The sequence below is a fragment of the Leptosomus discolor genome, unplaced genomic scaffold (assembly GCF_034619465.1).
Source record: "Leptosomus discolor isolate bLepDis1 unplaced genomic scaffold, bLepDis1.hap2 HAP2_SCAFFOLD_80, whole genome shotgun sequence".
NCBI classification, from domain to species: Eukaryota; Metazoa; Chordata; class Aves; order Leptosomiformes; family Leptosomidae; genus Leptosomus; species Leptosomus discolor.
In genome coordinates, this window is record NW_028237973.1 from 112,425 (window position 1) to 255,129 (window position 142,705).

At 47.4% G+C, this 142,705-nt stretch overlaps 1 protein-coding gene and 1 pseudogene across 1 annotated transcript; both read left to right on the forward strand.

Annotated features, from left to right (window-relative positions):
* Positions 1 to 26,535: 26,535 nt before the first annotated feature.
* On the forward strand, positions 26,536 to 50,172 carry LOC147412268 (axonemal central pair apparatus protein HYDIN-like). Its single transcript, XM_086481536.1, has 14 exons — positions 26,536 to 26,608; positions 26,938 to 27,173; positions 28,045 to 28,145; positions 29,419 to 29,554; positions 30,040 to 30,204; positions 30,898 to 31,050; positions 37,014 to 37,252; positions 39,596 to 39,851; positions 41,725 to 41,868; positions 43,591 to 43,734; positions 44,590 to 44,903; positions 46,639 to 46,672; positions 48,535 to 48,660; positions 50,104 to 50,172. The coding sequence occupies exons 1-14, from the start codon at positions 26,536 to 26,538 to the stop codon at positions 50,170 to 50,172; spliced, it is 2,190 nt and encodes a 729-aa protein (XP_086337662.1).
* A 43,845-nt stretch (positions 50,173 to 94,017) lies between these two features.
* LOC147412269 (syncytin-A-like) lies at positions 94,018 to 98,012 on the forward strand (annotated as a pseudogene).
* The last annotated feature ends 44,693 nt before the right edge of the window (positions 98,013 to 142,705 follow it).

Here is a 142,705-nt window from a genome sequence, read left to right on the forward strand (position 1 = left end):
CTTACAGCCTTGTCAAGCTCATAAGCCTTCACGGGCTGTTTCACCGCCGTCCTCGGCTCCAAGATCCCTCCCAGCACTCCCGCCAGCACACCCTTTCTTCTTGAAGGCTGCCACAAAGGGAACCAAGGAAAAAATCACGTTCAAAAGCCCAACCTAAAGAGTGAGGAGTAAAAGCAAACCCCAGAACTGTTAAGATAATCGCTGTTCAGAGGACAAATTAGTTTGCAAGGTGCCTCAGGCACCAACGGTTTGGCTCTTCCCACAACTACCAGGAGCAACCCCGAATGCAGGCAAAGCTCTCAAGGGCAGGGTAAACAGCTTGTTGTTCTTTGTTCTCCTCAGCCCCACTCACCCCCTGGTTAGATACCCTTGTTAACTGAAACGGGACTTCAAGAGTTAACTGTTCATTCTCCTAATGGTAAATGCTAAAGGAACATTGTCATTTAAAAATCTTGCAAATATTCTTTACTTGAAGTTTGTGGTTTACATTAAATAGGTGTATGCTGGTGACTGGCTAATTATTTGAAAGAGTTCCAGGCCATATTTATTACTTCCTTACCAAGCAGCCAGCAGACACCTCATATAAAACGAGAACAACAGAAAGCAGGTCAGGGAGTTTCATCTCCTGAACTACGACTCTTTGTCTAGGAAAACATTCTGCTCTACAGGCAGAAGAAGAATGAAGTGTTACACACAGATAATTACTGTTTGATCCCCAAACTGCACAAGTAAAACACAGTTGAATTATTGATGAAATGAGCCTTCAGGGTACATGAAAGCATAAAGCGTAAATATTTCCTGAACTGCCAGAAGTTCAGCCGTCTGACAAATACCAAAAAACATGGGGAAATGGGAGACTGAACCTCCCCCCCTTCTGTCTGCTCGTAATGCAGCAAAATAGAAACCACAAGATCAAGTTGATGTTCAGCTGCTTGGCCAACAGGAAGGGAAAGTGCCTGTCACAGAGCCCTGATAGCGTCACCTTGACAAAAGCTCCTCCACTGGGTGACACTGCGGTATCATCTCTAATCTGGTACAGTCAGTCAGGAAGGGCTCTGAGAGATGCACGGCCAGATTGGAATGCATCCTGTCTGATAAAGAGGAAAATGAAATATGAAGACAATTCTTTCATTTACAGCCCGAGCAAGGAAACCCACCAACTCACATTAAATGCTGGTAACACTACCAAGGATACAGTCACAATTATAATCTCAGCTATAAACAAACATACTGTCATTCAAAATTTCTTAGCGACGTACAATTACAAATAACACGTTATAATGACCCATGAGATTTCCAATCAACAGAATCGCTGTTAAGCTCCATAAGAGAGGCCACACAGAGTAACTCATTGTATCTTTCCATTTTGCATAGTTAAGACCAGAATGAACTACAACTGTTAAAAGAGAACAACAATCATTTATTAACATACAGTCGAATAATACCAGTCCAGTTTGGAAAACAGGAAGTAGATTGATGTGACATTCTAACTTAGTCTGAAGCAACGGGAAAAACCGGCCTCACCACAAGAATGGGACAGCCCTACACACACGGACATACAGAGTTGATTTTTTTTTTTTTTAACAGAACAGAGTCTAATTCTCTGTTTTTAATTAAAAATACCTATTGATGTGCATAGGTATATGTGTGTGCATGCACACACCCACAGGGTAGATTTTTATCATCTCTATTGTGTAGCAGAAAATGGTGCTATTCACACCTGCCCCTGGTTTCCAATGACACCCAAGGGTTCTCAGTACCTCTGAAAAGATGCTAAAGTCTGCAGGGAATTCAAGTTTGTGAGAAAAGATGAACCACTTACTTCCCTAAGCTTTCAACCTGTCCCAGGCAGGCTGAAAACCAGTAGCTGTGCGCTATCCCAGCGGAAGGCTCTAACGGCTGGAAGGCTCACACGAGAACAGCACTGCCGCAGGAGCGGGATTCTGGCTCCGGTACTGAGGGAGCACGTTGCAGGGCTTTCCCTTGAGCTCGCTGCTGGATGCTGGGTGTCCCAGGAACACAATTCGTTGGCTTTGCAATACGCAGCACCAGGGACTCCACACGATACTGCACAACAGGTTGGATACAGTCACTGTAATTTCAGAAATGCAGAGTAAACACGGCTGTATCCAACTGTGCGAGTACACACTCACATTTCCTGAATTTAAAGTACGGACAACCAGTTTTCCAAAATAAACAGCCACACTCTCGCTTTTAAGGTACATTTTCTATCACATACAGTGGAACTTTTCCATGTGTTTCCTCATCATTTAGCCCTAATAACTGAAAATCAAGTACTTCTAATTTTTACCTATGGAAAAATAAACACCCAACAGGCTGCAACAACATGTGCGGATGGCCATGCTGCAGTCAGGGAACAAGCGTTTACTGAACTGTATTTTTGTTGGACTTGCAGAACACTGAAGAAAACACAGTATAACATGCAGCTGGTGAGCATTTTCCCGGTCATCATTCCAGGAATGAGGCACTGCATTATGATTTCAACATCTGGGAAAACAGAGAAATGACACGGGAGCTGTGTCAGCTGGTAATTGTGCCTCCAAGCTTTTAACCGTGAGGAGTAACTAGAACGTGCTTTGCAGCAAGAGAACTAAGGGAAGAATCCAAGTTAGCCCAGTTCAAAAGTCTGCTGCTTTGCTCTGGGTATCGTGCTTTCTGCCTGAGGATGCCACAAGTAGTACAGGAAGCATAAACCCCCAAAAGTTTAAGAACTGTCACCTTGTTCGAGACATCACAAAATGTTGCATGTGGAGGTAGCAACATGAGAAAAACCAGCCCTATTTATTTATTATTCAATGCTTTAGTAAGGCTTTAAAAGCACTGATAGCCAGGTATTCACTGTGTCCATTCACAAGAAAAACCAAAGTAGCTGAAAATCACACACATGGGTGGCAAAGGACTGAAAATCCCAAAATATCAAAGAACAGCCCCATGTAATCCTGGTTCTGTTCTTTGTAAGCAACTCAATCACTGCCCAAAAGCCCTCTGCCTGACGCACTACACATTCAAGTATTGTACTGAATGGCTTCGGTCTAATTTCTTTAACTCTGACGTTATCAATGAACTCAGAGAACCAACAGCTTTAACCAGACCCTGCTACCTCACAAACAGGTTGGGGTTTGAAAGTGTAGCTCTGCAGCAGCATGAGCTGCTGCTGCTGCCTTGCACTAAGTTGTGTCCAGTGCTGAGCTCAGGTGTGTGATGAGGTGCTCAGGGACTGGATCTGGCAAGAGCGAGGGGTTTGGGTTGGTTTTGTTTTCTTTTTTCTAGTGTTCAGCAAGTTCTTCAGTCATCTGACTAATAATCCCTAGGTCTATGACCATCTCCCTCTTAGATTTGTTTAGTCTACTATGGAATATTCAAGATAGCTTAATAAAATAAAAGAAAAAAACACCTTTGAAAAAGGTCTTGTAAAACTTTCAACACTGAGGAAGAGCTGAAAACTTGTTTTTAGTTTTGATTCCATTAATTTCTACTACGTGGAAATGACTCAGGTATTCCTTCTTGTCATTGAAGACAACAGAATGAGTTAAAAAATTTCAACAAAACAAGGAACAAAATCTGAAATACAAACTAGTTGGATAAACCTCTTTTAATGCAGGTTTATTAAATGCAATTCTTCTGTCACAGAACAGATTGACAGAACAGCTGAGATTGGAAGGAGCTTCTGGAGACCATCTAGTCCAACCTCCCTGCTCAAAGCCTATGACCTCGTCTAGTCTTTCAGTTGGCTTTGGATTTTTTTAATTTGACTCCAGTTTCTACACAAAGGTATGTTTCACAAATTCATTTTCACAAACGTATGATTTTTGTGTATAGGAACTGATGTGTTTTGCTAACCCGTTGGAGCACGGGTGGAAGGAGCCATCCCCCGTGCTGCCCAGCACCGTAATACAGAATCCCTGCTTAATAACACTGAGTTGTCAGTGAGTTTTCTTTGAGTCAGTTACAGCACTGCTTCAGCAAATGCTTCCCAGGCTCTGGAGGTGAAGTGGCCTCACGAAAAACTCAGTTTGGGTAAACATCAAGATTTTAACTATGCAGAGGCAAATTAAGCTTCAAAACACACATTTAAAGAGATACACAGACGCACAAGTCAGCAGAGCGTGTGATTCTGTGATTTTTCTGAACACAAATGGCACTAAACACATGACTAAAACTTTCTTAAAACATACACTTAAACCAAAAAATGGCCCAAGTTTCAGATGCTCAAATGCCTACAACTTCTACAGCCTAAACTTAAGAACATAATAGGTGTAGAACAAGGCTTGAATTTTCCAAATTTGCCAGAAGTAGGGAGGTACTGAGAAGCTACTATAAGCTGTCTTAAAACAAGAATTTTCACCATAGTGAAAAAAACCCCACTGAAACGCAAAATCCAAACCAGTTTGGGTTTTTTTATGGGGTTTTTTTGGTTGGTTGGTTGGTTTTGGTTGTGGTTTTTGGGTTTGGTTCATTTGTTGGCTGCATTTTTAAATGACAATCAAGTTGAGGACATCAATACCAAGTACAAAAAAAACCCCGCAAACCACTCCCCCTCCCCACTCCCTCTCCCGTAAGTAGAAGTAGGATGAGTTGCCTCCCCTTGTTGTCCCACAAATCCAACTCTTCTGCAATCCTTTCCTCCCTATATCTAAAGTATAAAACGAGCTCGATCTTGTTTAAAAAGCAGTGACCATCAAGACAGAACACAAAGGCTTACAGCACCGTCAAGACTCAATGGTTGAAACCGTTTCCTCAGTTGCAAGTCGTGCCATCCCCTTACCACTATGTACCTCACAGAAACAGTACTTTCCCCTTCTCTCGCAGAGGAAAATAAATTCTAGATTGGAAGGTAAAAAAGAACGGGGGGGCGGGGGGGAGGTGTTTGAAGCGGGTAAGCAGAAGCCTCAGCTCTGACCACGGAGGCGAACATGAGGTTTATCACTCACGACGCTGCTCCTGGATCCCACGCTGCCACCGGGAAGGCGAACTCACCCGGGAAAGTCGAGTTTCAGATTGATTTCTGCCCGAGGGAAGGAACCGCAGGGAGATCCTGCCTACGTCAGCTCCCCAGCCACATCCCCCACGGCGCCACACGAGCCTCCCCAGCTCGCGCGCTCCGTTTTGAGATGAAAAACAGCTAAAAAGGAGCTACAAGGCGCTGGCCCAAGGGCACCTCCTACCTGCCAGCTCTGCAGCCTCGTCAGAGGGGGGGGTCAGGCCCCAAGCCCCGGCGGTGGCCGATGACCCTGTGCCCGATCGCGGCTTTGTCTCGGAGCCGCGCGTGCCTCCCGCCCGCCGCCCCGCGAGCGCGTTCATCGCCGCAGCGGGGACCGAAGGCGGAAGCAACCGGCGGGACGCTCGCAGCCCCGGGCCCGTTGTCCCGCAGGCGCCGGCACGGCGGGAGACGCGGCCCGGACGCGCCCGCCCTCCCCCGGGCAGCGGAGGGGCCGCCCCGGCCCCGCCCCCCGACCCCCCCCGCCCCGGGCCGCCCTCCCCGCGCCGCGCCGGCGCCTGCGCTCTTGCGCCGCTCGCACTTGCGGTGAGAGCCCGGGGGAAGAGGCGCTGCCGGGGCCGCCTCGCCGTCCGGCGGCGGGGCCGGCGCTGCGGCTGCCGCGACACCAGCCCCGGCCCGGGCCGAGGGAGCTGCAGCCCCGCGGCCGGGAGGCCTCTCCCGGCGGGAGCGCCGCTGCGGGGCCCCGGAGGGGAGCGAGGCAACGCGGCGTCCGCCCGCGGGGCCTCCGGTCCCGCTCTCTGCGTCCCTGCCGCCGGGCCCGCTCCCCTTCCCTGGCCGCCCCGTGCCTTCGGAGAGCCGCCTGCCGGGGACGGCCGCGGCGGGGTGGAGGTGAGAGGGTTTCATCTCGGCGCTGTCGGGGGGGGAGGCAGGGAGGGAGGGAGGGAGGGAGGGAGGGAGGGAGGGAGGGAGGGAAGTGCTTGACGGCCCTTGCCGTAACTGCAGACCGTGGGGGCTGGGAGCTGAACTGGGAAGCCGCAGCTTTCGGGACTTGTCACCTTGGCCGTGACGCCGTACTCGAGGTCACCTCGCCGGGAAGCGAGGGAGGGCAGAGCTGAATCGTTGAACTCGGAGATGCGGTTGTGTTTAACTGAAGCAAAATGACAATCAATGCCCCTGGTTGTGCTTTCTTACAGCACACAGTGGGTTTTCCTTAGGAGAACCCTCGCTGTTGAAAGCTGCGGGAACGGAGCCGATGGTTTTGCATTCAGGTGGCCTCTTAAGTGGCAAATAAATATGTTCCATGGGAAGATAATGTTCTAGCTTTTGGCTTTGTAGGTGAGTTAAAAATTTCAGCTGTTGAGCTGCAGCAGGCACAGTTCTCTGTAGCTTCAGTAATGCCAGTGTCAGTAACCCTTGCTGCTTGTCGGTGTGGGTTTTGAGGGGAGATGGTATTTTACTTGGTATGAAGGACTCAACACTGTTTTACTGTCTGCAGTCCCAATTTGATGCTGTGTTGACCATTCGCAGTGTGTTCAGAAGCGTTCTTAGCCTCACCTTCCTTCAGAGAAGTCCTCTCTGATGTCTCTGGTGTACCTACTGTTCTACAGTTTCCCAAACCTCAACCCAAATCAAAAGGCAGTACCTAGGAATCGTTCCCTTTTGGGTGGAGTTTCTAAACAGTTTTGTGTAGATGCCTCCAGCAAAGAAGATAAAAATAGCCATTTCAGTTTCTAGGTGCTTTGCCTGAAGTTTCTGCAAAGCTTTAAGCTCGCTCACGTAAATCAGTGAGGCTTTAGAATTATCTCTTGTTTTATTTTGTTTTGTGGTTTTGTTTGGATTTTTTTAAACACAACTTTTCCTGTGTCCCTTGAAACAACTCTCCTGGTAGAGGTGGAGGGGGAAGGACTGGGAAAAGTCATGGCTCAGGGATGACGTAGCCAGGCACGCTGCTGGATGCAAACTCTAACGGACTGAGGCCCGTGGACTGCAATTAGACAGCCCAAACTGCTACAGCCCCCAAAGGTGTTCCTGGTGCTTCTGAGTGTGGCTGTGCTCGAGGCAGGAGTGTTCAGCCTTCGTGTGAACCGCCAGTTGAGCCCTGTGTTTGAGGGTGCTGTAACAGTGGGTAGTATGATGACTTGGGGAACTTTTCTGCCCAGTTAGAATCCCACAACTTTGCAAAGGCAGTAACTTTTGTATTTACGTCTTTTTTTATGAGGTGCTTGGTGGACGAGGAGAAGCTGAGCCTGGAGAGCTATGGCTGAGCAACCCCGAGGCGATACTTACGGACTGGTCCCACGTGTGGGATTGGAGAGACGGGAGCAGGTCAGTTAACAAACACCTCCATCTCGGGGGGACATGAAACAAGCTTTTTTGGCAATGAAGGGGGAGGGGAATGGCTAGCTTCATCTAGCTAGAGACAGGCTGATTCCAAGTGTGAAAGTCTCCTCGAAAACAAAGAACCCTGAAGTAGTGGAGAACTTGCTGTGCTTCAGAAGGTTTGGTTAAAATTTAGGCACTCACGAATAAGAACCTCTAAATACCTGTAGCCTGTGCACGTAAATACAACGTAGGCAGAGAAGTTTCTTGGAAAAGCTTTAGACCTCTACCGTGCTTTACCAGTTCAGCAGTGTCAGCAACTGGGGATTTTAAAAACTCTGATTCTCAGATCAGAGTTCACGGTACAGGTTTCTGGGTGTGCGCTGTGTGTTTTATTCTGGCAGAAGAACAGGCCTGTATGCTGTGACCCCTGCGGTACCTTGTGGGTGTAGCTATCAGTACACCTTCAAGGTGAAGAGTGTGTGCATGTCCAGAGAACCCAGTTATTTCCAGGCCCACCCAGTTTCCTGGAGGATGGTGAGGACTGTGCAAGGACTGAGCTGTGAACGGAAGGAGTTTGCCATCAGCTGAAGTAAAGGTCTGCGGGGTTGTTTTGTGATTAGGAAAGATAATTGGCTGCTGGTCTTCCAGTTCCTCGAGCCCCTTGCTTCTGTCAGGAAAAAGGGCAGCTGTCTGGTACAAGACCAGTTGTGCTGGTGGGTTGCTGGGGAGGTGTTCAAACCAGGGCTCGCTTGCCAAGGGCAACGTCAGGTGGTGAAGAGGGAGACCCCCGGGTCCGAGTTGCCAGGGCCAGGAGCAGCAGTCGGTCTCTGCCCAGACTTCTGGAATGCCGTGGGGACAGGTTTGCTCGTGCCAGGCTGGGGTCTGTTAGATACAGCCTACGCTCAGCCACGGGGAGTGGAATTTTGGGGTGGGATTACTGTGCAGCACAGGGGGGCACAAATTCCTGTGTTTTCATCTCCCCCTTTAGCGTAAGACTTAAGTTTTTATACGGTGCTGACTCAGCAGCCTATTTCAGCAGCTTAGAATTAGGAAAGGTTGTTTCACAATTAAAGCCACTGAATTTCGTGCTGCTAGTCAGAAGCTGGAGATGTGAAGTAATTCGAATTCAGATGTTTCATGTGGCTGTAAATGATTCCTGGGTTGTCACCTGGGGGGTCAGTCTGTGGGCGCGGGGGTGAAGGCGGCACAGCAGGAGGTGTGTTCCTGCGGGGCGGGTGGCGAAGGGGTGAGCGTGCGAGGGGAGACCTCTGGGCGTAGTCACAAGGGAGACTTGTGCAGGACTTGCAAAGTGGGGGTTTTATGGTGGTCCTACGCTAGCGTGGTACAAACTGCCTACAACCGCGGGCACTGGTGCTGCGCTGCAGAAGGGAACGTCCTAACCCCTGGCCCGTGTTGCCCCCGAGACTTCCTCATGTCACATCCCACTTCTTCGTTGCCCCTTCTCCATGGGCTCAGGGTTACAGTCTTCCCGTGTCTCAAGTGTGTTTCTGACCGTCAGAACAAATTTCTAACGGGTTTAATATTTAGGAAAATGAATGTAATACTTATTGTAGTTTACTCATGCATTAATTACCGAGTTGGAAAAAAAGCCGTGTTCTTTGAGATGTGAGCCGTGTTCAGCGTCCTTGTTGTGATCCATTTTATACTCACGTTGTGTAATGCTGACCTTGGGGATGAAGGTATTTCTGCGTGTTTTATTGACTTACATCTTGAAAGTGAGGTGTTGATATGTACGTTAGATGTTAGGCAGGACAAAAACATAATAAAAAAGCACAGTAATGGTATCTTTCCCTCTCACCCAGTTATTATGGTAGAGCAGGTTTTTTTGTTGGGGTTTTTGTTGTTGGTGGGTTGGGTTTTTTTGTATTTGGAATGGTCTGTCTGTTCCCTGTTTAGACACAGAGGCATGTGAGATGTTAAAGCTGTTGTGACCTGATGCATCTACAGCTCCAAATTAAGTGGATGAGTGGGTTAATTGATACAATATTGAAACAGAGGAACCTATTTTATTGTAGTTCTGATTTTGCATACATACGAGATATGATGTAATAATATTTATGCAATGCATGAGTAACTATTCATTATTAAAAACTGTAGAGCCTGCGGTTGTCTGGCAGTTTCTTACATTGAGGCAAAATAAAGCTGGTTTTATAAATACTTGGTATCAGCTATTTTGACTTTTAGGCTGTTTGAATTAGCTTTGTAGTACTGAGGCTTAATCATCTTTACTGTTAGGTGTAAACAGCAGCAGGGAAACCAACCCAGTTCTGCTGCGAGTATTATCTGTTCCTCTGTTTCCTACCACAGAAGTGGGTTTTTTACCCTCAGATTAATGTTCAGGTTGGAAGGGACCTCTAGACATCGTTTAGTTGGTCCAGGCGCCCTGCTCAAATCAGGGTCACCTAGACCAGCTCCAGGGATGGAAACGCCACAACCTGTCTGGGTAAGTTCCAGTGTTTGACCACCCTCACAGAAAAACAAAACAAACAGCAAGAGGGGGGAAAAAAAAAAAAACCACACGAAAGAAAGAAACCAAACCCACCCCAAACTTCCTTTTTAAGTTTCTTGTGTTTCCAGTTGTGCCTGTTGCCTCTTGTCCGTTCACTGGGCACCACTTGGGTGAGTCAGACCCACTCTTTTTTACTGCTTCCCATCAGGTTTTTATACGCATCGATAAGATTCTTTCCCGCCGCCCCCAGTCCTTCTTGAGGCTACAAAATCCTGGCTCGCACAGCCTTCCCTTGTATGTCCGATGCTCCAAGCCCTTCCTCGGGCTCCAGTATGTCCGTGTTTGCCTTGTACTGGGGAGCCTAGACCTGGGCCCAGCACTCCAGATGTGTCTCACCAGTGCTGAGCAGAGGGAAAGGGTCACGTCCCTCGACCTGCTGGTGCTCTTCCTAATGCAGCCCGGGACACTGTTGGCCGCCTTTGTGGCCGAGGCGCGTTGCTGGCTGCTTCACCCAGGACCCCGGGTCCTGTTCTGCAGAGCTGCTTTCCAGACAGTCTGCCTCCAGCCCGCAGTGAGGGACGGGGTTATTCCTCCCCGTGTGAGGACTTTGCATTTCCCCTTGTAGGGCTTCAGGAGATTCCTCTCTGCCCATTTCTCCGGCCTGCCGAGGTCCTGCTGAATGTCAGCACCACCCTCTGGTGTGTAAGGCACTCCTCCAAATGTATCATCTGCAGACCTGCTGAGGGTACACCTGTTCGCTGTCCAGGCCGTTAATGAAGGTGTTCAGCAATATTGGCCTCAGTGTTGACCTCTGGAGCACCACTAGTGACTGGCCTCTGTGTTGCATTACAAGGCTGCTTCTCCTCGCTTCAGTTTCATTTCTCTCTCTGCTGCATAACAGCCAAATCTGGTTTAGAGCTCTCCAGGGTGTGTTTTGTTGTTACCTCTTCCCTTTTTTAACATGCCGTCCTCTGGGGTGAACGTGTACGCGCTGCATTTCATTTCTGATTACAGCAAGGCTTGTTCTGTAGCTTTTAGAAAACTTTTATGTAGATATCTTGGGTATGGTATGACTAAAGTAATAGTGACAAATCCTGAGTCTGTATTTTCTGATTTTTGATGGTATGTATTACCTGAACAGAAAACACAGGAATGATCTAAAATAACTGAATATAAGTCGTTATTTGACTAAGAAGGTGTTCTGTACCAGAAATACAGTTTTAAATTGTCCCATGTTTTCTTTACTTCAGAAGAGTGGCATATGTTGTGCATAAAGTAATTTAACTTGCCATGGTAATTCAGGTCATTCTTTATTATGTTCTTTTTTAATGGATGGTTCTTAAGGAATTTGTGCATTCACATGTATGTTTGTGAACCTGCAATGCCCATGCAGAGATGGATTTAGTACCTTTACAGTCTAGATTTCTGGTTTGAGTCTGGTGCTTGAAACACCCCCAAAACCCACCAACAAAACCACCCACCATAGGATAGGTGGGAAGAACAGACTAAAGCTCTGCTAAGCATTTAGAGGTTGTGCCAGCATGTCAGATTTTGGTGAGCTTGTGTTCTTATGCCAGTAGTTGGAAACCTAATCAAGGAAATAAATAGTCGTTTTTAACCATGGCTATATTAAAGATGAAAGACTTAAGAACAGAAACCAGTTGTTTTAGACAGTGTAATGGTGGATAGTCCTCACTCCAAAAGAATTCTGCTCTCTATAAAAGGAGGAGTTAAAAGGTGTAGGAAGAGTGATATGTTACGAAAACAGATGGCATGGCAATATTGTTAGTCGTCGTTTTGAAGTGGGATTTTGTAGGAGGGATTGCCCGAGTGGACAAACAGGAGGAGGGGAGGATGTGTTGAAAGGAAGGCTGGGAGCAGAAAGGGAGATGCAGAGCATGTGAGGTGAGGTGGGGGGGAGGGTGGGGGTGGCTGGAGGAAGAGAGTGCTGAGAGCCAGGGCTGCAGAAAATGCTGAGTGGGAGTTGCAACAACAGGGACCAGTGATCCAAGGTGCTCCCTTTTGGTTTCGCTTGCTTTGGTTCACGGGGCTGACTCATCCCCTGGAATTTCTTATCTCCAGACTTGTGGCTGGAAGTAGGTGAAGTGTTAGGTGAGGTTGATTGCTCTGTGCAGTGGGAGAGGAGAGAAGGAGAACAAAGTCCCCCTGTCTGAGAAGTGTCCAAGAGGTGTTGAACATAGTGGAGAACTACAGTGTTCTCGTGAGCACTGTGCAGTTTGTGAGCACGTTTTGTGTTGCCTGCTTTCGTGAAAATTTGGGTGGTTATATTTAGGTTAAGGGATGTAAAAATGTAAATAAAATGGATTCCAGATATCTAGTGTTCATCTTCCCCGTGTATCAGCAGAAATAAACTAAAACCAGCCAGACTTCAAGCCTGACTGCAGGGTGATGCGTGCACAAGAAAATACTTTTGCTGGCGGAGAAAGCTTGGTGGAGCTGCCTAATCTAGGTGCCTATGTGGCAGATTTAAAAAACAGAACAAAACACAAACACAGTGAGAAACAGGTCACTTCTTCAACTGATCATCTCTTCTTTAGGCTCAGGGGGCTTTCTGTAGCCTGTTTGTTTGTCATGTTCTTCAGTTGCTTCCATAAATACCGTACTTGTTTTGTGGGAGCTTGAGTTGTTGAAAGAAAGCCTTAGCAACATCTGATTCTTTCCAAGATAGTCTTTGGCTTTTTCAGAATGTCATTCTCTTGTGGAAACCACTAGCAATGCAATATTTTAATTTTATTAATAATCTGGTTTCTGTCAATAGTCATCTGTCTCGTAGTAAACCATTTAATTTCACTGAATGTTTGAATTCTGTAGTTTCTAAAGGTTGAGCGGTTCCATTTTTTTACTTGTAGTACCCTCATGACCAGGGACTTGGTATTTTGATAGCAGAACATTGACGGCGAGAGGCCGAAGCTTATACATTTGACAATAAAATTGTGGAGATAAAATGGTGATGGAAAAGTAACAGTAGATCAGAGTGGCGTTGGCCAAAGACCCTTTAGTAAGAAGTTGGTTTAGGAGAAACCTTGGCGACTAAGATTGCAGCGTAATGCTTTTATTATCTGAAGATAGATAATTTGGTGTAGAAGGGTCAGGAGAAGCACAAGTAATGCTTAAAACTGAGTAGTACAAAACTTTGGCCGTTTTTACAGCTGCTTTGCAGCAGCCATCAGTTGAAACTGGAAGCTTGATCATGCAGTTGAATCTGCACCTGCCTCGAAGGTGGATGGCTGAGTTTTCAAATCCAGTAGCTTGCATTATTTTTCTTTTATGTTTCGTTAATAATCCTAGATGTTTTGTGCTGTGCAATAGTGAACAGGAGTTTCCTAGTGCGAGGGTTTGATGCAGCAGCCGTCACACGGCGTAAATGTTGCTTTCTGAAGCCGTCTGATTTCATTGGGCTTGTTTGGACAAACGCACGGTGTGGCTATTTGTGAGTGCCTTTAGACTAGAAAGTCACTTAGAATTGTGGGGCAGGGGGAAGCAGAGGGGAAAGCCTGATGCGATTTATTTGCTGAGCTGAGGAGGGCTGGGGGGTGTTTTGGTTCAGGTTTTTTCTTCTGGAGGTCGACTCAGTGTGTTGTCCTCAAATGACTGAGTTCTTTGTTAGCACTAATGGAGGTTTGAGCTGTTCTGGAGCTGAAAGTAGTTTACTGTTTCAGAGTATTTTGTGATCTGCCTGTGGATGCTGCGATGAGTAACTAAAGAAGGGCAGGGGATTTTCTACCAGTTGTGTGTCCTGAAATACTGCACACACTGAAGCTCTGCAGAAGAATTCTGCTGTTTCAGCTCCTCAAACCAGGGTACTGCTAGCACTAGAGGTAGTGTATTCATGTGAGGATTATGTTCTGGAGTTGTCTGTGTTAACAGAGACCTTGATCCCTGGCTATTGACCAGTAGCAGCCACAATAACAGGATGAATGTGTCAAAAATGTCACCTTTAAATATTTTTGTTAGCTTGCCGTTGTTGTATGAAATCATGTATTAGATCTATCTTTTTGTTTTAAGACAGTTTCTTAATAGTTGAGACATGATTAAAATTTCAAGGGGCAATCCTTCCGTTGGGTGCAAGGAAGTTTGTCAGGAGATGATCTGCCTGGTCTGGCTCCATAACATCAAGAACGTGGTTTTTCAAAAGTATAGAATGATCACAATTCCTATAAAATCAGTGTATGTCTGGCTACCTCCAGGAGTTCCACCCTTAATCCTTTTTTCCTAGAAATACGCTACAAATGTTTTTAGTTAGAAACAATAATTGGAGCCCTGCATTTTTCTAATGCATAATTGTCAAGGAGAGTTACTTATTTGTAGGAGAGAAGCAGCAGAACCCACGGTCTCATTTGTGAGTCGTGTATGGGCTTAAGTTTTTAGTTCTTCAGGATGGTAACTTTGAAGTGATTGCTGTTGTTCATGCAGTCATAACTTCAGGGTTTTGTCTCCCCCACAACTCCCCAGTTCATGTCCTGAACAGAGTTTTGTACCTCAAGACCTGAAAACCTCCTAATAGCAAGAGTAATCAAAAGGCTTGCCGTGTCAAACCACTGCCCTTTTAAGCAATATCTCTGTTGTTGGGTGCTTTTACTGGAGTTATTTGAAATTGGATTAAACTCTCGCCAGAGGATGATTCCTTCACGTTGGCCTTTCCAGACTGTGTTCAGATTGAAAGCTGAGAATTGTGTGCAGAACCTTTGCAAAGGCTCTTGATTTTTTTCTTGCTTTTAATTCTACTCCTGCAAAGAAATTGTTTTCAGTGTTTATCGCACATACAGACTGCCTGACTGCCTTTGTGTCTGAGTGCCACGTATGCAGTTAGCAAATGATTTTAAAAAATTTAAAATATTTGAGCAATTCTTAATTTGGTATTTTAGATGTGGAATATAGAGCGAGGGATTGGATGACCTGTACAGGGTCGCAAGGGGTTTGAAGGGGGGTTCGTCCTCCTTTTCTTGCCTTTAGGTGCCTTAATCACAAGACCATCATTTAAGATAACAGTGTGCAGCAGTGCTTCTAAGAAACCCTCACCAGATCTGTGCCTTTGTGCTGTAACGCCGTGTGCAGATTTGTACAGCTAAACTGATGGGCAATAGACTGGAAACAGGCGCTGTAGAATTGCATTGAAAAGTCGTCAAACCAAAGGTGTTATTAAAAGGTTGTATTTTGAGGGGATCCAAAGATGTCTGTGTTCATCAATTTCAGCTTGATTTCGTTAAAGTTTATGCTTTTTTCATCATGTGTTAAGAACAACTTTGAGTATTCTGTACTGGTAAATGATTTCCAAGACTCACAGCATAGCATTTTGGTTTTTGAAGACTAAAGTTTTGACTGTGCTGTGTCTTGTAATGGTTTTGAACCGTATTCAGATACAAGTCTGCATACGTGCTGGTGCACTTCCACTTTCTGCAAGAACTGTTGGAAGGAGAGTCCCTGACACAGCTTAGCTCACACAGTTCCTTTCTTTTTTTTTTTTTTTTTTTAAAAAAGAAGCCAAACAAAGCCAAGCCAAACCCTGGACAGGGAAACTTGGCAGACAGTCATATTGGAAAATAATAAACAGGCCTCTGCCAGGAGTGTTTGAATTTGTTACGTTTGTCTGGTCGGGACTCGTAGCTGCTTAGAAATCTCTGAATAGCAACAGAGGAGGCAGAGGAACAATTTTTCTACAGGCACAGGGTTGAAATGATTCTTATTTGGAAGTCTGCCTTTGTCATCAAAGAGCTAGAAATATAGTGGGGTTTTCTCTTAAAGGTTGGTTTTTGTTTTGGTTTGTTTTTTTTTTCTGAAGAAATGAATATGAAGTTTGCTGGAGCATTAATTTTAGAACAGGACAGTGCAGAAACACCCCGGTGACACTGCTGAATGAGTTTCTGACCAAAGCCACGACAAAATAAATAGCCTGACCTGTGGTTTTAGATCTCAAGGTCTTCTGGTGGTTTCGATGGCAATTCTTTTCTGCTTTTCCTAGAAATAAAGGAATTCTTTGTCTCTTAAAGGGCTAGAGCCCCAGGGATTTGAATGGCCAGCTTCTCTGCAGAGTTGCACAAGCCTTAGTCTTACTTTCCGTCAATAGGAGGTTTTCAGGTGGTTGTCCCAGCCACAGCCATCGCTATTAATACTATGCTGTGGCGGTCACCTGTGTGAGAAGTTCCCGTTGGTTTGTGCTTTGCTCTCAATGCACTTTGTGTTTATTTTACTTTTGATATACTCAAGTTAATTGGCCAGGACTTGCAATAATCAGTCAAGTGTTGGCCTTAACTATGCAAAATACTTTTAAAGCACAGATTTTTATTCCTGGTTACAGTCTGTTTGTTTCAGTTGTCCCAAGTGTTGGAATGACCACTGGAAGAGTAAGTGTTGACTGAAGAGCAGTCTGATGGTTAGGGTGTGAGAGTTCAGAGTTTGGTTTTTCCATCAATTTCTACTGAGGCTTTGAAAAATGCTTCTAATATCGATAAAAATGTCAAATGAAGTAAAGTCCTAATTTATAATTTGGCACAGTGCTGCACTGGTAATCTGATCTGAATGATTTGAATCTACTTTATAGCATTTTCCCTTCTTGGTCTAATTACAAATGAAAAATAGATCCTTTTCTTCATCGTCCTGAACTTTGCTCTCAACACTTCCAGGTTCTTTTGTTCTGGATGCCTGAACAAGTTTGTGTGTGTCAGTTCTTTCTTAAACTCATTGTTAGTAACCTCATCGTTATTGTTCAAAGGACTGAATGAAACCTTTCTCTCAAAAGGACCGGGAGCCAGGACAGCAAAATAATAAAATTGTCTAGAACAAAAGTGATGCCATTAGTACTGGAAATAAAATGCAAATACTTCCAAATCTGAAACACGAGAACGGGAATAGTTGTGTTCTGTGATACTGGTGTTCACAGAGAGTTTTCCAGTCTCAAGCTAGAATCTCTAGTTAAGTAGTACTCTGACTGCTTTACAAAACTGAGTGCGTCCTGACAACCTTTTTATTTTGAGTGAGAGACAGTTGCAACTTTATAGTTCAACAACCCCAAAACATTTTACTAGTTAGTGATCTTTGTGGATTGTGAGTTCACTGCAGCGATAACTCTCCAACCGACCTCGGGGACAAAAAACTTGGAGGTATGATTTGTCATTGTACTTCTGAACTTGTACAACTTCTTGATCTGTCTCCTGACACTGGATGATTAGCATGAAGTTGTTGCATGGCTTCAGAAAGACAGCCTGTCTTTTCAGTTCTTGGAAATGTCAGTGATAGTTTCTGAGGAAGACTTAAGTGCTCTTTTGAGGTGTGTCTTCACTAAGCAATGAGCAGTAGGGCTGTTGCAAAGTGTATCACACCGTTGTTGTTAACACCCTGCGTGCTTTCGGATCTGGTCACGTCCAGTGACTTTAGGAAAAGTCATAGCTTGGCGTTCAAGTGCATTCCTTACTCAAGCTTGTCATGACGGGGCACGTAAGCTGACATAATGTGCCGGTAAAAGCTCTTAGAGCATCTCACTACAAAAAGTAGAATATACCACTAGAGGCACATGGCTGAACAAAACCAGTATGGAAGGTGCAGAATCACTGAATGGTGTTTTACAAGGTTCACCTGGGTCTTCAGATTTGGTTGTTAATCTTTGGAGTTCTCCATAGGGTAACCAGCTGCAAGGGTATCTAAACACACGGGTATAAAGCAAAGTCTGTTTTGAAAGAGATCGAGACAATCACTTCTCTGACAATGAACAGGAAAATATATTCAGTAGCTTCTAGTCCTCTCTTTTTTTCTTTTAGGGCTAGCTTCTACTATGCCAGTAGCTGTAGCATGGGAAAACAATGGTTTGGGCAGATTACCATGTGTGTATTCTGCCATCAGCGGAAAAAAAAAGACCTAATTAATGCTGATTTCTGTAAGCCCTTGGGTAAAAAGCAATAAAACCACTACAGAAAACCAACTAGTAGGGAATAAACTGGCTTCAAATGTTTACTTTGTAATAGCTTCATCAAAAGTTATATTCATATGCATAAAATGCATAAAACTCCCTCTCATGGCTAATCTATAGTGTTATCCCCAAGTTTTACCTGTTACTGTGATAAGGAGACTTTGTCCTGTTCACTTACAAAGTGTAGAGTGTCCTGGGAGTTAAACGGATTGTATTTTGTTTAGTTTTATCCCCTCTCCATTGCACCTTCCTTTGGCGACTATTTAGTCCAAAAAGTCTCCAGTGTGCTTTATGGTTTTTGGTTTTTTCTAGATCTGTACTACCCCGGCTTTTGTACAGAAACCCTTAGTCCCCATGGACCTTTGAGTAACGCAGTGAGATGTCTGTGTTTTGTTTGGATGTTGTTATTTCAGGTGTCAGGTTGTACTGAGGAGCTTAAGGAAGTCCTCTGGGTATCTTAAATGTGGGAAGTCCTCTGTTCTTTATTAAAGCTCTGTTATTAAATATGGAGCCTTTAAACAGATAACAGATAAAAAGCGAGGACTTACTTTGATCCGACTAAATGATGATGATGGTGGCTATTGTTTTTTTTCTCAGTGCATTGGAAATGCAAGTTCTCTTCCATTCTTTAAGCAGTCCTGTTGCTTTTGATGATCCATTCCACTCAAAGGCTTAATACAGTAAGATTTGAAATATTTGTAGTGAACTTGTGTAGCTATTTGATTCCTTTTTCTGAACATGGTGATCAGTAGCCATAAATTTTCACAACCTGAATCAATGAAGTTCTGTTGGTGGAACTTTGTGTGCAGATTTGTGTAATACATGCTGTTCCTTGCCATCTTCAATTTAAGCAGGATTTTGTGTAAAGCCAAACTTCTTAGAATAATAGCAGCAATCCCAGGGGACATAAAAGAAAGTGTCTTGGGAACAGAGGTAGACCTGTGTTTTTGATTTTGTTTTCAAATGAGAACCAGTTCTGTAGTTGTAGTTGCCAGGAAACATTCAACACCAAAACCAAGTCAGTCCACTAACACACTGTCTGCTTGAGCTGTGAGAGAGCTTAAAACAATAGCTCTGAGGTATGAACTGACCCATTCTTAAAACTGTGCCAGTAGTGATCATAGAATCATGGAATCATTAGGCTGGAGTAGACCTCTAAGATCATCAAGTCCAACCGTTGACCTAACACCACCATGCGCACTAAACCATGTCTAGAAGCACTACATCAACACGTTTTTTGAACACCTCCAAGGCTGGTGACTCCACCACTTCCCTGGGCAGCCTGTCCCAATGCTGGATAACCCTTTCGGTAAAGAAATTTATCCTGATGTCCAATCTAAACCTCCCTGGCGCAACATAGAAGAATCATTTTGGTTGGAAAAGACCTTTAAGATCATCAGGTCCAACCGTTATCCTAACACTACCAAGCCCGCCACTAAACCAGGACCCTGAGCACCACATGGGTGCGTCTTTGAACACTTCCAGGGATAGTGACTCCACCACCTCCCTGGGCAGCCTGTTCCAATGTCTGACCACTCTTTCAGTAAAGAAAATTTTCCTCATGTCCAACCTAAACCTCCCCTGGCACAACTTGAGGACATTTCCTCTTGTCCTATGGCTTGTCACTTGGGACAAGAGACCGACCCCACCTCACTCCAGCCTCCTTTCAGGCAGTTGCAGAGAGCAGTAAGGTCTCCCCTCAGCCTCCTCTTCTCCAGACTAAACCACCTCAGTTCCCTCAGCTGCTCCCCATCAGACCTGCTCTCCAGAGCCCTCACCAGCTTCGCTGCCCTTCTCTGGACACGCTCCAGCACCTCAGTGTCTGTCTTGTCCTGAGGGGCCCAAAACTGCACCCAGCATTCGAGGGGCGGCCTCACCAGTGCCCAGTACAGGGGCACGATCACCTCCCTGCTCCTGCTGGCCACACCATGGCTGACACAGGCCAGGATGCTGTTGGCCGCCTTGCCCACCTGGGCACACTGCCGGCTCACGTTCAGCCGCCTGTCGACCAGCACCCCCAGGTCCCTCTCTGCCGGGCAGCTTCCCAGCCACTCCTCCCCAGCCTGTAGCGCTGCTGGGGGTGGTTGTGGCCGAAGTGCAGGACCCGGCACTTGACCTTGTTGCAACTCGTGGAACTGGCCTTGGCCCAGCGATCCAGCCTGTCCAGATCCCTCTGTAGAGCTTCCCTGCCCTCGAGCAGATCGACACTCCCACCCAACGTGGTGTCATCTGCAAGCTCCCTGCAGGAGCACTCGATCCCCTCATCCAGCTCATCCATCAAGATGTGACACCAGAGTGGTCCCAATGCTGAGCCCTGGGGGACACCCCTTGTGACCGGCCGCCAGCTGGATTGAACTCCCTTCACCACCACTCTCTGTGCTTGGCCATGCAGCCAGTTTTTAGCCCAGCTTGGAGTGATGATCGGAAATGTCCGAGTACTTTACTGTGTCACTGTTCATTGAGATAGAAAGTAGGACCATATCTATATACATCTTGCATTCTGAAAAATGTAGAGCCCAGACAGGCTGATAGAGTCAATAAAATGAGTAAAAGAACAGGTGTAGGTGGATATTAAACTAAACAGCTGCAAAGTCTTAGATTTGGAATTGTTTTTTCTGAAGTAAGTATTGTAAAACTTTAGACTTACTGCTATAATTATTGTCAATTCAGGATGCTTCAGTTGCAGGGCGTACACATGTTAATTGGTGATGTTTAATAGTATTTATTGCCTTGAAGAAAAACTACCTTCACTTACCTTTTCTTTTGCTTCTTTGTTGTTGGGCTTAAGGTTAACTGTGATTGGATGGCTTGAACACTTGTCAGAATACCTTTGTGTAGAAACTGGAGTCAAATAAAAAAATCCGAAGCCAACTGAAAGACTAGACGAGGTCATAGGCTTTGAGCAGGGAGGTTGGACTAGATGGTCTCCAGAAGTTCCTTCCAACCTCGACTGTTCTGTCAATCTGTTCTGTGACAGAAGAACTGCATTTAATAAACCTGCCTTAACATAGGTTTATCCCAGTAATTTGTATTTCAGACTTTGTTCCTTGTTTTGTTGAAATTTTTTAACTCATTCTGTTTGTGATAAGTAGAGACACGGACAATTTAAAGTGTCAAAATCCAGTGCGAATTTTATTATATTAGCAAGCAAACAAGAGCAAAGGCAGCGCTGGGCGGCCGGGGAGTCTGCGCTCCGCCAACGGCTCGCGCCTTCCCGCCTCGTGTAAGCACATTATATACAGTCTCATTTCCTGCATTCGCGATGTCGCAATCAGGTCGATACTCTGCGCATGTTCCTTCTGTTGCTGGGGGGTCTTTCTCTGCCTCCTGGTGGTCGTAAGGATGAAGGCTGAAGGTCTTCCTCGTTGCCCTGTGGGTGAACTTATGCAAGAATATGATTACTCAACCCCCTCAGCTACGGGTCTTGTTTACTTTGCCGAATGTCCTTCGGTTGAGCTATCAAGCCTTGCGGGCACATAAATCTTCCATCCATACCTTCCCATACAGGTTTAATGAACAAAACACAATATGCTACCTATTACAATCCCCCCTTTGTCTTTTGTCCATTATTTTGTTCATTGAACCGTTGTAGCTCTTGAGCACTCAAAATAAGGGTTTCTGCCAAATCGGGCTCATCGGATACCGATTCGTACTTCGCTCGAACAAGCATCAGGTGAGCGGCTTCTAAACGGTTCTTAACTATCGCGATAACTTTGTTAAAAATACAAGGTCCAAATGCAAGCGTTAAAGTGAGCAGTATTAATGGTCCCGCCAATGTTGACAATAAAGTAGTAAGCCAAGGAGAATGGTTACACCATGATTCGTACCAACTTTGTTGGGATTCTCGCTCTCTCCTTCGTTGTTCCAACCCCTTTCTTAGCTCTGCCATTGTGTCCCGTACTATTCCGGTATGATCTGCATACACACAGCACTCTTCCTTTAAAGCTGCACACAATCCCCCTTGCTGCAAGAATAATAAATCCAAGCCGCGTCTATTCTGAAGCACCACTTCTGATAGTGATCTTAGTGATTTTTCCAATGCGTCTATCGATTTTTCTATTCTGCTCAAATCCTCATCCACTGCTACTCTAAGTGACTTAAATTCAGCTTGTTGATTAATAGAGAGGTCATCCCTGTGGTCGCTCCGGTTCCTCCAATTGTAAGGAGGGCGGCTATGGTCAGAGCTGTAAACGGTTCCCTCCTAGCAAGATGGTGCTCGGGGGTGGTTTGATAATTGTAGACAAACTCATTTGAGTGATATACAATTTTTGGAATTATTGCTACTTGTATGCAATAATCTTTGCTTTTATTAACATTTCGGAGGCTCAAGCAAGGTGTTACTCCGATGCTTGAGCACACCCATTTTGTGTTTGCCGCTGGTATTAACCAATCCGCAGGAGCTTCCTTTGTGAGTGAAATACTTACATTACACAAATGTTGTTTTGTGGGTGGAATTGTCCCAACGCACCGTCCTTTTCCCGTTACTTGTTCCAAGGTGAGACCTTGGACCTGATCCTTTCCTTTTTCTCCATAAACATTGTGCAGGGTTTGTCCCATTTACCTGCCTAGCCTTGGATGTAATTCCTACAGCCTCGTAAAAGGGCGGTTTAATGCTATAACATAGCCAGCAGGAGCTGGTTATTTGCGGGTTAGTCTTATTTAGTATTCGGTAGCTAGCTTGCATCACTTTCTATAGGGTATTTCCTTCTAAGTTTTCTTCTTCTGAGATAGTTATACCAGAGTGAGTATTATTACCAGTAAACTGGGTATCATTGCTAGTTTCAGTATCATTCGCGGGTCCCAGAGTTTGTTCATGTGTTAGCACGGGATTTGGTCCAATTGGTTCCGGATCATTTGGAATGGTCTCTTTTTTTATTAGTATCAGTCCTCCTCTATCAGTTCCTGGTTCCCAATAACGCATTCCCCAAGTTTTTCCCACAAACCATGTAGGGTTCTGGTCTTGAGAAATATTCATGTATACAAACTGGCAATTTCCAGACAATAGTATACCACCAGAACTATCACGCTGAGGGGGTGCACATCCCACTGGTCCCCATGTTACTGTAATAAACTTGTCATTCCCTCCCCCGGGAGCCCAGTCCGATGCTATGGTTTCACAACCCCAGTATGTGCAATAATAATGTCCTGGTGAATTACAATAGGTCCTTCCTGGATTTGAACTAGGGCAAAAATAAAACCCTTTCAGGTTTAAGCATGGTTGTATTGGCACGAGTTGGCACAATGTGGGAGTAAAACTGGGAGGTCCAGAGACTATTTTTGTCTGTACTACAGCTTGGTCTTCCCATCTAAACAGGGTCCATTTAAAAGGTTCGTGCGCGTACGGCTCACAAACAGGGATGCATAATACTACCCAGATTGCCCCTATAAATACGTATCGGGAAAAGTGGTGGTTTTTGTAATATACCAATTGCTTATTCCTACCCCGATTTGATACCCGTCCCTGATTTTTGTCGTTTGCACTCCAGGGCTTCGCCTTTTCGCTACCATCCTTGAGGCAGGATCTCAAGCACTGCTTTACGGTCCCAATCGTTGGGTTCATTCCTCCATAGTCTTTTACTCCTCTGCCTCGCTCGTCGACTCGGTTGCTTCGAGCCACGAGGGGTACCGTCTTCTCGGCAGCAGAGGAATTCTTCAGGAGGACTCGTGCTTACTTTAGCCACTTGCCTCAGGATGTATGAACTCCAGTTGGTATCTTTAACTTGGGGTGCGTTGCACTTCACCCCTTTCAGGAACTTCCGGCACTGCCCTCTTACTATTTCAGCGACAAAAGGAATTGGTTCATTCGAATGGTAACAATAATTTTCGGGCCGAATTCCTTTAGCAAATATCTCCCACCATTCCTCTGATTCAAGAATAATCTCTCCCTGTGATTCTTTTAATTTTAATGCCAATTCTGTGAGTTCCCTTTCCCACTCCCAGCAGATCCGGCAGACACTCTTTGGGGTCTTCCGTTTCGGCAATGGGCCCACCACCGTTCCCGACACACCTTACACACAAAGCACACGAATGGGTAACAGTTAATATACCACACTTGATTTCAGCATCTACATGCCCATCTTCAGTCAGAATTGGATTCTCACTATATTCAATTTTAAAGGTGTTCATTCAGGTCCTTTGAAATTTTATTTTTAGGTCCCCGGGTACACTGGTCACTTGCCACTGTTGATTCTTTACGGGTCCTTTGATTCGGCTGGCGTGAGTCCACCCTCTTTCAGCTGTTCGTATGGAGGTTTCTGTAGTAAGTAAAACAGGATATCCCACTATGGGGTTAGTAAGGTTTCTTTACTTTCAGGTCCCAGCTGGCTGAGTAAAATATACGGATTTGCCACAACTGGGAACCTTGCAAGTGTTCTTTTGTTAATTTCCCGTAGGTCATGGACTAATCTATAGGACCGATCAGTTTTCTTTACGGGTAAGATGGGTGTATTGAAGGGAGACATGCATGGTTCCAGTAGCCTTGGTTTAATTAATCTTTCAATCTCTGGTTTCAACCCCATCCTGCCTTCTTGTGAGATTGGGTATTGTTTTATTTTTATTGGAATTTCCGGATCCTTGATAGTTACAGTGAAGGGTGGGATATCTAATTTGCCCACTGTCTCCGGAGTGTACCAAACCTCGGGGTTAATTTTTACTTCATCCTCACTCCTAAGGGGACATAATTTTACTTGCAACTCATTATTTTTAACTTCCAAATTAATGCCCAGTGTGATGATCATATCTCGTCCCAATAGGTTATAATCTGCTTCTGGGACCAACAATAGGGATCCCACCCCAAATTTAGATTCCATTTCAAAAAGAACGTCTTTTATTACTGGAACCCCGAAAGGCTCTCCTTTTGCTCCAATTACTTGCATTGTCTCCGGGGACAAGTGACATCCCCGGGGTAATTCTTGTACTGTGGACCTTTCGGCCCCGGAGTCCACAAGGAACTCGATTTCCTGTTGCTGGGGACTTACTTTAATTTTTATCAAGGGCTCGGTCTTACGTCTAGCCCCCAGCAAATAGAGCCCCTGACACCCCTAATCCTCCTTGAATATTTTCTCATCCTGCAGCCGCTTTCTGCATTCCCTTCTCATATGACCCTTCCTCCCACAATAATAACACCCTACGTCCTTTCTCCTTGTTCCTTCCACCCCGGGTCTTGGGTCCGTTTTGTGAGTCGATCTAATCCCACCTCCACGTTGTCCTTCCCGAGCCACTGCTACCATCACCTTTGCCTGCTTCTTAAACCTCTCGTCTTTCCTTCTGACAAACACCTTCTGTGCCTCCCTCAACAGCCTGTCCAAACCTCTGTTCTGCCAATCATCTATCTTCTCAATTTTTCTTTTACTATCTTCCCATGCGTTTGCTACAAATTGCATTTTCAGCAGGGCCTGCCCCTCCTGAGTGTCTACATTCAGACTGGAATGCATTTGGAGACTCTTTCGTAGTCTCTCTAACCATTTAGTGGGCGACTCATCTGCTTCTTGATATTCCTTGAAAGCTTTATTAATTCTTCCTCTCTATTCTTCCTCCCTCGGTAGCCACCCCCCTTTTCTTTTAAAGGGTATAAATTTACCCTAGTGTCGGCCACCATCCACAGACTGGCATATTCACTTTCTTCCAAATTAAATGGTTCCTTTGAGTTAACATAAATGTTTAGCGCCTGACATATCCAATCCTCAAATGATCCAAAACCAGGCCAATACAGATGGTCTCCTTGAATCTGTTTTCCGCCCCAGACCTCTATGCAATAATGGATCATTTTTACCTTATCCTTTCCCTGCCTAGAGGGAAAGTTATCCCAGTGTTTCAACATCAGCCCTAGGGGACTATCGGGCGGTATTTGGGGCAATTTCACATGGGGCCCCTCTCCCATGGGCTCAAAGGGCTTGCTTTTCCTTTGTCCCATCTTCTGAGGCACTCACACACACACACCAACCGCTCCCCTCGTTTGGGGCTCGCTCCCTCGCGGGCTACGAGAAACGCACTACTAGAGGGTCCGCACTCACTTCGCCCTGGCAGGACGTCTCATACACCGTGCCCCAGGATACGCAACCCAAACCGAACGGATTCCCGGCCTATACTCACGCGTCCTGCGTCTTCGTTCGGAGCTTCGTGCACAAAGATTACAGGGTTACCGGTTCTCCTTTGCTCAGTGTTCAATTTAGGTTCGTCGGTCGAGACAGAAGCGACCTGAGGGCTGCAGGGGCCGCCGGATGGCGGGGCGCCTCCCCAATGCAGCTGCAGGCCACAATCTAGTCGTGATCCGAGTCACGGCACCAAATTGTGATAGGTAGAGACACGGACAATTTAAAGTGTCAAAATCCAATGCGAATTTTATTATATTAGCAAGCGAACAAGAGCAAAGGCAGCGCTGGGCGGCCGGGGAGTCTGCGCTCCGCCAACGGCTCGCGCCTTCCCGCCTCGTGTAAGCACATTATATACAGTCTCATTTCCTGCATTCGCGATGTCGCAATCAGGGCGATACTCTGCGCATGTTCCTTCTGTTGCTGGGGGGTCTTTCTCTGCCTCCTGGTGATCGTAAGGATGAAGGCTGAAGGTCTTCCTCGTTGCCCTGTGGGTGGACTTATGCAAGAATGGGACTACTCAACCCCCTCAGCTACGGGTCCTGTTGACTTATCCAAGAATGTCCTTCGGTTGGGCTATCAAGCCTTGCAGGCACATAAATCTTCCATCCATACCTTCCCATACAGGTTTAATGAACAAAGCACAATATGTTACTTATTACACCAGGAGGTGCCTTAAGGATCCTGCCTAGAGAAGCTGCCTCAGATTGCTTTGCATCATGCTGTAGTTCCCAATTTCATCTTTCCTTTCTCTTACTGTAGCTTCTTCTCGATGACAATACACTCCTTTTATACGTTGAAAACTGTGGGAGGAGTGTTTGTGGAGTTAATAGGGAATGTTATGGGTTGAATTTTCAGAAGAAATAGTCTGTCTGGGTGCAGACTCCTACATGAGAAATAACTAGTGCTAGTTTTGGTGAGAGTGCTCCTCACAGTCAGAGAGAGAAAAACTGGTGTTCAACGTCGCTAAGAGAGGGCATTTCCAATGAAGCAATCCGTGATCAGCGTAAAAGGGAACTTAAGTGACGACCAGTTCCTCGCTTAGCTTCTCCATCAGCTGTAATTCAGATCCAAAAGAGCTGAACTCCAAGTGCAGTTTGATCATAACAGAATATTGACACCAGGAATCATGGGATAACTGGCGGATAAATTCATATTTGTGTTATTTTCCCAGGTTTTCCTTGTACCTTGTCATGTCGCCTCACTAACATGTCCTCGGTACCCGTGACCTTCAACCTTCGCATTCCTGGGGATGGCTCAGGAGAGCCCAGTGTCAGCAGTTTTGTTCAAGTGGTGGACAACACTCGGTCATCCTGGAGAAGAGGAGCCCAAAGTCACGTCAAGCCGACGGAATTTACCATAACGCCCTGCAGAGGGACCCTCCGCTCCCAGGGACACCTGGATATCCGGGTAGGGGAAGAGTCCGGCCGTACGTGCTTCAGCAGGTGGAGCTGAAGCTTCATGGATGTATGGGAGGGCTTTGGTGATGCTGGCTTGGAGCATAACACGCGTGAGATCCCTGCAGTAGCGTTGGGCTTTTGTTAGCTGGGTTACTGTGGGGCTTTTCTGAAGGAGAAACGTTTTGTTTCCAAAATCATAAGCTGAAGACCGTGCACCCTGTGATCAAGTACAGAAGCCATTCATGTGTTTGAGAGCTGCTTGGAGCAATTTCTTTGATTTAGAGTGGGCAGAGGAAGGATGAGGACAGAAGGTGGCTGTTAAAAAAAAGAGATGTCATTGTATAAAGCAGTTTGCTTTTCTTCCCGGTCTTATTTCTCCTCTCCTGTTGTGCAGAATGAGTTGTGTTCACTGCGGCGATCTCCAACGGGGACTACAAAAGCTCTGGCAGCCATGAGTGGCACATCTTCTGTGTTTTCCTGCTGTTTGTGGACTTTTGCTGGGCCCCATTTTGCCCTCTGCTTCCTGCTGTAAAGCTGAACTCATTCTGTTGAAGTCAACAGATTTCCTCTGGTTTTTTGCTGTTGGAGTTGAGATTAAAAACTCATCCCTTGATTTTAATACGGTGGTGGGTAGAGCATTAGTCTAACTGTGCTTTAATTTGGCTTGCATGTGTCCTGCTAACTGCAAGGTGTATTTAACACAGAAGATGTTGTCAGAAGCCTTTTGTTCCTCCCAGAGGCAGTGTTCTACCCGTGGGCCAGCAGCAGAATTAAGGCAAAATTGTCCCTTTCCTTACCATGGAATGAGAACCGGAGGGCACCACCCTTGGATAATGGCTTTTGGGAGTCATGAAGTGTTTGATGCTCTTCTCTTCCACCAGGTCACCCTGTGTTCCAACACCGTGAGGAGCTACGAGCTGGCACTGGTGGTGGATGTGGATGGTGTGGGCAAGGAGGTGTCGGCGCTGCTCCTCACAGCCAGGTATCAGCGCTTTCCTTGCAGCTCCTCGTCTCTCCTTGTGCATCCATCACCAGCACGTTGCCTCGCACCTGGTTTGTTGGCTCCAGCTCCAAATGAGAAGTGTTGCTCAATGAGCGAGTTCTGCCCAGCTGGGTACGAGAACAGCAGGGCTTTGAAAGCAGCCCGTGTGGAGAAGCACCCGTGCTCAGCGGACAGGCACGGCCCTGAGCCTTTTTTGAGAGGGAACAGTAATTATACTCATTATTGGTCTTGGTTTTGGTGCTTGAGGTGTAACAAATTTCCAAAGGGCCACCTCTCCTCCCTGCAAGTGGTGGGCTTGTGCTGGGCTGCGACCGAAATACAACATTTGTTTGGGACGCAGCGAGCAGCCTGCTGAAAGTTGGTGTCTGGTTCGGTTGGTGAAGACACATGCAAATGGGAAAGGGGCTTATGGCAGGACTGGTGAGGGAAAAATAAAGGCAAGATCTTATGAAGGGGAAAGCAGTCCTTGATGTGGAAGGTGAGTGAGCTCAGGTTTCTTTTGAGCATCAATGTTCTCAGACTTCAGCCAGAAGTTGTTCTTGCTGCAGCCAGACTCAGTCCTGTTGGGCTGCAGTGGGTGTCAGTTTAATGACAAGAGGGGTGCAGTTCCCTGGTGCTGTTCCCTCGCCCAGGCGGAGTCATCCAGTCAGCGCCTGGGCTGCAGTTTTGTAGAACAAGAGCAAGTGGGCACGGACAGCGCACGGACCCGTGGGGGTGAAGGGCCAAGGTAGCTGTAGGAGCTGGGAGAGGATGATCACCCGCTGCATGAGGCAGGTGGTGGCCTGTGCCCTCCATCGCTGGGGCAAATGGCTGAGTTTTCAGGCAGGGCAACAGTGGTGTGGGAGAGGAGGGAGTCTTTTTACTGGAGTCTTGTGTCCTTGAGTCTTGGCGAGTCCTGGCCCTCGGTGGGAAGGCTTCTCCAGAGGTCGTGCCTTGCTGGGACCCTTGGGAGGGTCCTTGCAAGCCTCCTAGGGCAGAGGAGGGGCAGAGCTGGTGGGACAGCTGTGGGACAGGGCACCGTGCTCTGCCTGGGCCCTTGGCAGCCTCTGTGATGCTGAGTCTCAGGGTTTGCCCCTCCTTTACAAGAGGTTGTTGAGTAAAACGAAGTCAAAGGTGATTTATCACTGTAGGGGTATTAAAGGTCTATTTGACAGTGACAAATGTGTTAGGCTCCGTTTCACGCTATCTGGGGAGTGAACATTCTACATTCTCTCAGTGTGCCCAATTCCCTTTCGGCCATCTCTTTGCCTAGATGCGTGGTGCCTCTGCTGCGAGCGCTCATCCCCGTCGTGACGTTTGAACAGTGCCTACTGAAAGTCCCTTGCCAGCAGACGCTGACCCTTGTGAACGACAGCAATCTTCCAGGCTGCTACAGGGTTCTTCCTCAGGTTTGGCATCGCGTCCGCCTCCTGCCCTCAAAGGTTATCGAGGGGTTTATTAAGGAAAAAAAGTGGTTTGGATAAGACCTTGCTAGTTTATATTCAAACCTAAAGGTTTGCTGAGAACAGGAACCTACCTGAGTATAATCTTTAGGAAGCAGTTAAATAGGAGCCTACCTGAATATAAACTTCAGGAAGCAGTTGATATTCTGGTCTTTGGGATGCTTTCATGCAGGAGAACTTAGAGGGTTGTGAAAAGCTGCTGCAAGGAGGCTGCCAGCACAGGAGTGGGTGGTTGTGGATGCAGCAGCTTTTGAACGCCCTGAGGGTGCTAAGCCCATGCAAGTCTTGCATGTTGTGTTGGGCTGTGCCTTTCTGCGTTTCTCCTAGGGATTTTTAAAAATGTGTGTGAGTTGCCAATGTGGTAGATGTTAAGGAGTCTAAAGTTTCCTCAGAAGTCCCTCTGAAGTTGCATTTGCTTCTGTCCCTTGCAGAAACGCAAGGAGGACGCTGCTGTGCGGTACTGCAGCCCTGTGCCGTGTGGGATCATCCAGCCTCACAGCTCGGTGGAGGTCCCGTTCACACTGGAAGCCCAGGTGACAGGGAAGCAGGACACCATCGCTCGTATCGCGGTGTTTGGGAGTGAAGGATCCCCACTGGTGAGTGCGAGGGGAAAAGTGTGCCTTTGTGTGACTCATCTTGGTGGGGCATGAAGTGTAGAGGGCTTCTTCCAGGGAAAACAAGAACTTGATACGGCTGGTGTGGGTGAGAGGAGGAGGGATTCATGGCGTAAGCAACAGCTAATGCCTAGAGAAGAGGAAGGATGGTGTCCTCTTCGGTGGTGATCTAAGTGTCCGACACAGCATGTAATGGTGGATATGTGAGATGCCATAAGAAGCCCAGTGTGAAACCCAGCACAGTCCCTGGGTCTCGTACTCTGCTGTGTCATTAGATGAACAGCGACTGCTGCTTCGTTGGGGCTTTTGTTCAGGAGCACCCAGGGACCTCCCCGAACGCCGCTAAAGCAAGCGCTGTGTAAGAAACCATGCTGAGGGGATGTTTTGTGCAAGGCTGGATTTGAGCTTTCCTGAAGGTAACAGTGTGGGAGAGGTGTGAAGAAGGCAGCGTGGGGAACAGGGTTTCTTTATCCTCTGGGAACGGGAGCTTGTGACTTTCGGATGGGATCACTCCAGTTTCCACACTTGCTCCAGGCCTTCTGTTTCAGTCTTACAACACTGAAAACTCCAAACAGATGTAGTTATCCCCAGCCTAGGAGTACCCTTAGAGCTGTCTAGTCTTTTTAAACGTTTGCTGTTGTTTTTTTTATCTTTCCTACCTGCTTCTTGGAGCAGAAAATCCATCTAGTGAGCATTGGAGAAGGACCGGTTGTCTACATGCATCTGAGTAAGATAAATTTCGGCAGTATCCAAGTTCTACAAGATGCTTCTCGAACTCTCCGCCTCTCCAATCAGACTGTCATCCCTGCGTCCTTCCGGGCAGAGATGGTAAGTAGCTGTGGGGCTGTTTTCCAATGAAAATGACTGGTCTGTAGCAGCCTGTGACTTGATTTTTACATGCAACATTTCCATATTGCTGTCTGAGAGAGAAGGCAAGCTATTCCGTCGCAATGCGGCACGAGGAGCCTGGCTCTGGGGCAGTTTTAGCTGGGGCACCCCTCAGTTAAGTAGAGTTTGTGTAGATTTTCGAGCAGAAAAGAGTCTGGATCATTTTTACAAGTTCTCCCTTTATTTTGTGGAAGGTATTTAGCTTTGAGAGTTGTGGGGTTTGGAGCTCTGAGCTCAAGAGAACCCTGTGCCCCTTTGCTCCTGAAAGAGCACGGATTTCCCTACGGTTTGCCTCTTGCATCTGCATTCACTTTGTGTCAAACTGCTGTTAATGGTAGAAACGAGGGTGTGAGGTCTGTCCTCAAACTGCTCCTGGCGAGGCGAGTTTCACACCTACTGGGGGTCAAACCAGCTGGGTTGTTGCAGAAAAATACACTTTCAAGGTTGTGTACTTTCAGCCTGCGGACTCCGTCGTGTGGCAGAGCCTCTCTGGAGACCGGCTGCAGAAAAAGGCTGTTTAATTCCTGGAGGCTGCCTCGTGTGCCAAGCTGCCTAGCAGAAAGAGCTTGGGTTGCTCCCCTGGCAGGGAGAGCAAGGCTGCTGCAGCCAGGAACGGCTCGTGTGCTGAGGCTGGGTGGGATGTGCTCCCTGCTGTGAGGGGCTTGCAAACAGGGCTCGGGAGAGATTTGTTCTCCGTGCTAGGTGGGTTGGACTTGTGGAGCTGGTAAACCCAGCCCTGGCACGGCAGGCTTGGCTGTGTCTGTGGATAAAGCATCAGGCAGTGTGTGAGAGTCCGGGCTCAGCCTCCTGGGCTAAGGAGGAAGGGGCTGAATTTCCCTCTTGCTGCTTTTCCAGCTGTTTGGGGGATAAATGTAACCTCCAAGTGGGGGATTCCCAGGGCAGCTTTCTTTGACTCCACAATGAAAATGCACTTTCCATCTCTGCAGAGAGCAGGCCACCTCGGATGGGTGGTGCTGGTGTATAAATGCTGAGTTTTGCATGCTTGTACCAGGCACTGACAGGCAGAGCTGTTGAGGTACTGCTGTCCTGGGGTGATGCCTTCCCTCCCTCCCCTGGGCAGCTTGCAGTGTACCCGGGGGGGCTGGCAGGAGTAGATGTGCCTCTCCATTGCCTCAGGGCCCTATTGTATGGGATTGAGCAATAAATCCTGTCCTACTTCACTGCAAGCTCCGCCAATATTGTGCCTAATCGACAAGCAGAACAATAATATGAGTGGTTCGGGGATGGTTTCTCTCCCTGCAGTAAGATGGGCTCTGCTGCTCCATAGTCCCTGCTGCTGACTCCCCAGGGTTGAGTTACCTCCTGGTGAGCATCTCCGCTTCTCAGGACAGCTGCTGCTGTCATGGAGATGTTCAAGCAGGCAGGTCCCGAGAAGCTGCTCGATCAGTTGTTTCAACGAGGGCTCTTCAGACGCCTCAACACGGTGACGCTGAGCCTGCCGGGCGGGAGCAGCACTGTGGAGGTGAAGTGTGCTCCAGCTGCTCCCCTGCCCTCAGCAGCTGCCTGCTTTGGTGCTGTTTTGGTGCCTCAGTTGAAGTTTTGCCCTTTTGCTGCTGCCTTAGGCTGCCTGGCAGATTATTGATGGAAAGAAGAGAGGACTGGATAATTTTAGAACTCAAATTTGAGATGCAGTGGGGTGTCAGGGTGACTTGCACACGTACATCCGAGAGCAGAACTGGCTCCGGCTGCCCCTTAGCCTAGCTGGTGGGTGGCTTGGGCATCCTTCATTCACTTGTGCCCCTGAACCCAAGTCTTGTGCTCTCTAAGATGCCAAAGCCTCTGCTTTGATTTCCTGCTTGGAGATCCCTGCAGGATGGTGAGGTGGGATTTCCCCAGCTCCCGTTTGATGGCTCATCTGGAAACTGTGGCTGTTTGCAGTCAGGCTTAGAGATCACGGTCCCCACTTGAAAGATAGAGCTGTTGACTGAAATTTTCACAGTGGTGTTGGATCAGCAATGTTACAGCACACTGACTGGCAGCTTGACAAACTGAGTGAGATTAAATGAAGGGGCAGCAACAGGGCAAGTAAAGGGCTGGTGTCTTGTCCAAAGGCAAATGCTGGAATGCAGATGGCCACGCTGCCACCTCGGTGATATCCTTAACTGTCATGTGCAAATTGCTGTTCCTGTCAAGTCAAGCTTTCTTCTTGCTTTCTGGGAGAAAAGAGCATTATCTGAGCAAGCAGAGATGGTTTTGGTGGATAACTTCAGTTTGGGATAGCGACATGGGATTACCTGGAGTACCCCTCGTGCACAGGCTTTCCCATCCCCCTGTCCTCTCTGTTGGACGAGTTGCAGGGAGCAGCACTGAGCATCTCTGCCACCAGAAGGAAATAAGTAAGGAACCTCCAAAGCTGTGTGCTGAGATGGGGCTTTTTGGGTTTGAAGAGGAGTTTGAAGGACTTGATACCTGAGGCCTGTGTTGGCTTATCCCTGCTTGCCAGGGTGTCTGCGGGTCTGCGACCCTTGGGACCAGTGTGTCATCCCATGTCATCCTCTGAATCCTGTGTCTGATGTGCTTGTCCTTGTCAGGTTGCTTTCCCAGCTGCCAGGCAGCCCCATTAGAGAATCGTCTGGATCCAGCAAGGGGAGGATTTGGTTTTTTCTTGGGTAGAAAAGTCTGGAGGAGTAGGTCAACATGAAGGAGCTGTTCATGCCCTTTCAAAATTGCTGTATTTCAGTAATCAAAGAAATTGTTATTCTGCTTGTCTAGGGCAACTGAACTTGTCGTACTGTGCTGCACCCACTGGCCAGCTGAACTGAAGAAGGGTGGAAGTCTTGAAGGCAATTAGGCTCCTGCAAGCAAGAGTGACTCCGCTAAGTGCTTTTCCCAGGGGAAAAGCAGGAGGAGTTTGGTTATTAACCGTTGTGCTTGGCCGCAGCCGGCCAAGCTGTGTCCTGGCTGGAGAACCCCGACGTGCAGAGTGGTGGCACTGGTCTCCCCAGCCCAATGGGGAGAGCAGGTGGGATCTGGAGCTATGGACAGGGGACGCAAATGGAGACAAGCCTCGTCACCTCACTCGGCGGTCTCTTAGCTGAACCAAGCGTGACAAATTAGGCTCTGCTGTCAGTGGCAGCAGTGTCAATTTTTGTCTTTTCTGCTGGCTTTAGAGGCCATGTCTCTTGATTTCAGTAGAACATCCCCTTGCTGGTGCTCTGGGGCAGAGGCTAAACCAAAGTGGTGCCTGTGCTTTTGCCAGGGAGATGCTGGTGCTGAGGTGCCAGGAGGAGGCTGGTTGTTGTTGGGAGCATCTAGCCAGCCTCAGGCTCTGATCTCCACCTCCTCCTGGGGCTTAGGGTACTTTTGGGCTGTCTTCTGTCACTGGCAGCCTGTGTGGTAAAGAGTAGCTTTGAAAGGAAGAACACGAGGTCCCCCACCTTGGGCCTGCTGGGACAGCTGGGACAAGGCTCTGTGCACAGCTGAGGTAGGAGAGGGCTTTATTTCCCCTTCGTGTGCAACCTCTGCGAGGAGCGATGGGTCAGCCTGACGAGGTGTGAATGCTGTCTTGCTAGAGCTGGGCCTTGGTACAGCACAGCTGCATTTTTGATATTGAGTTCTGCTTCCTCGTTCACTTGCGCAAGGCCAGAATGACCGGATCCCTTTAATGAACTGGGCTGCAGTATCGTCAGGAGAACGGAGTGCGGTGGCTCCTCAGTCATCCCTCAGGGCAGCCATCCAGCCATCTCTCAGATGCACGCTGGTTATAACCAAATGTTGGCAGCTCTTCTTCACACTGGAAATCTGGCCTGGGAGAAGCTAATGACCTCAGCATTGAACTTCTTGATTGAGTGATTGATCCCAACGCTTGCCTAGAACTCAGGGACTCTGATGTCCAGTAGTGCAAGCCCCTACAGGGGCAAAAATAGCCATCGTCTTTGTCTATCCAGTGCCTACAGCTATTGCATCATTTTCCAGATCATTCAAGGCTAAGCAAGTAGCAGGGATGTTATCAGAAGTTAGAGCGTGGTCTTCAAAGTGGAGGAATTTTTTTAGTGTGACCCTGAGAGATTTCTTGTCTCTGGGACACAGCCTGGATGGGTGTAGGCAGAAGCTGACCTAGAAACCCGAGTGAATCTAGCCCAGCAGAGCCTTTTGGTCCTGGCAGGTCTCCTGTTCAGCGATGCCCTGTGCTGCCCCTTGGACCCACACCAAATGCTACCTGAAAGAATGAGGACACGATGCAAATGGTGCTCCTCCGGAGCGGGCTGTTGGCCTGGCAGGGCCTGCTGGGTCTGCGCTGGGCCACTCTGGGAGGTTCAGAGTCTGGCTCCATCGAGACAGCCTGTCATTATTCCTCAGTAATAGCTTCTTGGGTACAACTTACTGCCCAGCTTGTGGCCAAGCTTTGATAAATGAGCTTTGTCAGAGAGCAGACTTGCCGCTTCACCTCTGGAGCAGAGCTGCCAGGTCTCCTTTTCAAGCGAGCTACCCTGTGCCCGCCTGAATCAGAGGAAGAGTTGTGCATTGATGTCAGTGAGAACCTCCCGCCCAGCGGCTCGGTAGGAACGTGTTGGCTGGGTGGCCCTGGGCCGATGGCAGCGCAGTGGCTGCCTCCGAGGCCTGGCGATCAGCTACGGGCGGGATGCAGCGACAGCAGAAGAGGGTTGGTGGGATCCTGTGTGGTCAGTGAGTGTTCACCCTGTGCCAACTGCCTTCCTCCATCCCATTCTTACCTAAGACTTTCTTTTGCAGCTCTAGAGGACAAATTAAACGGAGCTGAGTTTATTAGTTTGGCCAGCGCCTGAATCCTTTTGATGCCTTTGGCGTGCTCCATCCTGGGATGCAGGCGTGCAGGCCTGACCTGCTCTCCGTGCTGGGCACAGCCAGCCTAAGGAGATGCCGTAGCTCAGGCACCTACACACACTGCGGGGACCCTGAGTGCTCACCAGGTTGTTGCTTCCCTGGCCTCCAGCTCGTCTTACCCTTGTTAGCAGAGGTCGTTCTGAGGGGGTTATTTAAAATGCTTCCTGTGACGTTGGAGTGCTGCTTGGTTTTCTGATGCTTCTCTCCCCTGGGCTGGCTGGTGGCCTGTTAAAGCTCAGTGCTGCCAGCCTGACAGATGGAAACTCGAGCGGACTTCACCTGGATCTAGCCTTGCTTGGCTTGTGTCAGGCCTCCAAGCACAGCGTTGGTTTCTAGTAAAAAAAAAAAAAAAAAGGAAAAACCCCTTCTGTTACAATACTGCAGAGTTGTGGGTGAGTAGTGCCTGTCGTCCCAAACCCAGCACTGAACTGTGGGGTGCAGGTACCACCAACACAGTGATGGACACTTGGAAGGCATACATCTACACCCCAGTGCGTTTCGTGCTGGACAAGGAGCGTTACATGCAGCTTCTCTTCTGCGAGCAAGCTTGCTCCCTGTGACTGTGGTTTTAGATGGTCTGGGGGTCCAGCACCCTTATTGCCCCATTTACAGAGGGAGGTGCAAGAGAAACCAGAGGAGGAGAGGGCTTGGGAAGCTGGGGTCATGTCCACAGAACATGTCTTGCAGTTTTCTTTGTGCTTATGGCTTTACTGCCCTGCTGTAACCACTTAGAGCTGAATTTTCCAAATGCGGCCACTGTTGTCGGGAAGCCAGGAGAGAGAAAGCAGCTTCTCTTGGCACACACTCCAAAAGAGAGGCTGGAGGGGGAATAACTTTCTTGGAGGATGAGCATCCCTTGGCTTGGGCAAAACTGGGTCAGCGAAGTGAGTCTGTTAAAGGAGGGTAAAGTAGAGGTTGTATAAGCTCCTGCATAGCTGCTGTTTCCAGACACCGTAGCTTAGATTTAGGGAAATTAAGCCGTTGTGGTTTTTACCTTCGAATCTTTAGTCTTTCCTTTTCCTGCCCTCCCCCAGGCTTCCTGGGTTCCATCCTAAGTTAGTGTTTGCCCTGTCTTACAGTCTGGCAAATACTCGTGCTGGAGGATTGAGCCCAGTAAAGGAGTGATCCCCCCCGAGGCCGAGGTGTCTGTGGCTGTCATAGGAAACTTGGACGACACTGAGAAGTTCGAGGACGAGGTGAACGTGTACATCGAGAACAGCTGTACCTACGTCATCCCTGTCCGGGCTGTTGGCATCGGCACCACGATCGTCACCGACGAACGATTCGCTCCGGAGCTCAACTTGGGACCTCACTTCAGGTAGGGTATCTCTCAGCTCCCATTCCTCCCGTGGGCTCAGCAAGGAGGAGTTTGGCTGTGGTCCTTCAGGCTGGTTCTTTAGTGCTCAAGGTCCTGGCTCTGTTTCACTGAAGCCCCAGGGATTCCTTTAGAGACATTTTATGGCCACTTGAAAGTTCTTAGATACCCTCAAAAGCCATCCAAATGGAAAGCAGTTGCTCAATTGTCACTGAATTGTTTTCAGTTATAAACCATTTATTTTCTCACTCTACCAAACAAAAATTTGGAGGAAAACAGCAGGTCCCAGAAGCCTCCGGCTGGAAAATGCTACATTACAAGTATAAACCTCTTTCCCTTTGCAATAGCATTGCTTGCTTTTCCGTTCGCTATGCAGTATCGTCTCGCCACAACAGCAAACCTTGGCGGTAGCTTGTTAGCAACCCCTCAGCTAAATTGAATGGTGCTGTTTTGTTTCCCTTCTGCCCAGCAGTCCTGGAGGAGCAGCAGAATTTCTTTGCCCTGCATTATGCTTTCCCAGCTCCCCTGCCAGGCTGCTCTTTATCAGACGTAGTCGCTCTTCCCTCCTTTCTCCTGCCGGCTTTCCTGGCCGTCTGCTCCGCAGCAGCAGCCCGAGGCACGGGCAGGCGAGGCGGCTGCAGGAGCAGCTCTGAAAGGGAGAGGGGGAGAAGCCCGCTGAGGTTGGGTGGGATAAATTGGGAGTGTTAATTGAAAGAGCTTAGCTCGAAGGAGGGGATTCCCTGCTCTTAATGCCTGTGTCTGAAGGTGGGCACGTTCTTATAAATGAGAGAAAAATAAGGCTTTTCAAAGTGCTGTTTGCCTTGTGTTGGAGACCTGTTGGGATGAGAAGAATGATCTTGTCAGTGTCTGTTCCTTTCCCTGGCTGCAAAGAGGGTCCACAGTGCTCTGATACTGAAATTTTGGGGTAGAAAGGGGAGGTTAATCCTACCTTAAGCATTTAGGATAGATTTGGGGCGGGGGGGATAAATGTGCACCCACAAGCCATCCACATAAGCAGGGACGTTGCAGGGAGGGTGGTGCTTGTGCTCTGTGCAGCCTCAAATTGGCTACACAACAGAGGGGACAATGTCAATGGGATCGGTGCCATTGTCTTCTGCCACCCTTCATGTCTTCGCCTGCATACTTGGTTTGGAGCTGTTGCCATCGCTGTTGGCTGTGGAGCTGCCACTGGGTGAGCTGAGATGGGACCCAGGTAACACCTCGGACGAGTTGGGCTTTCCCAGAGCCACCAATTCTGCATCTACCCAAAGCTTCTCCAAGCTTTTAGCTGTTGCTGCCCGCAACATAAACCATTTCATACTGAGCTGGTGCACATCATTTTCACCGGTCTGTTTCAAGGACAAGTTTGTTCTATGCTGTCACTTCTGTGTTTGTATTTAGCTGCTTGTGGCAGACATGCGTTTTGTCAGCCACATATTCCGTACCTTTCGAAAAAAAACAGTCACTGTTCCAGGAACATTTCCTGGCCATGCTCAGATTTATGGAGGGTAAAAGAATTGCTCCAGACTAGCCTGCAGTTAGTGTTTCTCTACCTTAAGGAATCAATTTCCATTGAATATCCATTTTGGCTTACATCGGCTCCAGTTATTCATCCCTTGTTGTCACTCCATTCCCCCTCAGCAGCTAGACCCGGTCCTGCTGCTGTGTTCGTGTTGGGGAAGCTTCTGTTGATCGTGTGTTCTCACAGTGCGTTTGTCTTCCTAAAACACAAAAACAGCTGCACCGTTCAGGCAAAGGGTGCTGTGTTGGGGGCGATGAGAGCTGGGTGCTCCCTAAGGGGTGGGGGGATGAGGGGGCTAACATGGGTGCCAGGGCAGGGGCCTCACCAGCGAGGCCAGTGGTGCCCAGATCACCAGATGAGTCCATACACCCTGCAGCTTCCCAATAGCATCTTCAGAGGAAGCCACCTGAGGCAGCAGCTCCCCAGGGGAAGGTGAGATGGCAGTGAAGCTGTTGCTCCATCTCCTTGCAGCCAGGACAAGGCCAGCTGAGCATCTGATGCAGTGAGAGCTGCAGGAAGCACCTTGGAGAAATGCTCTGATAATTGAGCAGCAAAGGCTGGTGATGCTCTGTCCACAGCAACTGAGGTGGTGATCTTGAGGAAGCTTTTTCTTGCTGTATGCAGAGAGACCAGCTGCTGGATGGTGATAAACTTAGGGGCAGCCAAGGTCTGACGTTTGCTGAAGCTTTGATCTGGGTCAGCCTTTTCGGAGGTGGTTTTATTGCTGAGTGTGCCGTCAGAGAACGCTGTCGGGGCGCTGCAGCGGGGCGACCGCTGGGAGACAGCAGCTCCCGTGACGTTTTCCATCTCTGCTTCTCTCCTAGCCTGGATCCCTGCCGTTACCGCTTCAAGGTAACGAACAAAGGGCGACGCACCCACCTGCTCTACTGGACAACGGAAGGTTTTGCCCCGTTTCGCCAGCGTGATCGCCCCCCTGCCAGCAGTAAGGCCAAGGGCAGCAGCTCCTCCCAGAGGCCCCAGCCTGCCTGCCCTGTGTTTAAGCTTCGACCGCTGAGGGCAGAGCTGAGGCCGGGCAAGAGTGTGGAGATGATGCTGGAAGGCTCCTCCAGCACTCCCCAGGTGAGGTCCCCCACGAGGGCTGTCCCTTCCCCGTCAGATCACCTCCCCTGGGACTTCTTCTGCAGCCCCTTGACATTTGCCTGCGAAAATGAGCAGGTGCTTTCAAGAAACTGTTTTAAGGCCACAAGTTACCGTGGCAGCCCCAGTGGCTTTCCTTGCTGGCCACTGTCAGTTGCTAAGGCTTTTTCGTGTTGCCATAGCTACCATAAACCCAATTTGCTGATACCAAAATATAGGCCGAAGGAAGTGTTGCTGCTTCAGGGGCAAATGGGGGGTTACAAGGTGTCGTGTGCTGAGGCAGGAAGGGAGGGCAGAGAAAATAAGTTCACTGAGATGATGAATACAGGCAGAAAGTAAATGAAAAACTGCCAAGTAATGTGTCTGGGGGAGCAGTGAGTAAAAGCACCTGCGAAGGGAGGGAGTGTCTGGGAGCAGCATCATTTTTCCTCTGTAGACAAACATGGGCAGAGGGCTTGTCTAGCGCTGAGTCCTGGAGGAGAAAAACGAACACAGGGTGTCAGCTCTCGTGATCGGAGTGACGTTCGTCCACGTGGGAAACTGTTCCCAGGGATCATTATAACTGAGAGTTTGACTTTGGTCAATATTTCCGTAAGAGCCTGCCCCAGTGTCCCAAGGGCAGTCGGGTCTTGCAGCACCCTCGGGTGGCAGCTCAGGGGGGAACATTTCAGCAGGGTCCCTGGGTGCCCTTCTTCCCAGGGGAAACCCAGCTCTGCGCAGAAGCTGCCAGCTGACCCTGGTGTGCGTTCCCTGGCTTCAGGACCACTGGGCACAGGTGTTTTAAGCAAATGCAGAATAAATCTGCGTTAAGCTCCTGCTGATTCTGGTGTTTTGAAAGGTGTCTTAAAGGGTTCCCTCAGCAGTAGCTTGAGGCAGACTTGATTACTCCCCTGGGTGCCTGCAGCGGGACTGTCCCTGTGCAGTTCTGAGCCCAGAGGTTTTGCTGAAGAGGGGAAAAAGGTTCCAGAAAGAAACTAGTGATGAGGGCACTGGTGAGGGTGTCTTGCCTGGAAGGCCAAAAGGGGATCTGTGAGCTCAGCTGTGGCTACCTGGCTCCTGCAGTCAAAGCCAAGACCATGGGAGCAGGCTTTCCACCTTCCTGAGGTCTTGAGAACTTAATACTCTTCAGGTTGGCCAGAAGCCCAGCCCCCTGCATTGCACGTGATGATTTTCAAGTCTGTAGGCTCTGAGGAGGAGTTGGGTTGTGGTGTTGTACCAGAGGGAAGAGTGAGAAATGAAGGGAGGAATTTTGAGGCAGTGAAACCATGCGAACTCAGGAAAAAGTCTTGAAGCATGCCACTTAAGCAGAGGGTTTTCACGTGAAGTGCAAGGCATGTCTTTCCTGGGGAGATTTCTTTTAAAACCAGCTCTAGGAGGGCACAGCTCATCCTAGGAATGAGCGATCCCTTTACCTAAAGGCTGGCTGGCTATTTGATTTATTTTTTTTTCCCAAGGATGCTTTCCACTTGGCTTCCAAGGAGCGTTTGCTGCCGTTGGCCCCTCTATCACTTCTTTCTCTTAATATAGTTCCATACTTTTTTTCTAACTAGTTCCTACAGCTTTCTGTAAGCCTTATGCTTGGCAACAGGACAAACCAAACCAATAATCCTTTGGGGCAGGGGTTATTACAGCTGTAGGCAGCACGTGACTCGCGAGTGCCGTTTGTGGCTGTTGGGGTGTAGCATTGCGGGCCTTTGGGGTCAGAATAAACAGGACGCGGCACGGAGAGAAAAGGGGGCGATCGAGGAGACCAGGGACTGTAACTGTGTGGCAGGAGCACGGCCCGTGGTTGGGTGGCCAGCAAATGCAGGGTGTTTTCTGGACCCTCTGGGTGACGTGTGACTCTTGCATGCAGGTGGTGAAGGAGCGGCTGCTGTGTCACGCCGTCGTGGGGAGCGAGGCAGGGAAGGCACAGATAATGCAAGTGGATGTCACGTGTGAGTTTGTTGCTCCCGTTCTGCAACTGTCCTCCAGAGAAATCACTTTCCGGATGGAGAAGGTAAGTCTCTGGGTTGCATCCTGGCATTCAGTAGCGTGGCTGAGGACTGGAAGCCGGTGGGGCGTGTGTGCTGGTGTTCAAAGGAGGGAGTTAAGCAGCTTCTCCAAGTCCGCGGGGCTTTGGCTGTTGGTCTGAGATCATCCTTTTGCTCCTCTGGGGTCAGGGACAGTCTCAGTAGCTCTATTCTGCCCTTCTTGATGTGGAAACAGAATTGAGCTGCTGAGCCAAGGGCACGGGGTGAGATGGTGTGTGGGGACCCAGGAGAACAGCGTGGGCTTTGCACAGCTACCTCGAATGCTGGGGCTTCAGGTGGGAGAGCAGATCGCTGCAGCTGAGCGATGCTCAGCCCCCTCCTGCCCTTTCTGAGGTGCTTTGTAAAGTAAGTGAGGTTGTTTTCAGAGATGGGACTGGTTTTTTTGACTTCACCAAAGTAAAACTGAGATGACAGCTGCTCAGGGATCATGGGGGGGATCAGGGCCACTTCTAGAGAGCCACCAGTTTCTGTACTCAGTATAAAAGGGAGGTTTTTGAGGATCCTCGGAGGCACGGTGATGTCTTAACACCGATCCTGTAGGGAAGCTGAGACAGACTGAGATTCCTGTCAACGCCTCAGTCCGATGAGGAAAAACTGTCATCTCTTGTCCCTCTTTGCCTTCTCTGCTGTTGGTATGGATGCTAGCTCTGCGTTTCCCCAAGCCTTACTTTCTTCAAAGGACCTGCAGATGTCCTCAGCTGCAGTGATGATGACACCAATGCAAAGCAGATGCCCTTTGTTCTTCTGATCCTGACTCCTGCATCATCTTTTCCTCTCCCATGAGGTGTCAAAAAAGAGAAGATATTTCATTATTTAGTTTCTGTGTTTTCAGGTCTGTCCTCTGGTTCCCAGGCTTCCAGAGAAGCACAAATTCCTGTGAGCAGGCAGTTCAGATTTTAGTTAGAAGCTTTTCAGCCCCCCCGATGTCTGCCTGTGGTCTGCTTGATGCCACGCGCTCCGATTTTTCAAGTGCTATGACACTGCAGCTGTTTGATATCAGGACATCCAGAACTGGTTTCCCAAACACAGTTTAGTTTATATAAACCGTGCAGGAAGCCCAGAGCAATGCATAAACAGGAAGAAATAGCTTAGGCTGAGGTAGCTTTGAGGCTACAGACACCTTGTCGCTGTAGCAGGGGCAGCAGGAGACATGTTGCAAGCGGACTGTTGAGGTTTCTAGCTGGCTGTATGTGCCTTGAAGTGTTCAAAGCCAACCTTGGGCTACTGCAGGCTCTCTGCTACGGGCCAAATCCTGCTTGCTTTTCTCCTCTGACTGGCATCACTGCTTTTATGAGGCTACTGGAACCGATAAGGTTGTAAGAAATGACTGTCTGTGAGTGAAGATCATCTTGTGCCTTTCTGCCCAAGAGAGCATACAAAACTGGAGACAAAGGGTCTGGGTTCACTTTCTGGTTTTGATCTTGTTCAGGCAGCTGCCGCCTCTCAGGGTCCTGTTCCCTCATCCGTACCCAAGACTGTTTCCCTGTCCCCTGGGGGATGCTGTGGTTTCTGAACATGAAAAACGTCCGATATACTTAGAGAAGAACTTTCTTGAAGGGTAGAAACTAATAAAAATAGTAAATAGAGATGTATGCACTTTGGGGGTTGAAAAATTTGAAATGCATCGGAAGGGGAAGGAGATCCGTGGGCACTTCAGGTTATTTTTTCCTTGTCTTCTGTTTCTGTAGCAACCCAGTGATGTCCTGACTCTTCAGTACGAGCCTCTCTCTTTAAAAAACGTCTGCTCCCTGCCAGTCAGCATTGTCCTGGCCTTAGGGCAACCCTTCTTAATCTTCGATGTGGACCAGCAGCCCCTCCCTGCAGATGTTCAGGTGAGCAGCCACAGACCTTCCTGCTGGGGGCGGGTTGCAGAGGGAGGAAGGTGGTGGTGCGTTTGTGTGGGGAGGTCCTCTAGCAGACAAATTTATTCCTTAGAGTCAGCAGTAGACTGGCCTGAACTAAATCAGGTTTGAAATGAGCCAGCGAAGGAAACAGAATATACCTGACTTGGGAAGAGACGTCCTGGCTCTGAGACACGAGGAGAAGGGAAGAGACAGCGAGGTCTGGGCAAGGCATGTAGTAAAGGTGTCTGCTGGAAACCATCCCAGCTCTGCAGCAGCCGTCTCAGATAACCTCCAGAGCAGCTTGCTCTCCAAGGGCAGCCCTGCTTTCCGGGAGGCTGAGGACGCTTCTCCAGCTGCTGCCTGGCGCCTGCCCCGTGGTTGGTAGAAGCTGTTGGACATGGACTCTGATAAACACGGGTTGTTGTAGGCATGGCCGCCACTTCTGTGCCGTGCCAGTGAGTAGCCTCTGCAAGGGCGAGGCAGCGACGCTGTGTCACTTGTGCTGTGAGGTGAAGGAGTTCCTCTAGAGGCCGGGCAAAAGGCCCTGGCGTGCCAGAGCGCTGATCTGGTTGTGTATTTAGTGTGTAGCTTCTGTGGGTCCAGAATTCAGGAGAACAATATTTATTTCCCTCTTGTATTGGTGCAGAGCACAGTGACGTGAGCCTGAGAGAGTCTCAGACCAGAGTCTCGTGGTGCTTGCAGTCAGGCGCACTCTGGGAAGAAAATGAGGGATGAACTGAGAAGCCTGAGCTGGGGGTCACCCTTTGAACATTGGCATGTTTTGTGCTATCAGACCCTGAGACTTCATCACCCTGGTGATTAATACTCTTCATCTCCTTGCAGCCCATCAAGCTGGAGAAAGGGGAGGAACTTCATCTCTCTATCAGGTTTAACCCTGCTTATGAAGAAGACTTGAGTAGCCGGGTAGTAGAGAAGGTTCTGAAGATCAAGTTCCTTGAGCATCCTCATGAGGAGCTGGTCACCGTTCAGGGAGAAGTCTGCTTCCCGAATCTCCGTATCCAGACCACGGCCCTGGACTTTGGCTGCATCTTGAATGACACTGAAGATGTGCGTTACGTCGAGATGACCAACTGCAGCCCGCTTCTCGTCCGGTACCACTGGTTGTTCCCGACAGACGGCCACGTGAGCCAGATGAGGTACGTGCACCTTTGCCCTCTCCTTGAAGCTCTTCTCCTTCCCGATCTCATGTTTGTAACTTGCAAAGCCCAAGGCTGTTTGCCTGCGGTGTGACACATCACCTTCAGCTCTCCCTTGAGGAAATAACACCTACGGGCTGTGGTCAGGCTAGGTGCTCAGGGGAGAGGTGATCTCCACGGGTGTGACTCTCAGAAGGAGACAACGTTCTCCAGCCAAGCTGGGACTGTGAAACACTGCCAACACTTCTCACGTAGCCCATAACCCAGAGTCCTGCTCAGTCTCTGGAGCTACAAAGCTGTGCTTAGGCACTTGGACACGCAGATGTAGAACATGACCTCGTGTCCTTCCCTACCAACCCTGTGTGTTGTCACCTCATGCTAAGAGCCTACACAGGCACTGCCACCAGAATGATGTGCTGCTGTCCCAGTCTCGTGCTGCTGCTTTGCTGTAGCCTCTGTGCTGGTTCCCTGGGAAGGAAAGCTGGTGTGGAAAGCTGCTTTCTCAGACCTTTGTGGCCTGAGACAAACACCACCTCGGTGAAGTGAGTTTTTGTCTGTCGAACTGCACACCACGTTCACAAAGCTGCTACTTAGTGTTTGACAGCGAAAGGGCAGGTTCTGCTGCGGCTGTAGGTACAGCTGTAGATGTTGGTGGGAGCACTTGTCTGAACATTCCTGGGAATCCCCAGGGCCATCCAGAGCTGCTCTGTGGTTTCCAAGCCCAAGAGCAATCTGGCAGTCGTGCTGGGGCACATCTATAAACACATTTCTAGCAGTTCCTCCCACTGTGGCCTCTCTCCATAGTACGAAAGTCTAGTCTGGGCAGTTTTAATTACAGTAGCAAATGGTTTTTCCATAATGCCCCAGGAAACCCAGCAAAGTTAACTATTGTGCATTGAGGTGCTGCTATTACAAATAACAGAGATCATCAATAAAGAGTTTTGTTTAGGGAATTGGGATTTGGCTCAGAGGAGACGACCTGTTGGGAGCTGGAGATTAGCTGTGGCTAATAGGAGGGCTTGGGGGAGAAGACCTGGGGTAGCCCATGCACAGCTGGGTCTTACCAAGTAACAAGCAGGCTTTAGTGTGGCCCTTGATGCATGGCACCTTCAAGAACAGCCCCTGAAATGCAGAGGAAGGTCTGCAAAAGCAGGTGGAGGGAGATGGGCAGGGAAGGAGGAGCAGGGCTGTAAGCTCTGTTTGGAGGCTGCTGTCATCTCCTGGTAAATTAGATGAGGGTTTAATTCCAAACTAAAGGGAAAATCTAACAATGCATATAATTGTAATAACAGAGAAACAAGGACATTACAGCGAAGCCTGTGTGGAATTCATTTCCTCTGGGGAAAATTCCACTTGTTTGCCAGCTGCCTGTTTACTTTACTCTTATTTCTTTGTTTGGAACCAATTCAGGTTTTTGGAACCGTGAATGCCGAATCAGTTTTCAGTTTTTAATTACCCAGCTCCACCTAAATTGGCTTTGCTGGACCTGAGCCTGCAGGTGCTCGTTCTTCCAGCGGAGGCTGAGTCACCTGACTCTGCTGCAGAGAGTAGCAGTTGAGGGTCCTGAGCATCTGGCAGGAGAGGAGCCTCTGCTCCAGAGGGTTTGGCAGAGCCCCTTTGCTGGCTCGTTAGCGCTGTGCATGTTACGAGAGCTCCCTCTTCTGCTCTGCCTGTTAATTAAGCAGTAATGTACTCCCGGTCCCTCACCGGGGCCAAGCCTTGTTCTTGTGTGCAGCTGCAGGAAGGACAACTCAGGTGGGACTTCTCAGGTTAGGAAGAGCAGGGCCTCTAATCCAGATATGAAAACCAGCCTTAAATAATTAGCTCCAAAGCTAAAGAGAAATATTGATTTGGGAGCACATCATTGAAGGCACCGACTTCCCAGCTGGGAATGAAGCAGCCAGGTTGCTGTAAAACATCTGCCTTGTTTGACTGTGGGGGGAACACTTGCAAATAGGCACGGTGCCAGGCAGGCACGGTTGGAGTGTGTCCATCCATGTGCTTGAGGAATACAAACAGAGTTACTGTGAGTGCCTGCTGTGATTTACACCAGGGAATGTAACCTGAGTCACCTGGGAATGTTTGAAAATGTGAAACCATTTACTTTTTACTGACAGATGTTGGTCAGACTATGAACAGCTTGTTTTAGGAAGGAACAGAGCTGGGTTTGGACTGCTTTGCTTGAATCATTTGCCACGTTGGTCCCCAAATGGTTTGTGTTTAGAAACTGCTGGGGAGGGAATCACACCATCGGCAAGTGCCACGTGGGCTATAACCTTATTTCAGCAGAGCTGCTGCCCTTTTAGCTCGAGGTGCAGTTAGAGGTGCTGTTCTGCAACCAGGGAATACCTGCAGCCCAGCAGGGAGCTGAATCTTGTCATCATGTATGGGTTAAAAATGACCAGAGCTTCCTTCCCCAAAGCGCTGATCGCTGCTGCTTTGGTGCTCATCAGGGGTCAACGGGCTGTTGAACTGTGAGTCTCTGCCTGCAGCTGCTCGATGTGTCTTTCCACGTTACCTTGTGTGTGCGAGGGTGTCCCGTGCGGGGCTCTGTGGGCACCCCTGGGCGGTGCTGGGCTCTGTCGGTGTTGGGGCGCAGTGGGCTGCGGGCTCCATCCCTGCTCCTGCCGGACGGTGCTTGGAGAGAGCCACGGGGATCACCGCTGGGGGTGCACCGAAGGTGGGGACAGCTGACCCCGCATGACCCAAGGGGTTCCAGACCGTTTGGTGGTAAAACTAGGGGGGAGGTTGGCAGGGGGCTGCTGCTTGGGGACTGGCCGGGCATCGGTCAGTTGGTGCTGAGCAGTTGTTTCCATCTGTATCGCTTGTCTGTCTTGGGCTTTATTTTTCTCTGTTTTTTTTTTCTTCTTTTCCTTACGAGTTATTATTGTTGCTGTCATTATTTCTTTTTAATTATTAAACTGTTTTTATCTTAACCCATGAGTTTTCTCACTTTTGCCCTTCTGATTCCTGCCTCCACCCTACCTGGGTGAGGGGCAGTGAGTGAGCGGTTGTGTGGTGCTTAGTTGCCGGCTGGGGTTAAACCCCAACACCAGGTTACTCGCAAGCCCTGCCTGGTTCACGCTTTAGGCTCTCCATGTTATTCCCACCATCCCGACAGCCCAGCCTTGTTCTTCATCGCTGCTTTATCGTGCCTTCTGTGCCCTAAGAGCAGTACTCGTGCCGTGCAAGCATACCTGTCTGCCAGCCTCTGGGAAGGTAACTCTGCCAAAGACAAAGAGCAGAACAGCCACGGCACAGTCTGCTGCAATTCTGCCCCTCGAGGCACCCGGCAGCCTCTTTCTCTCGCCTCTGGCTCTGCCCAGCTGGGCAGGGCAGTGTGGCTGTTGCAGAAACTGCTACACCCTGTGACTCCTTCTCAGGCTGTAGCTTTGCCCTGCGTACGGGCTGCCGAGGCCATCGACTGCCCGGGGGCCAGACAGCCTGGGGAGCTTTACCCCAAGCCATTCCCTTCCCCTTTGGGCAGCAGCGGTTCTGCTGCTGCTACAGGCAGCCGCCTTCTCCAGGGCAAGGGGCTGGGAGCACAGGCTGCTGCAGAGATGTCAGACCGAGACGCTGGTCCCTGGGCACCTGGTGCAGGGGACGCTGAGGTCCGTTCTGCACTGCCCAGGGCTCTGCACGAGAAGAAGGTGTCTGTCACCAGCAGCCACATGTCACTGTGCCCAGCGACTTGGCAGGTGTCCTGCTGCTTCGAGAAGAAGCGTATTTCTCGCCTCGTAGTCTTGATGCTGAAACGGTTAGGGGTTCAACTTAGAAAAGTCTTTTGACATCAGAGCGAGATGACAGATTTTTACCAGTGGTAGGATTATGAGAGTGTCTTTACAAAAATATAGTACCATTTACCCGGGCTGGTACAAGATACCACAGACCTAAACAATGAATAGATAAGGAGGAGAGTGTTTTTGCAAGTACATGGCACTGTTTATCCAGAGGAGCCATGTGTTTATGAAGTAATCAGCAGGCCTCCTAAAACAAAAGGTGCCATATATCTCAGCAATTAGTGAATCTCAACGGAAACCAAGAACCAGACTACAAAGCTCTGTTAGATAAAACAACTTGCAAGAGAAAAATCATTAAAAAAAAAAAATTTTCCTCAAAAATTTCAAGGGAAGTTGGAACTTTTCAACTTTAGGAAACAGGGCGCAGGCTTAATAGACTTATTAATATTATCTTCTCCACCCAGGAGATGCATAATGACATGATAATGAAACATACGATGCATGATGCAAAGGGGGGGTACACGTTAAGGGGTAAAAATGTAGTATATGTAGTAGGCGGGTCGGGAAGTCTGTGCCTTCCTAGTACCTTAGCCAATGGGGAACAGGAGAGGGTCCTATGTGGCCGGGAAATTAGGATAGAAAGGGGGCTTCGACCCCAGCAACTTTGAGAGAGCCCACGGGATCTGCCCAGTGGACTCTCCCTTTATTCGAATAAAGTTTATTTTACAGGACTCCTCTGTCTCCTTTGTGAACACTGACCGCTGGTGCAAGGATTTTTCCGCACACCGGCGCTGTGTTTCAGCTGTGTTGCTTGCTGAAAACGGCTTGCAGGCCAGGGGATACTCAGAGGGGTCTGAAATAAAGAAACTGAGCGTTGAAGCGATTGTTTTAAGGAGGTGCATCAGGCAGCCAAGGGAAGCGAGCTGCTCACCCGACACATGGGCAGGGCAGCCCGTCCAGCCCACCAAGCATTGCGTGTTGCAGGCAGCAAAGTGCAACTGCGACGCTTGCTGGCAGGAGGGGCAAGGAGAGCAGGGGCACAGAGCTGACAGGAAGCCTCCAGGGCTCTGCGGGCACCAGCTGAGGACACCTCATCTACCAGCCGCCTCTTTCCCTTCCCTGCTTCACGGCTCATCCCTTTGCCCCCCGGTGGGGTGAGTGCCGTGGCGCAGTGTCCCCTGTGCGAGTGCAGCCTCGTGTGCGCGCAGGGCGGCAGAGCAGAGCACAGGCGGCGCAGAGGCGAGGGAAGGCGCAGCCGCCCCCCCAGAGCCCGAGGGTCACCGGCGTCTCGCCCCGCGGCGGGTCAGCCCCTCGCGTCTGGCCGGCCTGGGGGCGCTGGTTCCTGCTCAACACCGCGGCCCCCCTCCCAGAAAGCAGCCCCTCCTCTCCTGCCTTCAGCACGCCGCCGGGGCTGCCTTCCCCCCCCAGCGTGTGCTGAGCCGCTGCTCTCCCTCCCCCAGCCCCGATGCCGCCTGCAGACCGACACAGCGACCCCCGGGGCTCGCTCCGGGGGGAACAAACCCGTGTGAGGGGTTCCCTGCGCGGCTGCTCCTCCCCAGGGAGCGGGGCGGGGGCACGGGCAGGAGCGAGCCTCAGGTCTCCCAGCGGCCGAAGGCGAAGGGCCGGAGCGCTCCGGCCCCGCGGGGCCGTGCGGGGCAGGGCCGGGACCGCCGCTGCCCGGGCTGCGAGCGGGGCCGGGACTCGGCGGCTCCGGCGGGGCTGAGGCAGCGGCCGTTCCCGCCCGGCCGGGCGCTCGGATGGGGTCATTCATCACGGAGAAAGAGTCATTAAGGAGAAAGAGTCATTAAGGCGACGCTGCCGCCCGGACACCAAAGCGCCGACGGCCGCGGCTGCAGCGCGGCCGTTGCGCATGCGCCGTGGCAGCGCTGTGCCGCGGGGCGGTCCCTCGCGCTCGCCGCCCCCTCCCGCTCGGGCCGCGCCGCTGCCGCGTGGCCGAAGCGCGGTCCTGCAGCCCGGCGGTCGCGCGCCGGCTCTGGCCCCTGCGGCGCGCCGTCGGGACCGGCGCATGCGCGGTGCGCAGAGGCAGCGTGGGCGAAGCGGCGGGCGTGGGTCCCGGCGGCGGCGGCGGCGGCGGCAGGTGAGGGCCGAGGCCAGCGGTGAGGCGAGCGAGCCCCTTCGGCGGGCGCGGGGGTGTGTGCTGCCCGCGGGGCGCCCGGCGCTGGCGGCACGGGAAGCGCCGACCCCCCGGTGCGGCGGGCTGCCGGTCCGCGGGAGGCGAGCCGGGCCAGGGGAGCCCCGGGGAGCTGCCGAGAGCGGGGAGGAGGGGAAGGAGGCGGGCGCAGCCCCCGGGCGCCGGAGCCGCCCCTGAGCCTCCCCGGCCCCGCTCGCCCCGAGCAGCTGCCCCCAGCGCCGGCACCTCCCCCGCAGCCTGTCCCGTAGCCCCAGGCCGCCCCCGGCCCCGTCGTGCCGGCAGCAAGAGGGACGTGGACAGTGTCTCCAGAAACCCCTGACGTTCTCTCGTTCCGGGTTCCTGTCCCTGTGTTTTCATTCTTCCCCATCTGTCCCACAGCCCGTTCTTGCCTTCGCTGGTCTCTGCCTGGCTCCCTGTCCCTGGTCTTTAATTGCTCTGTCTCCCCCCTTGAGCTTTCTGATCTTTCTGAGTCTCTCTCTGCCCCCCTTACTGGGCCCTTTCTTAAATCCTCCCTCTCTGCCCTGTGGCCCGTCCCTGTTGCCAGTCTGCACTGGTAAGGAAAAGTCCTCTGCACACAGTGAGATCAGTAGAGACGTCCTTTATTAACGATGCGCCCCGGGGATGTGGGATCCTTCCCCAAGATGTCTGCCTGCACATTGCAGTCAACAGAGATTTATACATTAAATTCATCCATATTCAGTCTATACAATGCATATTCAGCATCGTCCTCTTGATTGGTTCTTCTTCTCTCGCTTCTGATGCAAATGAGCGTGCAGCCTCTGTCGTAGTCTTCCATTGTTCCCTTGTGAGTAGGGGGTATAATTTGGGTAGGTGGTCCGTGAGTCGGAGGTCTCGACCACTCCTCGAATGGACCGTGTGTGGTCAAGGAACATGTCCTTGGCTCGCAGGCGCTTGGCTCATACCTGCTTTGGTCACAATTCAAAGATTATACACAATGGGCGCCATAATAAATCCTGTCCAGCAGACCTCTTGGACAATAACACATTATCCTTGTTTTTAACCTCTAATAGATTATTGGTTAATAAATACCTTAGGTCTGGGACTTTGCAGGGATATGCTAGCACCCTTGGCAATACAGATTTTAGTTTATATTTGATCATTTATTCCATTTGAGACTTATTTTCCCGAAATAATCATTAGTTTCTCGTACTAATATTCACTGATTAGAATTCTTGATATTCAAATCAAGATGGGAAAAGTGAGGGGATTTCCAGGCAGTATCACTGGTGCATGGCAGGTTTCCAGTTTCTCTAGTTTTTAAACTGTAACCACCTGGTGAGGTTTCTGTGGTTATGAGCCTCAAAACACACACACACACTTGTAACATCCTAAATTTGGTGATTTCTGCGTATCTCTGCCTTGCTATGTGTGTGTTCAGCTGACAGAGCAGGAAGTAGAACAGACAGCAGTGCTTCACAGTTAGCACTGCCGCTGCAGGGAGCTCCAGGTGGCTTTGGGAGACCAGCCCTTACCATTCCTGTCACCAGGACTGAGGCTGGGATGTGCCCTTTCTGCGTTACCGCTCCAACGATCACCTTCAGTTTTGCCAGGAAGGCAGCACAAAGAGATGCAGCACAACATACCAAACAATCAAACTCTTCCTCCTGACTGGTTACCAGAGCCAGCTCAGCAGGAATCACCGACATGCTGACCCTTCCCCTTCTCTCTGGCACGAGTCTGGAGGCCTGTGTCTGCCTGTGCTTCTTACTGCAAAGGTCCCCGGACACGCAAGGGTCCCCATGGGCTGGGTGCAACCAGCTTTTTGAGAGCAAGGTGCGAAGGCTCGTCCTGGGAGTCTGTTGGATAACCCAGCCCGGACTATGGCTCCTGCTGCCAGTTAAAGATCTGGCAGTGGCACTTCCTAGTCTGTTACCAACTCTGCGTTGTCTTAGTTTTGAGAGCCCTGGTGGTTCTTCCCCCTTAGCGCTCAGCTCTTCTGACAGGTGTGGGACCAGGGGCTTCTCTGGCGGCACCCCTGTACAGAGCAGGGGGCTAGTGTTTGCCCTTGCCGTGATGACTGGCCCTCTTGGCGCTGTTGGATTGCAGGAGACCATGAAGAAGCGGTAGGTACCTTAGCACGTTTGCAGGACCGAAGATAAAGGCTGCTAAAAAAGGTGGCTTTTATTTCTGTGGGGTTATTGGTCCATCGCACGTCTCTGGCACTTGTGTGTGCGAGGCGGAAAACCTCAGTGCCTTTCTGCTGTACAGTGGCTTTCCCCTTTGGGACAAAGCAGCTGGCCTTTTGGGCTCAGATGGCAGTTCAGCAGATGGCTGCTTAAAAACAAAACCCATGCAAAACAGGAGACTTTCTTCTTTTGAAGGAGCCGAGGACTTCGAAGGCGTGTGCTGAGGTCAACTTCCAGAACAAGGGCTGCAGGATGATCACAACACACACTATCTCTTGGAGCCTGTGCTGTAGCTGAGGACAAACGTGTGTGTCTGGTAAGTTTAAAGGCAGGTAAAGGCTTATGTGACCCAGAGGTGGGGAATCTCCACCCTGGGAGATATTTAACGGTGCTGGATGCATCCCTGCACAATCTGCTTTAACTTTGAAATTATCCATTTTGTGTGGAGGGGTTGGACCAGAGTTATCCAAAGTCTTTTCCGCCTAAATTTTTCCATGGGTCTGTGCTTGCTCCCACTGATGACCTGTGTGGTCTGCTTTATGAGGAGTGAGAGGAAGAGAAAAAAGCGTTCTAAACCACGTAGAAACGTAGCAATATTCCTGTCTGCTGCAAGCTCTGGCAGGGAGCGGATGCTAGCTGCCTTTTTCTCTCCTAGATGAAGTTATTTTCCTGGAAAGACAGCTGCTGTTGGTGTGAAGTTGCCAGATGGACCTGTGTGTAGGCTTGGGGCAAGGGGGAATGTCAAGGGGGGAATTTGGGAAGGCAGGGAGCCCCTGCTGGCAGCAGCCCCTGCCCTGCCAGAGGGCTGAGCAGGGCTTTGGGAGGGATGTGCTGAGGAGTTCCTTGTGTTGCTTCTCCCTTGCAGAGCAGCTGTTTCAGGCTCACCTGGATTACCCCCATAACGAGAGAGGGGTTTGTGCTGGGCATACATCCCCAGGAGAGGTTGCGCTTGGTGTCTGACCTTTGTTTTCGTTCCATGCCGGGTGTTTCTAGGCCTTGAAATTTTGCTGTGGGCTCAAATGGACAGTTAAGGCAAGGAGGACAAGCACAGGCTTAGTTCCCAGGGAGAGAGGGTGTGTGGGAGAGTTGTGCTCTCTCGTGGCTTTTGTGGGAGACAAACAGGCTCCTAGTTAAAAAGATGGGAGCAGCAGCCGGGGAGGGTTAGAAGAAGGTATCTGCTTTGAGGCTGTGTTACAGAGGAATTGTAGATCTTTGTCTCTTGGTCAGACATTCAGCTGATGGATGCCTCTAGAAGGTCCTGGTGCCTGGGCATAATTTGACTTGCCCTGTTCTGTTTTTCTTTAGAGAGAGAGAGGATGCTGAGGGCTGAAGGCACCAGGTGGATGCTCGGTGCCCTTCAGTTTCCCGCTTCGAGGTTTTGAGGTGGGTGACCAAGGCAGGAGGCAGGCAGCTGTAACCTGACTGCAGATGTGGTGGGCATCTACGCCCACAGCACATGTGGAGTGTGACACCTTGCGTCTTCTGTGGGACAGGACCCTGCTTGTAGGCAGATGCTGGAGAAAAGCTGATGTATAATAAACTTAGACCTTAATTTTCCTGTGCAGTGTCATTGCAGTTCCAGCCACAAAGCTGAGCTGCTTTTCCCCCCGTCTTTCAGAGCTGCTGCAGGCGCGTGTTTTAGCTCTGTTGCTCTAGCCAGGGCGCTGTCAGGAGATGGGTAAGGTAAGGTTTGTCAGGAATGCTTTTTGTTCCCATCAAGTCAGTCTGGTAAAAGATACTATTTTCTACCAAGCAAGCTTATTCTATGTTGCTAAAAATGTTGGGCTGCTCAGGCATTAGAGAGAGGCTGATTACAGAGAGGGAGGACAGATCAGCCTCTCCATATATTCACAGCACGGTGGTGAATGTGAGCTCTTTGCTAGTCCCTGTGACTTTGCGTTTTCCCAATCGGTATTGCTGGACTTGCCTCGCAGGTAGGAAAGTTGAGTCCCTGTGAGATCAAACGTGTTGCCTGGTCCCTGGCAGAGCTGTACTAGATGAGTGCAAATTGGTGACCTTCAGTGTTCTCCTTAGTTTATGTTATGTGCTACCTCTGGCATGAGAGGGGGGATTTTTCCTGCCTATGGGAAAGAGAGAAAGGTTTTGGGTTGGGTAAGGAAATGGGGAAGGCTTCTCTGTGGCCTGGGTGCCCTGGGAGTCCCTGTGCTGCTTGGTAAGGGAAAGTTGCAGGGCTGTCTCTGGAGGAGCCCAAGGGGGATGCTCTGGGGACAGGAATGAAGCAAACCCCTTGAAAGGAAGGGTGGTGGATAGAAGTACCTTCTCTTATGGTCTTGGGTACAGGACCTCAGCTGGGTCTGCTGAGGCTTCCTAGCACGCGTGACTGCCTGAACTACAGGCTGAGAGACAGGAGTGTGAGATTCCTGCAGGCCCTGCTGGGGATCCCAGGTTGTGTGCTGGGACTCTGATGCTGGCTTTGCTGGTGCCTGGAGCAGAGGCATGCTGGAATGGCCTCAGGGACCACGGCGGTTCCAGCCAGCACCCCACTCCTCACTGTTTGCAGGGACAGGAGGGTTCCCAGACATGACACAGTCCTCATGTGTTGTCTTTCCTGATTGCAGGTGAATTTCTTCCTGATAAAAGGAGCTCTTACTCACCGAGATTTCATCTGCTCCTGCTGTTTGTTGCCTGCCTGAAATCTTCCTTGTCTCCTGCTGGCCTTGTTGTCCTTCCAAGAGCAGCCAGTCGTGCTCCTGCTGCAGCGGGGAGAGGGATGGAGTCAGATGGGGTCAGTGGTTGGCAGCTGTCAGCTTCTTTTCGTGTTTCCATCGGTTCCCTCTCTTCCCTTTTAATGGGATCGGGTGCCAGAGTGCACTAGGAAGATTTTTTTAATGTGAGAGGAAGTCACAAATGGGTTACTCGGGCTCTTGCTTTCATCCTTGGCAGAGAGAGCTTGCTCAGATCAAACCTGCACCCGCTGGAGCTGCTCCTGTAACAGACCTGGTAAGGGGAAACAAGAACTCTGCAGTGAGGCTGGCAGCTCTGCATCGGGTGGGTCTGTCCTGCAAGTCCGAGCCTTGAAACTCAGAGGTGCTTGTGCTGATGGTCACAGAGATGCAAACCTGGCTGTTCCTGGGCCCACTGGGGTGCCCGTCTTTTAATGTTCTTATCCTCATCTTTGTTTTTTCCATGTGGCTACTGTCTTGTCTTCTGCAATCCCAGCTGTTTTAAATGACATCAGCGACTTGACAGGTTCATTTTTTCGGCCTTTGGTGCTCTCTGCACAGACCTGTTGGCTTTTCTGATCCACCATGCTTAATTTCCTGAGTGGCTCCACTCCTGCTTTGTGTTTGGAAGGATTTTCCCCTCTGCTTTTGAGTCCATATATTTATTCCAAAGCTGGGCTTTCATGAGTGTGACGGTTTCTCTCAAGGACAATCTGCAGGAGATGCTTGGGGCTGGTTTTGTTGCTGGCTCTTTGATTCCTGGTAGTTCTTGGGACATGTGAAGGGTGGGAATAAGTTCAAAGGCAGAACCCGAGGAACTCATTTAACAGTTCAGCTTGGACAATCTCGATGTGGAAAATGAAAACCTGCCCCTCTCACCTCACTGCCAAAATGTGATGTGCTGGGGGTCGGCATGGAGGCCTGGATCGTGTAAAAGCTGTAGAGTCTGGTGGTACCTGCATGGCAGAGAGCAGAGGCTCTTTTAAGGGATGCAGTAGGTGCCCTGTTTAAAAACCAGAAAGCCCTGGCTCAGGTTCCAGCCCAGGACAGCCTCTGCGTAGCTACTCTTTGACAAAACTCCCAGTCTTTTTGGCAAAAGACTTGGACACAAATGCAGCCCAATACTTGCCTAAGCAAAAGGGGATCCAGCAGTCTCTCCTTGAGCAACTCGGGAATCGCTTCAGGATTTTGCTTGAGTTCAAACTCAGCCACTGTGGCTGTTGCATGGTTGGATTTGGCCTGTGAAGGCAACTGCCCAGAGCAGGTAAAGCCACGTTCAGCTTTGACATTTTTTGTCTTAGTGCCTGCTTCGGGTTGTCACTTCTTGCACAGCAGGGCTGGTGCCTGCAGGCTGTCCCAGCACCTCTCAGCACAGCCCTGTGTGCTGCAGGGAGCTGCCCCAGCTGGCCTGGCAGTGGCAAGGAGACCAGCTTGTCCCTTTGGTGCTTCCCAAGTGATAAATAAAACCAGCTACTCCTTTCCCAGCACTGCTGCTGAACACCCTGCGGTGCTTCGTAGCTGCTGGGATTGTGACAGGGGCTCCTGTGGGCTTGTGTTGGAACCCGTGTTGTGGGCTGGGTTTGTCCCTTCCCTGTGTCCCACTGACAACCATTGTTTTTTCTAATCTTCCTCTGCCAGGCTTCAAATGACAGACCCAGATGTTGGTGTTTGGAAGTCCCCTGCAGGAGAGGGGATGAGAGCTGAACCTCCATCCAAAATCTACCCGTCTTCCTGTGGCATTGTCTCCTGGCAATCACAGCCTCAGTTACTGCCTTGCTAACCTCCATGTCAGAGATTCCCCTAGAACTGTGATTAACTTCTGGAGGCTTATAAATTTTCTTCTGTGTTTACACAAAGACAGCTGGATTAAATGGTTTCATAGTATTAAGGAAAAAGAAAACCTAGGAGGCGTTACACTTGCTGGGGCCAAGGACTTTGCTTTGTTTTAAAAGGCAGTGGGGAAACCCCAGTTTACGCTTTTTGGATTTCATGGCTGCACAGTTAATGTCAGGGTCTCCAGAATGTGGGCATTTGAAATATTGTCTTGATTTAGAAAAGGAGTAGCGAAGCAGTTCAGGATTTGGAAGTGAGCTATAAAATAAGCAAAAAGTGAGGAAATAAAATTGGTTCCTGACATGGGAATAAAAAGGGAGAAAGCAAACGCAGGGCTGTTTGTTGAGGTCTATGGTATCCAAAACTGTCAGTGTTCCCCCCTGCAATATGGGATTGCATTGCTCAGAGGAAGGCAGGGGAAACATGGTTAAATGAGCCAACTTTATTTTCCTTCTTTCTCAGAAGAAAACCAATACGAACCCTGCTTGGATTAAAGAGGACTATGGGCTGCCTATTGTGACGTCATGATTGTGACTCCATGAAGTTGCAGCTGGGTGAGTGATCTCGCCGCAGTCGCTCGGTAGGAAACGTTCTGATAGCAGCTCAAGTGATTGGAGTGTTGCTGTCAGTCCCTTCTTTAACCGAGCGCTGGGTTAAACTGGGAGTAGTGAATGCTCCCATCTGCTCGTGTAAGCTGCCTGTGCCAGCGCTTCCCTCCTCTCCCTGGATCCTGACTGCAGCCCTTGTCTCTGCCTTTGCTGCAGCTCCGTGTCCTGTGCAAGACCCAGTGAGTCCAGTTACTGTGTGGGTTTGATCTGGTGAGTGCAGCAATGATGACAGGAAAGATGTTTGTGATGGGCTTGTTTCAATGCCCCCGGGGGCTCTGGTTCTGGTGTTCAGAAGGAGACAGTGCCTGTGCTGTCAGGTCTCACCTCAGAGCCTGCAGCAGGGCTTCTGAGGACGCTGGCTGATAGTGCTCTGTGTCCTTCTAGCACTGCAGCAAAGGAGGGGTTAATAATGCAACGTGCCTGCCTGCTGCCCTGGGCTGTATGCTCCTTGGGGTCTGCAGGGGGATGGGAGCTGGGTAAACTGCCTTTCCCAGGGGAAGGGGGAGGGATTTTCAGCCCCGAAGAGCAGCTCCCTGCATGAACTAGCAGTACCTGTGCCTCTGAAGAGAGCAGGGCCAACAGCCTGGGTTGGTCAGACCCTGCTCGGGTGGAGAAGGGTGGCTTGTCTGAAGTGCTGCGGTGGCTGGCTGGCTTCTGCCTGGGCTGTGTGCAAGTGTGGTCCCCTCTGCGCTTCCCGGGGCCTGGCCGCAGGCTGTGCTGCTTGGAATGTGTCCTTGGAGTCAGAAGTGCAGGCAGCCAGGTGAGAGCGGGTGTGATGGGGCGTGATGGCTCCGAGCTGGGCTTGATGGTGACCGTTGGATGTGGCGAAGGAAACCAGAGGGGGGCTCTTGGGGCAGAGAGGGTGTTGGCGAGGGAACTTGTTGGTCCCTGAGGAGGGTGCGGGGGTGGGTATGCACAGCCCCAGGAATGGAGAGGGGGCAGTGATGTGAACCCTGTACCTCCCCTGAGCCCATGGTCCTGAGCATGTGTGACGGTGTGAAATTCAGCTTCTGGGCTCACTTTTGGAAAGTGTGGGTCTCCCCTGGGGCGGTGGCTGACGCTTCCTTTTGTGGCTGGCTTGCAAGCTGCCTTGGGACTGATCAGCCCTGTCCTGAGGAAGAAGCCTGGAAGAGGCTTGGTCTTCTCTCCACTTCCCTGTCTCAGCTACACCTGTGTAGCTGGGCAGCAAGGTCTGTGAGAGGGACGGTCTGTCTTAGGACTTTTCCATCTCCAAGCAGGGTGAAGCCCAGCACTGGGTCAGAAAGTGGCGGCTGTAGTCCTCTGCATCCTGCAGGGTGTCCTGAACAGGGTGAGCCTTGCCCGAAGGCTTGCTCTTGCCCGGGAACACAATGCCGCCCTCCCAAGTGAAGTGCGTTAGTGACTGTGGGTCTTCTCAGGTCTGGTTGTTTAGGCAGGAGCCTTTTTGTTGGAGAGGACTTGTGGGGAAGATGAACAGAGGACATGTTCTTTTAGATCATTAGGTCACATTTTGCAGTCCCATGGCATTTGCCCAAGGGTTGGAGGTGTCCTGGACTGATTCTTAGTGAAATGCTGGTGATGCTCACTGCGAAGCAGGAATTAATCTCCAGATAATCTCATTTGGAAGTGCTCTTGTTTGCCATCTTAGGCAACTTCATTTTTCCCCTGTGGTGGAAACTGCTGGCTGTTTTCCTCCTTGCAGCAGCATCTCTGGCCTTGAAATGAACATGAGGGATCTGAGCAAACCTCAGCAAGCACTGACTTCTCTTTAGTGTCAGACCCTGCACAAGAGCCCTGGGCAGAGGCAGTCCGGTGGAATCCATCTGGGTGAGCAGAGCAGAGGTGGCTGGAGCTGAGAGGCCATCGGGAGCTCCTCAGTGAGGGCAGGAGGGGGAGTCTGGGCTCAGGGAAGAGGTTAGAGCTGTGTCTGCTGGGCTGTGCTGATCAGGGTTTATTTATTGCAGTGCTTCCCTGAGAATGACAAGGTCGGTTGTGCTGGTTTGTGCATCGGTGCTGGGAGGTGGGGGGTGCCAGCAAAGCAGGTGAGCTGGTTGAACGGGGCTCCAGGTTATGGCAAAGTGTGCAGGAGAGGAAAGCAGACAGTCCGTTTGAGGGCAGCGCTGGCACCTGTGGGTTGTGTGTGACTCGATTTTTAGGTTCCATGGACATAGTGGGTGTTTCCCGGCGGTGTGCGGGTCTTTCCTGACCAGTCCAGGGTGCTGGCTCGCTTTCTGGGAGCTGGGAGACCCCCTGCGGGTTCTGCCGGGAGTTTCTCCGCCCGCTGCTCGGTGTCGGGCTGCCCGGGCAGGGCTGTGGCTGGGCTGCAGCCGCAGGGTGTGTTGGAGGCAGTGTCCTCGCTGGGCGCTTCCCCCGCGCTGCTGGGAGTGCTGGGAGAGGAGGCCCTGCTGGGCGGGCGTCCGCAGTGCCCGTGCCCTGACAGCTGGGGGGGGCAGCTGGTTGGGGGGCCCGGGGCAGCCCCGAGGGGGCAGGAGCTCCCTGCTGAGGCTGTCGGGGGCCGTTGGGCAGCCTGGGCTCCGCCGGCAGCCCCCGCTCCTCTGCGGGCCGGAGCAGCCCTGTCCCCCGTTGCCATGGCAGTGTTTGGGCCGGCCCTGTGGCCGTGGGAACGGGGGCAGCGGCCTGGCTGGCTGCAGGGCCCAGTGTGAGTGTGCCCGGGCGGACTGGGAAAGGAGGGGGGCACTGGGGAGACCCAGAGTAAATAAAAAAGGAGTTGCAAAGTTGCAAAGCCAGGATAGCAGAGAGCAGATGCTGGGGGAGGCAGCTGGGAAAGGGAAAGTAGTAATAGTAAACTGTAAATGCTTAAGGCGGGAGCCACAGTTGTAAATTACAGTGTGTAGAAGTGGGGAAGCTCCATCAGACCCTTGGGAGGGGAGCTTGGTCCATCTCGCTGTCAGCTGACAGCTGATGTTCATGAAAAGAAATATCAGGAAGGTATAACACCAGGCTCCTATTAATTTTCTCAGCTATGGTAGAGCTTTTGTATTACAGTGCAGGATGACAGTACCTAAGTGATAAAATACAGAAGGACTGGAATATAAAGGTAAGATGGCAGGTGGGACTTCCTGGGTAGCAAGAGTTGATTTAGAAAGCCCTCAGCCACTTAGCAGTGGGCTGGAGGGGCAAGAGATTAGTCCTGGAAATTCTGCTTTTCCATTCCTGGCTTCCTTGAGATGCTCTTTCTATGATGATTGTAGCTAAGGAGGTGATTTCTAGGCAAGAAATGTGATCTTGCTACTTAAGCCTGAACAGGGCAAAATGATTTACCTGAAGAAAATTGTTCAAATAGCACCCTGGTTCTCAGGTTTAACAGATCTCCTGTCTTAGTCTTCCAGCAAAGTGTACTAGAAAGGCAAATTAACCAATTACTCCAGAGAGAGATGGTTTGTCTTTGCAGAAGGAAGAAGAAAGAGGGTTTATGGTGTACACTGAGGCAAGATTCAGCCACCAGTCTGTGCTCCTACAGAAAAGCTGAGTAGAGTGTACTGTGGTGCAGAGTGTGCTGATATATGCCCAGCCTTTAAGTTCGCAGGGCCATCGGTTGCTATCAGAGCAGCTCTAAGGCTGGTGCTGCTGCTTGAGCCCAAGAGACGTGGGATCCCTTGAAATGAGGGCACTGGCACGTGGCATAGTGCCAGCCACAGGATCTGTGTAAACACAAAGCTGTGCCTTTACATGGAATTCCCTTTTTTAATTAATGTCTGTTAAGAAATTTGCTGTATATTCTTAATTTCCTGTCTTTTTCAGCCCAGTGTCCTCAGAGAGCTGCTCAGTTGTATTTTACAGAAGGAAGCTGTTGGACATGTGCACAAAGGGGTTGGGACGCTTTAGGGCCATATCCAAGTGCTCGTATCAGCTTCTTCCCCGGCTGCCAGCCCAGTGACAGTTATTGCTGCACTGGTGGGTGCACGGTCACACCCGTAGTTCCCTGGCCTGCTCCTGTCCCTCCCGGCTGTTCACAGCCACCAAATAGCCCCTGGGGTTCAGGAAGCAATGCTGGGCGCTACACATTGTGTAGTGGCTCCTCCCAGAGAAGCACGAATTACGTGTCCTGAGGTGGTGTGTGGCCACTGGGCAAGATGGAGGCAGTTTTTTTGGCAGGAGGGCCAAGAGCCGGGAGGCAGCAGCTCTGTGATACTCGGCAGGATTTAACTATGTACCTGGTCTAAGAGCAGGTCTGGGGAGGTAGAAGGGCTTTTAATGCGTTGTAAAATTGCTGTGTAGCTTGCAGGGGTGGTAGAGACTTTAGCTGAGCTGTAGATACTGGAGTAAGGGGAGCCTTGGGGAGGAGGCTGAAGCTTGGATGTCCTTGGTGATCTTCAGCTTGGCACCCTGCTCTGCTACGTCTGGGTTTCTGCGACATGTCAGGAATTTCTGCCCCAGCCCTGGGCGTATTTCTTCATTGCTTTTCTAGGTGGTGTTAGCTGTTGTGTCCTGGCCCAGCTGGTTCCTCTGCCCAGGCTCAGGACATTCATGCTCTGAACCGAAACATGAGGTGCCAGAGCTGTCTGTGCCCTGAGCCTGGAGCAGAGGGGGAATTCTAGTCCTTAATTTCTGGGGGGCGGTGGAGGGCTGTCTGAGGTGGGGAAGATGGAGATCTCTCCCCACCAGACAGGGGTGCTGGGCTGGAGGCGTGCTGTGTTGTGGGTGCTGTTTTGTCCTGCCTCTGCAGGGAGATGGGGCTGACTTGGTAGTTCTGCTCCTTTCCTTCTAATGTGGGAGGCTGATCCCTGGAGGCTCTAGGGCAGTGGGGCTGTGGGAGAGCCTTACTCCAGGGCTAGAGGGTAGGGGAAGCTGTAAGACTGGGATGGGGGGCGTGAAGGTTGGAAACCCTCTGGAAATAAGCATTGTGGGCATGATGAACAGGATGAATTTCAAGGGAAGTGAAATTGCAGTTAGAAAATTGGAACAAATAATCCAGTTATTCTCAAGACCCAGTAATAAAACGCTGAAATCCAGATTAATTAGATTTGTCTCTTGAAAAAGAGTTACTTCCAGCTTTAAATCCTAGCTCTTGCTGCAGCAGGTCCTAGTGTCCGTAGGACAGTGCTGTGCTCTTGTTTCTTGCAAGAACTAAAGGAAACGGCAACCTTGTTGTTCCCTGAAACTCTAAAGGCTCAGTACCACAACCACGTGCAATGCTGTAGCTGTTTTGGGAGGAAAGGAGTGAAGTTACTGCTTTGAGTGCAGGCTGTGGGTGAAACTTAAGGGGAAGGGAATGGTCAACTTTGTGTAGATGATGTCTTGCTGTACACAGCAAGTCCGCACAAAAAATGATGAGGAATGAATGGAAGCAGGAGGGAATGTGATCTGTGATTTTACTCAATGTCAGGATCTAAAAAAATTCTAGAGTAGAGCTGGGATTGAGAGCACTGGTCTGTCAAGTCCCAGAAAAGTGGGCAAATCCATCTGTTCCCTGGTGCAGTTAGCCAGAAGGGGAGGGGAAATGATTTCTCGTCCAAAGTAGTGCTTAGTAAATGCTGAACATGTTTATATCTTTGATTTTTGTTGGTGCTTGAGACCTGCTTTCTGGGGTTGTCTTCTTGCCCTTTCTTGCACCCCCACTTTGTGTGACACAACAAAGGGAGGCGGTCTGCAGGCTGGTGATTGGAAGAAGAGTGGCCCTTGGACCTGTTACCCCATGCTACTTGTAGGATAAGGATGCTGGAGAACTGCCATTAGGATAAAGCCTGAAGTGGCCCTGCTTTCACGTGTGTTGCATTTCTATTCGAGCTAATTGCTCAGGTTCCTTCAATGGTTTCGTGCTGCTGGTACAGCCTCTGTAATGCCTGTAGGGAGCCTTGAGTTTGGGTGTTAATAAGTGAAAATTAGGGCCCTTGTTCTCCGTGGAGCAATGGTCTTGGGCACTGTGGTAATTTCATGCCTGGAAGGAGCCATATTTGCTGGATAATTTTTGTAACTTTAAAGAACCAAATTAGCCTTGAGAAACTCTAGTTCTTCATCAGAGTATTGAACTCGATGCTCCATTAGTGAGAAACATCCCCAGGGTTCTTGCACAAAGGGTGGACATTTGGGTTTGCAAAGCAGGAAAAGATGGTCTGATTTTGTTAGTGCTCGAGGCAGCAGCAGTTGCTGGGGTTAAGGTTGTTCACAATAGTCTGAGCACTTAGTAGGGTCAGGCAGAAAGTCAGGTCAGCTGCTCTTGCAAAGTGAAGCAGCTGAGTGACACCTTGCTTCTGTTCCCACCCAAAGAGTAGTAGAGGACAGTTATGATATTAGAGATTTGGATAATCATTCTAGTAAATGGAGTTCCAAAAGTAATGCAAGTGTGGGGAGAAGTGCCAGCAGGCCCTGGGGTGTGTGTGTGGCTTGTGGGACTGCACGCACAGCAACAGGCTGTTTTGGCTCGGAATGTTTGTTCTGGGGTTTGACTTGTATGAATTTTAACTCTGCCACTTCATATGGTCTGATCCTGAAGCAGGGTGGGGAGGCCTGAACGTTCTGCGCTTGTGAAGGATGCCCCAGCCTGGAGACACAGGCGTATCCTTTGGGTCTGCCGTGAAGGGGACTCTGGATTGTCAAAGTCCCTTTGTTGCTTCTTCCAGGTGAGCTGAGACATGGCTGCTGCTAGGCTCCATCGCTCCATGGGGTCCTCCAGAACGGCCAATGGATTCCAGAGCAAAGTGGTAGCACCTCACAATCCGAAGCTGGTCAGAGAGGCAGAGGAGCCTTTAACTGTAAGTACCTGCTGAGGCCAGGTAGGAGCTGGTTAAGGCTGGAAACTGCCCGTGTTTCCCTCCTCTGCTGGCCCCCCCTGTTGTCGAGCAGCATTGCGAAGCCAGACACGCCCTCCCCATCTCTTTGCTGCCGTGCTGCTGTTGGAGGTGGCTGCCATGGTGCAGTGGGGGATGGACTGCGTGCTGCTTGAGGGAAAGTCCAGAGTCTTGCCTGGATGTGCCGCCGGAGCAGAGTTAAACGGATGTACTGGGCATTGCACTGGAACGGCTGAAGCACGAGCGTGTCCTTCTCTCCATCCTCTTGGCGTGGGCAGTGGTATTTTCTGTTGGGCAGGCGCACTTGCCAGTGCTGCTCTGAGCATAGCTGCCGTCCAGGCAGCTGGGCACGTGGTGGGCTGCTCCAACTCTGCCTGAAGACTTGACAGCTGCTGCTCCCAGATAGAACAGGCTGCAAACCAGTTGTTTGTATCTTGTGTTCTTTGTGGAGCCCCGATCCAGCCCTGCAAAGAGCAGCGGAGTCAGGGCAATTCCTCCTTCCCTTCCACAAATGTCCCCTTTGCTGACTGGATCTCACTTGACTGGAGATGACCTAGTGCTGAGGCTCTGTCCAGGCGGTATCTCTGTATACTTTTGTGGAGGGGTCTGTGAGGCCGGAACAGAGATAGAGCAAGTGCTAATTAAAAAGAGAGAACTAAAACTCGGACCCATTCCTTTCCCCCTCCGTCTTGGCACAACACTGCTGTTCTGCTTTCCTCTGAGTCACCCAGCAGAGACGTCTCCATACGAGTGTTGGCGTTGTGCAAGGGTGGAGTTGGGGGATTTCTGACAACTCCTCCCCACTCTTTTCAAAGGTCGTTGGCTCGATCCAGCAAAACTAAAGAGGAAACAAATGCCCGAAGAGCAGAAATCCCCCAAAATGTCACACCAAATGATGAAGAAGCTAATGGGACAGAGCCACTTGGTTACGGCATGTGTATTCTGCTCTATATCATTCATTTACTGATGTTAAATATTTCAGCAGGTGACTTAGGGTTCTTCCAGGACTATGCGAGTGGCTGTGATCCCAAATTATTCATCAGTGGCACTTGACAAGAAAAGCCTTCCTGAACAAAGGCATTTCTGTACATCTTGCTGGTGTTTTGCATTTCAGCTGACTCCCTCTGCCTTCCTGAAGGAGATGTCTCTCACCACCAAGCAGAGACTGGCCAGCACTCGGGAGATGAGGCGGCCCCGGATTATCCAGCTTCTAGAGAGAAGTGAAACCTCTCATCCAAAGGTAGCCTTTTCCTGCCCTTTTCCTTGCTGTTTGATGTGACATGTGAAGAGGAGGCGTGCTTGTGACAGCCTTGCCTCCAGCTTACCTGAATAGCTCAGTGACTAGGTCCTGCTGTCCTTTCAAACTGCTGGTGGTGGTGGAGTTCCTTCTGCTGGGGGAAAGGTAAAACATTTTTCCCCGGTGAGAGGTTGAAGTCCTGATCTGCACTAAGCCGATGTAAATACCCTCTGCTGAAGCTGGTGGGTTTTGCTGGAGTTTAGCTGATGTTGCTGACAGCACGATCCTGGGGGAAGGCTGGGGCAGGACACGAGGGCATGAGCTTGCCATGGTCCATCCTGCTGAAATAGCCGCCTCTTGCTTTGGTGTAGTCACTGTCAAATGCTTGGGGTCACAGGACTCCCTGGGTGGTGGCAGCATTGGCCTTCGCAGGCTGAGGGCCTATGGTGATTACTCAAGATTTAACAAAACCAGTTGCATTAGTGCTTTGGGTTGGAACAACGTGTGGGACCCGTACAGGGTGTTGGATTTTGCAGGCTGCCAGTTATAGCGGGGAATTGCCCTGGGCAGAGCGGAGTGGAGGTGCTTTATCTGGGTCCACGTTTACTTTGATGTATGTTTAAAGCTGCTTTTCTTGCAGAACTGCTCAGTGTAACACAGTCCAAGTGGGTAGGTCACCGAGGTAGGCTGTTGAGTGGAAAATTGCCAGCAAGAGACCTGTAAGCAATTGGTTCAGGATTGCCCTGGTCAGCACGGGAGGTTGGGAGGGCATCAGATGAGGGCGGGCACAAATAAGTGGCGGTGTGCTGCAGCTGCTGGCTTCAGTGTGACAGTGACTTCTGTGGAGAGGCAGGAGACCTGCCTGTGTCTTTCGAGGGGGAACAGTGCAGCTGAGGGGAGACAAAGCAGGGAGGATTTTTCTCAAAGTAACGCCTCTGCTCTGTAAGCATTTGCTGATTGTGTATATTTTCAGCATGCTTCCGCGGTGGTGTTAAATAAAGCAGCAATAAGAGAATACAATAGCACATCTGTTTAAAGCTCATGGAAACAGGAGATACCAAGTCCAGTCTTACTCAGGTTGGCCAGTAATGCTGAGAAAAGAGCTGAACCCTATCAGCATCCAGCATTCACCTCACTTGTCTTTCCTAGTGAGTGTGTTACTTTTTTTTTGGCCTTACCTCCTCTGGTACTGTTCTCTTCTTCCTGGTTTCCAATATCCAAAAAGATATTGGGGATGTGTGGGACTCGGTCTCTCTGTCTCAAAGATTACCCCCAAATTGTCTCCCATGGAGTCTCCTGTAAATTCTTGGGTTTCACTTGCTCCATGAGTGCTCATGGCTCTGGCAGCAAGTGCTCTGGAGCTGCATGACCACATTAGCGCAGAGCTCTGCTGGAGGTAAGTGCTGCCTTCCAATTTGGAGATGGAAACCTGGCGAAACCCCTACCAAAAGAGCTTCTTGGCTTGAGCCTGCTCAACGTGGTCCAGAAACCTGATCAGCTGAGAACACAGGTGGGTGAGCTGCCGCTTCCCTGGTGTGAGCTGGGCAGACATAGTCACCCAGAGCCTATACTTCCCTGGAGATCAAGGTAGTGTAGGATTCTCCTTCATGAATCTTTCTGCCAGCAACTGAACTCTCACTGCTCTGTCTTGCATCTCCAGTTCTCAGCAGTTGACCCGGAACAGAGCTCATTTCAGCCGTTCCCATCAGAGGTGGTATTCCAGAGCTACGTCCCCCGTGAGGTCTACGAAGTGCCCCTGGTTCTGAGGAACAAGGACAAGGTAAGTGCTGGGAGGCGGAGGTCTAGCACTGTGTTGGAAGAGGAGAGCAGTGCAGTTCCCGTGGTGTACGGCATAGCAAGGTACCTGCTGCAGCACAGCGCATCCAGAATGGAATGTCTCCCACCTGTATTTTGCAAGATGGTGGAAATCTTCCCGTAGTGGGGATTCTCCGTCTGATTTTGGCCAGGCGTTGGTGGTATCTTAGCCAAAGGAGCTTTTCTAGTCAGCATCCTTCCCCTTGAAAGCCCTGGATTGATGGGGTGTTGAGGGCTGTACGGTTCTACCTGCTCTTGTGCTTTACCTCACGTGTGCACCACGTGCTGGTGGCTCCTTGGTTAATCTCGGTGTCTGGCAGAACATCTCTGCCTCTCCCAGCCTGTTGAGCTGCCTCTGTGCAGCTTCCTGTGAAAGCACAGGGGCTGAGTCTTCTCAGCTTCCTGATGGAAAGAGTTCTAGTTGGTGGCATTAGCACTCCAGGAAAGGTGTTTTGAAAGAGCAGTGGGGAAAGACTGATTCAGCAGCAGTGGTGGGAGGCCTTTAGGTGCCACTTGAGGTTCCTGCTAAGCTTAATTCAGTTCTGCTCAGGTTGTTCTAAGCCAACGTGGCTCTCTGCTTTCGCTTTGGAGAGCCACAGCCCATCCAGAGTAATGTGCTCTTGAAGGTCTGCACCTTAAAATGATTAGTTTTGTCAAGTAGAGATTTCCCAAGAAAGCTGAGAAGGGAAAAGTTGAAAAATGTCAGCAAATTTGTTCCTCTGTAAATAGGAAAACGGAGACCTTTAGAATTTCAGCAGGGGAAGCATTTCCTCAAGTGGGGCCTGCGCCAAGAGCAACTGGTGGGAAAAGACAGGAGGGAGGAAAGGAGCTGAGTTAAAAAGTGCTCTGGGAGAAAACATTGTGTGCGCAATTGAACTTTACATCTAGAATTTGGGCTTTACATCTAGATTTATGGTTTTAGCTCTAGATGTTGGGCTTTAACTCTAGATTTTGGAATTCAACTCTAGATATTAGGCTTTACCTGTAGATTGTAGGCTTTCCCGCTAGATGTTTGGCTTCAACTCTAGACATTGAGCTTTACATCTAGATTTGGGGATTTACCTCTAGATGTTGGTCTTTACCTCTAGATTTTGAAATTCACATCTAGGTGTTTTGCTTTACCTCTAGATGCTTGGCTTTAACTGTAGATGTCGGGCTTTAACACTAGATTTTGGAATTCACCTCTAGATATTAGGCTTTACCTCTAGAAGTTGGGCTTTACCTCTAGATGTTGGGCTTTAGATCTAGATGTTGGGCTTTAGATCTAGATGTTGGGCTTTACCTCTAGATGTTGGGATTTACCTCTAGATGTTGGGCTTTACCTCTAGATTTTGGGGTTTACATCTAGATGTTTGACTTTACCTCTATAAGTTGGGCTTTACATGTAGATATTGGGCTTTACGACTAGATGTTGGGCTTTAACTCTGGATTTTGGAATTAACCTCTAGATGTTAGGCTTTACCTCCAGATGTTGGGCTTTACATCTAGATGTTGGGCTTTACCTCTAGATTTTGGGGTTTACATCTAGATGTTTGACTTTACCTCTATAAGTTGGGCTTTACATGTAGATATGGGGCTTTACGACTAGATGTTGGGCTTTAACTCTGGATTTTGGAATTAACCTCTAGATGTTAGGCTTTACCTCCAGATGTTGGGCTTTACATCTAGATGTTGGGCTTTAGGTCTAGAAGTTGGGCTTTACATCCAGGTTTTGGGATTTACCTCTAGATTTTGGATTTCAAATCTAGACTTTTGGCTTTACCTCTAGAAGGTAGGCTTTACATCTAGATGTATTGCTTCTCCTGTAGATATCGGGCTTTAACACTAGATTTTGGAATTCACCTCTAGATGTTAGGCTTTACCTCTAGATGTTAGGCTTTACCTCTAGATGTTTGGCTTCAGATCTAGAAATTGGGCTTTTCATCTAGATTTTGGGATTTACCTCTAGATGTTGGGCTTTAGCTCTAGATTTTGGGTTTTAAATCTGGATTTTTGGCCTTGCCTCTAGAAGCTGGGCTTTACCTCCACACATTGGGCTTTACCTCTAGATGTTGGCTTTTAACCTCTAGATCTTGGGCTTTACCTCTAGATGGTAGGGTTTACATCTAGATCTTTGGCTATAATTCTAGATGTCGGGCTTTAACTCTAGATTTTGGAATTCACCTCTAGATGGTAAGCTTTACCTCTAGATGTTGGGCTTTACCTCTAGATGTTGGGCTTTACCTCTAGATGTTGGGCTTTACCTCTAGATGTTCGGCTTTACCTCTAGATATTGGGCTTTACCTCTAGATGTTCGGCTTTACCTCTAGATATTGGGCTTTACCTCTAGATGTTTGGCTTTACCTCTAGTTTTTGGTCTTTATCTGTACATTTTGGAATTCACCTCTAGATGTTAGGCTTTACTCTAGATATGAGGCTTTACCACTAGATGTGCGTTTTACAGCTAGATGTTTGGCTTTAACTGTAGATGTCGGGCTTTAACTCTAGATTTTGAAATTCACCTCTAGATGTTAGGCTTTACCTCTATATATTTGACTTTACCTCCACATGTTGGGCTTCAGCTCTAGACGTTGGGCTTTACCTCTAGATGTTGGGCTTTACCTCTAGATGTTGGGCTTTACCTCTAGATGTTGGGCTTTACCTCTAGACTTTGGGCTTTACCTCTAGATGTTGGGCTTCAAATCTAGATTACCGGCTTTACCTCTATATGTTGGGCTATATTTTTCGATTTAAAACTAGAGTTTTGTCTTTACCTCTAGATGTTGGTCTTTACCTCTAGATTTTGAAATTCACATCTAGGTGTTTTGCTTTACCTCTAGATTCTTGGCTTTATCTGTAGATGTCGGGCTTTAACACTAGATTTTGGAATTCACCTCTAGATATTAGGCTTTACCTCTAGAAGTTGGGCTTTACCTCTAGATGTTGGGCTTTACCTCTAGATGTTGGAGTTTACCTCTAGATGTTTGACTTTACCTCTATAAGTTGGGCTTTACATGTAGATATTGGGCTTTACGACTAGATGTTGGGCTTTAACTCTGGATTTTGAAATTAACCTCGAGATGTTAGGCTTTACTCTAGATATGAGGCTTTACCACTAGATGTGCGTTTTACAGCTAGATGTTTGGCTTTAACTGTAGATGTCGGGCTTTACCTCTAGATTTTGAAATTCACCTCTAGATATTAGGCTTTACCTCTAGATGATGGGCTTTACCTCTAGATGTTGGTCTTTACCTCTAGATTTTGAAATTCACATCTAGGTGTTTTGCTTTACCTCTAGATGCTGGGTTTTAAATCTAGATGTTTGGCTTTACCTCTAGATATCGGGCCTTAACTCTAGATTTTGGAATTCACCTCTAGATGTTAGGCTTTACCTCTAGATGATGCGCTTTACCTCTAGATGTTGGGTTTTAAATCTAGACGATTTGATTTACCTCTAGATTTTGGTCTTTAACTCTAGATTTTGAAATTCACATCTAGGTGTTTTGCTTTACCTCTAGATGCTTGGCTTTAACTGTAGATATCGGGCTTTAACACTAGATTTTGGAATTCACCTCTAGATATTAGGCTTTACCTCTAGAATTTGGGCTTTAGGTCTAGATGTTGGGCTTTACCTCTAGATTTTGGGGTTTCCTCTAGATGTTTGACTTTACCTCTATAAGTTGGACTTTACATGTAGATATTGGGCTTTACGACTAGATGTTGGGCTTTAACTCTGGATTTTGGAATTAATCTCTAGATGTTAGGCTTTACGTCCAGATGTTGGGCTTCACATCTAGATGTTGGGCTTTAGGTCTAGAAGTTGGGCTTTACATCCAGGTTTTGGGATTTATCTCTAGATTTGGGGCTTTACCTCTAGATTTTGGATTTCAAATCTAGATTTTTGACTTTACCTCTAGAAAGTGGGCTTTACATCTAGATTTATTGCTTCTTCTGTAGATATCGGGCTTTAACACTAGATTTTGGAATTCACCTCTAGATGTTAGGCTTTACCTCTAGATTTTAGGCTTTACCTCTAGATGTTAGGCTTTACCTCTAGATGTTGGGCTTTACCTCTAGATGTTGGGCTTTACCTCTAGATGTTGGGCTTTACCTCTAGACTTTGGGCTTTACCTCTAGATGTTGGGCTTCAAATCTAGATTACCGGCTTTACCTCTAGATGTTGGGCTATATTTTTCGATTTTTCTATTTAAAACTAGAGTTTTGTCTTTACCTCTAGATGTTGGGCTTTACCTCTAGATTTTGAAATTCACATCTAGGTGTTTTGCTTTACCTCTAGATGCTTGGCTTTAACTGTAGATGTCGGGCTTTAACACTAGATTTTGGAATTCACCTCTAGATATTAGGCTTTACCTCTAGATGTTGGGCTTTACCTCTAGATGTTGGGCTTTAGGTCTAGATGTTGGGCTTTACCTCTAGATTTTGGAGTTTACCTCTAGATGTTTGACTTTACCTCTATAAGTTGGGCTTTACATGTAGATATTGGGCTTTACGACTAGATGTTGGGCTTTAACTCTGGATTTTGGAATTAACCTCTAGATGTTAGGCTTTACCTCCAGATGTTGGGCTTTACATCTAGATGTTGGGCTTTACCTCTAGATTTTGGGGTTTACATCCAGGTTTTGGGATTTACCTCTAGATTTGGGGCTTTACCTCTAGATTTTGGATTTCAAATCTAGATTTTTGGCTTTACCTCTAGAAGGTGGGCTTTACATCTAGATGTATTGCTTCTTCTGTAGATATCGGGCTTTAACACTAGATTTTGGAATTCACCTCTAGATGTTAGGCTTTACCTCTAGATGTTAGGCTTTACCTCTAGATGTTTGGCTTCAGATCTAGAAATTGGGCTTTTCATCTAGATTTTGGGATTTACCTCTAGATGTTGGGCTTTAGCTCTAGATTTTGGGTTTTAAATCTGGATTTTTGGCCTTGCCTCTAGAAGCTGGGCTTTACCTCCAGACATTGGGCTTTACCTCTAGATGTTGGCTTTTAACCTCTAGATCTTGGGCTTTACCTCTAGATGGTAGGGTTTACATCTAGATCTTTGGCTATAATTCTAGATGTCGGGCTTTAACTCTAGATTTTGGAATTCACCTCTAGATGTTGGGCTTTACCTCTAGATGTTGGGCTTTACCTCTAGATGTTGGGCTTTACCTCTAGATGTTGGGCTTTACCTCTAGACGTTGGGCTTTACCTCTAGATGTTGGGCTTCAAATCTAGATTACCGGCTTTACCTCTATATGTTGGGCTATATTTTTCGATTTAAAACTAGAGTTTTGTCTTTACCTCTAGATGTTGGTCTTTACCTCTAGATTTTGAAATTCACATCTAGGTGTTTTGCTTTACCTCTAGATTCTTGGCTTTATCTGTAGATGTCGGGCTTTAACACTAGATTTTGGAATTCACCTCTAGATATTAGGCTTTACCTCTAGAAGTTGGGCTTTACCTCTAGATGTTGGGCTTTAGGTCTAGATGTTGGGCTTTACCTCTAGATTTTGGAGTTTACCTCTAGATGTTTGACTTTACCTCTATAAGTTGGGCTTTACATGTAGATATTGGGCTTTACGACTAGATGTTGGGCTTTAACTCTGGATTTTGGAATTAACCTCTAGATGTTAGGCTTTACCTCCAGATGTTGGGCTTTACATCTAGATGTTGGGCTTTACCTCTAGATTTTGGGGTTTACATCCAGGTTTTGGGATTTACCTCTAGATTTGGGGCTTTACCTCTAGATTTTGGATTTCAAATCTAGATTTTTGGCTTTAGCTCTAGAAGGTGGGCTTTACATCTAGATGTATTGCTTCTTCTGTAGATATCGGGCTTTAACACTAGATTTTGGAATTCACCTCTAGATGTTAGGCTTTACCTCTAGATGTTAGGCTTTACCTTTAGATGTTAGGCTTTACCTCTAGATGTTTGGCTTCAGATCTAGAAATTGGGCTTTTCATCTAGATTTTGGGATTTACCTCTAGATGTTGGGCTTTAGCTCTAGATTTTGGGTTTTAAATCTGGATTTTTGGCCTTGCCTCTAGAAGCTGGGCTTTACCTCCAGACATTGGGCTTTACCTCTAGATGTTGGCTTTTAACCTCTAGATCTTGGGCTTTACCTCTAGATGGTAGGGTTTACATCTAGATCTTTGGCTATAATTCTAGATGTCGGGCTTTAACTCTAGATTTTGGAATTCACCTCTAGATGTTGGGCTTTACCTCTAGATGTTGGGCTTTACCTCTAGATGTTGGGCTTTACCTCTAGATGTTCGGCTTTACCTCTAGATATTGGGCTTTACCTCTAGATGTTGGGTTTTACATCTAGATGTCGGGCTTTAACTCTAGATTTTGGAATTCACCTCTAGATGGTAAGCTTTACCTCTAGATGTTTGGCTTTACCTCTAGTTTTTGGTCTTTATCTGTACATTTTGGAATTCACCTCTAGATGTTAGGCTTTACTCTAGATATGAGGCTTTACCACTAGATGTGCGTTTTACAGCTAGATGTTTGGCTTTAACTGTAGATGTCAGGCTTTAACTCTAGATTTTGAAATTCACCTCTAGATGTTAGGCTTTACCTCTATATATTTGACTTTACCTCCACATGTTGGGCTTCAGCTCTAGACGTTGGGCTTTACCTCTAGATGTTGGGCTTTACCTCTAGATGTTGGGCTTTACCTCTAGACGTTGGGCTTTACCTCTAGATGTTGGGCTTCAAATCTAGATTACCGGCTTTACCTCTATATGTTGGGCTATATTTTTCGATTTAAAACTAGAGTTTTGTCTTTACCTCTAGATGTTGGTCTTTACCTCTAGATTTTGAAATTCACATCTAGGTGTTTTGCTTTACCTCTAGATTCTTGGCTTTATCTGTAGATGTCGGGCTTTAACACTAGATTTTGGAATTCACCTCTAGATATTAGGCTTTACCTCTAGAAGTTGGGCTTTACCTCTAGATGTTGGGCTTTAGGTCTAGATGTTGGGCTTTACCTCTAGATTTTGGAGTTTACCTCTAGATGTTTGACTTTACCTCTATAAGTTGGGCTTTACATGTAGATATTGGGCTTTACGACTAGATGTTGGGCTTTAACTCTGGATTTTGAAATTAACCTCTAGATGTTAGGCTTTACTCTAGATATGAGGCTTTACCACTAGATGTGCGTTTTACAGCTAGATGTTTGGCTTTAACTGTAGATGTCGGGCTTTAACTCTAGATTTTGAAATTCACCTCTAGATATTAGGCTTTACCTCTAGATGATGGGCTTTACCTCTAGATGTTGGTCTTTACCTCTAGATTTTGAAATTCACATCTAGGTGTTTTGCTTTACCTCTAGATGCTGGGTTTTAAATCTAGATGTTTGGCTTTACCTCTAGATATCGGGCCTTAACTCTAGATTTTGGAATTCACCTCTAGATGTTAGGCTTTACCTCTAGATGATGGGCTTTACCTCTAGATGTTGGGTTTTAAATCTAGACGATTTGATTTACCTCTAGATTTTGGTCTTTACCTCTAGATTTTGAAATTCACATCTAGGTGTTTTGCTTTACCTCTAGATGCTTGGCTTTAACTGTAGATGTCGGGCTTTAACACTAGATTTTGGAATTCACCTCTAGATATTAGGCTTTACCTCTAGATTTTGGGGTTTCCTCTAGATGTTTGACTTTACCTCTATAAGTTGGACTTTACATGTAGATATTGGGCTTTACGACTAGATGTTGGGCTTTAACTCTGGATTTTGGAATTAATCTCTAGATGTTAGGCTTTACCTCCAGATGTTGGGCTTCACATCTAGATGTTGGGCTTTAGGTCTAGAAGTTGGGCTTTACATCCAGGTTTTGGGATTTACCTCTAGATTTGGGGCTTTACCTCTAGATTTTGGATTTCAAATCTAGATTTTTGGCTTTACCTCTAGAAGGTGGGCTTTACATCTAGATGTATTGCTTCTTCTGTAGATATCGGGCTTTAACACTAGATTTTGGAATTCACCTCTAGATGTTAGGCTTTACCTCTAGATGTTAGGCTTTACCTCTAGATGTTAGGCTTTACCTCTAGATGTTTGGCTTTACCTCTAGATGTTTGGCTTCAGATCTAGAAATTGGGCTTTTCGTCTAGATTTTGGGATTTACCTCTAGATGTTGGGCTTTAGCTCTAGATTTTGGGTTTTAAATCTGGATTTTTGGCCTTGCCTCTAGAAGCTGGGCTTTACCTCCAGACATTGGGCTTTACCTCTAGATGTTGGCTTTTAACCTCTAGATCTTGGGCTTTACCTCTAGATGGTAGGGTTTACATCTAGATCTTTGGCTATAATTCTAGATGTCGGGCTTTAACTCTAGATTTTGGAATTCACCTCTAGATGGTAAGCTTTACCTCTAAATGTTTGGCTTTACCTCTAGTTTTTGGTCTTTATCTCTACATTTTGGAATTCACCTCTAGATGTTAGGCTTTACTCTAGATATGAGGCTTTACCACTAGATGTGCGTTTTACGGCTAGATGTTTGGCTTTAACTGTAGATGTCAGGCTTTAACTCTAGATTTTGAAATTCACCTCTAGATGTTAGGCTTTGCCTCTGTATATTTGACTTTACCTCCACATGTTGGGCTTCAGCTCTAGACGTTGGGCTTCAGCTCTAGACGTTGGGCTTTACCTCTAGATGTTGGGCTTTACCTCTAGATGTTGGGCTTCAAATCTAGATTACCGGCTTTACCTCTAGATGTCGGGCTATATTTTTCGATTTTTCGATTTAAAACTAGAGTTTTGTCTTTACCTCTAGATGTTGGTCTTTACCTCTAGATTTTGAAATTCACATCTAGGTGTTTTGCTTTACCTCTAGATGCTTGGCTTTAACTGTAGATGTCGGGCTTTAACACTAGATTTTGGAATTCACCTCTAGATATTAGGCTTTACCTCTAGATGTTGGGCTTTACCTCTAGATGTTGGGCTTTACCTCTAGATTTTGGGGTTTACATCTAGATGTTTGACTTTACCTCTATAAGTTGGGCTTTACATGTAGATATTGGGCTTTACGACTAGATGTTGGGCTTTAACTCTGGATTTTGGAATTAACCTCTAGATGTTAGGCTTTACCTCCAGATGTTGGGCTTTACATCTAGATGTTGGGCTTTACCTCTAGATTTTGGGGTTTACATCTAGATGTTTGACTTTACCTCTATAAGTTGGGCTTTACATGTAGATATTGGGCTTTACGACTAGATGTTGGGCTTTAACTCTGGATTTTTGAATTAACCTCCAGATGTTGGGCTTTACCTCTAGACTTTGGGCTTTACCTCTAGACGTTGGGCTTTACCTCTAGATGTTGGGCTTCAAATCTAGATTACCGGCTTTACCTCTATATGTTGGGCTATATTTTTCGATTTAAAACTAGAGTTTTGTCTTTACCTCTAGATGTTGGTCTTTACCTCTAGATTTTGAAATTCACATCTAGGTGTTTTGCTTTACCTCTAGATTCTTGGCTTTATCTGTAGATGTCGGGCTTTAACACTAGATTTTGGAATTCACCTCTAGATATTAGGCTTTACCTCTAGAAGTTGGGCTTTACCTCTAGATGTTGGGCTTTAGGTCTAGATGTTGGGCTTTACCTCTAGATTTTGGAGTTTACCTCTAGATGTTTGACTTTACCTCTATAAGTTGGGCTTTACATGTAGATATTGGGCTTTACGACTAGATGTTGGGCTTTAACTCTGGATTTTGAAATTAACCTCTAGATGTTAGGCTTTACTCTAGATATGAGGCTTTACCACTAGATGTGCGTTTTACAGCTAGATGTTTGGCTTTAACTGTAGATGTCGGGCTTTAACTCTAGATTTTGAAATTCACCTCTAGATATTAGGCTTTACCTCTAGATGATGGGCTTTACCTCTAGATGTTGGTCTTTACCTCTAGATTTTGAAATTCACATCTAGGTGTTTTGCTTTACCTCTAGATGCTGGGTTTTATATCTAGATGTTTGGCTTTACCTCTAGATATCGGGCCTTAACTCTAGATTTTGGAATTCACCTCTAGATGTTAGGCTTTACCTCTAGATGATGGGCTTTACCTCTAGATGTTGGGTTTTAAATCTAGACGATTTGATTTACATATAGATTTTGGTCTTTACCTCTAGATTTTGAAATTCACATCTAGGTGTTTTGCTTTACCTCTAGATGCTTGGCTTTAACTGTAGATGTCGGGCTTTAACACTAGATTTTGGAATTCACCTCTAGATATTAGGCTTTACCTCTAGAATTTGGGCTTTAGGTCTAGATGTTGGGCTTTACCTCTAGATTTTGGGGTTTCCTCTAGATGTTTGACTTTACCTCTATAAGTTGGACTTTACATGTAGATATTGGGCTTTACGACTAGATGTTGGGCTTTAACTCTGGATTTTGGAATTAATCTCTAGATGTTAGGCTTTACGTCCAGATGTTGGGCTTCACATCTAGATGTTGGGCTTTAGGTCTAGAAGTTGGGCTTTACATCCAGGTTTTGGGATTTACCTCTAGATTTGGGGCTTTACCTCTAGATTTTGGATTTCAAATCTAGATTTTTGGCTTTACCTCTAGAAGGTGGGCTTTACATCTAGATGTATTGCTTCTTCTGTAGATATCGGGCTTTAACACTAGATTTTGGAATTCACCTCTAGATGTTAGGCTTTACCTCTAGATGTTAGGCTTTACCTCTAGATGTTTGGCTTCAGATCTAGAAATTGGGCTTTTCATCTAGATTTTGGGATTTACCTCTAGATGTTGGGCTTTAGCTCTAGATTTTGGGTTTTAAATCTGGATTTTTGGCCTTGCCTCTAGAAGCTGGGCTTTACCTCCAGACATTGGGCTTTACCTCTAGATGTTGGCTTTTAACCTCTAGATCTTGGGCTTTACCTCTAGATGGTAGGGTTTACATCTAGATCTTTGGCTATAATTCTAGATGTCGGGCTTTAACTCTAGATTTTGGAATTCACCTCTAGATGGTAAGCTTTACCTCTAGATGTTGGGCTTTACCTCTAGATGTTGGGCTTTACCTCTAGATGTTGGGCTTTACCTCTAGATGTTGGGCTTTACCTCTAGATGTTGGGCTTTACCTCTAGATGTTGGGCTTTACCTCTAGATGTTGGGCTTTACCTCTAGATGTTGGGCTTTAATTCTAGATGTCGGGCTTTAACTCTAGATTTTGGAATTCACCTCTAGATGGTAAGCTTTACCTCTAGATGTTTGGCTTTACCTCTAGTTTTTGGTCTTTATCTCTACATTTTGGAATTCACCTCTAGATGTTAGGCTTTACTCTAGATATGAGGCTTTACCACTAGATGTGCGTTTTACAGCTAGATGTTTGGCTTTATCTGTAGATGTCAGGCTTTAACTCTAGATTTTGAAATTCACCTCTAGATGTTAGGCTTTACCTCTATATATTTGACTTTACCTCCACATGTTGGGCTTCAGCTCTAGACGTTGGGCTTTACCTCTAGACGTTGGGCTTTACCTCTAGATGTTGGGCTTTACCTCTAGATGTTGGGCTTTACCTCTAGACGTTGGGCTTTACCTCTAGATGTTGGGCTTCAAATCTAGATTACCGGCTTTACCTCTAGATGTTGGGCTATATTTTTCGATTTTTCTATTTAAAACTAGAGTTTTGTCTTTACCTCTAGATGTTGGTCTTTGCCTCTAGATTTTGAAATTCACATCTAGGTGTTTTGCTTTACCTCTAGATGCTTGGCTTTAACTGTAGATGTCGGGCTTTAACACTAGATTTTGGAATTCACCTCTAGATATTAGGCTTTACCTCTAGATGTTGGGCTTTACCTCTAGATGTTGAGCTTTAGGTCTAGATGTTGGGCTTTACCTCTAGATTTTGGGGTTTACATCCAGGTTTTGGGATTTACCTCTAGATTTGGGGCTTTACCTCTAGATTTTGGATTTCAAATCTAGATTTTTGGCTTTACCTCTAGAAGGTGGGCTTTACATCTAGATGTATTGCTTCTTCTGTAGATATCGGGCTTTAACACTAGATTTTGGAATTCACCTCTAGATGTTAGGCTTTACCTCTAGATGTTAGGCTTTACCTCTAGATGTTAGGCTTTACCTCTAGATGTTTGTCTTCAGATCTAGAAATTGGGCTTTTCATCTAGATTTTGGGATTTACCTCTAGATGTTGGGCTTTAGCTCTAGATTTTGGGTTTTAAATCTGGATTTTTGGCCTTGCCTCTAGAAGCTGGGCTTTACCTCCAGACATTGGGCTTTACCTCTAGATGTTGGCTTTTAACCTCTAGATCTTGGGCTTTACCTCTAGATGGTAGGGTTTACATCTAGATCTTTGGCTATAATTCTAGATGTCGGGCTTTAACTCTAGATTTTGGAATTCACCTCTAGATGGTAAGCTTTACCTCTAGATGTTGGGCTTTACCTCTAGATGTTGGGCTTTACCTCTAGATGTTCGGCTTTACCTCTAGATATTGGGCTTTACCTCTAGATGTTGGGTTTTACATCTAGATGTCGGGCTTTAACTCTAGATTTTGGAATTCACCTCTAGATGGTAAGCTTTACCTCTAGATGTTTGGCTTTACCTCTAGTTTTTGGTCTTTATCTGTACATTTTGGAATTCACCTCTAGATGTTAGGCTTTACTCTAGATATGAGGCTTTACCACTAGATGTGCGTTTTACAGCTAGATGTTTGGCTTTAACTGTAGATGTCAGGCTTTAACTCTAGATTTTGAAATTCACCTCTAGATGTTAGGCTTTACCTCTGTATATTTGACTTTACCTCCACATGTTGGGCTTCAGCTCTAGACGTTGGGCTTTACCTCTAGATGTTGGTCTTTACCTCTAGATTTTGAAATTCACATCTAGGTGTTTTGCTTTACCTCTAGATTCTTGGCTTTATCTGTAGATGTCGGGCTTTAACACTAGATTTTGGAATTCACCTCTAGATATTAGGCTTTACCTCTAGAAGTTGGGCTTTACCTCTAGATGTTGGGCTTTAGGTCTAGATTTTGGGCTTTACCTCTAGATTTTGGAGTTTACCTCTAGATGTTTGACTTTACCTCTATAAGTTGGGCTTTACATGTAGATATTGGGCTTTACGACTAGATGTTGGGCTTTAACTCTGGATTTTGAAATTAACCTCTAGATGTTAGGCTTTACTCTAGATATGAGGCTTTACCACTAGATGTGCGTTTTACAGCTAGATGTTTGGCTTTAACTGTAGATGTCGGGCTTTAACTCTAGATTTTGAAATTCACCTCTAGATATTAGGCTTTACCTCTAGATGATGGGCTTTACCTCTAGATGTTGGTCTTTACCTCTAGATTTTGAAATTCACATCTAGGTGTTTTGCTTTACCTCTAGATGCTGGGTTTTAAATCTAGACGATTTGATTTACCTCTAGATTTTGGTCTTTACCTCTAGATTTTGAAATTCACATCTAGGTGTTTTGCTTTACCTCTAGATGCTTGGCTTTAACTGTAGATGTCGGGCTTTAACACTAGATTTTGGAATTCACCTCTAGATATTAGGCTTTACCTCTAGATTTTGGGGTTTCCTCTAGATGTTTGACTTTACCTCTATAAGTTGGACTTTACATGTAGATATTGGGCTTTACGACTAGATGTTGGGCTTTAACTCTGGATTTTGGAATTAATCTCTAGATGTTAGGCTTTACCTCCAGATGTTGGGCTTCACATCTAGATGTTGGGCTTTAGGTCTAGAAGTTGGGCTTTACATCCAGGTTTTGGGATTTACCTCTAGATTTGGGGCTTTACCTCTAGATTTTGGATTTCAAATCTAGATTTTTGGCTTTACCTCTAGAAGGTGGGCTTTACATCTAGATGTATTGCTTCTTCTGTAGATATCGGGCTTTAACACTAGATTTTGGAATTCACCTCTAGATGTTAGGCTTTACCTCTAGATGTTAGGCTTTACCTCTAGATGTTTGGCTTTACCTCTAGATGTTTGGCTTCAGATCTAGAAATTGGGCTTTTCGTCTAGATTTTGGGATTTACCTCTAGATGTTGGGCTTTAGCTCTAGATTTTGGGTTTTAAATCTGGATTTTTGGCCTTGCCTCTAGAAGCTGGGCTTTACCTCCAGACATTGGGCTTTACCTCTAGATGTTGGCTTTTAACCTCTAGATCTTGGGCTTTACCTCTAGATGGTAGGGTTTACATCTAGATCTTTGGCTATAATTCTAGATGTCGGGCTTTAACTCTAGATTTTGGAATTCACCTCTAGATGGTAAGCTTTACCTCTAAATGTTTGGCTTTACCTCTAGTTTTTGGTCTTTATCTCTACATTTTGGAATTCACCTCTAGATGTTAGGCTTTACTCTAGATATGAGGCTTTACCACTAGATGTGCGTTTTACGGCTAGATGTTTGGCTTTAACTGTAGATGTCAGGCTTTAACTCTAGATTTTGAAATTCACCTCTAGATGTTAGGCTTTGCCTCTGTATATTTGACTTTACCTCCACATGTTGGGCTTCAGCTCTAGACGTTGGGCTTCAGCTCTAGACGTTGGGCTTTACCTCTAGATGTTGGGCTTTACCTCTAGATGTTGGGCTTCAAATCTAGATTACCGGCTTTACCTCTAGATGTCGGGCTATATTTTTCGATTTTTCGATTTAAAACTAGAGTTTTGTCTTTACCTCTAGATGTTGGTCTTTACCTCTAGATTTTGAAATTCACATCTAGGTGTTTTGCTTTACCTCTAGATGCTTGGCTTTAACTGTAGATGTCGGGCTTTAACACTAGATTTTGGAATTCACCTCTAGATATTAGGCTTTACCTCTAGATGTTGGGCTTTACCTCTAGATGTTGGGCTTTACCTCTAGATTTTGGGGTTTACATCTAGATGTTTGACTTTACCTCTATAAGTTGGGCTTTACATGTAGATATTGGGCTTTACGACTAGATGTTGGGCTTTAACTCTGGATTTTGGAATTAACCTCTAGATGTTAGGCTTTACCTCCAGATGTTGGGCTTTACATCTAGATGTTGGGCTTTACCTCTAGATTTTGGGGTTTACATCTAGATGTTTGACTTTACCTCTATAAGTTGGGCTTTACATGTAGATATTGGGCTTTACGACTAGATGTTGGGCTTTAACTCTGGATTTTGGAATTAACCTCCAGATGTTGGGCTTTACCTCTAGACTTTGGGCTTTACCTCTAGACGTTGGGCTTTACCTCTAGATGTTGGGCTTCAAATCTAGATTACCGGCTTTACCTCTAGATGTTGGGCTATATTTTTCGATTTAAAACTAGAGTTTTGTCTTTACCTCTAGATGTTGGTCTTTACCTCTAGATTTTGAAATTCACATCTAGGTGTTTTGCTTTACCTCTAGATTCTTGGCTTTATCTGTAGATGTCGGGCTTTAACACTAGATTTTGGAATTCACCTCTAGATATTAGGCTTTACCTCTAGAAGTTGGGCTTTACCTCTAGATGTTGGGCTTTAGGTCTAGATGTTGGGCTTTACCTCTAGATTTTGGAGTTTACCTCTAGATGTTTGACTTTACCTCTATAAGTTGGGCTTTACATGTAGATATTGGGCTTTACGACTAGATGTTCGGCTTTAACTCTGGATTTTGAAATTAACCTCTAGATGTTAGGCTTTACTCTAGACATGAGGCTTTACCACTAGATGTGCGTTTTACAGCTAGATGTTTGGCTTTAACTGTATATGTCGGGCTTTAACTCTAGATTTTGAAATTCACCTCTAGATATTAGGCTTTACCTCTAGATGATGGGCTTTACCTCTAGATGTTGGTCTTTACCTCTAGATTTTGAAATTCACATCTAGGTGTTTTGCTTTACCTCTAGATGCTGGGTTTTATATCTAGATGTTTGGCTTTACCTCTAGATATCGGGCCTTAACTCTAGATTTTGGAATTCACCTCTAGATGTTAGGCTTTACCTCTAGATGATGGGCTTTACCTCTAGATGTTGGGTTTTAAATCTAGACGATTTGATTTACATATAGATTTTGGTCTTTACCTCTAGATTTTGAAATTCACATCTAGGTGTTTTGCTTTACCTCTAGATGCTTGGCTTTAACTGTAGATGTCGGGCTTTAACACTAGATTTTGGAATTCACCTCTAGATATTAGGCTTTACCTCTAGAATTTGGGCTTTAGGTCTAGATGTTGGGCTTTACCTCTAGATTTTGGGGTTTCCTCTAGATGTTTGACTTTACCTCTATAAGTTGGACTTTACATGTAGATATTGGGCTTTACGACTAGATGTTGGGCTTTAACTCTGGATTTTGGAATTAATCTCTAGATGTTAGGCTTTACCTCCAGATGTTGGGCTTCACATCTAGATGTTGGGCTTTAGGTCTAGAAGTTGGGCTTTACATCCAGGTTTTGGGATTTACCTCTAGATTTGGGGCTTTACCTCTAGATTTTGGATTTCAAATCTAGATTTTTGGCTTTACCTCTAGAAGGTGGGCTTTACATCTAGATGTATTGCTTCTTCTGTAGATATCGGGCTTTAACACTAGATTTTGGAATTCACCTCTAGATGTTAGGCTTTACCTCTAGATGTTAGGCTTTACCTCTAGATGTTTGGCTTCAGATCTAGAAATTGGGCTTTTCATCTAGATTTTGGGATTTACCTCTAGATGTTGGGCTTTAGCTCTAGATTTTGGGTTTTAAATCTGGATTTTTGGCCTTGCCTCTAGAAGCTGGGCTTTACCTCCAGACATTGGGCTTTACCTCTAGATGTTGGCTTTTAACCTCTAGATCTTGGGCTTTACCTCTAGATGGTAGGGTTTACATCTAGATCTTTGGCTATAATTCTAGATGTCGGGCTTTAACTCTAGATTTTGGAATTCACCTCTAGATGGTAAGCTTTACCTCTAGATGTTGGGCTTTACCTCTAGATGTTGGGCTTTACCTCTAGATGTTGGGCTTTACCTCTAGATGTTGGGCTTTACCTCTAGATGTTCGGCTTTACCTCTAGATGTTGGGCTTTACCTCTAGATGTTGGGCTTTGCATCTAGATGTTTGGCTTTAATTCTAGATGTCGGGCTTTAACTCTAGATTTTGGAATTCACCTCTAGATGGTAAGCTTTACCTCTAGATGTTTGGCTTTACCTCTAGTTTTTGGTCTTTATCTCTACATTTTGGAATTCACCTCTAGATGTTAGGCTTTACTCTAGATATGAGGCTTTACCACTAGATGTGCGTTTTACAGCTAGATGTTTGGCTTTATCTGTAGATGTCAGGCTTTAACTCTAGATTTTGAAATTCACCTCTAGATGTTAGGCTTTACCTCTATATATTTGACTTTACCTCCACATGTTGGGCTTCAGCTCTAGACGTTGGGCTTTACCTCTAGACGTTGGGCTTTACCTCTAGATGTTGGGCTTTACCTCTAGATGTTGGGCTTTACCTCTAGATGTTGGGCTTTACCTCTAGACGTTGGGCTTTACCTCTAGATGTTGGGCTTCAAATCTAGATTACCGGCTTTACCTCTAGATGTTGGGCTATATTTTTCGATTTTTCTATTTAAAACTAGAGTTTTGTCTTTACCTCTAGATGTTGGTCTTTGCCTCTAGATTTTGAAATTCACATCTAGGTGTTTTGCTTTACCTCTAGATGCTTGGCTTTAACTGTAGATGTCGGGCTTTAACACTAGATTTTGGAATTCACCTCTAGATATTAGGCTTTACCTCTAGATGTTGGGCTTTACCTCTAGATGTTGAGCTTTAGGTCTAGATGTTGGGCTTTACCTCTAGATTTTGGGGTTTACATCCAGGTTTTGGGATTTACCTCTAGATTTGGGGCTTTACCTCTAGATTTTGGATTTCAAATCTAGATTTTTGGCTTTACCTCTAGAAGGTGGGCTTTACATCTAGATGTATTGCTTCTTCTGTAGATATCGGGCTTTAACACTAGATTTTGGAATTCACCTCTAGATGTTAGGCTTTACCTCTAGATGTTAGGCTTTACCTCTAGATGTTAGGCTTTACCTCTAGATGTTTGTCTTCAGATCTAGAAATTGGGCTTTTCATCTAGATTTTGGGATTTACCTCTAGATGTTGGGCTTTAGCTCTAGATTTTGGGTTTTAAATCTGGATTTTTGGCCTTGCCTCTAGAAGCTGGGCTTTACCTCCAGACATTGGGCTTTACCTCTAGATGTTGGCTTTTAACCTCTAGATCTTGGGCTTTACCTCTAGATGGTAGGGTTTACATCTAGATCTTTGGCTATAATTCTAGATGTCGGGCTTTAACTCTAGATTTTGGAATTCACCTCTAGATGGTAAGCTTTACCTCTAGATGTTGGGCTTTACCTCTAGATGTTGGGCTTTACCTCTAGATGTTGGGCTTTACCTCTAGATGTTCGGCTTTACCTCTAGATGTTGGGTTTTACATCTAGATGTCGGGCTTTAACTCTAGATTTTGGAATTCACCTCTAGATGGTAAGCTTTACCTCTAGATGTTTGGCTTTACCTCTAGTTTTTGGTCTTTATCTGTACATTTTGGAATTCACCTCTAGATGTTAGGCTTTACTCTAGATATGAGGCTTTACCACTAGATGTGCGTTTTACAGCTAGATGTTTGGCTTTAACTGTAGATGTCAGGCTTTAACTCTAGATTTTGAAATTCACCTCTAGATGTTAGGCTTTACCTCTGTATATTTGACTTTACCTCCACATGTTGGGCTTCAGCTCTAGACGTTGGGCTTTACCTCTAGATGTTGGGCTTTACCTCTAGATGTTGGGCTTTACCTCTAGATGTTGGGCTTTACCTCTAGACGTTGGGCTTTACCTCTAGATGTTGGGCTTTACCTCTAGACGTTGGGCTTTACCTCTAGATGTTGGGCTTCAAATCTAGATTACCGGCTTTACCTCTATATGTTGGGCTATATTTTTCGATTTAAAACTAGAGTTTTGTCTTTACCTCTAGATGTTGGTCTTTACCTCTAGATTTTGAAATTCACATCTAGGTGTTTTGCTTTACCTCTAGATTCTTGGCTTTATCTGTAGATGTCGGGCTTTAACACTAGATTTTGGAATTCACCTCTAGATATTAGGCTTTACCTCTAGAAGTTGGGCTTTACCTCTAGATGTTGGGCTTTAGGTCTAGATGTTGGGCTTTACCTCTAGATTTTGGAGTTTACCTCTAGATGTTTGACTTTACCTCTATAAGTTGGGCTTTACATGTAGATATTGGGCTTTACGACTAGATGTTGGGCTTTAACTCTGGATTTTGAAATTAACCTCTAGATGTTAGGCTTTACTCTAGATATGAGGCTTTACCACTAGATGTGCGTTTTACAGCTAGATGTTTGGCTTTAACTGTAGATGTCGGGCTTTAACTCTAGATTTTGAAATTCACCTCTAGATATTAGGCTTTACCTCTAGATGATGGGCTTTACCTCTAGATGTTGGTCTTTACCTCTAGATTTTGAAATTCACATCTAGGTGTTTTGCTTTACCTCTAGATGCTGGGTTTTAAATCTAGATGTTTGGCTTTACCTCTAGATATCGGGCCTTAACTCTAGATTTTGGAATTCACCTCTAGATGTTAGGCTTTACCTCTAGATGATGGGCTTTACCTCTAGATGTTGGGTTTTAAATCTAGACGATTTGATTTACCTCTAGATTTTGGTCTTTACCTCTAGATTTTGAAATTCACATCTAGGTGTTTTGCTTTACCTCTAGATGCTTGGCTTTAACTGTAGATGTCGGGCTTTAACACTAGATTTTGGAATTCACCGCTAGATATTAGGCTTTACCTCTAGAATTTGGGCTTTAGGTCTAGATGTTGGGCTTTACCTCTAGATTTTGGGGTTTCCTCTAGATGTTTGACTTTACCTCTATAAGTTGGACTTTACATGTAGATATTGGGCTTTACGACTAGATGTTGGGCTTTAACTCTGGATTTTGGAATTAATCTCTAGATGTTAGGCTTTACCTCCAGATGTTGGGCTTTACATCTAGATGTTGGGCTTTAGGTCTAGAAGTTGGGCTTTACATCCAGGTTTTGGGATTTACCTCTAGATTTGGGGCTTTACCTCTAGATTTTGGATTTCAAATCTAGATTTTTGACTTTACCTCTAGAAAGTGGGCTTTACATCTAGATGTATTGCTTCTTCTGTAGATATCGGGCTTTAACACTAGATTTTGGAATTCACCTCTAGATGTTAGGCTTTACCTCTAGATGTTAGGCTTTACCTCTAGATGTTAGGCTTTACCTCTAGATGTTTGGCTTTACCTCTAGATGTTTGGCTTTACCTCTAGATGTTTGGCTTCAGATCTAGAAATTGGGCTTTTCATCTAGATTTTGGGATTTACCTCTAGATGTTGGGCTTTAGCTCTAGATTTTGGGTTTTAAATCTGGATTTTTGGCCTTGCCTCTAGAAGCTGGGCTTTACCTCCAGACATTGGGCTTTACCTCTAGATGTTGGCTTTTAACCTCTAGATCTTGGGCTTTACCTCTAGATGGTAGGGTTTACATCTAGATCTTTGGCTATAATTCTAGATGTCGGGCTTTAACTCTAGATTTTGGAATTCACCTCTAGATGGTAAGCTTTACCTCTAGATGTTGGGCTTTACCTCTAGATGTTGGGCTTTACCTCTAGATGTTGGGCTTTACCTCTAGATGTTAGGCTTTACTCTAGATATGAGGCTTTACCACTAGATGTGCGTTTTACGGCTAGATGTTTGGCTTTAACTGTAGATGTCAGGCTTTAACTCTAGATTTTGAAATTCACCTCTAGATGTTAGGCTTTACCTCTGTATATTTGACTTTACCTCCACATGTTGGGCTTCAGCTCTAGACGTTGGGCTTCAGCTCTAGACGTTGGGCTTTACCTCTAGATGTTGGGCTTTACCTCTAGATGTTGGGCTTCAAATCTAGATTACCGGCTTTACCTCTAGATTTTGGGCTATATTTTTCGATTTTTCGATTTAAAACTAGAGTTTTGTCTTTACCTCTAGATGTTGGTCTTTACCTCTAGATTTTGAAATTCACATCTAGGTGTTTTGCTTTACCTCTAGATGCTTGTCTTTAACTGTAGGTGTCGGGCTTTAACACTAGATTTTGGAATTCACCTCTAGATATTAGGCTTTACCTCTAGATGTTGGGCTTTACCTCTAGATGTTGGGCTTTAGATCTAGATGTTGGGCTTTACCTCTAGATTTTGGGCTTTACCTCTAGATGTTGGGCTTTACCTCTAGATGTTGGGCTTTACCTCTAGATTTTGGGGTTTACATCTAGATGTTTGACTTTACCTCTATTAGTTGGGCTTTACATGTAGATATTGGGCTTTATGACTAGATGTTGGGCTTTAACTCTGGATTTTGGAATTAACCTCTAGATGTTAGGCTTTACCTCCAGATGTTGGGCTTTACATCTAGATGTTGGGCTTTACCTCTAGATGTTGGGGTTTACATCTAGATGTTTGACTTTACCTCTATAAGTTGGGCTTTACATGTAGATATTGGGCTTTACGACTAGATGTTGGGCTTTAACTCTGGATTTTGGAATTAACCTCTAGATGTTAGTCTTTACCTCCAGATGTTGGGCTTTACCTCTAGATGTTGGGCTTTACCTCTAGATGTTGGGCTTTACCTCTAGATGTTGGGCTTTACCTCTAGATGTTGGGCTTTACCTCTAGATGTTGGGCTTTACCTCTAGACTTTGGGCTTTACCTCTAGATGTTGGGCTTCAAATCTAGATTACCGGCTTTACCTCTGTATGTTGGGCTATATTTTTCGATTTAAAACTAGAGTTTTGTCTTTACCTCTAGATGTTGGTCTTTACATCTAGATTTTGAAATTCACATCTAGGTGTTTTGCTTTACCTCTAGATGCTGGGTTTTATATCTAGATGTTTGGCTTTACCTCTAGATATCGGGCCTTAACTCTAGATTTTGGAATTCACCTCTAGATGTTAGGCTTTACCTCTAGATGATGGGCTTTACCTCTAGATGTTGGGTTTTAAATCTAGACGATTTGATTTACATCTAGATTTTGGTCTTTACCTCTAGATTTTGAAATTCACATCTAGGTGTTTTGCTTTACCTCTAGATGCTTGGCTTTAACTGTAGATGTTGGGCTTTAACACTAGATTTTGGAATTCACCTCTAGATATTAGGCTTTACCTCTAGAATTTGGGCTTTAGGTCTAGATGTTGGGCTTTACCTCTAGATTTTGGGGTTTCCTCTAGATGTTTGACTTTACCTCTATAAGTTGGACTTTACATGTAGATATTGGGCTTTACGACTAGATGTTGGGCTTTAACTCTGGATTTTGGAATTAATCTCTAGATGTTAGGCTTTACCTCCAGATGTTGGGCTTTACATCTAGATGTTGGGCTTTAGGTCTAGAAGTTGGGCTTTACATCCAGGTTTTGGGATTTACCTCTAGATTTGGGGCTTTACCTCTAGATTTTGGATTTCAAATCTAGATTTTTGACTTTACCTCTAGAAAGTGGGCTTTACATCTAGATGTATTGCTTCTTCTGTAGATATCGGGCTTTAACACTAGATTTTGGAATTCACCTCTAGATGTTAGGCTTTACCTCTAGATGTTTGGCTTCAGATCTAGAAATTGGGCTTTTCATCTAGATTTTGGGATTTACCTCTAGATGTTGGGCTTTAGCTCTAGATTTTGGGTTTTAAATCTGGATTTTTGGCCTTGCCTCTAGAAGCTGGGCTTTACCTCCAGACATTGGGCTTTACCTCTAGATGTTGGCTTTTAACCTCTAGATCTTGGGCTTTACCTCTAGATGGTAGGGTTTACATCTAGATCTTTGGCTATAATTCTAGATGTCGGGCTTTAACTCTAGATTTTGGAATTCACCTCTAGATGGTAAGCTTTACCTCTAGATGTTGGGCTTTACCTCTAGATGTTGGGCTTTACCTCTAGATGTTCGGCTTTACCTCTAGATATTGGGCTTTACCTCTAGATGTTGGGTTTTACATCTAGATGTCGGGCTTTAACTCTAGATTTTGGAATTCACCTCTAGATGGTAAGCTTTACCTCTAGATGTTTGGCTTTACCTCTAGTTTTTGGTCTTTATCTGTACATTTTGGAATTCACCTCTAGATGTTAGGCTTTACTCTAGATATGAGGCTTTACCACTAGATGTGCGTTTTACAGCTAGATGTTTGGCTTTAACTGTAGATGTCAGGCTTTAACTCTAGATTTTGAAATTCACCTCTAGATGTTAGGCTTTACCTCTAGATGTTAGGCTTTACCTCTAGATGTTAGGCTTTACCTCTAGATGTTTGGCTTTACCTCTAGATGTTTGGCTTCAGATCTAGAAATTGGGCTTTTCATCTAGATTTTGGGCTTTACCTCTAGATGTTGGGCTTTAGCTCTAGATTTTGGGTTTTAAATCTGGATTTTTGGCCTTGCCTCTAGAAGCTGGGCTTTACCTCTAGATGTTGGCTTTTAACCTCTAGATCTTGGGCTTTACCTCTAGATGGTAGGGTTTACATCTAGATCTTTGGCTATAATTCTAGATGTTGGGCTTTAACTCTAGATTTTGGAATTCACCTCTAAATGGTAAGCTTTACCTCTAGATGTTTGGCTTTACCTCTAGTTTTTGGTCTTTATCTCTACATTTTGGAATTCACCTCTAGATGTTAGGCTTTACTCTAGATATGAGGCTTTACCACTAGATGTGCGTTTTACAGCTAGATGTTTGGCTTTAACTGTAGATGTCAGGCTTTAACTCTAGATTTTGAAATTCACCTCTAGATGTTAGGCTTTACCTCTGTATATTTGACTTTACCTCCACATGTTGGGCTTCAGCTCTAGACGTTGGGCTTCAGCTCTAGACGTTGGGCTTCAGCTCTAGACGTTGGGCTTTACCTCTAGATGTTGGGCTTTACCTCTAGATTTTGGGCTTCAAATCTAGATTACCGGCTTTACCGCTAGATGTTGGGCTATATTTTTAGATTTTTCGATTTAAAACTAGAGTTTTGTCTTTACCTCTAGATGTTGGTCTTTACCTCTAGATTTTGAATTTCACATCTAGGTGTTTTGCTTTACCTCTAGATTCTTGGCTTTACCTCTAGATGCTGGGTTTTATATCTAGATGTTTGGCTTTACCTCTAGATATCGGGCCTTAAGTCTAGATTTTGGAATTCACCTCTAGATGTTAGGCTTTACCTCTAGAAGTTGGGGTTACCACTAGATGTTTGGCTTTAGATCTAGAAGTTGGGCTTTACATATAGATTTTAGGCTTTTCCTCTAGATGTTGGGTTTTACCTCTAGATTTTGGGCTTTACCTCTAGATTTTTGGGCTTTACATCTAAACTTTGGTCTTTACCTCTAGATGTTGGGCTTTACCTCTAGATGTTGGGCTTCACCTCTAGATGTTTGTCCTCAGATCTAGAAATTGGGCTTTACATCTAGATTTTAGGCTTTAGCTCTAGATGCTGGTCTTTACCTCCAGATTTTGGGTTTTAAATCTAGATTTTTGGCTTGTCCTGTAGACGTTGGGCTTTACCTCTAGACGTTGGGCTTTACCTCTAGACGTTGGGCTTTACCTCCAGATATTGGGCTTTACCTCTAGATTTTTGGCTTTAGATCTAGAAATTGGGCTTTAGATCTAGATTTTGGTCTTTACCTGTAGATGTTGGACTTTACCTCTAGATGTTGGGCTTTAACTCTGTAAGTTGGACCTTACCTGTAGACATTGGGCTTTAAGACTAGATGTTGGGCTTTACCTCTAGAAGTTGGGCTTTACCTCTAGAAGTTGGGCTTTACCTCTAGATTTTGGGCTTTACCTCTAGATGTTGGGCTTTACTTCTAGATGTTGGGCTTTACCTCTAGATGTTGGGCTTTACTTCTAGATGTTGGGCTTTACCTCTAGATGTTGGGCTTTAACTCTAGAAATTGGGCTTTACCTCTAGATGTTGGGCTTTACATGGCTTGGGCTTTATCTCTAGGTGTTTGGCTTTACTTCTGCATCTTGAGCTTTACCTCTAGATGTTTTGCTTTATCTCTACATGTTGGGCTTTACCTCTAGAAGTTGGACTTTACATCCAGATGTTGGAGTTTACCTCTGTGTGTTGGGCTTTACCTCTAGATGTTGAATTTACCTCTAGATGATAGGATTTACGTCGCTTTGGCTTTACCTCTAAATGTTGTGCTTTACATCGCTTGGGCTTTAAGTCTATATGTTTGGCTTCACATTTAGATGTTCGACTTTACCTCTAGATGTTTGCTTTACATCCGGATTTTGGTCTTTACCCCTAGATGTGGGGCTTTACCTCTAGAAGTTGGGTTTTACATAGCTTGGGCTTTACCTCTAAACGTTGTGCTTTACCTCTAGATTTTGTGCTTTAAGGCCAGATATTGGGCTTTACCTCTAGATTTTGGCTTTACATCACTTTGGCTTTACCTCTAGATATTTGGCTTTTCCTCTAGATGTTGGTCTTTACCTTTAGAAGTTGGGCTTTACATCCAGATGTTGGGCTTTACCTCTAGATGTTGGGCTTTACCTCTAGATGTTGGGCTTTACCTCTAGATATTTGATTTACATCCAGATGTTAGGCTTTACCTCTAGATGTTGGGTATTGCCTCTGGATGTTGGGCATTGCCTCTGGATGTTGGGCTTTTTTGGGAGGACATTTATGAAATAAGGGACATGTGAACAATCCAGCCCTTTTAGAGAATCTGAGCTGGGACGTACTGGAACTGCTGAAAGCGTAAACAACTTCTGGTGCAGGGGGCATGAACATCTTGCAGGTGCAGAAGTAGAGACAGCCGCCATTAATGACGCAGTTTTAATTTCTTGAAGAAGATGGGTGTGAACATTTTTGAATGTGGCTTGAACATGACTCGCACTGTGGCCAGTCAGGTTGGACTATGGGCCGTTATTTGCGATGAAGCCAATCAGTATTTATTGGGTGTGGTCGAGGGTTATAAATTGCACTGGAAACACGGAAATTAAGGTTCACTTGTTAGATCACATTGATCGTGTCAGTGTCCTCACGCAGCTCCCGCAAGTGGTGCCCGAACAGGGACCCTCAGATTCCTCAGAACAAAGTTGCAAGACTTGGAGAGGAAGAGGGTGGAAGGCCAACCGAAAGAGATCCGCTGCCCGGGTGGAGTAATTAAAAAAAAAAAAGAAAAGGAAAGAAAAATAAAAGAGTAACAGCAATCTGCCCAGTCGCTAAGCGGTGACTCACATAGTTGCCAGGAAGGAGGAGAGAAAAAGAAGGTGCGCACCTCGTCATGAAACGATTACGGAATCTCACCCTGATCAGGTGAGCGGTTGGGGAGACAGATGGGGTTGGACAAGCACCAGGAGGCTGTCCTAAATCTGCTCCAACACATACTCTCAGTGAGAGGACTGAATCCTCGGCTCTTTAAAGTGCTGTTATTATGGGCATGGAATAGAAGTTTAATCCCTTCTGTGGGAGTTGCTTTTGAACTCGCTATGTGGGAGGCCATAGGTAAAGAGTTATGGGAAGATATAAGCTCGGGGGGAGCGAGAGCAAAAGAAGCAGGCAAGTACGCCACGTTATGGAAATTGCTTATGGAGATGTTACGTAGTATGAAAGCTGAAAGAGCTGCTGCAGCTTCTGCCTTTGCTGCCTTTACCCCCTCCTCTGGCGATTCTTCACCAACAACTACTACTTCTATTTTTTCTACGCGAATTTCTGTTCCTGTTCCACCTCCCTTGACCCCTGCTAATCAGACGCAGACCGCGAGTTCGGGGGCTGGTGGGGCCTCCGCGGGGACCGCACCCTCGGAGGAGGAGGTGCGCCATAATGGCAGCGACGCGATCGCAGTAAGAAGGGACTCGGAAGAGAACGCGGAAAAACTACAAGGGGGCTTGGGCAAAGAAAAGGGGGAAGCACGTGAACCAGCAGACCCACCCAAATCCCACCCCTATCCTGAATACACAGCAACCCGCCCAACATCCCACCCTTATCACGACGTCACAACGACCCTCCCAGAATCCCGCCCTTATCGCAACGTCACAGTGACCCACCTAGAATCCCGCCCTTATCCCGACATCACAACGACCCGCCCAGAATCCCGCCCTTATCCCACCGTCACAACGGCCTGCCTACAGGAAGACTCTCTTTCTCCGGGGATCATGTCGAAACAAAAGCAGAAAAAGGAGCTGCTTGATGAAGTCCTACAGCAACTCATAAACAAACTATCGGCACTCAATACAGCAGCGGACAGCAACAAGAAGAATCCAGAAAACGCTGCGACTCATAATCCTTTTGCTGTACCGTCATCACTACCAGTGCCTTTGTCGCAAATGCCTGTGCCAACTACTTCATTGTCAAATACGCCATTAAGTGAACAAGAAGCAGGACGAAGATGGAAAGGAGTAATTCGTGATGCCCTAATTGAAGGAAATTTTCTTCCTTCTGCCTTTCCTATCGTTACAGATCAGGCAGGAGGTAGAAAATGGGAACCGTTTGATTGGAAAATCCTTGAAAAAGCACGTTTAGCAGTATCACAATATGGGCTTCAATCTAGTTATACTCAACAATTATTACAATCTATTTTTACAGCAGATGTTTTGTTACCACTTGATTCACAACAGATTGCTAATTCTTTTGTCCCCTTCTCAACAGCTTATGTTCTCCAAGGCCTGGCAACAACTCTGTGACTAGGAGGCTGCACGACCAAGGCAGCAAGGGGATCCATTGTATGGGGTACAAGCACAAATGCTAACAGGCCAAAGTCCTTTTGCGAGCGTGGCTTTACAACAAGGTTTTGTAGGAGAGGTATTACAATTGTCACAGCAGTTAGCTTACCAAGCAATGATTTTAGTCAGGGAACCAGGAAAGATATGTTCCTTTGCCAACATTCAGCAGGGTCCACAAGAAAGTTTTCCTTCTTTTATTGATCGTTTAGATCAGGTTATTAGAAGTCATCCAGATTTGGATGAGGGAATGAAGGAAAAGGTTTTTAAAGTGTTTGCCTTTGAGAATGCTAATGATACAACAAAAAAAGCTTTAAGTACCCTACCCAGAGATGCACAAGTAGCTGATATGCTTGAAGTTATAGAACGCACCAATGGTACCGCGTCCTTACTTGCTGCTGCTGTATACAGTGCGGTTCAGCCCCTCATAGATAGAAAGGAGGGAGGCAAGCAAAAGAGATGTTTCAATTGCAGGACAATGGGTCACTTTATCAGCCAAGGTAAACTCATTTCAGTCCCTCTGTAAATCAAACTTCCGCAGTTACACGGCGTACCAAATTCTAATCGCACTGTAGGTTTGTGCTTGCCAGGCAGGTTTAAAAAGTGCTTAATTTTTCAGTCATTGCAATAGGGTCAAAGCAGGTCCTTAGTTTAAAACTATTTTTTAAACTGTCTTATGATCTGTATGTGTCTGGTCAAAAAGAAAGCTTCATAATGCTATTTTTATCCATGATGTTAGCTGGCTGTAAAATATGAGACATTTTATCTAAAGCAGGTAAAGAAATTCAGGATTCATTTACAAGTTGCCTATAAAGTTGTGTAATTTGAAAAGCAGTATTCATTATGAAAGAGCTCTCAAGTTCCTTGTAAAGATAATCTAATTAAAAAAAAAAATACAAAAAAGGGGGATCTGCATAAAAGATATAAAAGCCTTTGACAGATTTCTTGAAGTGCAATGGAGAATGGAGAATACCTGCTTGATAACACATAGTTGTTATTGAGTTTTCTCAGATTCAGTTGACAACCCAGAGGTGACAATCTCTGTCCGGCTGCAGGAGCCAATGAGGACCGGGACTCCCTAGGCGCGCCCCGGGACCTTTTCTCGGAGGGGCTCCCTGACTCATCTGGCTCGCTGCAGGGGCAGACACGGTCCATCTACGGAAAAAGGTATTCTTGCTGGTCTGGTTCTGTAATTTGCTAAATGTTCACACTGTGCACCGATTGGCATTGATGTCAACATGTATTTTCACCACTTGCACTGATATTTAACTACGTGAATGGGGTTAGTCTGCTTGGTGTTGTGGTTGGTATTGTAGTAATCATGTTTGCAGGTGTCTTCTTGTGTCTCTTGTGTGAATGGTGTAAAGGAGCTCCTTGTGTGATAGCGTAGAAACTGGTTATCAATATTTGAATGTGTGAGTGAGTGAGACGCAGTGTTATTGTCATCATTATATAGAAGATATTTTGTTAACCGCACTTTGCTGCTTTTCACAAAAAAAAAAAAAAAAAAAAAAAAAAAGGGGGAGCAATGGGACAACAAAAGAGCTACCGCCCAATATGTTCTTGATTTGCGGCGACCGCGCATTAGCTCCAAGTCATAGGCAGTGGTTGAATATCTTGAATATCTCGTTCCTGTCCCAAAAGCGAAGGCGACGGGCCGCAGCCGGCCTGACGGAGATGTGTGATGATAATGTGGAATTGTGGTCTGCCACTGCTCGAGTGCTTGCATCATTTTTCGCGCCCGGCGTAGCTGCAGCACAAGCACTCAAGCAAATAGAGAAATTAGCTTGCTGGTCAGAAAAGCAGTCTAATATAACTACACAAATCCTAGAACAGATGCTATTAGATCAAAATAGCTTAAGACGTGCGGTCTTGCAGAACCGTGCAGCTATTGATTTCTTGCTTCTAGCACAAGGTCATGGGTGTGAAGATGTCCAAGGGATGTGTTGCTTCAACCTGAGCGATCATGGAGAATTGATTCATCAGCAGTTGCGGTGGCTGAAGGAGCACAGCCAAAAGATTCAGAAGGATACGAATTTGTTCGACTTATGGCTGCAAACATCTTTGGAAATCTCTCCCCTTGGTTACTAGGCTTAATCAAAGAAAGCATACGATGGCTTATTATAATTATATTGCTATTGCTAGGGTTAGGCTTTGTATGGAATTTGCTGCAGAAAGGCATATCGAGTCTCGTTCACAGAGTTTTATTTGTGCAAAACGAAAAAGGGGGAATTGTGGGAGCGTAGCTCGCTGAAAACAGGCATGGAATGCTAGAGGGCCTGCACAGGGAAAACTCTGTTGAACAGTTTGTCTAAACTAATATAGTAGGCCTCAAGGACGCTTCGACCTTGAGGGTCAGAATAGAAGAATTAGAAGCTAACATCCGTATGAGGCAGAACGCATTAGTATTAATAGTAAAGTGATAGGTAGAAGCAGATGACTGATGTGTGTATAGCACAATTGGAGTTTATGAAAAACTGCAAGTCATGATGACTTTGGAAAATTATGCTATATAAGAAAGTGCATCTGTACAATAAAAGGAGTTTCCTGATATAACTCATATTGAGTCTTTTGTGGATTCTCCAACTCCCGTCTTCGCACCTGGCCAGGAGAACACGGTGTTTCAGAAGAGCTGTGTTCACACACTCCTTCCTTGAGGTTTGAACATCTGTGCACTCTTTTGATGCCTTCAGAATTTTTTCGTGCTTTTGATACCTGTGACCTGTTCAGAAAAGGTCTGACTTGTAGACATCTCCCAAGGACAGAAAACCATGAGAACGAACTCGCATCTTCAGTTGAAAGTTGCTGTCAACTGGACATTGATGAATCTTTAAATGCTTAATATATGAAAACAGGAACACGTGGAAGTTTAAATACGAATTGGCATCAAAGGTCACAAATTTCTCCAGCACAAAGGTCTCCAATTTGTTCTTCAGCAATAATAACTGACTGCATGAACCTTGTTATTACCTTCCCCTGATGGCTCAAATGGAGATGATGCACTGGTTGCAACAGTAGTGCCTCTGGTACAGTCTTCAGAGGTATTGAAGGCTGTTCGGAAAAACTTGTGACCCCTCACACTTCAAGACTTGCCTTTTCTTTGGTAAGAGAAATGGTAAGTGTTGCAGTCAAAAGTTTCTTAGCCCTCCAATGACCACCAAGTTTTACTGCTCTGCTGTAGAAGTACGGCTGAGCAATCTCTTCTGTTTGGGACAGGTAACTAATGTGTCTCTGCTTTTGTCCTCAAAGGCTGAGTCGCAGCTCGTGCCTTGCAGGACAGCTGTGTCTGCACTGCAGTTGATGCGTTTAGTTCCATCAGCAAAGCTCTCCATAGTACCCGCCTTTGTGACAGAAGCCGTTGTTCAAGGTGCTGGAATTGGGGTGCAGATGAAGAGTTCCTCAAAGAAGAAAGGTCACTTCTCTGGGAGCCACACGGTTCTTAACGGCGATGTCCCTGTGTGTTTCACAGCTGGGCTTCCTTCCCTGCAGTTGTGAAGTCCCACACAACATGGGTTCAGTTCTAGTGAAGGGAACCAGGGTTGTAGCCCTTAACATCTTGGGACATAAAATTGGAGTGGTCCTGCAGGATGTAGGTGTGATCTCCACAGCCCTGGTATTCATAGGACCGGTGTTCTTGTGGCAGGTGGTAGATGCACACCCAGAAGTGGAATGTGTAACACTTAAAATGTTTCTAAGAACTCGTGTTCTTGTAAGGTCAGTATTCTTTTCTGCCTGAGCTGCAGGAGGAAGATAAGGAAGTGTTGACACTGAGGAGCTCCTCTCAAAAATGTCGTGCCCTAAGTGTGAGCTTGCTTTCCGTCTGGGCTATCCAGAACTCACTTTACAAGTAAAGCCTTGAGTTAGAAATCCTTCAGGGCAGAAATAACTTTTTTTTTTACGTTGTGCACTCATGTGCGTGCAGGTAGCTTTCAAGTAACATTGGGCATTGCTTAACCAATATATTTGCTATGGAAAATATATTGCCATGGACACCATTTCAATGAAAACGAAGGAAGTGTTATCTTGGGTGTGCAAGAGCAGGAAAACCTGGGGAGTGTTATTTCGAGATCGTGTGGAAGACTGGTAAATACACAATCTTGTGCAATCGGTGACAGTCTTTATGAATTCTTATTTTTCTAGAGAGCTCAGATTGGAAGAGGAATAGCTTGATCTGGTCTTGACTGTCCTGTAACTTGCCTAAATCTGTTCTCTTTTAATGTCTTTAGATGAAAAGAATCGATTTGCAGTTGAGCTGGATGAATTTGGGTCAGATACAATGAGTGAAATCAATATTGTTGGGTGAATTATCTTAAATGTTTGGAGAACGATGAGAAATGAGGTAAAGTTTTAAAAGGTTAATGTATTTGACTGGCTGGGGTTTTTTTAATGATTGTAGATATTGTTGAACATTTCTTCGAACTTCTATAACTGTCTCTTCTCTGTTTGTACACCTTTTCAAATAGAGCATTCTACCACTGGGACAGACTGGATGTTGCGTGTCACTGGGATGTAAAATACTGAAGCCCTTACCTTTCAGTCATGTTACGTGATGATGTTCCTTTTCACTCCTTTCTGGGTTTTGAGAACAACTTACCCGATTTCACAACTTGTCAAGTGTGGTGCTTTTACGAAATTAACTACTTGAACTTCCTTTAAGCTGTCAGACTTACTCATTGCTTTGCTGTTTAAGACCTTACATTTAATATTCAGATGGTTCAGTCCTTAGAAGTCCTGTTCTGACCAAATTCAGACCTGACCTTTGTGATTTACTTAATTCAGCGTATTCTTTTCAACTGATGAGGGATATTCTTTCCTGACTTGTAAATAGTTCGGGACTTCTACGTATGTATGTTTACCTTTTTTAGCAAAGAATCCTAATACGAAGTTAATAAATTGAGTTGTCACAGTTTTTAAAAAGTAGGGATTTCTCTGACGATGAAAGACATGACGCAGGTTAACGCAGCCTCTGTGTTTTTCTAGGTGCATCTAATGAATTACCCTTTTGAAAACGTGGGCTTTCATGTTCTTCATCACCGTTTTCCTTTATTTACTCTCCGAGTGCTGTCTGATTCGTTTGATAATAAGGCAGATGTCTACGGGTGGAGCTATTGATCCAGTTTGTTTGTTCCTTTTAAGGCCAGATCCTTAACATGGGAATAGGTGTGAGCTAAAGTCAGCGTAGGGAGAAATAATCAGTTTAGCTCAGGTGCTGGAACAGTCTGTATGCAGCAACATGAGCTTATTTACTCTGCTGTTGTGCTGTGCTCTGTTGTGTACTTGTACCCTCAATATTTCATCTCTCTGTATGTTTCTGTTTAAAGTACACAAAACCAAAGCAAATGCTCAGTCCCAGTTCCAACGTGTCTGAATAGATGGACCATGTTGAAGTTCTGGAAGGTATTTATTTTGTATGTACTGTTCATCAGAAAGACTTTTAATGAACTGCCAGTTTTCTGTTTTACTTCACGGTGCATGCCAACAAAGCTAGGCTCCAAAGGAGAACAAAACAGTGTGCGAGATGTTAAGGCAGTAACTACAGCTGCTTAAAAACAGCCTTTATATGACACGTATCACACTGGGCTTCACTCTTCACTGGAGTGATTTGGTGTTGTGTGGTGTGAACAGCTCATAAAGCTGAGTGCTGATCTGAGCGTCATTCATGACATACAGATGATTTCTGTTCAAGTTAAATACTTTGCAACTAGGTGGAAACTTGGTTTAGCGCTGAAATTATAAATCTAAGTGCAGCTGAGATAGGTGTTGTTAATACAGAAGGTTTTATATTAACAGTTGTTTGGATTGTTAATATTGAAGGGGTTTGTTCCACCAAAGTCCACTCAGTTAAAAACCCATGTAAACAGGGGAAGAGCAACTGGAGTTTCTGTTTCAGTAGTCCTTTGGGGGAGTGGGGAAAACAGTACAAAGTGTGTCATTGAGATAGGCCTTAACAGCAGTTTGCTGTAGCACAGTCTGTGTCTCTCTTTAGAATACATAAGTGTTTATTTGTGTGTGTCACGTTTTTGAAAGAGCCATGTAAGAATGTCCTGGGGGGAGTTTTGTTTGCTGGTTTGTAACAAGCTGTCATAAAACCACGTTGTTACTAGTAGAAAGAGCAACACTGTCCTGATGGTTTATAACGAGGCGTTGCCTTTCACACATGGAAAACGGTTGATCATTCTGTTGGCTGGGTCCGTGGGGATCTGCAGTTGTCAGACAAACTGGATTGGATTGAGGGAACGCGTGAGATGGCGAGACTTTTTGGCATTCAGTTCTTACACGTATGAACAAGGGGCTCCCAGGTAAGATCTGGTTTTCCTCACACTTCACAAAAGCAAAACAGTCTTTATACAATCATTCTCCAGTATCTTTTCAGTTAGTGTGTGTATTTTCATAAGGTCACAGAAAACTGTTTTGCATGACATGAAATGTAAAGGAAGGGCATTCAGAAGCGGTACTAATGGACTGAATGGTTAGTCTCAGAGGTTAAAAATAGCTGTTTATTTTTAACAATGAGTGCCCCAGAGGTAATCACGCCAGTGAGTCTCTTCTACTGACTGAGTCTGAGAATTAATGCTTTTTAAAACAATAACCAGTAAGTTGAGAACGCCTTAGAAAGAGGAGATGATTTTCTTCCAGGGCAGGCAAAGCTGCATCAAGTGTGTTCTGAGTGACACGTGCTGTGAAGCAGACCTCTGGGTGAGGTCTGATGGTAAGACAAGGAGGGCTCTGGCTTTATTAAGGACATGTGTCATGCAAGTCGTGTGTGGTTCTGTTATTTCGATACCAGCATCAGAGGGAGAGGGAGCAGGACAGAGTGATACTTACACTGCTCTCCCTTTGAGACCCCAGCAGTTTCCAGCAATACCAAGGGCTTTCCTTGCCCAGATTCCGAGGGACTGGACCAACTAGACTGTTTTCATGGCTTCTCATGAGCCCTGAACAGCACCTGAAACGAGAGACAACTACTCTCACTCATGTGGTCTGCGCTGCTGTTGTCTTCTTTCCTGCCCTCCTCCTTCTTTCCTACCCTCCTTCTGCTTTCTGTCTTAACAGACTGTAGCTGAGCTGACCAGGACTGATTATTTTGCCAACTTCTGTGGACAAAAAGACAACTTGGAAATTGCTGTCCTGAGCCGACCAGCGTTGTCCTGAGCCAGCCCGAAACGGGAGTGTCTGAAGCTGCCGGTCCTTAACACTCCAACCCAACTCAAGAGCGTTGCCATCTTTTCCCTTGGACTGCAGTTGCCTGGGTTACCTCGTGCCCCAGTGCAGGTTCTTGTTGGTCTTGCTGGTGCTGGCCCTGTGTTTTGGGCGGGGGGTGGCCCTGGCCGCAGAACCCCGGTGGTGTTCAGTTGGTATTTGCCAGTTCAGCTCCCTGACCCGGTTCACCACGTTCCCCGAAAAGTGCCGCTGTTGGAGCGAGGGAGGAGAAACGCAGAGCTAGGGCCAGGGAGGGGGGGCTGGCGTGCTGCCGACGTAGGGGTGCTTGAGCGGTCACGGCTGCAGCCCGCAGAGCCTGTCCTGCCTGTCATTTTCTCAGATGGCCGTGCGTGGGGGTGAGCACAGAAACAGGCTGCATGTCCTGTTCTGACTGCTCTTTGCTCTTTCCTTCTGTGCACTCAGGTTTTGTTCCCACTGAAACTTTCCAGATCACAACAATAGCAGTTGCAGCAATTCCCAGTCACCTCAAACAATTTTTTTTCTCTCAGAAGAATCATCACTGCCATTTATGTAGATACTCCTTTTCTCCTTAGCTGGAAAAGATGTGAAACGGAATAGCACTAAGAACAGATTTCAGATATTTTGTTTTCCATATTTTTGTATCTCATATGAAGTTTTACAAGACCTTTTTTAAAGGTGGATTTTTCTTTTATTAAGCTATCATGACTGTTCCATAGTAGACTAAACAAATCTAAGAGGGAGATGGTCATAGACCTATGGATTATTAGTCAGATGACTGAAGAACTTGCTGAACACTAGAAAAAAGAAAACAAAACCAACCCAAACCCCTCGCTCTTGCCAGATCCAGTCCCTGAGCACCTCATCACACACCTGAGCTCAGCACTGGACACAGCTTAGTGCAAGGCAGCAGCAGCAGCTCATGCTGCTGCAGAGCTACACTTTCAAACCCCAACCTGTTTGTGAGGTAGCAGGGTCTGGTTAAAGCTGCTCGTTCTCTGAGTTCATTGATAACGTCAGAGTTAAAGAAATTAGACCGAAGCCATTCAGTACAATACTTGAATGTGTAGTGCGTCAGGCAGAGGGCTTTTGAGCCGTGATTGAGTTGCTTACAAAGAACAGAATCAGGATTACATGGGGCTGTTCTTTGATATTTTGGGATTTTCAGTCCTTTGCCACCCATGTGTGTAATTTTCAGCTACTTTGTTTTTTCTTGTGAATGGACACAGTGAATACCTGGCTATCAGTGCTTTTAAAGTCTTACTAAAGCATTGAGTAATAAATAAATAGGGCTGTTTTTTTCTCATGTTGCTATTTCTACATGCAACATTTTGTGATGTCTCGAACAAGGTGACAGTTCTTAAACTTTTGGGGGTTTTATGCTTCCTGTACTACTTGTGGCATCCTCAGGCAGAAAGCACGATACCCAGAGCAAAGCAGCAGACTTTTGGACTGGGCTAACTTGGATTCTTCCCTTAGTTCTCTTGCTGCAAAGCACGTTCTAGTTACTCCTCACGGTTAAAAGCTTGGAGGCACAATTACCAGCTGACACAGCTCCCGTGTCATTTCTCTGTTTTCCCAGATGTTGAAATAATAATGCAGTGCCTCATTCCTGGAATGATGACCGGGAAAATGCTCACCAGCTGCATGTTATACTGTGTTTTCTTCAGTGTTCTGCAAGTCCAACAAAACTACAGTTTAGTAAACGCTTGTTCCCTGACTGCAGCATGGCCATCCGCACATGTTGTTGCAGCCTGTTGGGTGTTTATTTTTCCATAGGTAAAAATTAGAAGTGCTTCATTTTCAGTTATTAGGGCTAAATGATGAGGAAACACATGGGAAAGTTCCACCGTATGTGATAGAAAATGTACCTTAAAAGTGAGAGTCTGGCTGTTTATTTTGGAAAACTGGTTGTCCGTACTTTAAATTCAGGAAATGTGAGTGTGTACTCGCACAGTTGGATACAGCCGTGCTTACTCTGCATTTCTGAAATTACAGTGACTGTATCCAACCTGTTGTGCAGTATCGTGTGGAGTCCGTGGTGCTGCGTATTGCAAAGCCAACGAATTGTGTTCCTGGGACACCCAGCATCCAGCAGCGAGCTCAAGGGAAAGCCCTGCAACGTGCTCCCTCAGTACCGGAGCCAGAATCCCGCTCCTGCGGCAGTGCTGTTCTCGTGTGAGCCTTCCAGCCGTTAGAGCCCTCCGGTGGGATAGCGCACAGCTACTGGTTTTCAGCCTGCCTGGGACAGGTTGAAAGCTTAGGGAAGTAAGTGGTTCATCTTTTCTCACAAACTTGAATTCCATGCTGGGGGGGGGTGGGGGGTGGGGTAAGGGGGTGGTGTATGCACACACATATTCCTATGCACATCAATAGGTATTTTTAATTAAACAGAGAATTAGACTCTGTTCTGATAAAAAAAAAAAATCAACTCTGTATGTCCATGTGTGTAGGTCTGTCCCATTCTTGTGGTGAGGCCGTTTTTTTTTCAGAAATAGTTAGAATGTCACATAAATGTACTCCCTGTTTTCCAAACTGGACTGGTATTATTCGGCTGTATGTTAATAAATGATTGTTGTTCTCTTTTGACAGTTGTAGTTCATTCTGGTCTTAACTGTGCAAAATGGAAAGATACAATGAGTTGCTCTGTGTGGCCTCTCTTATGGAGCTTAACAGCGATTCTGTTGATTGGAAATCTCATGGGTCATTATAACGTGTTATTTGTAATTGTACGTCGCTAAGAAATTTTGAATGACAGTATGTTTGTTTATAGCTGAGATTATAATTGTGACTGTATCCTTGGTAGTGTTACCAGCATTTAATGTGAGTTGGTGGGTTTCCTTGCTCGGGCTGTAAATGAAAGAATTGTCTTCATATTTCATTTTCCTCTCTGTCAGACAGGATGCATTCCAATCTGGCCGTGCATCTCTCAGAGCACTTCCTGACTGACTTTACCAGATTAGAGATGATACCCCAGTGTCACCTAGTGGAGGAGCTTTTGTCAAGGCGACGATATCAGGGCTCTGTGACAGGCACTTTCCCTTCCTGTTGGCCGAGCAGCTGAAGATCAACTTGATCTTGTGGTTTCTATTTTGCTGCATTACGAGCAGACAGAAGGGGGGGAGGTTCAGTCTCCCATTTCCCCATGTTTTTTGATATTTGTCAGACAGCTGAACTTCTGGCAGTTCAGGAAATATTTACACTTTATGCTTTCATGTACCCTGAAGGCTCATTTCATCAATAGTTCAACTGTGTTTTACTTGTGCAGTTTGGGGATCAAACAGTAATTATCTGTGTGTAACACGTCATCCTTCCTCTGCCTGTAGAGCAGAATGTCTTCCCAGAAAAAGAGTCCTGGTTTGGGAGATGAAACTCCCTGACCTGCTTTCTGTTGTTCTCATTTTATATGAGGTGTCTGCTGGCTGCTTGGTAAGGAAGTAATAAATATGGCCTGGAGCTCTTTCAAATAATTAGCCAGTCACCAGCATACACCTATTTAATGTAAACCACAAACTTCAAGTAAAGAATATTTGCAGAATTTTTAAACAATGTTCCTTTAGCATTTACCATTTTGAGAATGAACAGTTAACTCTTGAAGTCCCGTTTCAGTTAACAAGGGTATCTAACCAGTGGGTGAGTGGGGCTGAGGAGAACAAAGAACAACAAGCTGTTTACCCTGCCCTTGAGAGCTTTGCCTGTATTCGGAGTTGCTCGTGGTAGTTATGGGAAGAGCCAAATCATTGGTGCCCGAGGCACCTTGCACATTAATTTGTCCTCTGAACAGCGATTATCTTAACAGTTCTGGGGTTTGCTTTTACTGCTCACTCTTTAGGTTGGGCTTTTGAACGTGATTTTTTCCTTGGTTCCCTTTGTGGCAGCCTTCAAGAAGAAAGGGTGTGCTGGCGGGAGTGCTGGGAGGGATCTTGGAGCCGAGGACGGCGGTGAAACAGCCCGTGAAGGCTTATGAGCCTGACAAGGCTGTGACTGGAATGCCTGCAGCTCGGCAGTCGGGTCTGGAATTTACAGCTGACGTCACGGGCGGTGCCAGCGGTGCTGATGGCTCTGGAGGAGGGCTGGCGGGGGCGGGGCGGCGCTGCCGCGGCGGGGGCCGCCGCTGGGGAGAGCGGGGCCGGCCCGGGCCTGGGCTGGCGGCCGGGCTGGGCGGCGGAGAGCGGCGGAGCCACCGGCTGCTCGCTGGGGGCTGCTGGGGAGCGGCGGCCCCGGCCCCGGCGGCGTCGCGGGGCTCCCGGCGGGCGGGCGGTGCCGGACTCCGCTGCCCGGGGTGCGGGCTGGTGCCCGCGGGGCAGGAGGAGCCGTCGGCCGAGCGGGAGCGGGGCTTAGGTGTGGAAGAGGCGCGGGCTGTGGGTTTTGCTGTTCAAAGTGCAGGCAAGGATAACGAAGGGGTTATGACTGCGAGGGCAGAAGGAGGGTGGGGGCGCTTTGGAAGAAGCCCCGGGCTGCGACACTGCGAAAGTTGGGCAAGTTCCTCCCCGTGGGGCAGGGGGAGGCTGCAGCCGCTCGCCGCGACCCTCTGCGTGAGAGCCCGGCCGGGAGCCGCTGCGCCTCGCCTGCTCCTCGCTGCGGGGGGAGATGCTGCAGCCCAGGAGGTCCCGTCGGGTCTGGTTCAGCATCGGCTGAGGCAGAGCCCAGGCGCTGACGAACCTCCTTTCCCCGCGGCGAACGCGCAGAGACGCCCCGGCCCCCGCGGTGCTGCCGCTGGTCGCGTCCGTCTGAGCGAGAGGGGTGCGCAGCGCGGTTCCCGGGACAGAGCGGGCCCCCGGGGAGCCCCTGCTGGCGCCTGGTCTGCCCGTGTGTGAGCCGGGCTGTGCCGGCGAAGGACGATTTGAGAGAGGCACCTCTGTCTGTCAGGGATTTGAACTCTCCCTCACTGTCAGCAGTTCTGACTGAAATAGCGGAGCTGTTGCGTTCCAGGGTGCGGAGCGAGGGCCGCGGTAGCTGTCTGTGCTGCCCCGGGGCGCTCCGGTGCCGGGCAGGACGGCGGCTCCGTGCCGAGCGCGGGGCGCTGGTTTCTGCCGCCCGCCGCGGTGGAGCTGCGGGACCGTCCCCGCTCCCCCGGGGGGAGACTTGCCGGGCCGGAGGCTGAGCACGGGCCTCGGGTGCCGAACGGCCGGAGGAGTGACAGGGGGTCGTGGCTGTGGAACGCTCCAGCCCCCGCAGCCCAACCCCCGCCCTGCCGGTCTCCTCCCTCCCGCCCTGCCCCGCCCGCCTCCGCGCTCCCAGCGGAGCCGCAGCCGGCGGGGACTCGCCCGGCGTCCGGTACGTCCCGCTCTGCCGCGGGCGGACCGGCCCCGGGAGCGGCCGGGAGCAGGGGCGGGAGGCGGGGGCGGCAGCGGGACCCCCCGAGCCCCGCGTCCGCGGGAGGGGCCGGCGGGAGCGGCTGCCGTGAGCGCTCCGCTCTCCGCACGCCTCCGCGGGGCGCGCTGGCGCGGGCGGTTTGCGGGCAGAGAGCGGGGTGTCTGTGAGGGGCCGAGCGCGGTTTGGGGGGAGGTGGCAGCCGCTCCGGCCGGAGTCGGTCACTGCCGAGCCGCGCCGTCGTTAAAAGGATTCGGGCCTCGGGGTGCGAGCCCTCGGCCCTGCCCCCTCGGCGTGTCCCCTGAGCTCGGCCGTCCCTCGCCCCCCCCCGAGCGGGAGCGTGGCCGGGGACGGAGCGGAGCGGGCTTCCCGGCCCCCCGCGCCCCGCAGGCGCCTTTCGGGTGCGTCATTAGTGATAATAATATCAGTTCTTTTTGTAGCGAGATTGAGGATGGATGGGGGAAAGCGATGGGAAATAATCGCCTTTTTTCCGGTGGAAATAAGGAAACGTGAAAATCATGCACTGGGACGCGGGGGCGGGGGGTCGGGAGGGAGGGAGGAGAAAAGCGTTTGTAATTTGAAACAGAAAGAAAAGGCTTTTATTGGGGAAAATACGTCTCTAATCAAATCTGTCTAAATTAAATGCTGTCTACAAACCAGAAGTCACCAACCAGCAAAATGTATACGCGCTCAGTTCGGTTTCCCCTTAGTTTCATAGTTTTGCTTCCGACTCGAAATTTCCAAGTGATTACCGCTCCGATTTCAAGGCTGAAAGAGCATTTTCTGTAAACGTTCGGTTTATAAGTATAGGGAGAAACACGTATTTGGGGATCCTGATATTCAGGCGAACGCGCCAAGAAGAAACCGGCTGCCGGCGGCGGAAGAACAAATGAACGGGAGAGAAAGGTGCGGGGGATGCCCTGCGAATAAAGCAATCGCTACAGAGATATTTAGATGTATTTAATGGGATGCGTTATTCAAAAGCCCTGCTGACCGGTCTAATCATTTAGAATCGCCTGTTTTCCTAAAAACTTTACCAAATATTTACACTCAATAAACATTAATCGATTAACAAGCCGGTCATGCTCTCACAGGACCTTTCCTGCGCTCCCGCCATCGCGCTGTCCCCGCGCGTCTCCACCGTTTTGTCGTTTTGACAAAGTATAAACGGAGCCCTTCAGGCGGTGGTGTTTATAAACCGGCTCGTTTGGGCTCAGAGTGAGTCTCCCCGTCCGTCCACATCACCAGATAGAATAATAGTAACGAATCAGACAGGGAAGAGCCGGGCTGAACCACCGGCCTTTTCCCTTTTTCCCCAGGGGTACTGAAGTCCCGAATCACCAATTCTTCTGACTTTCTGGCCGTTGATCCACGGGAATTCGTAGTTCAACGACAAAGGTAACAACAAAACAGTATTCGACTGTTCGACAGCTGGAGGAAAAGGGTAACTCCTGTGTACGAGCTGCTGCTGAGCTTGGCCAGATTGAGGGGAAAAAAGGGCGAACAGCCCGGCGGGGTGACGTCAGGCGCACCCAGCGCGCTGTCCGGGCTCCGGGGCTCCTTTCCCGGCGGGCCGGCAGGAGCCCCGGCGGGCGGCAGCCGCTGCGCTCTCTCCCCCAGCGCAGCCCGCGCCCTCCCGGCCCGGCCTCCCGCTCTCCCCCGCGGCTCCTCTGGCTGCCGGTGGCGGGACCCGGCTCCCACGGCCGTTCCCGGCTCGCTGTCCCGGGCAAGGCCGGCACCGCGCGCGGGCTCCGGCGGCGGATCCCGCCGCCCCTTCCGAGGCGCGGTGAGACCCGAGTCCTCCGGCCGAGGCGGGGGAAGCCGCGCTCGGCGCCGCTCCTCGGGGCCGGGCCGGGGGCCGGGTGCGGAGCGGAGCGATGCTCTCCCTGAGCCCGCCCGGGGCCCCGCTGCTCCTCTGGCCCCGCTGCCAGGGGCGGCCCGGAGCCCCCCGGGAGAGCCGAGCGCTGGGCGGGCGGCCGGGCTGTCCCCGCCGCTCGGGGGGAGGGAGGGGAGCGGCAGGGCCGGCGGCGGCCGATCTCCCGCGGGGGGACCCGCCCGTCCTCGCCTCCCCATCCCGGGGCAGCGCCGGCGGGGCTCGCCCGCCCCGGGACGGCTGCGGGCGGTCTCGGGGCTGCCGCTGCTGCCCACCCTGCCCTCCCCGGGCGTTTGCGGGGCGGACGGACACCCGCCGCCAGGGCTGCCCGGTGCCGGGGATGCTCCCGCCGCGCCCCGGTCCCGCCGTGCCCGGGGCGGGGGTCTCTCGCCCCTGCACCCCCCGCCGCCCCCTCTTTTCTTTGCCCCCCCCCGGCGCCGCCGTAAAAGGCGGAGCTCTGCAGGGGGCGCGGCGGGGACGGGCGCGGGTGCCCCCGAGCGAGAGGCGACTGCTGCCGGGCGGCCGCTGGCGTTCCCGGGACCGATCCCGTCCGGCCGCGACTTGCCGGCCGAAGCTCTCCCCTCCCGCTGGCAGCGCTTCGCCGGCGCTGTCGTGCCGACCCGGCGCTCCGCTGTGACGAGCTTTAGCGGCAGCGGCGCTTCCCCGCCCGCTCGTCCCCTCTTCCCGGCCCCGCCGTCGATTATCCCGGTCCGGCCCGGGAAACGCCGGAGGGTCAACGGCCGGGGGCCAGGTCGGGCCGCGGGAGGTGGGTGGGCTGCTGCGCTCCCGATCCCCAGACAGCTCCGGGACTTGATTTTCGCGGGGGCCACTGCCGCCGCGGAGCCCGGGAGAGCGGCGCTCCCCCCCTCCCCTCCTCGCCCCGTGTCCCCGGCACTGGTTTCCCCGCGGGAGAGGGGAGCAGTCGGCCCCCTCTCCTTTCTCCCCTCTCCCCCGCGCCGCAGCCGGCGGCCCCGCGGCTCCCTGCTCCCTCGCCCCGACCTCCCCGCTCCGCTCCGCTCCGCTCGCCACCCGGGCCCCTCCGGGAAGGGGCTCTGGCCCTGTCGCCCGGGTCCTGCCGCTCTGGCCCCCCCGGAGGAGGGCAAGGAGGGGCCGGGGGAAGGAGCAGGAGCGGCGAAAGCGGCGTGAGAGGGAAGGAGGACACTGCCCCTTCCCGGGCTCTCTCCCCCCGCCCCGTGGGCAGAGCCCAGCTCGGCCAAGCCACGGGCGGGCCGGGGCCGGGCCGGGCGCTCTGGGGGTTCCCCCGCGGCGGCACCGCCGCCCGGCCTGGCAGCCCCTTCCCGCGGCCCCCCGGGGCCCGACGGCGCCGGCCCCGAGCCGAGGGAACCGCGCGGCCGCGCTCCCGGCGGCACCGGCAGCGCGGGCAGAAACGGCTCCGACCGGAGCGGGGCGCCGGGCGCGGGGCCGGGGCCGCTGCGGGGGCGTTTGCCCTGCGGGACAGCGGCGGGGCCGGGGGCTGCGGGGCGCTTCCCTCCCGTGAGATACGGGCAGGAAACTCTTCCCGGGAGGGCAGCGAGGCGCTGGCACAGGCTGCCCGGAGCGGCTGGGGCTGCCCCTGCCTGGCAGGGCTCCAGGCCAGGCTGGACGGGGCTGGGAGCGACTGCTCTGGTGGGAGGTGTCCCTGCCCAGGGCAGCGGGTGGCACTGGGTGGCCTTGGAGGCCCCTTCCAGCCCAAACCCTTCTGGGATGAGTCTGGGAAAGAAGCAGCGCAAACACACTGTAAGCACCAAACTAGTATATGTTAATCCAGCTTTGTGATGAGAACGTACACTGCAGCCTCTGCCTTCCTCAGTCAGTACACATGGATTACATCAGCTGCATACATTAAAATTAGGGAAAAAAATCAATGTCAGACTGGTGACTTCAGCTCTGTTCGCTGCACAGATTCATACGGGAAATGTGTCTGTTCTGCGAGGGAAACAAACAAAAAAGGACAATAAACCCAGTAAAGAAACAAACCAATAGAACAACCTCACACACAAGTCCTTACACCAGAAAGAAAACAATTCAAACCAGAAGAAAAATGTCAAATTAGTCAATCTTCTGGGGATATTCTAAAACCTGATGCTTTTGGGGTGGGAATTAGCTTTGTATTTGTTCTGGCACCATTTACTCCAAAATATACCACACTAAAGCATACAGCCCTAGTGGGGGGAAGGGAAGGGAACAACACCCCAAAACCAACAAACAAAAACATGTCTCTGCTTTTATTCACCCAACATCCCGGAGAAGTTAGATAATGGAAAAATAATTCTGTGGAGCCTTGCTAAGTTTTAATGCATTTGTAATCATTAATTATTCTTCCAATACATTTAATTTCTTCACAGTGCATATGAACAGTTTAAAGATCTTGTCTCTACAATGGAAAAATTATATATTTATCACAATTATTTGTCAGTATTAGAAAGCTGTTTACTCTTCCTCCATATGCAATCTCTCCAAGCAGGCAGAGAGATCATTCTTTCTAGTCTAATTCTGTTTAGGATGACTGAACATCTACACAGAACGTTAAATGCTGCTTGCAAAGTGCTCTCAAAATATAAGTAACCCTCTTCACCACCTCTTGAGTGGGTAAATATTGTGCCTTTTTTTTTTTTTTAAGTGAGTAAATAATGTCATTTAAATCTGTTTATGGTAGTGTAACCCAGGAAAGTTCTCAAAGGAACTACTTTGGTATACAAGCAGCAGGTACCCAGAACATGGCTCAGCCCAGTGGGGTCGGTAATTTTCAGGAATTCTGACTAACTGTGATTATTTGAGTGTTGAATGCAGTTCACTGGGCTGCAATGAAGAGAGCTCACGCTTCAGTTACCACACTGACCTAACTAAAGCTTCGGACAGTGTTAATCCGCAACTCGACTGAATCCAAATGGCTTTTCCTGGTTTTTGTTCCCACTCGGTCCACGTCGTGGAAAAGGCCACTTTTCTTCACGATTTGAGGACTTGCCTTTTCCTGACATTCTTTTTCCTGGGAGGAAGGCAGAACATTTTTTTCTCATCTTTAGAAAAGGCACCCAGACAATGTGGGCTCAGAAGGAACTTGTGTACCCCTTCAGTACTGCAACTCGTGATGCCTGACATTCCTGAAGGTGTTACTCTTGTCCATTTGGTGGCATTTTGTTGTGCAAAATTTGGGTGCAGAGTAGCTGCGTTGAAAATGCCCCCTGGGAAATCCCCAGGCCCCTTCCTACTCGTCAGTGGTGCCAGGGAATTTGTTGAGCTTTTTAAATGACATTGGCCAAACCCGTAACTGTTAACCTCCAAATGATTTAGCACTGCAGATGATCAAGGTCCAGTTCACGGGAGCACTCGCTGGTGCTGTTTAATTCAATACCAGAGATGCTGCCAAAAGGGCTCCCTCAGACAGCACCTCACGCTCACAGACACCGGGTAGGTTCTTCCATACCCTCTTAGAGCAGCGGTGAACAGCAGCAGAGGAAGGCCATGTAAGTAACCCAAGCTCATCCATTGTCTCAAGGACAGAAGAGCGGCTCATCCTCTTAAGAACACAGCCTAAAGAGCATCTGGCTTCAAACCGCTGCTGTGATGAACAGGTAGAAGGTGTACAGGTTTTTGTTGGTTTGGTTTAGGTTTTTTAAACCTTTTACTTTTAAATAAAAAAGGGAACAAAAGGTATTACGTGTCTACAAAGAGACAAGGCACTGTCAGAAGAGTAGGATCTAGTAACAAGCAGTGATGGAAGAAATAGAGACAGAAAATGGGAAGGCTCAGCAAGTCCCGAAGCACGATCCACAAGTGAAGTGATCCTGTCAGCAGAGCACTTTTTGCCATCAAAATACTTGATCAGCAAACAGTTCAGTCCTTCAAACAAGGGACATCCGAGCAATGAAAAAGTGAAAAGGGAACACGTATCTTGAAAGACAATGCCTGAAGAGGCAGTTCTTTCGGAGGAAGGAGAGATTGGAAGAGACCTCCAGGCTCATCATAGACTTACTGAACTCCGTATTAAGCAAGAACGGGTTGGCTGGTTGCTTTCTCCTTTCTTTATTCCCATTGGAAGGCCGTTGCAGGACCCAAATCTTCTAACCATTATGAGTCTTCTTGTAGTTTTCAGCTTAAATTCACTCAGGGCCAGGCGGTACACATTTTTTCTGGTGCCCATACCTTTCAACTTAGTAACTGTTCTCCCTAAAGCGTTATTTCCCTCATCTGCATTTACAGCACTCACCCCACTCTTCTTCCACTTGCTTTTCTAGCCTAAGCAAATCAAGAACTCCTGGTGTCATCACACAGGTCCATCCCCCATGTCCCAGCGATCCCTGCAGCTCTCCTCTCCAGTTTTTGCAGGGGGAGTTCGTCTTGCTGGTACGTGAAGGGTCAGCAGGGAAACCACATCAGCCCAGCTGGGCGCTGTTCAGGGGCAATAACTCTTCTCGAGGGCTCCTGAAACACTCGCCCTGACACACTGCAGGGCAGCACTTTCTTATCCCCACAGCACACTGGTGTCTCCCAGCTGCTCTCAAGTGCTTCCCTTCAGCTACCTGCAGGTCTCCTCCCCCCCTCCTCAGTTCTGGCCAGCTGAAGCACATCCAGCTTATGGCTCTAAAATTCTTTCCCCCTTCTAAATGTTTTCTCGGGGGGTCTCTGCCCTTCAAGTAAGTAGCTTATTGTAACAGGACAAACATAGCACTGGGGGTCTCCCCAAGTAAGCAAACACTTAAACTGTTAATTTAAATATAAAAATTAAGAGGAAGGGAGAAAAAAATGACAGCTAAGTGGGAAGGGAAAGTTTATTTTGGTGCGTAAGCAACTTGAATACTTCTGCTGCAGCTGTAGCAGAGGGCTGGCACTTAGATGTCTGATCCTGAGAAAACCAAACATCCTTCCACTAAGGTTTCAAATGACACAGTAACTTCATCTAAGAGAAGACAAAACGCATACATACCAACATTGCCACCTGTTTGTAGGGCCGTCTCAGCACAATGTTTCTCTTATGGCACCAAGAACTTACTGGTATGAAAAATTACAAGCTTGAAGTGCTGTTTTAAAGCAATTCACAGTTAAAGCAACAGTAGTGAGAAAATAGTCAAGAACTTGAGTGGCAGAATGGTAAATGATTCGTGACTTTCTCAACAGCTTTTCCTACTGATGAAGCTTGGAAGCATCTCACTGTTTGGGAATGACATACTCTGTTAGTGTTGGTCTGGTTAGAAACTCGGCAGGATGGCTTGTCCATCACGGCAGGTTTTCCATCAGAGGAAAGAAAGAACCGAGGAAGAACTATGCAGAAAGAAGGCCAGCAGGTACCAGTTTCAACTAACTTCCTCCTGGGAGCAGAATGAAGCTTCTCTCTACAAACAAAAACTGCATCTCTCTCAGGATATTGGCTATTCTAGGAAGTGTGTTTTTTCCACTCTTTGCCTCACTAGAAAGCTTTTTGGCCCAGAAGGTTTTCTCCTGATGCAGAAATGTGAAAGCACTGGGAATCTTGCACATTCATATGGGAAAGCTGTTGCCCACTTAGCTCTGCAGCTGCGAGGGCAGATGCTGCACCGGTAACACCCCCCTGCAAACAGCAATGGGCTTTGCCTTCTGCCCCAACACATCACAGGTGAGCCATGTCATGAGGAAAACCTGCTCAGTTACAACTCCTGGGCCGGACGAGCAAGGACACCACCAGCAGGTCTGCAGGTCAGAAGCCCGGTGCTGGTGCCACACCTCAGGTTCTTGACACAATGATAAGTCAGCATGAGAAACTTAAAGGTGGAGTGGTTCCTGTTGGAATGCCAAAATAGAGGAGAGATCTGGCCTCTGGGGGATTTTAAAAAAAGAAAGCAAGATCTTACTCTCTCTCTATTCCATTTTACAAAATGAAATGCAATATTGAAAAAGCAATCAAGACAGGATTAACAGTTACAAGTAAAACAAATTTCCTGGAATTATTCTGGAATCATATCATCCCTGTCCTAAGGAAGCTACATGCCTTGAAGGTGCAAGACAGCCAGTGACATGTCAAAGGTGAAAGTGTTTCTGAGGTAGTTCAGCTACCTTTTAGCTCATCAGCTGGTATACAGCCTGGGTTTTAAAAGAGGTTGTGCTGGATAGAAGAGTCAGCGTTGAGTTGCACTATCACAGGAAGCTGAGGGGAGCAGAACACCACAAACCAGATTCAGCATGAACTGGCACACAGCTGACAAAACGCTCATCCCTTTGGCGTGGCAGGCTGGTCGTGATTTGGATGTGCCAACATCTCTGTCAGGAGCTGCCGTGACTTCAGGAGCTGTTGTTATCCCTAAGCAGTAGCCAGCACTCATTGGCATTAGGCCTGGGGTGAGACCCTGGCAATTACTACACTCACTGACTCAGCCTGCAGTAAATCAATCAATCAATTAAATCACATGTAGCACAAAAGGGCCGTCTTCAGAAGTAAATGGCTCTGTAGATAAAACAACGGAGAAGATTAGTTTCTAATTAATTCTGACGTTCTCTGTCCTCTACTTTGATTCAAGACCTCTCTGTACTCAGAAACTCTACGCTGGGATAGCCCAGCAGGAGCAGAGGGGAACGGCAGACCGGCGGATCAGGACCTATTCCTTGTTCTTCGTGTTACGCCAATAAACCTTAAGGACCATAAATGTTACTCTCTGAGAGCAAAAGCAGGCCTGATGAAGGGGACTGCGATTTTTAGAATGGGTCTCCCATATATCATAACTAGGTATCATGAAAAACGTTATTTTGATCACATTTCCCAGTTCCTTCATAGCCAGAAGGAATTTCATGACTGGCATTTTCACAACCACTATACTAGCAAAAAGGCTTACAAGCCTTTTTATCCTTTTACACCTGTTCCAGAAAAGCATTTTCCACCCTCCAGCCCATGACCTCTCTAAGCAGAAAAGTCCTATCTGCCACATAAGCTGTCATAAACCAGGTAGGATACATCAAAGTTTCAAATACATCAGTATTTATAAAATTAGAAACTTTAAAGCACAAAAAAAAAAAGGAAAAAAAAAGAAAAAAGGATGGTGGGGGAAAAATTATATTCTACCTTGACCGTTATGTTCTTAAGCTGACAGTATTTAACATTAATGTCTCTGTATTTCCAGGTCGTGGTTGCAACAGTTCTATTTGTGGGTATCAGTGAGAGATGATCTGCCTTTCACCAGTTCAGGCACTTCACCTACACTTATTCACAGATTACTATTTTTTTTTAAATGTTTCAAGGGTTCGAATCTGCCCCTCCAAGGTATAATGGGGAAAAGAGCATAGTGTAAGTGAAATTAAATTACACTTCTCTTGATTTAAATACAGGTTAAATAAAGGTTAGCTCCACCTGTACATTCATCCACAAGAATGTCAACACCTCCAACTTCACAGACACCCATAAGTTCTTGGCGTAAACGCAAATTCCTAACGACAGAACACCGCTCTGTGACAGTGAAACAGAATGCACACAACCAGCATTTCCCTTTTTGATGAGAAAATGAACATCTCTAACAGACAAGCTGGGATTAAAAATCAGCCAAATCTGGACCCCAAAGGCAGTGTGGGTTATGATATGCCGCCATAGATCTGGACTCGACACCCGACAGCAATCATGCACGAAGGAAAATTTTAGAAAGTTGTTATGCAGAGGTTTAACCAGAGCCTGGCAGCTTAATTAGGGACAGGAAAGGTATTTGCACGGCAGTCCCATGTGCAGTAAGGCAAAGCGGTGTCACAGTTCCGTTTCAATGCCGCACCCACCCTCCAACAAAACAAGGACACTGCGTCTGAGTAACATGGGTGGAAATCTCACCCGCCATCCCCAAGTTAAACTGGGGCATTTCTTCACTTTCTGTCACTTCCCTCTGGCTTGGTAAATCTTTTGCAGAGTCTGATGCCAAGGCCCGCAGCTTTTTCCTGTTTCTAACAGCGGATGTCTTGGTTTTCACAGGTTGGTTTGTTGTTGGGCACCACTTGTACCCGGGATTTGCCTTCATAAATTCATCCTTGTGCTAGCAAAGAAAAGGAAAAGGACCCGTTACGCCAGTCATGGCATTATACTATTCACAGGGCAACAGAGCGCACCCCTTGTAAGAGGATTTAATACAGTAAATAATCCTTAAATATCTTGATTTTTAACAGTTCAATCACATGCCGAGAGTCTCACTGACAACACAATTTAATAAGAAGAAATAATAAGATCAGTAGAGCTGTATTTTAAAAAGTGGGTTTTCTCTTCCCTCTCCTGAGGCTCTATCACCCAGAGCAGGCTGAAGTTCTGGTCCTGCAAGCTGCTCTCCAGTGTTTGTACGCTCGCTCTGGGAAACAGACACCATTCCAGTTCTTTTGCAGGTACAATCTTGGTTTACTTTCTAGTTTGAATGCAATTAAAACATACATTTAGCAATAAATGCATCATGATGCTCCCTAACTTGCACTCATTGTTCTCTAGGAGATCTGTATTTTAGAATATTGGAGTATATGCTTTCCCAAACCAGGCACCAAATGTAAACCACTACCAGTATCATTTCGTTTTCAGTAATTTCTGATACATCATCCCAGCATTCCTTCCAAATGTACCGTGCTGCATGGCTGCATACAATAAACTGGGACCATTTAAAACTTTCTTTGGCCCAGAGCACACCGCACACATCTCACTTGTTTGCTATATTCTTGGTAGCAGGCACCAAAACAAAGCCAGGCTACACGTAGGAGGGTGGGGGAAAAGCTCTGGATTCTCAACAGTTTGGGGAGTAGGGGAAGGATGGGGATCCATTTCGTTCACAAAATGCAACAGTGATGTTTTCCAAGTATCTTGCTGATCTTGCTGCAGATGTCTGCCTGACGGCTGACAGGGGTGTACAGCACTGGCTGCTGTGGGAGGCCACCCAGCAAGGACCAGTGCTGACCCCAGGGAGGAGGAACCCAACACCCAACACCTTCCCGGGCACTCAGCAGCTCTCGATGGCAGCAAAGGACCAGAAGAGCTGTTTTACCCTGAAGCACACGGCAGGGCAGCTGCAGGAAGTTCTCCTGGGCTTGCACATGTTCCCACCCACCAGCTGCCGCCAGGCCCCACCACGGCACAGAGAAGCACCTACGTTTCACGCGTGTGCCTGCACAGAAACACGCGCAGAAGGAAGAAAACCCCTTGGGTGTCCCACACAGAAACAGCTCCGGGAACCTGGCCCTCTGATGGAGTCCCTGCAGTGGTTCCCAGCCCAACACCCCGCACGCCTTGCGGCAGGATCACCATCGCACGTGCGTCGCTTGCTTTCATTTCCATCTGAACCTGCCAGCCGGCATTTGCTGCCTGCAGGCTGCAGCAAGGGGGAAAACTATTCAGTGGCCAAGCAGCTCAGCGCCAAGTGAACCCGCCGTGTGAAAGCCTGGATTTACAGGAACGGCTGTAAACAACAAAACCCTGCAGGGCCCGCTGACCCCCCCACACCCCCCGCCTTTTCTGAATAGGGCCCGTGTCTTCAATCTGCAGCCTGAGGACTGCAACACTTCTCACCTCGCCCCTTTCCCCCAGTTCGGTTTGGGAGCTCAGTACGCCACAAAAATAGCCTGGTGGAGAGAAGGGAAGAGGAGGGGGTAAGGAAAGAGGTGGGAGGGAAATACACAGTGAAGCAGCTTTGCCTCCCCTCGTTAAAGCCACAGCCCACGCAGGAATCACGTTTCCAGCCTGCAGAGTGGAAAGCACAGAACCGCTAGCAATGAGGTGTGTGAGCTCTTCGTATCAGCCTTGCTGCTTCGAGTAACCGAACTGTTCCACAGAGAAATCCGACGAGCTGACAGGCTGTCCATCACAGGAGAACCGGAACGCCTGCCGTTCGCCAGACAAGGCAGCGATCAGCTTTTTGTCGGTTCCCAACAGGAGCAGTTCACGTGAGCTGCTGTATGAATGGATTTGCTCTGCAAAGCCAGGGCTGAACATCAACCAACCTCCCCAAAGGGGAGGGAGCAAACTGCGGGAGGGCAACACTTGTCCCCTCCTACCGCAGGCGGCTGCCAAAGCAGCAGCACAGCAAGGACAGGAGCTCCCAGTTGGGCTGCCTGTACCTGCGGAACCGCTGGCCGAGCACTCACGGGCAGACCCGTCCAGCTCCGTCACTGAGCAGCAGCAGCCGGGATTCATCAGGCTGCTTCCTGCAGGAACAATCCCCACTGCTGGGGTCTTGCTGACGCACGGCCGTGTTTAAAAACGACGGGCTTTCTCGCAAGGGAAACGGGGCTTGAGCAACCGTAACCTGGCTGGCGATTTTCCAAGGCAGCTGGATATTCCCAGTAAGGCCTGTGAGAGTTAACAGAAGAACACTACCCCTGTTATGGGAGTAACTAAAAACGCTGGAGCACGTTTACGAGTGGCCAGATTTCATTTTCCCCTCGGTGAAGGGAAACGCTAACGAACGGCAGGAACGCTTGTGGTTCCACTTGATAAATCCTCTCAGCTAATGGGCTTATATCCTAGATCGTGGAACTTTAAAAGTTAAGTTGATCAAGGGAGTCTGCAGGATACAAATAGAAAGCCTGCTGCTAAGGAAACCACCAACAGAAGCCAACACTGAGTTCTACAGGCACAGCACCAGCTCTCCAGGGCAGGTGTTTAAAGAATAACAATTATATGCTATCTCTCTTCTACACATTCTTGGAACCAGTTGTAATGATGCAAACTACTTAGATTTATTGTTTTGCTTTGACTGTGAGTATGCAATTTGTTCTTCATGACAAGAAAAAGAAATAAATCGCTACGGGAGCAATGATTTCTACAGCAATATCATTAATAGTTTCAAATCTGTCACTCCATGCAGAACTCCTGCAATTATTTTCCTTGTCAATGAATGAGTTTCCTTCATTCAAGACAAAAGGCTAAGAAAAATAGTGATGGATCTCCTAACTGCCCTTTTCCCACACCTTTCAGGAAGCATCACCAATTTGTGAGTGGGAATGCAGAACAAACCAGGAACAGCTGGACAAAGCTGATACTCAAGTATTTCTACACTGTGTCACAGACAGGGAACTACAGAGGCATTCCAGACCCCGCTTCAAAAATGACCTGCCATGCAGAACACTTCAATTTCCCTGTGGGCTCTTCCGTGCTCACACAAAGTACTGAACCGCCAAACCTTGTACCCGTGTGTTAACAGTAACAGACAACTTCGGGTGACAGGTACAGGTACAGAGAATGGTTTCTCCATCATTTCACAGCTCTCTGTGCTTCTTGTAGCGCTCCACCGTTGCTGGACAAATGAGAGATGTCCTTCCTTCTGACTGGCCCTCCATCATTTTTCCTAAGATCGAGTTCAGTGGTTACCCACAATCTACATCACACGGGTAACTACAGGGATCTGTTCTGGGGTGATGTTATCAGCCTGAGTGCCTGGCTGTGTCCCCCTCACTCTGCTATTGAGATCTACAGCCTTCTTGGGGCCAGCTTACCAAGCAAGCTATTTCTTAAAAGGCCTCATTTAAATTTGAAGTTGACCTAAAGATACTTTGTGAAATATGGGGATAAATCTCTTTTCCTTGCTCCCAGTTAAAGGACTCTGACAATGGGTTGCTCTCTGATTCAGACACCGGACTCTGCCTCACGAAACGTTGCTCTGTCGGAAACTGGGGAACAATACATAGGGAGAGTACTTCATGAAACACTAAGAATTTTTAAATTCTTTAGCATCAAAAGTAAAAAGCAACTACATTTGTTGACTACGCTTTTTCTTTTGTCCACCTGTATTATAACAGCAACCTGTATTACCGATAGCAAATGCACAGCCTGAGCGAAGGATCACTGGTCAGCTGACACTGAACTGTATGTTACTGTGTTCAGTGGCCCCTGCCCATGCACTGTCCCCGTGTTAATGCTCGTACCGCAGGGATTACCAGGTGATATCTACCACAAAATACGTAGATTTGTGCCAATGACTACTAGAGCCAGGTTAGTTTGTGTACACAGACCAATTTCTTTTCATTCTGGTCCAAAGGACCACGTGATTCAAAGCAAGAACAGCAGCTGCTCTGGGCACCAGAATCCCACTGGGGAAGCTGAGGAACTCAGGGAAGAGAAAGACCTCACAGAAAACATTGAATACACAGAGAAACAGAAAACAGGCAAATAGGTAATGAACTCCATTACATCCCGGCAGAACACACCTCCTTGGCCATGTTAGTGTATTTCTGCTCTTCTTCTGTCTCTACAACAGCCCACCGACCCGCCAGGACCTTGGTTGCATCACGGCTATTGAGCCAAGGGTGTTCTTTATGCACGAGAGCGCGATGGTGTTTGCAGAACAAGAAAAACGCATTCACTGGTCGGCGAGCTCGTTGCTCTGAGGACTTCTCTTCGGTTCCATCAGCATCCCGCTCTAAACCATCTGCGCCAAGGAGTGACACCTAGCAGCAACAAAAGGGAAGGGGTGAGATCCGAGACGGAGCTGAGAAGGTACCACAGCTTGTCAAGAGCATGGACTGCTACCCACTGTTCCTCTTTCATGTGGGCATGAATGACCTAACAAGTCACAACCTGTGTAGAATCAAAGAAGACTACAATGTCCTGGGGTCAACAGTGCAAAATTCAGGTGCCCGAGTTACCTTTTCCTGCATTTTACCAGTTAGGGGGAAAAGAGGCAGCCGCAAATCAACAGATAATGCACATCAACTCTTGGTTGTGCGGCTGGTGCCGTTGTGAGGGGTTGGGGGTTTATGATCGTGGGGCATCCTTTGACATTAACCTATTGGGGAGGGATGGAGTTCACCTGTCTGGCAGAGGCAAGGGTATCTTTGGTAAAAGGCCAGCCAGCTTGGTAAGGAGGGCTTCAAACTGAATGTGCCCGGGCGTGGGGTCCAGGGTGGCAATGCCCCTGCCGTTACATTCGACTGGGGAATAGACCAGGCGAAGCAGAGCACCAACAAGTGTCCCACAGCTGCCTCTCCAGAAGAAAACCAGAAGGCCAGCTGCCTCCAGGGCATGTCTAGCTATGGTAGATCCTCCTCCGTCCCTTCAGGGAAACCTGCATGCTCAGTTACCTCCCCAAAATGCCTGTACACCAACGCACCCAGCACGGGGAGCAAACAGGAGGAGTTAGAGATCTGTGTGCGGCTGCAGGGCCGTGATCTCATAGCACTAACGGAGACATGGTGGGACAGCTCAATGACGGGAACACTGTCATGGATGGCTACGGGCTCTTCAGGAAAGACAGGCCAGCCAGGCGAGGTGGGGGAGTTGCCCTCTGTGAAAAAGGATCTGGAATGTATCGAGCTTTGCCTAGGGGAGGGACAAGTTGAGAGCTTACTGGTGAGACTTAAGGGGCAGGCTAATGTGGGTGACACTATTGTGGGTGTTTACTACAGGCCACCTGACCAGGAGGAGGAAGTCAATGAGGCCTCCTACAGCCAGCTGAAAGTGGCCTCACAATCACAGGCTCTGGGTCTCATGGGGGACTTCAACTACCCTGACATTTGCTGGAAAAGCAACCCAGCCAAGCAGCCACAGTCCAAGAGGTTCCTACAGAGCACTGAGGACACTTTCTGACACAGGTGGTGGAGGAAGCAATGAGGAGAGGGGCGCTGCTTGACCTCATACTGACAAACAAAGAAGGATGGGTTGGAGATGTGAAGGTTGGGGGCACCCTTGCTGTAGTGACCACGAGATGGTGGAGTTCAGGGTCCTGCACGGAAGAAGCAGGGCACTAAGTAGGATGGCAACCCTGGACTTGGAGAGCCAACTTCAGCCTCCTCAAAAACCTACTTGGAGGAATCCTGTGGGCTGGGGCTCTAGAAAGCAGAGGGGCCCAAGAGAGCCGGTTGCTATTCAAGCAGCACTTCCTCCAAGCTCAAGATAGGTGCATTCCTATGAGGAAGAAGTGGAGCAAGGAGGCAGGAGGCCTGCTTGGATGGGCAAGGAACTTCTGGTAAAACTCAAAGGGAAGAAAGAAATGTACAGCAGGTGGAAAAAGGGGCTAGTCACTTGGGAGGGATATAGAAACACTGCCAGAGAACGCAGGGATGCAACCAGGAAAGCTAAGGCCCACTTGGAATTAAAGCTAGCCAAGGATGTCAAAAACAACAAGAAGGGCTTCTTCAAATACATTGGCAGTAAAAGAAAGACGAGGGAAACTGTGGGCCCATTGCTGAATGAGGCGGGTGCCCTGGTGACGGAGGATAGGGAGAAGGTGGAGTTGTTAAGTGCTGCCTTTGCCTCAGTCTTTACTACTAAAGCTGACCCTCAGGAGTCCCTGACCCTGGCACTAGGGAAAGAAGTCAGAAGAAAGGAAGACTACCCCTTGGTCGAGAAGGATTGGGTTAGGGATCTTTTAGGTAAACTAGACACTCACAAATCCATGGGCCCTGATGGGATGCACCCACAAATGTTGAGGGAGCTGGCGGATGCCATTGCAAAGCCGCTCTCTCCCCTAAAATAAATGAACCAAAGCTTACTGCACATTAGTGCGGAAATAAAAATGTATGCTCAGCTCCAAGAATTCAAGTGGTGTTCAGAAGGTTGTTTTCTTAAATTGTGAACCATTTAACCCGAGTCATCACCCTGAAGCAGCAGTTCTACTCTAAAGAGGCTTTTGAGCAAGATGGGTCATCATCCTCTAGGCTGAACACACATTTAGGAGATCCGAGACACAGAGTAAGTCAGATCCTGGCTGTTACACAGGCACCACTTACTACAGGAAGACACACGGTCGCTCTTTGCTTCAACTTTGGAGTGAATCTCTGCAATCGTCAACAACAAAAATCCTCAGGATTTAGCCCCACTGATGGAAGGACTGAGGCCACAGACTGACTTCAAACTTTACCTTTGCAGCATGGCCTGGAAGCCCCCCGCCCCTTAAGTATGTCGAGCTACATAATCTATCCTCTGTGCCCTCTCTTCTCTCCTATAAAATAGGGAGTCGTTCATAACATGAACAGGTAAAATATTTCAACCCCTGTATTTTAATAAATCTGTGTTTCCAAATCTTTTCCCCCCATTTTTGCTTATTCAAGTTCTAAGTTTTGACCTGCATTTCAGAGACTTTTTTGGGATTCACTTGTTGCTGATGCCTCTCTCAGTCAAATGTAGGATTGGCATAATGAAAAATGTTCTAATTCTCTAGTACATCGCATAGGACTTTTCCTCTTAAAAAAGGGATGCTGACATAGTGTGATGAACTTGTTTTCCTTTGGATTGCTTCATCTACCATATTGCTACCACACTTCATGGGCACTTCTGTCATAATTGTTGATATATTCACATACTATTAATATAATTATGAGAGAAGCTGTCCCATCAAAAGAAAATAAATCCAATCAAATGCAAAACACAGCTAACATGGACACTTTCATTCATTTTTTTTGTATGGAAGATTTTGGCAAGACACAGCGTAACTACTTAGACAAGGCACTCCATGGTCACGTGAATGCACATATGATTATGTGACAGCACAAGTTTTACTGGCATTATTTACTTTTTGAATGGCAAAACATCAGTGGAATCCATTTAGAGGACTTTTCAGATTCTATTTATTTACCCGATTTTTTTTCCCCTCAACACATCATCAGTACCTTGTTAGTTGCTCGTTTTGTACGGGAGATGGGAAGCTGGCAGACAGAAGCAAGCCAAAATACCGACTCCTGCTCTCCCTCTCAGGGATCCCTGAGTGCTGGCAAGCATCCCTAGCAGCAGGCTTTTGGAAAGAGAGCTGGACCTGGACTGTACCAGAACCGAAGCATGGGTTTAAGCTTGGCCGTTAAATAGTTCCCTGGAAAGTCAGAGTCTTTGCAGGATTTGGGGCTTAAAAGTATAGAAGCTTGTCCCGGTTTGGCTGGGATAGAATCACAGCCCAGCCACACTAGGCAGTTCCAGGGCAGCCAGGGCAGCCGACCTGAGTTAGCTCCAGGGGTAGCCCACACCATGATGGCATGGTCATTCTAAAGGGGGAAGGTTTGCTGAGGAGAGGGAGCTCCTGTGGGGTTCCTCTGGCTTCTCCTCAGGACTGCCCTCTGGCCAATGGGGACAGCTGCATATTCCCTTGGCTAAGCACGTCTCTGGCGGTATTGGTGGTGTTTTCACTAAATCTGCTGCACTTCTACCCCAGGTCTGCTCTCCTTTTCCCCAATTCCCCTCCCTGGCTGGTGAGGGTTCACCAGGTGACAGAGTGACTGTTACAGCTTAGCCCCGGGTACAGGCTCAATGTAGACAAGGATACACGACACCCACAGTGCAAAGTCTGCAATAACTGGAATTTATGAACCAGATCACAAAAAAAGTCTTTTCTTCTAAAGTACGAGTAAAAATACCATGTATCTTTTAAGGCAGACGCAATGGCTTTTAAAAGTTAGCAGAAGGGCAGACAATTAAAACCAGCTAACGAGATTTTACAAGACATTTCTCAGCGTAAGGATGACAAGTGAGAGATGCTATGGAAAAAGTAGGAATATTCCAACAAGACCAAAGTACGGACAGCTTTGCTTACAGGAAGCCATAGATGCTTTATAACAGCACCAGAGGATGCCTGTCAAGGCTGACATTCATGATCCACTGACAGCAAGAGATACCTTCAGGGTGATGTTCTACACCTCCCTTTGGTGCAGATACAGATCGAATAGAAGAGAGAGATTACACCAGTAAAAAAATTAACAATTTCATTTCTTTTTTTTGTGTGTGTGTGTTGGCTGTATTATTTCCTTTCTAGTCCTAGAAACAATAACCAAAGAATGACAGTTTTATTGGATCACTCAGAAATACGTATACCTAATAGGGCTTCAGAGACAAAAAAATTAAGATTCCTTAACAAAAGAGCTGGATGATGGGGTGGAGCAGGGGAGAAGAATAATTGTTTAGTTTTTTTACAGCATACTTTTTTATTTCAATGAGACAACTGTATGCAAGTCTTCATTTTTTTAAGTGTTCATTAAAAACAAGTGTTTGATTTCCTTCATGAACATTAAGTTTTGTTCTCCTCCTATCATCCTCTGTTATTTACAAAACCTGATAACAGACAGCAGACTGACTTCTGCGGTCCTCGTTTGGGGACAAGCTCACCCCACAGTTGACCTGTCACCAAGAATGCTGCTAGTGGTTGTGCTGAACCAGCTGCACTCACCAGGCATTGCCCAAACTATGTCTACAGACACAGAAATCCTTACAAAGCTCTTCAAAAGCAACCAGGCGCTGTAAGGCACACAGTGATACAGGCTAGAAAGAAACCCAAGACCTGCAGAAGCAGAACCCTGGAGATGTGAATTTTGACTACGGTGGTTTTGACTTCCCTGTGGGAAGGTTCTCTGTGGAAGAATGTCTGAACTTCAGCAATGCTCATCTCACCTCCATGAGGACAGTGGAAACGAATTTCTGGTTTCCTGTTACCTTAAAACCCCATTTCCTGGAGTCCAGCTGGGCCCTCAGCTGACTCCATGCAGATAACTGGTACAAAGGAACAAAGGGAAAGTTTCAAGTGGATTTCCCACACCTTCTGCTCTGTTTTACACGATCTAATTCTCTACTACCTTATAAAAACAAATACCAAAGAGAGAAAAGGGGACCAAACTATGGCACTAGTGGCTTGGTGTACTGGGGGTGACCGAGTCAGTGACCTGAGCTGTTCCAACAAAGAAGCAGGCGACTGGGACATGAGTTCATGTTCTCACAGGTCTAGTGGGCTGAAGAGGTATTTGAATTTTCAAATAAATGCAAAAGGAGATTGCTGACAGTAAAATACACCTACATCATGCAACAAGTTTTTTTAAAATAAATTTCTTTTCACTCTGGAATAACTGAACCAGAATATTTCTATAATGAAGAACAAGAACTGGTTGATGCTAATTACTGACTAGTCAGTGAATATATTCTTTATTGTTGCACAGCCGAAAGCCATTAATGAGCTTTCTAATTTTCAGCAATGTGATGGTTTAATGGAGGATGTGGTGGAGCCCTGTTTGCTAGCAGAGGTTTGGGACAGACTGTCACGACATGAAATGCTTGGCAACACAGCAACAGGTCTCACTTAATTTTTAATGACATGCTCTTCCATCTTCAGAAATTATTTTAAACTGACTTAAAACTCAGATCTGAGTTGCTTGCTTTCTTTGTTCTCTAACACGTAAAATTAAGCCCCAAGATCAAAAGGATGTCAACAGCACTTTTAAAATTATTTTAAGTGAATCTTTCGTACCTAATAATCTAAAGGGCGTTTCAAGGGCTGGCTCTCTCCAAATCTGCTTTTAAAATGGAAACCACACAGACGGCGAGTGCACAGGATGGCACAAGAACCGAACAAGAACACCTCATCCATTCAACGCATAGAAAAAGCTTGCTTATTCTGTGCAAGGAATACTCTGCCCAGATGTGCTTGTGTCACCATTTCAGGCAACTGTACTCAATGAACATGAACCTTTCCATAAGACTTAACCATAATACAAAAAAAAATAAAGCTTGAAAACTCAGGAGAAGATATGTAATCTACTGCAAAGTCTTTTAATGATAGCTGATTTTAAACAATCATTTCTTTTTTGTTTTTCTTTCTATTTCTCTTCTTTTAAAGAAGACAACATGAAGAAATATAATAAAACAATATTTTACCTTGTAGGGATTTCTTCAGCCTTCAGGAATGTCCTCATTGAAATAAGTGGCAGACAGGCAAATCCTGCCTGCTACAAAATTGCCCTCAAAAGACATACTTAGGAACTGGATCCTATTGTTACAGTGCATGAGCACAGCGATCAGGAAATTAAAAAGACAAAACTTAGCATAGATCTCGACTATCGGGTCTTCCTTACGCCCCTGCCAGAGAACACACACAGATGACTGGACCTGAATTCCGTATTTAACCCAAATTTGTGAGTGCCACATTAGGTATGGTACTGGAAAACCAAGGTAAGAGTGTACCATCATCAGGCTGCCAGCAAGTGCTTGTTGTCAGTAGGGCAAACTACTTGGCAGCTGTAATCTAGAAAATACACTCAAAAAAATAAAAAAAAAAAAAAGGAAAGAGAAAACAGTAGAAAGTCAGGGAAAGATGACGGAAGCAAAAAGAGTAAAAAAAGGGCAAAGGAAAAGAAAAGAATGAAGAAATAGGGCAAAGAAAAATAAAGGAAAAGCTCTGTGAAAGCTCATCATTTAGCTTGACAGAGTCAAAATAACGGGCTTTGAATACAAAAAAAAGACATCAGCAATTAGCCTTATTTTCCGCATCCTTAACGCAGAGCACAAGTGGGTGGCTCTGCTGAGGGGAAGGCAACCGGAGGCTGAGCCCGTGGGAGCACTCACTCGCAGGCAGCGGCACAGGAGCAGCGGAAGGGAAGTGTCTGTCAGGGGTCACCCAGCGCCCCGGGACCCCCGTGGCTGGGGCACGCAGGGCAACGTCACTGCTGGACAAACTGCCCAGGTCATCATGGGTCATTGTCCCTACTCCATAGGCTAAACATAGAAAAAATTAATTTCATTATGAAAACTAAGTGGTGCATGACATTGCAAATATGTAACTAAAAAAGTATTTTTAAAAAGGACTCAAAATGTCCTGAACACAAGTAGGACAGGAGTTTGGACAAGCTTTATAAATACAACCACCACCCCAGTTCTCTGAAGTCTTTCATTATGTTGCTGTTTGCCGTCTTTTTCCCTCCATTTGAATGGTCGTTCCCCAGGCTGAATGCCAACAGCCACTTATTAGGTAAAACAAATCAGTACATTTATCTTAAACCTGTCAGTGCTGGAAGGTACCAGCTCCCAGCCTTGTGGGAGTCGGCTCCTGGACCTACAGAAATAACCTTTATAAAGTGAGATATGGTTTAGGATATGGTTAAGCCTTTATTTTCTACTATGCTTCATCCTAAGTACACCTAATCCCTGAAAAAAGTCAGGACCTCAAACACTAATTATTCATTTTGTAAAAATAACAAAGTGCCCAGCACTTTCCCAATGGAGTTGCTGAGGCTGGGCACAGCAGGTTTGGCTCTACTTTGAACCAAGCTTTAAGGAACCTCTCGCGGATGAAATGGCAAGCCACCCACCCTGCAGGAAACGCTCGCTCTGCTCAGGCAATGCAGCTGCTGCTTGGCAGAAACACACCGCTTCCACACCAAAACAAAACACCGACGCCACTGCAACACGGTACACGTCCCCCAGCCCAGCAGCTCCGCAGTAGGTGAGCATTAAGTGCGGAAGGGAAGGAGGTGGCACGGGAAACAAGCCTGCCCAAATGGCACAGCAGTGTGGGAGCAGGAGGGATTGGCACGCCGTGGGCGATGGGTCGGGGAAAAGGAGGAGGAGGCAGCAGAAATGCGGCCGCTATCCAGTGCCAAAGGTGACCCGTGCCGGGGCTGCGATGCAATGGCCAGTAACCGCATCACGGCACTGGTGCCCGCACTGGATACAGCGGGGCCGAAAGGGAGCAGCTGGGGTGCTGGCCCCAGGCAGGCAGGCAGGGAGGAGCAGGCAGGCAAGGGCTGCAGGGCAGCCCAGCCCAGGGCACCCCACCGGCTGGCTGCCCCCCAGGCTGGCAGTGCTCCCGGGCACAGCAAGGGGCACGGCTGGGCGCCAGCTGGTGCAGCTGCTGGGGTGCGGGGGGACAGGTCCCATCGGCCAGCCAGGCACCGCTCCTGCTGTCCCCAACCCCCGGGTGAGGGGCTGGGCACGTTGGCTGCTTTGGGGCTCCTGCACCCCCGGGTCACCTCTTCAGCCATATCGAGCCCCCACCCAGTGTTTTGGGAAGAGGGAAATGACAGGGAAGAGGAGAAGCCACGCTGGCGTTCAGCAGCTCTGCTGAGCCATGCCCTCACAGGAGACCTTCGCAGGCCCAGAGGAAAGCCAACGAGGTGCTCGAGGCTTACTCAGAGCAGGCTCCCCATGAGCTCAGGGTTGGAGGAGAGGGAGGACACAGAGCAGGGGCCAAGCCTGGGCAGCAGGGGAAGGGGTTGGAGGTGCTTACTTTAAAGTGGCTTAGGAACCCAGCCCTGGGGGTTCCAGGTGCCAGCCCAGGGGGAGCAGGCAAGGGTGGGGTGGGCAGGGAGGCAAAGGGAAGCTTACACCGAAGGCTCACCCTTTTAAAAGTAAACTTAAAACAAAACCCCAACCACAAGCAGCATGCACCGTGGAAATAAAACACCAGCCAACCTGCCCAAATGATGGCCTGCAACTGTCTGCAGAGCGGCTCACTGGTGCAGCTGAGGGGAACACTGCTCACCACAGAAGGACGCCAACTAAAGAGTCTGAAGTAGCCAGCCAGAACCCTTTTGCATTGACTTTTTTTTTTTCAGATTGTGTGGCTTTCTTCCACAGTCACTTGAAAAAAAGCAGTTGGCTGAAGACTCATGTCTTAGGCAAAACAGGCCACCTGCTATTGCAGGGCTCATTGCAGCCTTCAGCAGCTGCAGAGGCAGGAACAACAAGAAACCCGGCAAGTCACAGGCCACAGCTACACTTACTGCACCGAAACGTTAATGAGACTCCAGTGACACACCCCTCCAGCCAAAATTCCGGGTCATAAAGCACAGAAGACAGCCACTTCTTGGAGTGAGAGCTGCCTTTCCAGACACCAGGCACTAACCTCCCCAGGCGCCAACCAACGGCCACAGCAGGTCTGCCCGCAGCCACGCACATCCCCTGGGAAAATCCACCCAGATCAGCCCAGGGCTTTCCTTTGCCTGGAGCTCCTGGAGAGCAGGCAGGAGGTGCCCTCGCTGCATGCTCTGTGCAGCGCTGACGCCAAGGAGATGGGCACCGGAGAGCAGCGCCAAGCCCCCCCCATGAGGTCAGTCACCCCGGGGATGGATACACTGGGACACCTGCGCTCCTAAACCTGGCCCTGCTCCTAGGTGAAGGAGGCAGGACCCACCCAGCCAGAAAGCTTTGTCATCCTTTTGCTCCAAAGCAGCGGTTCTTTTTGCTCCTACGTCTGATGCCACAACAGGAGAGAGTGCCAAGAACCCCGGGAGGGTGAGCAGAACAAACGTCTGAAATCCCAAACGCAGAGGAGGCAGAGTCAGTGCTTTGCAGGGCTTCCTCCCAGAGCCGTTTCTCAATAGCGCACTTCTCCTCCAGAACACAGAGCAGGCTGTGAAATGCATCCACCTCTCAGACAGGAGACGAGTGCTTGTCTGCAGAGCAGTACAGAGCACAGCAGCAGCACAACCCAAAACCCGCTGACTTTTAGCAGGTTAAAGTAGGGGAGAAATTTTGACAGACTGAATAGTTGCATGACAATGAAAACAGGGGTCCAGAACCGAGGAAGCACTCACATACAGACCCTGAAACATTGTCCACATAGATCAGTAATACCTGTATTTCTCTTTTTTCTGAAGGCAGCATTTTAAGCATCAGGAATGAGCTTTTAATGCGGACTAGATTCCTTAGTGCAGTGGTTTAATTTGATCACAGAAGAAGGAGATACAGCTAAAGGAACTTTGACTCTGTTTTTGGAAACACCACCATCTCGCAGAACTATGCAGATGCACTTAAAATCCTTTTGGGTCTACCAAAATTTGTAATGATTCTGAAAACAGATGTACCATCTCATTACACAAGTTTCAAGTGTCATCTAGCGGCTATTTTCACTTTTATTTCAATTTGGCATTTAAAAATAACTTTCCCCCTTCTTAAATTTTAAAAAGCTTGTTATTTCTATCACTTACTGTTATTTTATTATGCAACTCTGGCTCCTGCAATGGTAAGCAGATGCCTAAGTTTAAGCATTCAGATGGACTGAATCTGAGCCATAAGACAGCTGATTTCAGGACTAAAGAATTAAAAGAAAAAGAGAAAAAAAATCATATCCATCTTGTCTATAGAAACAAAACAAGGCACAAATGTCAGTTCATGATTTAGAGCTTTTTCAGTACACCTTAATCACTTCTTACAATGAGAAAATTCTGACACGTTAAAGTCCGTAATAAAGCCTATTCTAAGCATTCCTCACACCAGATAAAGCCAAAAATCCACAGTGCCATGTCAGGAGGTTTGTGTTTTACACTAACCCAACTGGTGATCTCACACAGGCCCAAAACTTTGATACTCAGCTCAAGTTGGTGATTAATCATATCACTCTCATAATGGGAACAATTAGTTCAAGTTTTCTGTCTCCCACCTCAAATAGCCTCTTATTCGCCAAGAATAAGGAACGGAGCTGACTAGGTAGCCGGAAAAATGGCTAAACCTGCACATGCAATGCAGCGTGCCCAAACAGGCATCAGACCTGCACTGCATGCCAGGCAGACATGGCGGGAAACATGCAAAGCACATCAAATCCTGAATCCCATGTGTCACAAAGACATGCAAGTCCATTTATGCTGCAGCCTGCTAGAGCTCGGTAACAAGACGCGCTGTACGTAAGCCCTACACCAAATTAGAAGCCAGTTACATCCCTCAGTGAGTGTTTGATATTTGACATTTTTCTTTCCCCAGATCACCTTTGCCATGTAACTTTCCACAGGCTGTTACAGAAATTCAACTCTGCAGGCTTCTAAAATTTCCTGCTTGTTTAGGCCATGGAAGTTACATTACATATACAAGAACAAGCCCTTCTTTACACAGGAGCTCACATTAGTAAATCAAAACCAACTCAGCTGCCTCCAATTCTTATTTCAGTCTCAGAGCTGTTGATTCTCAGTTACCTTAGGCTGCTTCCTCAACACCACAAAGCTCAGAGGATGTCAGGGGAATAAAGCTGTACTGAATGTTGATAGTGGTTGACAGGCAGCTGAATATGAGTCAGCAGTGTGCCCAGGTGGCCAAAAAAGCCAACAGCATCCTGGCTTGTATTAGGAATAGTGCAGCCAGCAAGAGTAGGGAGGTGATTGTCCCTGTCTACTCAGCACTGGTGAGGCCACACCTCAAGTACTGTGTCCAGTTCTGGGCACCTCAATACAAGAAGGTCATTGAGGTGCTGGAGAGAGCGCAGAGAAGGGCACAAAGCTGGTGAAGGGCCTAGAGAACAAGTCTTATGGAGAGCGGCTGAGGGAACTGGGGCTGTTTAGTCTTAAGCAAAGGAGGCTGAGGGGAGACCTTACTGCTCTCTACAACTGCCTGAGAGGACATTGTAGAGAGGCAGGTGCTGGTCTCTTCTCACAGGTAATTAATGACAGAACAAGAGGGAACGGGCTCAAGCTGCACCAGGGTAGGTTTAGGCTTGACATTAGGAAAAAATTTTTCACTGAAAGGGTGTCAGGCACTGGAATAGGCTCCCCAGGGAGGTGGTGGAGTCACCATCCCTCAATGTGTTTAAAGGTCATTTAGATGTGGTGCTTAGTGGTTTATGGTTTAGGGGTGTCCTTGGTACAGTAGGGTTGACGGTTGGACTCGATCTCAAAGGTCTTTTCCAACCTGAGTGATTCTATGATTCTAATGTTGGAATTTACATCCATGACATATGTGGCTGCCAGTGTGTCACAAAACCCAGACTGATTTCAGATGAAAGAAACCACAAAGCTGAAGCCTTACAAGGCAAATAATTGACTACTTCGATTTAGGTTAAACAGATTTATGAGCTTAGAAACGGGACTAAGTTACTGCAATTTGAGTAGCTGAGCTGTACAGCACTTCAGCCTACAGCAAAGCCAGGTCAAGCACATTTTTGGCTTATGCAAGTCAAACAATCGGAGATTTGAATGTTGCTTACGGAGCAGGCTACCACCCACTCACTCATTCCCAGGCAGGTTCTTTATTTCACCCAAAAACATTGTACATAGATTTTGTGTATTTTTGTGAAGAGGTTGTTTATACATACATCTCATGTGTAAAAGTAACTTCAGTGATGTTAGCCCCTGAAAGGAACATGCATAGAAGCCAGAACTTTTATGCCATAGTTGTGCTGACAGGAGAGGATCTAACAAATGAGGAGAAAGCAGTAACAATGGAATTCATCATGTGATTAAATAATTTTAGTTGATGACCCAGACAGAAAGAGAAGTCAGGCAGTGAGATCTGCTGATGACACTAAGCCATCACTTAGAGGAGCACCAGAATATCACAGGCATGATGCTGAGCACCTCAGTAATGTAACAGGGTTGAAATTCAATAGCAGAGACCAATGCCATTATGGACCAATTCAAATTTTAGTCAAATTTAGTCAAATTTAAGTCACAGGTCACAACCTCAGCAAGGCCACTTTCTTCAGCTGACTATACCGATTCACAGTACGTAGACGATCTGCCCCATGTTATCAATAAACAACTTGCACCCCCGGAGCTCTATAAACTATTACCTCTGGCTTGACAGCAGTAAAATCTACCCACCTTCTTCCTACCAGGACTCCTTGATAAATGGCAACTGCTGCTCAAACCAATGCTAGAGATGAAATACTTCAAGATTTTGAAGTGTTCACCTAACCTCTAGCACAGAGATTATTCCTGGTGAAGATGTTACAGTCTGGAAGAGCTGCAGGCTGGAGGTGCCCGCCCGAGCCTGAGGACATGGAACCCCCAGGACCCAGGAGGCCACCGTCTCCGTGGAAAACAGAAGCACCACGGAGACCCAAGTAAATGAAAACAGAATGGCCGCTCCCAGTGCTCGTCAGGATGCTGCTTCCCTGTTTGCTTAGCACCTGCCAACACTTCAAATGTCCTTTTGCAGGGACCAAGTTTAAGAAGTGCTGTCAAGCAAGTGGGAACTGCGAGCAAACCTGCCTGTGTATCCCTACAGCTCACAGCAGCCAGCTTCGCTTTCATTTACCAGCTCACTCAGAGCCACTGATGCAACAAACTTCATCCCCTAGTAAAAAGCTTTTTCAGGAGCTGTACGATACCAAAGTATTCCAAACACTCGAGCAACATAACCCTTTGCCTAAGGACCTCACAGCTTAAAGAGTATCTGATACACAAAGCTACACAAAACAGTAACCAGCTTCCAAATTGGAAAAGGCTCCTAAAGGTGCTAGAGAGCTGAGAACTATCCCAGCTAATCACATCAGATGTTATGATTCTGGCTATAGTTCAGAATCACACAAACAGAAAATGCAATCCCCTTCCAACTTGTCAGGGGCTTATCCACATGGACTTTGTCTGAAAATCAGAGGGTGATACAAGTATGGGAAGTGCTTTTCACTATCACCTCCTGATGGATCCCAAGTCTTGCCTCTTAAATCCTAAGAGACTTTAATTCTAAGAGGCTGGGGGGGGCAGGGCCGGACAGGGGGGAGAAAATAACATAGAGGCATCTCATCTGAACACCTGACATGCCCATGCATCCACCAGGATTAGGACAGGTTTCTGCCACCTGCTCCATGCTAGATGGAGAGAGAGGGGGAGATAGGGCTGAGAAGAGATTGGGTTTATCCTGAGTTTCAAAAGAAATTTTCCTCCTTCTTTCTACACAGCTTTCCCTTTGGGTGGAACAGGGTGAGCGCTGAAAGGGCTGATCTGGTGATACCCAACTGATAACGCATTTCAAAAGGAAAAACCTAACTTTCATAGGTTAATTCAGCTTATGCCCTCAAACAAAGTCATGGAACCGAATTTCTCATTATGACAAAGCTTGGCATAAGGCATAGTGTTTCCATATGAGCAGAAGTTGCTTTCACTTGGATGTTTACACAGCTTGCACAAGTTTGGAAACTTGGCTGTGAAAAGAGAGTTGAAAACACAGCGGTTATCTCCTCCCTTAGGTGTGCTCCTGGGCCCTTTCAGACCACTCTGAACTACTGGGGACCAGCCTCTTTGCCTTGCCAAGCTCTTCCAAGCCAGCGTATGGGACCTGCTCCCACAAGTGAGGAACTGTTCTGCAGAGGAAAGAGGTGGTTGACAGTGCACATGCTTGTCTGTAGAGTGGGCACAGCAGAGCCACAGCATTGCTGTACGTGCTGCTACTGCTACGCAACAACTGCTGAGAGAGAACAGCAAGAGCTCCTGGTTACCCGTGTGGGAACACAGGAACCATGAAACAAGGACCTGCACAGTGGCCATGAACTTACTGAGACCAGGAAGACGCCTGTGCACGCACGCCTGAAGCTTGGGAAGACAGGTCCTGAAGGTGTGTACATCAAATTCCAAATCTGTTCATTTTAATGTCCTCCCCAGCCTAAAATAGCTCTGTAATCTTGCTGCAGTACCTGATATTTATTTAGTACTACATATACAATATATCGCTGTTCAATGAAAAGCTTCTGGGCACTATAAACAGATAACTGTCCACCAGAATAAGGCCAATTTTAATTCCACTTAGCCAGTTCTCTTTAGTTCTCCAAGCGTTCTCAAAAAGGCCTCCATTGCAAGCAGCTGTAGATCATCAGCACAATTCATAGTCCAACACATTTTGCACTGAAAAAATGTTAACCTAGAGCATGAAATGTTTAGTGCAAATGAAAGTTAATCATCTGATAATATCAGAATACCTGAATGTAGCGATATTGCTTGTTTTCCTGAACATCATTTCTTAATAGTGCATTAAATGGGTAAGACACTGTTCTTTTATTTTCAGCCCTGATTCACCCAAGTTTCATCATTCCTTAGAAATATTCATGAAACTAGGAAAAAAAAATTAAGCAAAAACATTAAAGCAAAGTCTTCAATAAGGAGGAGAGAAGCGTACATCCAGCTTCTTGTGGCTAGAGAGAGGGAAGTCAGAGCAAGGCCAGTGAACACGACCATCAGAAAAGCAAGAGCTGAGCAGCCCAGGAACCACAAAGCAGAGCAAAAAGGGAAGGCAGGGGGGCCGAGCTAGAAAGAGAGACAAGGAGACCCAGAAAAGACAACTTGAAATACAAGTGTCAACTAGTCTTCAAAAGCCTTTGTGACTTCTCAAGTGCTTATTCAAAGGAAGGTGTCTTCATGATATGTCTTGCAGCAATCAACCTCTCCAGCAAACACCTCCTGAAGGCTGCTGCGGCAGCTCTGCTCAGCCAAGCACAGCACTGCAGTCCAGTATCACCTTCACGTATCATAATTTGGATCTCAGTGTGCTGTGCCTGCTGTTGTTACAGGCAGCTGGTAACATGCTCCTAAGTGAGAGGAGGTGAGAAAATATCTTCTGTTTGCATATACTCTTCTTAACTGTTACTCATCTCACACCTTAGCCCTTATCGAAGAGCCACACCAATTTAGTGTCCAACCACCCGAGCTGCAGGAACGATTCAGCTAAGAAACAAAGGCAGAAAACAGAGGATGTTGAAAGAGTTCTTTGTACGAAAAGGAGGAAATCCTACTGCATTTTGAATCTCATGTGTAAGCAGCATACATGGCCTTCACTTCGGCTCTGCTGAACATTGCATCTCCCAACAGGTCTTTGCCAAATGGAGGGGTACGGCTGTGCATAACCGAGGTCACTGCTCTTTGCCCAGGGCCTGCACAGGGGGATGTTTACCAGCCTTCACCCCAGAACAGCTGACAATGAAGAGGCACCAATACAGAGGGAGCTCAGGGAAAAAGAAAGATAAAGAAAGGCCCTTTCGGTGTTGTTCATCTATCGAGATACTTGCACTATTTATAGGGTAGGTAGAAGACAGAATCTTACAGAGAGAACATCTTAAGACCAGAGGAGATTCTAGGACTGAGTCAACAATTGTATGGTTTCAAATAAAAGTCATTATGAACTCCACAGTTTGGCGTCTAACTCTGAAGCTTCAAGGACTTGCAAGTTATTTTTTGGGTTTCAAATAATAGAACCATCGGGCAGTTACTTTAATTGAAGTCAAGAATTTTAAAATCAAGAATTTAAATGAACATAATTTGAAGAGCTGAATCTTTAAATCAGTCATTAGATAGCATGAAACCCAAGAAAAGAGGAGCTGTTAATAGCAACACCTCTTTGAAGGCTATTTTTATAAACTCTTGTGAATTTTATTACAAATAGCTGATAATCCACACCCCCCCAGCACTCTTATGCTAGGCCTCAGCACACTTAATGTCTCTATCAACTAATCAAACTGCTAACACCACTACTAAATGAGCCTTTTACTACAATGTAGGGACATCCCAGATGTTCTCTCGCTGGTTTTGAAATCTGAGATAACCAGCAATAAAACAGAGTTATGTTTATTATCCACAAGACAATGTTGAGCAAATCAATTCTGTTACTGTATTTCATTAACATACCTGCATTTGGGGGATTTAAAGGGGAAAGCACAGCCAAGACAAGTAAGTAGGCATGAAATTCTAAGACTGAGAGAGGGTTGCTTTGCATTAATCTCAATGTCATTTAAAAGAAAATGACTAAAGCCATTAATTGTAAACTATTTCCAGTGTCATACCTCTGTTGGTGCATGTCAACTCTTCATACCAGTGCAAAATGCTTCCCACCTGCATGGCAGAACAGTCTTCAAGCTTCACACTGGGAAAAGAATTACAGAGATGTAGTGCAATAATGGTGATTTTGGCCTCAAATATCAGGCAACTCATTTCTATCTCAATATTCTTTTGTTAGTTCACTGAATGGAAAATACAGTGGACTCAGTAGACTTTGAGCACAGAACATATGCAAACACACGGTTTCTATGAGGCAATGTGCATACAAAGTGGGAGACGGAAGGGAATCAAGCTTGCCCACCAATCCTGTCAATGTTATTTCAAATAAACGAGAGCAAGCAAATTTCAGACCAGTGAAGCAATTCAGAAAACACAGCAACAATGACATCCACAATGAAGCATCTTTAAGTAAAATGAAAATGGTAATGTTTCCATTTGCTTTATTTCAAAAAAGCATCAAAAATGTTTGTTTTCATTTAGCAACTATTTCTGCTTCTTCAGCTCTAATTACTAGCTTGCAGTTACTACTTTATCCAGTGAAGTACAAGTCTGACCTCTAGTGACCGCAATATGCAGACTGAGTGGGATTAACGCCGTAACTTCGCCGCCCCCCCCCCCCCCCTTTTTGACCAATGAAATATTTGAATCCTGATGATTCCTGCTTGCAAGATAAGGTGGGACAGACAAAAATCATGTAAGAAGGTTGGATTCATACCATAAAGAGAAGTTGATCACTGGATTTTATTAAAGGGGTTCTCACCAAGAACAAACTCAAGCCACTCCAATTTGGTTTTCTTTGGTACCGTGGAAGCCACATGGTTTGCTAGAGGAAAGTAAACAAACAAAACCCCTGCATCTTACAGGGCTGCACAGAATGCTGAAGACAGGCAAACCGCTCTAGGTAAGACAGAGACAGTAAATGACAACAACAACAACCACCCAAACAAAAAGCCAACCAAACAAAAAACCCCAAACATACACACACAGGAAACCCATAAATAAACCCCACCAACCTGCAAGTGGGACTTGCTCTTTCTTAGGATCTGAAAGGAAACACGGAAATTTAAACAGCAAAAAAGGAGATCGGAGGAACTGGATTTTCAAAGGGAGTGTGTGTTCAATCTGAGGTTGAATCAACTGGGGAAAAGGAAACCCTCTCTTCACAAAGTGTAACTATGTATTGCAAAAGCAAACGTTTGGCACCCCGCAGTTACAGGTTAGGGCCAAGAACGTTAAAGCACTGTTGGATGAGTCATTTCTTCAGGTGCCCTGCAGATGACTGAGGAAATGGGTCCCCAACGCTGATCCTCTTAACGATCCTCCTCAGGCCATGGAATACACTTGGAAGGCTGAAAAGCCCCCCTGGGAATGGAAAGAGAATCACCTCCACCACGCTGTCAGGTCAGACAGCTTTCTAGCTCGCTGCATGGTACTTGGGGAAGCAGCCTTTCACACCTCCAAATTATATTCTATGTTCATCTCAGGCACACAGACACGGAAAGTTACACAGTATGATTATTCCATTAGCATGTTGCAAATTCTTGGAATCCAGTGGTTTCTGCTTTCCTTCAGAGCAAAAGTTGACAAAACTCCTAAGTGCAGAGGAATGTTTAAAAACCTAAGTCGCATGCATGGGGACAAAAACCCACAAAGCTGAAAAAGCCTCCTTGTCCAGCTTCATTAAAAAGAGGGACACATCAGTAAGCAACCACTGCTCTTGGATGCCTGTGTTATGTGGGGTTTTTTCAGTGGCTGGAATTGGCCCTGTGCAAGCAGGGACTCTCACAGAGAGGCTGCCTTCTCAACAACCCCTCTCCAGTCCCATGTTGTCTCAAAATGGGAGGCACTGCATTTAAATTAAGGAAATAAAGATACTCTAAGTATGATTACAAGTCCACAAAGACGTATTTAAAAACAGACTTACAAGAGTGCTAGCACAAAGCTGTTTTTTTAAAGGTAAAAAATAATCCTAGTTGCTCTTGCTGTTTCATCTCAAGAACACAACATAAAAATTATATCATGGCACCAAGGTTTACACACAGATTACATAAACTTGCTATGAATGTATAGATTTGCAGTGCTCTGTGATCTTTGATAATTTTCGTCCAAGTGTACCTTCAGCTACATTTTCAGTCTTTTCCTTCCTCTTCAGGGACATAGGTTGCATTCCACGTCACTCGCTGTATGTATTACCTCATTAGTATTGTTGTTGTTACCGTTGTTTCTTCTCTCTTCGTGCTGTTCCATTAAAACTGTTCTTATCTCAACCCGCGGGGTTTCACCCTTTTCTCCCCATTCTCCTCCCCACCCCGCCACAGGGCGAGGGGTGAGTGAGCGGCCGCGTGGTGCCTGCTCCCAGCCGGGCCCAAACCACGGGTCCTTTTTGGTGCCCGACATGGGGCAAGAGGGGTTGAGATAACGGCAGATCTGGCCAGAGCGCGTTGAAAGGTCTGTCACACCCCTCTGTGACAGCAGTTAAATCACCGCTGGTCACGCTGGTTTGGCTGCTCACGCGGCGGTGCTGTGTCAACTCGTACAGGCACTGTGTGCTCCCTGCGCTGATGGTCGGGACCTCTGGGAGGGGGATCAGGACTAGCATCTTGCTGCACCGGCTGATGTCGACTTAGGGTCTGATTGCATCCCTGGCCACTGCATCACTGGTCACGAGGTTAAGCTGGTATTTGTATGTGGCATTGCTGTCACGCCCATCCCCCAGGCACCTTCTCACGGCATTTGTTACTCATCGCACCCAGCCCACAGGAGGGACAAAGGAGGTCACTTTCTCCCACTCTTCCACCTCTCCTTCCACATTCAGGCTCATTATAGCAGCTTTTGAGAATTCCAAATATCCCTGGGATGCCCAAGCCAGCATGTTCTTGCTGTATCTCCTGAATGTGTCCCAGGGTATTGTTCATGGTTAAACAAACTTTTGCTAAGAACACCACCCAGAGATCTGCCCTGAGGATGGATAATTATGAGTGGCAGGGTGTGTGGGAGAGTACGGGCAAGTGCCTGGGACAGTGGTTATCCCCACTGTTTTGGAATTTCACCCCTGAACAAATACAGAATCCTGAAAAACTAGTAAAATACTTGGAAAAGGTATGCTGTCACCCTGGCAATTCCAGAGACACAAATCACTGCAATATGCTGGGGCCTGGCCCACGCCTACCGAGCCCTTCTCAGCACTGCTCAGTGCCCTCAAGGGGAAGAGAAGGTCTCTGGACCTTCTGAGTAATTTTCACAAGGAGCGACTCTGATGAGGATTAGAGGGGCCCTGCCTCCAGCCAGGGGGAGGAAAGGGACAACCGGCTTTACTGGACTGCGTGGGCCCGATGGCCTGGCACGTCAGACCCACAGGAGTCTAAGGCTCCAGGAGACGCTGGTGCACACTGTACCCTAATGCCATCGAGCTATAGAGGGGCAGAACCCTTTCGTCTTTCTGGAGTGACAGGCGCATCCCAACAGCTAACTGTACTGGAAGCTGACCTGAGTCTAACTGGGAATGACTGGCATAAACACCCCATTGTGACTGGCCCAAAGGCTCCGCGCATCCTTGGCACAGACTACCTCAGGAGGGGGTATTTCAAGAACCCAAGAGGGTACCCATGGGCCTTTGGTATAGCTGCCTTGGAGATGGAGGAAGTTGAATAGTTGTCCACCTTGCTCGGTCTCTCGGAGGACCCTTCTGTGGGGGGGCTGCTGAAGGCTGAAGAGTAACGAGTGCCAATTGCTACCACAATGGTACATTGGCGGCAATATTGCACCGA

Excerpts from the sequence above, each read along its gene's own strand:
- LOC147412268 (XM_086481536.1), top strand. The coding sequence starts at position 26,536 with ATGACAATACACTCCTTTTATACGTTGAAAACTGTGGGAGGAGTGTTT. Across the intron at positions 37,253-39,595 it reads AACTTGGGACCTCACTTCAG|CCTGGATCCCTGCCGTTACC; the intron begins GTAGGGTATCTC and ends CTTCTCTCCTAG. Across the intron at positions 48,661-50,103 it reads GTAGTCTTGATGCTGAAACG|CCCCGATGCCGCCTGCAGAC; the intron begins GTTAGGGGTTCA and ends TCCCTCCCCCAG.